General features: G+C 46.7%; 1 protein-coding gene across 2 annotated transcripts; it reads right to left on the bottom strand.

The window, feature by feature from the left end:
* Positions 1 to 25,813: 25,813 nt before the first annotated feature.
* Positions 25,814 to 110,715, bottom strand: WDR19 (WD repeat domain 19). Of its 2 annotated transcripts, none has more exons than XR_013220067.1 (37): positions 110,543 to 110,586; positions 91,718 to 91,809; positions 90,289 to 90,354; positions 90,026 to 90,151; positions 87,828 to 87,943; positions 86,011 to 86,126; positions 84,892 to 84,972; positions 84,176 to 84,288; positions 82,137 to 82,310; positions 81,909 to 81,979; positions 78,154 to 78,326; positions 76,985 to 77,099; positions 74,961 to 75,067; positions 70,118 to 70,240; positions 69,347 to 69,496; positions 68,119 to 68,266; positions 64,995 to 65,199; positions 62,856 to 63,015; positions 57,860 to 57,970; positions 57,436 to 57,545; positions 55,084 to 55,141; positions 53,866 to 54,012; positions 53,695 to 53,777; positions 53,523 to 53,606; positions 52,737 to 52,883; positions 48,834 to 48,958; positions 48,173 to 48,285; positions 44,299 to 44,367; positions 44,098 to 44,175; positions 41,320 to 41,416; positions 38,650 to 38,774; positions 37,342 to 37,423; positions 35,456 to 35,606; positions 35,243 to 35,366; positions 33,936 to 34,012; positions 28,345 to 29,203; positions 25,814 to 26,144 (listed from the first exon to the last, which is right to left on the bottom strand). XR_013220067.1 is itself a non-coding variant. In XM_077279891.1 (37 exons), the coding sequence occupies exons 1-36, from the start codon at positions 110,618 to 110,620 to the stop codon at positions 29,089 to 29,091; spliced, it is 4,110 nt and encodes a 1,369-aa protein (XP_077136006.1). In that variant the 5' UTR covers positions 110,621 to 110,715; the 3' UTR covers positions 25,814 to 25,937; positions 29,077 to 29,088. The 2 variants fall into 2 exon arrangements, 1 of the variants encoding a protein (XP_077136006.1); XM_077279891.1 differs by having other exon boundaries at positions 25,814 to 25,937; positions 29,077 to 29,203; positions 110,543 to 110,715.
* Positions 110,716 to 115,390: the final 4,675 nt, after the last annotated feature.

Below are 115,390 nucleotides of genomic sequence, written 5' to 3'. Positions count from 1 at the left end.
CGCAGAGCCGCGCAGTACACAGCGCAGAGCCGCGCAGTACACAGCGCAGAGCCGCGCAGTATACAGCGCAGAGCCGCGCAGTACACAGCGCAGAGCCGCGCAGTACACAGCGCAGAGCCGCGCAGTACAGAGCGCAGAGCCGCGCAGTATAAAGCGCAGAGCCGTGCAGTACACAGCGCAGAGCCGCGCAGTACACAGCGCAGAGCCGTGCAGTACACAGCGCAGAGCCGCGCAGTATAAAGCGCAGAGCCGTGCAGTACACAGCGCAGAGCCGCGCAGTACACAGCGCAGAGCCGCGCAGTATAAAGCGCAGAGCCGCGCAGTACACAGCGCAGAGCCGCGCAGTACACAGCGCAGAGCCGTGCAGTACACAGCGCAGAGCCGCGCAGTTTAAAGCGCAGAGCCGTGCAGTACACAGCGCAGAGCCGCGCAGTATAAAGCGCAGAGCCGCGCAGTACACAGCGCAGAGCCGCGCAGTACACAGCGCAGAGCCGCGCAGTACACAGCGCAGAGCCGCGCAGTACACAGCGCAGAGCCGCGCAGTATAAAGCGCAGAGCCGCGCAGTATAAAGCGCAGAGCCGCGCAGTACACAGCGCAGAGCCGCGCAGTACACAGCGCAGAGCCGTGCAGTACACAGCGCAGAGCCGTGCAGTACACAGCGCAGAGCCGCGCAGTATAAAGCGCAGAGCCGTGCAGTACACAGCGCAGAGCTGCGCAGTACACAGCGCAGAGCCGTGCAGTACACAGCGCAGAGCCGCGCAGTATAAAGCGCAGAGCCGCGCAGTACACAGCGCAGAGCCGTGCAGTACACAGCGCTGAGCCGCGCAGTATACAGCGCAGAGCCCCGCAGCATACAGCGCAGAGCCCCGCAGCATACAGCGCAGAGCCCCGCAGCATACAGCGCAGAGCCGCGCAGTATACAGCGCAGAGCCCCGCAGTATACAGCGCAGAGCCGCGCAGTATACAACGCAGAGCCGCGCAGTACACAGCGCCCACCAAATCGGCCCCTGAGGGGCCCCACCCACCAAATCGGACCCAGAGTGGCTACAACTACCAAACCAGCGCCTGAGGGGCACCCAAGTGTGAAAGTCTTGCTGGGGCAGCCCGGGCACCATTCCAAAGCACTATCTGTAGTTCCTTCAGGAAATACCCATCTATTTCTCTCTGTTATCAGCCATTCCCCGTCCTGCTGTCAGTCTATTTCTCTCTGTTATCAGCCATTCCCCGTACTGCAGTCAGTCTATTTTTCTCTGTTATCAGCCATTCCCCGTCCTGATGTCAGTCTATTTCTCTCTATCAGCAATTCCCCTGTCCTGCTGTCAGTCTATTCTCTGTTATCAGCCATTCCCTTATCCTGCTGTCAGTCAGAGTGACCCGGCCCACCAAATCGGACCCAGAGTGACCCGGCCCACCAAATCGGACCCAGAGTGACCCGGCCCACCAAATCGGACCCAGAGTGACCCGGCCCACCAAACCGGACCCAGAGTGACCCGGCCCACCAAACCGGACCCGGAGTGACCCGGCCCACCAAACCGGACCCGGAGTGACCCGGCCCACCAAATCGGACCCGGAGTGACCCGGGCCACCAAATCGGACCCGGAGTGACCCGGCCCACCAAATCGGACCCGGAGTGACCCGGCCCACCAAACCGGACCCGGAGTGACCCGGGCCACCAAATCGGACCCAGAGTGACCCGGGCCACCAAATCGGACCCAGAGTGACCCGGGCCACCAAATCGGACCCAGAGTGACCCGGGCCACCAAATCGGACCCAGAGTGACCCGGGCCACCAAATCGGACCCAGAGTGACCCGGGCCACCAAATCGGACCCAGAGTGACCCGGGCCACCAAATCGGACCCAGAGTGACCCGGGCCACCAAATCGGACCCAGAGTGACCCGGGCCACCAAATCGGACCCAGAGTGACCCGGGCCACCAAATCGGACCCAGAGTGACCCGGGCCACCAAATCGGACCCAGAGTGACCCGGGCCACCAAATCGGACCCAGAGTGACCCGGGCCACCAAATCGGACCCAGAGTGACCCGGGCCACCAAATCGGACCCAGAGTGACCCGGGCCACCAAATCGGACCCAGAGTGACCCGGGCCACCAAATCGGACCCAGTGTGACCCGGGCCACCAAATCGGACCCAGAGTGACCCGGGCCACCAAATCGGACCCAGAGTGACCCGGGCCACCAAATCGGACCCAGAGTGACCCGGGCCACCAAATCGGACCCAGAGTGACCCGGGCCACCAAATCGGACCCAGAGTGACCCGGGCCACCAAATCGGACCCAGAGTGACCCGGGCCACCAAATCGGACCCAGAGTGACCCGGGCCACCAAATCGGACCCAGAGTGACCCGGGCCACCAAATCGGACCCAGAGTGACCCGGGCCACCAAATCGGACCCAGAGTGACCCGGGCCACCAAATCGGACCCAGAGTGACCCGGGCCACCAAATCGGACCCAGAGTGACCCGGGCCACCAAATCGGACCCAGAGTGACCCGGGCCACCAAATCGGACCCAGAGTGACCCGGGCCACCAAATCGGACCCAGAGTGACCCGGGCCACCAAATCGGACCCAGAGTGACCCGGGCCACCAAATCGGACCCAGAGTGACCCGGGCCACCAAATCGGACCCAGAGTGACCCGGGCCACCAAATCGGACCCAGAGTGACCCGGGCCACCAAATCGGACCCAGAGTGACCCGGGCCACCAAATCGGACCCAGAGTGACCCGGGCCACCAAATCGGACCCAGAGTGACCCGGGCCACCAAATCGGACCCAGAGTGACCCGGGCCACCAAATCGGACCCAGAGTGACCCGGGCCACCAAATCGGACCCAGAGTGACCCGGGCCACCAAATCGGACCCAGAGTGACCCGGGCCACCAAATCGGACCCAGAGTGACCCGGGCCACCAAATCGGACCCAGAGTGACCCGGGCCACCAAATCGGACCCAGAGTGACCCGGGCCACCAAATCGGACCCAGAGTGACCCGGGCCACCAAATCGGACCCAGAGTGACCCGGGCCACCAAATCGGACCCAGAGTGACCCGGGCCACCAAATCGGACCCAGAGTGACCCGGGCCACCAAATCGGACCCAGAGTGACCCGGGCCACCAAATCGGACCCAGAGTGACCCGGGCCACCAAATCGGACCCAGAGTGACCCGGGCCACCAAATCGGACCCAGAGTGACCCGGGCCACCAAATCGGACCCAGAGTGACCCGGGCCACCAAATCGGACCCAGAGTGACCCGGGCCACCAAATCGGACCCAGAGTGACCCGGGCCACCAAATCGGACCCAGAGTGACCCGGGCCACCAAATCGGACCCAGAGTGACCCGGGCCACCAAATCGGACCCAGAGTGACCCGGGCCACCAAATCGGACCCAGAGTGACCCGGGCCACCAAATCGGACCCAGAGTGACCCGGGCCACCAAATCGGACCCAGAGTGACCCGGGCCACCAAATCGGACCCAGAGTGACCCGGGCCACCAAATCGGACCCAGAGTGACCCGGGCCACCAAATCGGACCCAGAGTGACCCGGGCCACCAAATCGGACCCAGAGTGACCCGGGCCACCAAATCGGACCCAGAGTGGCCCCGCCCACCAAATCCTCAACCCTGAGGGGCTACAACTACCAAACCAGCATCTGAGGGGCACCCAAGTGTGAAAGTCTTGCTGGGGCAACCTGAGCACCATTCCAAAGCACTATCTGTAGTTCCTTCAGGAAATACCCATCTAGTATTATTATTGTAATCCGATTGTGGTAAACTTATTATTCAGTTTTAGTCCGCAATTAATACGGCCCGAACCGCTGCACGCACAGAATCCAGTGAGGCGTCATTTCGAAGCCAGCGTCCACGAGAGGTGTGCTAAGTATTTTTCGTGTAGATCCGATTTGTAGTTTTTTTAAAAATTGCATTTAAAAAAAAATTCCCATAGAAAATAATGGCAAACTTTCCATTACCCCCAACTTGACCTTCCAAAGGTGGCAGCTATGCAAATGTATGGTGTCCATTTTAGGACATGATCATTTATCAAAGTCAAATTGGACCCAGAGTGGCCCCGCCCACCAAATCGGACCCAGAGGGGCCCCGCCCACCAAATGGGCCCCAGAGGGGCCCCGCCCACCATATCGGCCCCTGAGGGGCCCCGACCACCAAATCGGCCCATGAGGTGCCCCTCCCACCAAATCGGACCCAGAGTGGCCCGGCCCAATAAATCGGACCCAGAGTGACCCGGCCCACCAAATCGGACCCAGAGTGACCCGGGCCACCAAATCGGACCCAGAGTGACCCGGCCCACCAAATCGGACCCAGAGTGACCCGGCCCACCAAATCGGACCCAGAGTGACCCAGCCCACCAAGTCGGACCCAGAGTGACCCGGGCCACCAAATCGGACCCAGAGTGACCCGGCCCACCAAGTCGGACCCAGAGTGACCCGGCCCACCAAGTCGGACCCAGAGTGACCCGGGCCACCAAACCGGACCCAGAGTGACCCGGGCCACCAAACCGGACCCAGAGTGACCCGGCCCACCAAACCGGACCCAGAGTGACCCGGGCCACCAAATCGGACCCAGAGTGACCCGGCCCACCAAATCGGACCCAGAGTGACCCGGCCCACCAAATCGGACCCAGAGTGGCCTCAACCCTGAGGGGCTACAACTACCAAACAAGCGCCTGAGGGGCACCCAAGTGTGAAAGTCTTGCTGGGGCAACCCGGGCACCATTCCAAAGCACTATCTGTAGTTCCTTCAGGAAATACCCATCTAGTTATTATTATTATTCAGTCCGCACGTAATGCGGCCCGAACCGCTTCACTCACAGACTCCAGTGAGGTGTCATTTCGAAGCCAGCGTCCCCAAGAGGTGTGCTAAGTATTTTTTGTGTCGATCGGATTTGTAGTTTTGGCGCAATTTGCGTTTGAAAATGTTTTTTCCCCTCATTGTAATGCATTTCAATAGGGAAATTTTCCCATAGGTTATAATGGCCGGGTTTCTGAGGCAATTTGAAATGTACCTGCCACCTGGCTGATTAGCTCATTGATATGCTCAGTCAGGCCCAGTTACTATGCCAACGCCTGCGAACTGTACATGACCCCAGCACAGTTTTGCCAGATAATATCAGCTCTTAAAGTGACAGTACAGCACAATTTCAAAGCACTATCTGTAGTCTTATTATTATTACAGTACACAGCGCAGAGCCGCGCATTATACAGCGCAGAGCCAGGCAGCATACAGCACGGAGCCGCGCAGCATACAGCGCAGAGCCCCACAGTATACAGCGCAGAGCCGCGCAGCATACAGCGCAGAGCCGCGCAGTATACAGCGCAGAGCCGCGCATTATACAGCGCAGAGCCCCGCAGCATACAGCGCAGAGCCCCGCAGCATACAGCGCAGAGCCCCGCAGTATACAGCGCAGAGCCGCGCAGCATACAGCGCAGAGCCCCGCAGCATACAGCGCAGAGCCGCGCAGTATACAGCGCAGAGCCCCGCAGCATACAGCGCAGAGCCCCGCAGTATACAGCGCAGAGCCCCGCAGTATACAGCGCCCACCAAATCGGCCCCTGAGGGGCCCCACCCACAAAATCGGACCCAGAGTGGCTACAACTACCAAACCAGCGCCTGAGGGGCACCTAAGTGTGAAAGTCTTGCTGGGGCAACCCGGGAACCATTCCAAAGCATTATCTGTAGTTCCTTCAGGAAATACCCATCTATTTCTCTCTGTTATCAGCCATTCCCCGTACTGCTGTCAGTCTATTTCTCTCTGTTATCAGCCATTCCCCGTACTGCTGTCAGTCTATTCTCTCTGTTATCAGCCATTCCCCGTCCTGCTGTCAGTCTTTCTCTCTGTTATCAGCAATTCCCCTGTCCTGCTGTCAGTCTATTCTCTCTGTTATCAGCCATTCCCTTGTCCTGCTGTCAGTCTATTCTCTGTTATCAGCCATTCCCTTATCCTGCTGTCAGTCAGAGTGACCCGGCCCACCAAATCGGACCCAGAGTGACCCGGCCCACCAAATCGGACCCAGAGTGACCCGGCCCACCAAATCGGACCCAGAGTGACCCGGCCCACCAAATCGGACCCAGAGTGACCCGGCCCACCAAATCGGACCCAGAGTGACCCGGCCCACCAAATCGGACCCACAGTGACCCGGCCCACCAAATCGGACCCACAGTGACCCGGCCCACCAAATCGGACCCAGAGTGACCCGGGCCACCAAATCGGACCCGGAGTGACCCGGGCCACCAAATCGGACCCGGAGTGACCCGGGCCACCAAATCGGACCCGGAGTGACCCGGGCCACCAAATCGGACCCGGAGTGACCCGGGCCACCAAATCGGACCCGGAGTGACCCGGGCCACCAAATCGGACCCGGAGTGACCCGGGCCACCAAATCGGACCCGGAGTGACCCGGGCCACCAAATCGGACCCGGAGTGACCCGGGCCACCAAATCGGACCCGGAGTGACCCGGGCCACCAAATCGGACCCGGAGTGACCCGGGCCACCAAATCGGACCCGGAGTGACCCGGGCCACCAAATCGGACCCGGAGTGACCCGGGCCACCAAATCGGACCCGGAGTGACCCGGGCCACCAAATCGGACCCAGAGTGACCCGGGCCACCAAATCGGACCCAGAGTGACCCGGGCCACCAAATCGGACCCAGAGTGACCCGGGCCACCAAATCGGACCCAGAGTGACCCGGGCCACCAAATCGGACCCAGAGTGACCCGGGCCACCAAATCGGACCCAGAGTGACCCGGGCCACCAAATCGGACCCAGAGTGACCCGGGCCACCAAATCGGACCCAGAGTGACCCGGGCCACCAAATCGGACCCAGAGTGACCCGGGCCACCAAATCGGACCCAGAGTGACCCGGGCCACCAAATCGGACCCAGAGTGACCCGGGCCACCAAATCGGACCCAGAGTGACCCGGGCCGCCAAATCGGACCCAGAGTGGCCCGGGCCGCCAAATCGGACCCAGAGTGGCTCCGCCCCCCAAATCGGACCCAGAGTGGCCCCGCCCACCAAATCCTCAACCCTGAGGGGCTACAACTACCAAACCAGCATCTGAGGGGCACCCAAGTGTGAAAGTCTTGCAGGGGCAGCCCGGGCACCATTCCAAAGCACTATCTGTAGTTCCTTCAGGAAATACCCATCTAGTTATTATAGTGCTTTGGAACAAAGCACTATATTGTAATCCGATCGTGGATAACTTCTTATTCTTATTATTATAGTGCTTTGGAACAAAGCACTATACTGTTATTCCATCGTGGTAAACTTATTATTATTATTATTATAGTGCTTTGGAACAAAGCACTATACTGTTATTCCATCGTGGTAAACTTTTTCTTATTCTTCTTATTATTATTATTAGGCTTTTTTCCGCAATTAATGCGGCCCGAACCGCTGAACGCACAGACTCCAGTGAGGTGTCATTTCGAAGCCAGCGTCCACGGGAGGTGTGCTAACTATTTTTCGTGTCGATCGGATTTGTAGTTTTGGCGCAATTTGCGTTTGAAAATTGTTTTTACCTCATTGGAAAGCATTGTCTCAATGCGTTTCAATAGGGAAATTTCAACATAGGGTATAATGGCCTGGTTTCTGATGCAATTTCTAAAAATAACTGTCACCTGCCACCTGGCTGATTAGCTCATTGATATGCGCAGTCAGATCCAGTTACTATGCCAACGCCTACGAGCCCACTAGGAAACAGGTTTTGTCAGTCAGATAATATCAGCTCCTCTCTGTTATCAGTCATTCCCCTGTCCTGCTGTCAGTCTATTCTCTCTGTTATCAGCCATTCCCCGTACTGCTGTCAGTCTATTTCTCTCTGTTATCAGCCATTCCCCGTACTGCTGTCAGTCTATTTCTCTCTGTTATCAGCCATTCCCCCATCCTGCTGTCAGTCTATTTCTCTCTGTTATCAGCCATTCCCCCATCCTGCTGTCAGTCTATTTCTCTGTTATCAGCCATTCCCTTATCCTGCTGTCAGTCAGAGTGACCCGGGCCACCAAATCGGACCCAGAGTGACCCGGGCCACCAAATCGGACCCAGAGTGACCCGGGCCACCAAATCGGACCCAGAGTGACCCGGGCCACCAAATCGGACCCAGAGTGACCCGGGCCACCAAATCGGACCCAGAGTGACCCGGGCCACCAAATCGGACCCAGAGTGACCCGGGCCACCAAATCGGACCCAGAGTGACCCGGGCCACCAAATCGGACCCAGAGTGACCCGGGCCACCAAATCGGACCCAGAGTGACCCGGGCCACCAAATCGGACCCAGAGTGACCCGGGCCACCAAATCGGACCCAGAGTGACCCGGGCCACCAAATCGGACCCAGAGTGACCCGGGCCACCAAATCGGACCCAGAGTGACCCGGGCCACCAAATCGGACCCAGAGTGACCCGGGCCACCAAATCGGACCCAGAGTGACCCGGGCCACCAAATCGGACCCAGAGTGACCCGGGCCACCAAATCGGACCCAGAGTGACCCGGGCCACCAAATCGGACCCAGAGTGACCCGGGCCACCAAATCGGACCCAGAGTGACCCGGGCCACCAAATCGGACCCAGAGTGACCCGGGCCACCAAATCGGACCCAGAGTGACCCGGGCCACCAAATCGGACCCAGAGTGACCCGGGCCACCAAATCGGACCCATAGTGGCCTGGCCCACCAAATCGGACCCATAGTGGCCCGGCCCACCAAATCGGACCCAGAGTGACCCAGCCCACCAAATCGGACCCAGAGTGGCTCCGCCCCCCAAATCGGACCCAGAGTGGCCCCGCCCACCAAATCCTCAACCCTGAGGGGCTACAACTACCAAACCAGCGCCTGAGGGGCACCCAAGTGTGAAAGTCTTGCAGGGGCAGCCCGGGCACCATTCCAAAGCACTATCTGTAGTTCCTTCAGGAAATACCCATCTAGTTATTATTCAGTCCGCACGTAATGCGGCCCGAACCGCTTCACTCACAGACTCCAGTGAGGTGTCATTTCGAAGCCAGCGTCCCCAAGAGGTGTGCTAAGTATTTTTCGTGTCGATCGGATTTGTAGTTTTGGCGCAATTGGCGTTTGAAAAATGTTTTCCCCTCATTACTCAATGCATTTCAATAGGGAAATTTTCCCATACATTTATAATGGGCCTGATTTCTGAGGCAATTTCTAAAAATAACTGCCAACTGCCATCTGGCTGATTAGCTCAGACCCAGTTACTATGCCAACACCTACGAACTCTAAATGACACCACCAAGACAGTTTTGCCAGATAATATCAGCTCTTAAAGTGACCCGCCCACCAAATCGGACCCGGAGCTGCGCAGCATACTGCGCAGAGCCGCGCAGCATACAGCGCAGAGCCGCGCAGCATACAGCGCAGAGCCGCGCAGCATACAGCGCAGAGCCCCGCAGTATACAGCGCAGAGCCCCGCAGTATACAGCGCAGAGCCCCGCAGTATACAGCGCAGAGCCCCGCAGTATACAGCGCAGAGCCGCGCAGTATACAGCGCAGAGCCGCGCAGTATACAGCGCACAGCCGTGCATTATACAGCGCAGAGCCGCGCATTATACAGCGCAGAGCCGCGCATTATACAGCGCAGAGCCGCGCATTATACAGCGCAGAGCCGCGCAGCATACAGCGCAGAGCCGCGCAGCATACAGCGCAGAGCCGCGCAGCATACAGCGCAGAGCCCCGCAGCATACAGCGCAGAGCCCCGCAGCATACAGCGCAGAGCCCCGCAGCATACAGCGCAGAGCCGTGCAGTGTACAGCGCAGAGCCGCGCAGTGTACAGCGCAGAGCCGCGCAGTGTACAGCGCAGAGCCACGCAGTATACAGCGCAGTCAGACCCAGTTACTATGCCAACGCCTATGAACTCTACATGAGCCCAGCACACAAGTTTTGTCAGATAATATCAGCTCTTAAAGTGATAGCACAGCACAATTCCAAAGCACTATCTGTAATCATAATTATTGCCCTGCTCACCAAATCGGACCCTGAGGTGCCCCGCCCACCAAATCGGACCCAGAGTGGCTCCGCCCACCAAATCGGACCCAGAGTGACCCCGCCCACCAAATCGGACCCAGAGTGACCCGGGCCACCAAATCGGACCCAGAGTGACCCGGGCCACCAAATCGGACCCAGAGTGACCCGGGCCACCAAATCGGACCCAGAGTGACCCGGGCCACCAAATCGGACCCAGAGTGACCCGGGCCACCAAATCGGACCCAGAGTGACCCGGGCCACCAAATCGGACCCAGAGTGACCCGGGCCACCAAATCGGACCCAGAGTGGCCCGGGCCACCAAATCGGACCCAGAGTGGCCCGGCCCACCAAATCGGACCCAGAGTGGCCCGGCCCACCAAATCGGCCCCTGAGGGGCCCCGCCCACCAAATCGGACCCAGAGTGACCCGGGCCACCAAATCGGACCCAGAGTGACGTGGCCCACCAAATCGGACCCAGAGTGACCCGGCCCACCAAATCGGACCCAGAGTGGCCCGGCCCACCAAATCGGACCCAGAGTGGCCCGGCCCACCAAATCGGACCCTGAGTGACCCAGCCCACCAAATCGGACCCAGAGTGGCTCCACCCACCAAATCGGACCCAGAGTGGCCCCGCCCACCAAATCCTTAACACTGAGGGGCTACAACTACCAAACCAGCGCCTGAGGGGCACCCAAGTGTGAAAGTCTTGCAGGGGCAGCCCGGGCACCATTCCAAAGCACTATCTGTAGTTCCTTCAGGAAATACCCATCTAGTTCTTCTTATTATTCAGTCCGCACGTAATGCGGCCCGAACCGCTAAACTCACAGACTCCAGTGAGGTGTCATTTCGAAGCCAGCGTTCCTGAGAGGTGTGCTAAGTATTTTTCGTGTCGATCGGATTTGTAGTTTTGGCGCAATTTGCGTTTGAAAAAAGTGTCTCAATGCGTTTCAATAGGGAAATTTTCCAATACGTTTATAATGGGCCTGATTTCTGAGGCAATTTCTAAAAATAACTGCCACCTGGCTGATTAGCTCATTGATATGCGCAGTGAGACCCAGTTACTATGCCAACGCCTATAAACTCTACCAGCCCACCAGGTCACAAGTTTTGTCAGATAATGTCCGCTCTTAAAGTGACAGTAGAGCACAATTCCAAAACACTATCTGTAGTCTTATAATTATTGCCCCGCTCACCAAATCGGACCCAGCCCGCCAAATCGGACCCAGAGTGGCGCCGCCCGCCAAATCGGACCCAGAGTGGCGCCGCCCGCCAAATCGGACCCAGAGTGGCGCCGCCCGCCAAATCGGACCCAGAGTGGCGCCGCCCGCCAAATCGGACCCAGAGTGGCGCCGCCCGCCAAATCGGACCCAGAGTGGCGCCGCCCGCCAAATCGGACCCAGAGTGGCGCCGCCCGCCAAATCGGACCCAGAGTGGCGCCGCCCGCCAAATCGGACCCAGAGTGGCGCCGCCCGCCAAATCGGACCCAGTGTGGCGCCGCCCGCCAAATCGGACCCAGAGTGGCGTCGCCCGCCAAATCGGACCCAGAGTGGCGCCGCCCGCCAAATCGGACCCAGAGTGGCGCCGCCCGCCAAATCGGACCCAGAGTGGCGCCGCCCGCCAAATCGGACCCAGAGTGGCGCCGCCCGCCAAATCGGACCCAGAGTGGCGCCGCCCGCCAAATCGGACCCAGAGTGGCGCCGCCCGCCAAATCGGACCCAGAGTGGCGCCGCCCGCCAAATCGGACCCAGAGTGGCGCCGCCCGCCAAATCGGACCCAGAGTGGCGCCGCCCGCCAAATCGGACCCAGAGTGGCGCCGCCCGCCAAATCGGACCCAGAGTGGCGCCGCCCGCCAAATCGGACCCAGAGTGGCGCCGCCCGCCAAATCGGACCCAGAGTGGCGCCGCCCGCCAAATCGGACCCAGAGTGGCGCCGCCCGCCAAATCGGACCCAGTGTGGCGCCGCCCGCCAAGTCGGACCCAGAGTGGCGCCGCCCGCCAAGTCGGACCCAGAGTGGCGCCGCCCGCCAAGTCGGACCCAGAGTGGCGCCGCCCGCCAAGTCGGTCCCAGAGTGGCGCCGCCCGCCAAGTCGGACCCAGAGTGGCGCCGCCCGCCAAGTCGGACCCAGAGTGGCGCCGCCCGCCAAGTCGGACCCAGAGTGGCGCCGCCCGCCAAGTCGGACCCAGAGTGGCGCCGCCCGCCAAGTCGGACCCAGAGTGGCGCCGCCCGCCAAGTCGGACCCAGAGTGGCGCCGCCCGCCAAGTCGGACCCAGAGTGACCCGGCCCGCCAAATCGGACCCAGAGTGACCCGGCCCACCAAATCGGACCCAGAGTGACCCGGCCCACCAAATCGGACCCAGAGTGACCCGGCCCACCAAATCGGACCCAGAGTGACCCGGCCCACCAAATCGGACCCAGAGTGGCCCGGCCCACCAAATCGGACCCAGAGTGGCCCGACCCACCAAATCGGACCCAGAGTGACCCGGCCCACCAAATCGGACCCAGAGTGACCCGGGCCACCAAATCGGACCCAGAGTGACCCGGGCCACCAAATCGGACCCAGAGTGACCCGGGCCACCAAATCGGACCCAGAGTGACCCGGGCCACCAAATCGGACCCAGAGTGACCCGGGCCACCAAATCGGACCCAGAGTGACCCGGGCCACCAAATCGGACCCAGAGTGACCCGGGCCACCAAATCGGACCCAGAGTGACCCGGGCCACCAAATCGGACCCAGAGTGGCCCGGCCCACCAAATCGGACCCAGAGTGACCCGGGCCACCAAATCGGACCCAGAGTGACCCGGGCCACCAAATCGGACCCAGAGTGACCCGGGCCACCAAATCGGACCCAGAGTGACCCGGGCCACCAAATCGGACCCAGAGTGACCCGGGCCACCAAATCGGACCCAGAGTGACCCGGGCCACCAAATCGGACCCAGAGTGACCCGGGCCACCAAATCGGACCCAGAGTGACCCGGGCCACCAAATCGGACCCAGAGTGGCGCCGCCCGCCAAATCGGACCCAGAGTGGCCCGGCCCACCAAATCGGACCCAGAGTGACCCGGCCCACCAAATCGGACCCAGAGTGACCCGGGCCACCAAATCGGACCCAGAGTGACCCGGCCCACCAAATCGGACCCAGAGTGACCCGGCCCACCAAATCGGACCCAGAGTGACCCGGCCCACCAAATCGGACCCAGAGTGACCCGGCCCACCAAATCGGACCCAGAGTGACCCGGCCCACCAAATCGGACCCAGATTGGCCTCAACCCTGAGGGGCTACTACCAAACCAGCGCCTGAGGGGCACCCAAGTGTGAAAGTCTTGCAGGGGCAGCCCAGGCACCATTCCAAAGCACTATCTGTAGTTCCTTCAGGAAATACCCATCTAGTTCTTATTCTTATTATTATTCAGTCCGCACGTAATGCGGCCCGAACCGCTAAACTCACAGACTCCAGTGAGGTGTCATTTCGAAGCCAGCGTTCCTGAGAGGTGTGCTAAGTATTTTTCGTGTCGATCGGATTTGTCGTTTTGGCGCAATTTGCGTTTGAAAAAAGTGTCTCAATGCGTTTCAATAGGGAAATTTTCCAATACGTTTATAATGGGCCTGATTTCTGAGGCAATTTCTAAAAATAACTGCCACCTAGCTGATTAGCTCATTGATATGCGCAGTGAGACCCAGTTACTATGCCAACGCCTATAAACTCTACCAGCCCACCAGGTCACAAGTTTTGTCAGATAATGTCCGCTCTTAAAGTGACAGTACAGCACAATTCCAAAACACTATCTGTAGTCTTATAATTATTGCCCCGCTCACCAAATCGGACCCAGCCCACCAAATCGGACCAGAGTGCCCCCTCTTGCCAAATCGGACCCAGAGTGGCGCCGCCCGCCAAATCGGACCCAGAGTGGCGCCGCCCGCCAAATCGGACCCAGAGTGGCGCCGCCCGCCAAGTCGGACCCAGAGTGGCGCCGCCCGCCAAGTCGAACCCAGAGTGGAGCCGCCCGCCAAATCGGACCCAGAGTGGCGCCGCCCGCCAAATCGGACCCAGAGTGGCGCCGCCTGCCAAATCGGATCCAGAGTGGCGCCGCCCGCCAAATCGGACCCAGAGTGGCGCCGCCCGCCAAATCGGACCCAGAGTGGCGCCGCCCGCCAAATCGGACCCAGAGTGGCGCCGCCCGCCAAATCGGACCCAGAGTGGCGCCGCCCGCCAAATCGGACCCAGAGTGGCGCCGCCCGCCAAATCGGACCCAGAGTGGCGCCGCCCGCCAAATCGGACCCAGAGTGGCCTGGCCCACCAAATCGGACCCAGAGTGGCGCCGCCCGCCAAATCGGACCCAGAGTGGCGCCGCCCGCCAAATCGGACCCAGAGTGGCGCCGCCCGCCAAATCGGACCCAGAGTGGCGCCGCCCGCCAAATCGGATCCAGAGTGGCGCCGCCCGCCAAATCGGACCCAGAGTGGCGCCGCCCGCCAAATCGGACCCAGAGTGGCCCGGCCCACCAAATCGGACCCAGAGTGGCCCGGCCCACCAAATCGGACCCACAGTGGCCCGGCCCACCAAATCGGACCCAGAGTGACCCGGCCCACCAAATCGGACCCAGAGTGACCCGGGCCACCAAATCGGACCCAGAGTGACCCAGGCCACCAAATCGGACCCAGAGTGACCCGGCCCACCAAATCGGACCCAGAGTGACCCGGCCCACCAAATCGGACCCAGAGTGACCCGGCCCACCAAGCCTCAACCCTGAGGGGCTACAACTACCAAACCAGCGCCTGAGGGGCACCCAAGTGTGAAAGTCTTGCAGGGGCAGCCCGGGCACCATTCCAAAGCACTATCTGTAGTTCCTTCAGGAAATACCCATCTAGTTCTTATTCTTATTATTATTCAGTCCGCACGTAATGCGGCCCGAACCGCTTCACTCACAGACTCCAGTGAGGTGTCATTTCGAAGCCAGCGTCCCCAAGAGGTGTGCTAAGTATTTTTCGTGTCGATCGGATTTGTAGTTTTGGCGCAATTTGCGTTTGAAAATGTTTTTTCCCCTCATTGTAATGCATTTCAATAGGGAAATTTTCCCATAGGTTATAATGGCCGGGTTTCTGAGGCAATTTGAAATGTACCTGCCACCTGGCTGATTAGCTCATTGATATGCGCAGTCAGGCCCAGTTACTATGCCAACGCCTGCGAACTGTACATGACCACACCAGCACAGTTTTGCCAGATAATATCAGCTCTTAAAGTGACAGCACAGCACAATTTCAAAGCACTATCTGTAGTCTTATTATTATTACAGTACACAGCGCAGAGCCGCGCATTATACAGCGCAGAGCCACGCAGCATACAGCGCGGAGCCGTGCAGCATACAGCGCAGAGCCCCACAGTATACAGCGCAGAGCTGCGCAGCATACAGCGCAGAGCCGCGCAGCATACAGCGCGGAGCCGCGCAGCATACAGCGTAGAGCCCCGCAGCATACAGCGCAGAGCCCCACAGTATACAGCGCAGAGCCCCGCAGTATACAGCGCCCACCAAATCGGCCCCTGAGGGGCCCCACCCACCAAATCGGACCCAGAGTGGCTACAACTACCAAACCAGCGCCTGAGGGGCACCCAAGTGTGAAGGTCTTGCTGGGGCAACCCGGGCACCATTCCAAAGCACTATCTGTAGTTCCTTCAGGAAATACCCATCTATTTCTCTCTGTTATCAGCCATTCCCCTGTCCTGCTGTCAGTCTATTCTCTCTGTTATCAGCCATTCCCCGTCCTGCTGTCAGTCTATTCTCTCTGTTATCAGCCACTCCCCTGTCCTGCTGTCAGTCTATTCTCTCTGTTATCAGCCATTCCCCGTCCTGCTGTCAGTCTATTTCTCTCTGTTATCAGCCATTCCCGGTACTGCTGTCAGTCTATTGTCTCTGTTATCAGCCATTCCCCTGTCCTGCTGTCAGTCTATTCTCTCTGTTATCAGCCATTCCCCTGTCCTGCTGTCAGTCTATTCTCTCTGTTATCAGCCATTCCCCGTCCTGCTGTCAGTCTATTCTCTCTGTTATCAGCCATTCCCTTGTCCTGCTGTCAGTCTATTCTCTGTTATCAGCCATTCCCTTATCCTGCTGTCAGTCAGAGTGACCCGGCCCACCAAATCGGACCCAGAGTGACCCGGCCCACCAAATCGGACCCACAGTGACCCGGCCCACCAAATCGGACCCAGAGTGACCCGGCCCACCAAATCGGACCCAGAGTGACCCGGCCCACCAAATCGGACCCAGAGTGACCCGGCCCACCAAATCGGACCCAGAGTGACCCGGCCCACCAAATCGGACCCAGAGTGACCCGGCCCACCAAATCGGACCCAGAGTGACCCGGCCCACCAAATCGGACCCAGAGTGACCCGGCCCACCAAATCGGACCCAGAGTGACCCGGCCCACCAAACCGGACCCAGAGTGACCCGGCCCACCAAATCGGACCCAGTGTGACCCGGCCCACCAAATCGGACCCAGAGTGACCCGGCCCACCAAATCGGACCCAGAGTGACCCGGCCCACCAAATCGGACCCAGAGTGACCCGGCCCACCAAATCGGACCCAGAGTGACCCGGCCCACCAAATCGGACCCAGAGTGACCCGGGCCACCAAATCGGACCCAGAGTGACCCGGGCCACCAAATCGGACCCAGAGTGACCCGGGCCACCAAATCGGACCCAGAGTGACCCGGGCCACCAAATCGGACCCAGAGTGACCCGGGCCACCAAATCAAACCCAGAGTGACCCGGGCCACCAAATCGGACCCAGAGTGACCCGGGCCACCAAATCGGACCCAGAGTGACCCGGGCCACCAAATCGGACCCAGAGTGACCCGAACCACCAAATCGGACCCAGAGTGACCCGGGCCACCAAATCGGACCCAGAGTGACCCGGGCCACCAAATCGGACCCAGAGTGACCCGGGCCACCAAATCGGACCCAGAGTGACCCGGGCCACCAAATCGGACCCAGAGTGACCCGGGCCGCCAAATCGGACCCAGAGTGGCCCGGGCCGCCAAATCGGACCCAGAGTGGCCCGGGCCGCCAAATCGGACCCAGAGTGGCCCGGGCCGCCAAATCGGACCCAGAGTGGCCCGGGCCGCCAAATCGGACCCAGAGTGGCCCGGCCCGCCAAATCGGACCCAGAGTGACCCGGCCCGCCAAATCGGACCCAGAGTGACTCGGGCCGCCAAATCGGACCCAGAGTGACCCGGGCCGCCAAATCGGACCCAGAGTGACCCGGGCCGCCAAATCGGACCCAGAGTGGCGCCGCCCGCCAAATCGGACCCAGAGTGGCGCCGCCCGCCAAGTCGGACCCAGAGTGGCGCCGCCCGCCAAATCGGACCCAGAGTGGCGCCGCCTGCCAAATCGGTCCCAGAGTGACCCCGCCCGCCAAATCGGTCCCAGAGTGACCCCGCCCACCAAATCGGACCCAGAGTGGCCTCACCCCTTTAGGGGCTACAACTACCAAGCCAGCGCCTGAGGGGCACCCAAGTGTGAAAGTCTTGCAGGGGCAGCCCGGGCACCATTCCAAAGCACTATCTGTAGTTCCTTCAGGAAATACCCATCTAGTATAATATAATTTCTCCTACGCCTCATTGGGGGACACAGCCCGTGGGTGTATGCTGCTGCCACTAAGTGATACAAATAAAGTTCGCTCCTCCCCTGCAGTACACACACTCCTGCTGGCTCTCGGCTAACCAGTTCTTGATTAGTGTCTGCAGGAAGCACTTGGGTCTGGTTCAGACCCCAACGTTTTTATTTTACTTTTCTGTAAATTTTTATTTTTTAATTAACGGAGTGAAGGGGGCGACGGATCCTTTCAAGGTTCCGATCTCCCCTGAACCATCAACAGGCGAGCATGCAGAGTATACCTCCCTGTACCCTCTCCTGCGATGTGGGAAGCCATGCCTGAGCTCACTTCAGGGGCGACGGTTCCTTCGAGTCCCGATCTCCCCACGCCAGCAACAGGCGACCACATGGAGTGTCGCCTCCATGTATCCTCTCCTGGAGCCAGGCCTAATGCCGGACAACTGGCCCTGTCCACCCGGGGGCTGAACTCCATGGATGTACAGAGGTCCCTCTCTTTGGCGTCCGAGCAGCCCCCACTGTCCCACCACTGTAAAAGCAGATGGCACAAGGAGGCGGACGGTTCCTCTCCACCTCCCTAACAAAGGGATGATGGATTGAGGGTTTATCCCTCTATCCCTGCACCAGACCAGTAGAGTGTGTGCGCTGAAACCCAGTCATCGCGGCGGCTCCATGCCGGGACGCACACCGATGGTGAGTGGATCCAGTCAGCGGTGGGCCTCTGCAGTGGGATATTCACATGCTGACAGGCAGCCTCAGCTTCCCTGTGGCCCACCTCCCTGAGGTAACGCTCCGGCGGGCTGCAAAAATTTAGCCCCCAACTTCGGCCGATGTGTAGGCCGCATTCCGGAAGCCGCACCCGCACTATGGCGCGCTAAGGAGGCTCCGTCCACCTTTTCTAGCACTTCTCACCTGGCACTGGAGCGATCGCTTCCCTCAGCAACGCTGGTATTGCTCACTCCGGCTGCAGAAATTTAGGCCCCGGCTTGGGCCTTCTTCATGGAAGTCACGAGGCTCCGCCCACATCACGTCTGTGGCTGCCCCCCCCAACACAAACCCCAACCCCCCCCCCCCCCGATTTGCCGCCTCTCACTTTCTGCGAGATTTTACCACCTCTGCAACTCCCGATGGCCATCTTGGTCCACCCTGCCAGCACACACACACATAGGGGCTATGGTTTCACATTAAAGGGGCACAACGACTCTGCATTTGGGTAAGGAGGTACTGCTATCTTCCCCTGCATCTTCCCCCTGTACTTAACATGACCAGTATTTCCTGCCACATGACCAGTATTCCCTGGTCTTAAAGGCACATGACCAGTATTCCCCGGTCTTAAAGGCACATGACCAGTATTACCCGGTCTTAAAGGCACATGACCAGCATTCCCTGGTGTAAAGGGCAAATGACCAGCATTCCCTGGTCTTAAGGGCACATAACCAGCATTCTCTGGTCTTAAGGGCATATGACCAGTCCGAAGCCGGTCATCCTAAATGAGCTCAGGAGCCCCCCTCCGCCGCCAAACCCAGCTTATCCCAGAGTACAGTACCTAGTTCCCTGAGTGGGTTTCGTCACTGCCGCAACCCATGGATTCTCTGACAAGAGATTGAATCCCTCCGTGAACCCTCTGTGGCTCGGAGTGCTCGCAGGACCAATATAGATGGTCTCTTTCCTTCAGGCTAGCAGGGGCCGCAATATTCTAGAAACGTACACGCGCCTAGAAAACGGAAGTTTCATTTCCTGATCCCTCACCAATGATTTGCTCAGAACAAGTCTCTGAATATGAATCAGATATTGCCTTGGTTCTGGACTCACCAGAACTTCAGAAAAGGATGGATTCGCCTATTTATATCATTAACCAATCTCTGTAGATTGACGAGGACTTCGGTTCTACTCTAGATCACGCAGTGTCCCTCCTGAGGAAACTAAACTCCCTTGCAGAGCATTTGCCATTCACCCGGACAGGTAGCATCTGGATAAGCGATCCACTGGACAGAAACCTCTGCAAGCGCGGTATCCTTTTTCAGCCAGTATGCAAACACGCAGGGTGTTCCCTCCACGTATTCCCACCTAAGACGTGAGGTGCCATGCCTGGTCTGATTCTTAAGGGCGACGGGTCCTTTTAAAGGGCACCGATCTCCCCACACCATCAATAGACGAGCACATGGAGTGTCGCCTCCATGTATCCTCTTCTACAGCCAGGCCTAACGCCGGACAACCAGCCCTGTCCACCCGGGGACCTGAACTCTGTGGCTGTACAGAGGCTCCTTTTTTTTTTTTTTTTTGGCGTCTGAACACCCCCCCTCTGCATCTCCACTATTTAGCATATGATGCAAGAAGGCGGATGATCCCTCTCCACTTCCCTGTTAAGAGGATGGTGGATCGAGGGTTCATAATTTTAACTCCGCACAGTCAAAAGAGAGCGGCCATAGTAAGAGACGGTTTTCCTCCTTCTGCATGCAGCCGCGCATTCTGCCACTTGGCATATTAACTGGGTAGAATCTCCTGTGGTATACCTACCAGTATCCCTACCCAATGGGTCATCAATTAAAAATACAACGGACTGTCAGATAGCAAATCTAGTTCGTTCCGTCTTGCGGCCTCCAGTTCAGCGCTCTACCTTAGCCGCCGCATGTGTTGCTATAGCAATTATCTCTTGGTCAGAGACCTTTAACCATTTTGATTTCCTATAGACCCAACCAGCAGTGGATCAGTTGTCCAGGACGGTTTAGATCTAAGGGATCTTGGTTCCAAAATGGGGACCGAAAAGTAAGAGCGACCCTGAACCTTAAACTTCTACCAAGCTTGACAAGGTCCCCCTTCTTCGGATGGAGTTCCCCCGCTCAGCCATTACTTCAACGGAAAAAGGGGGAGTTTCTGGCATCCACCGACATTCGGGATGCTTACCTTCACATTCCTATGTTTTTCCCTCTTCAAAATTCCTTTGCTTTCCCTTTCGCGAACAGCATTTTCAAGTCACGACCTTGTCCTTCGGCCTTGCTACCACACCCAGAGTGTTCGCAAGGGTTATGGGGCTGTCATGTTCCTCTTGCACCCTAGAGGCATGGTCGTCCTGCCCTATCTGGTCGACTTTCTAGCCGCTCCTTCAGCCCAGCGCTGAGTTGTCTATATCTCTTGCGATACCCTCTCTCTCCTGGGCTGGCAGCTAAACCTACACAAGTTTTTTCCTCATTTCCAGCCCAGCAGATATCTTTTTTGAGGATGATCCTGGAATCTCCCAGAAGTTTGGTGATTCTCCCTTGAGACAAGGCCGTGGCCCTTCAACAGGGAGTTCACTCATCCCCTCATTCCATTCGATTTGCTAGGAGTGTTCTGAGGAAAATTGGTGACGACAATGGAAGTGGTTTCCTTCGCTCCTCTCGTTTTCTGCAGGTCAATCAGGCTTTCAGAGGGTAGTGTCTGAGCTCCTTCCTCATCCAGGGAAGATCCTTTCTCCCGGTGATTAGTGACTACCGATGCCAGTCCTCTCCTCCTGATCATTGTTCTTGGGATCCGAATGGTACAGCTAGTTCTACAGCAGGTCCACTGCCTTCTGGCGGGTCACCCCATCCGATTCAATCGGACAATCCCACTTCTGTGCCATACGTCAATCATCTAGCAAGTACCCACGGTCAGGCGTCATGGCCGAGGTACCTCACATTCTCTGTTGGGCCACGATCTATCATTTGGTGATCTCGGCACTACACATCTCAGGTGTAGAACTCTGGGCGGTGGACGCCATCAGGGTCCCGCCTCATGTGAGTGGGAACTTCACCCGGAAGTCTTCTCAGATCCGTCTTCTCTGGAGCACTCCAGATGTAGGTCGTATGGCATCCACACTGAACGCCAATGTACTGTAAGTTCATGGTTCGGCCTCCAGGTCCAAAAGCCATTGCAGTGGATTCTCTGGTTCTTCCATGGTACCAGTTTCCTTCACCCCTCTTCCACTACTTCCGAGATATTTTCGGAAGCAGGAAGGGCCCCAGTGATCCTGGGAGATCCGCACTGACCATGTCAGGTTTTTTTTTTCTCGCTTGCTGAACTAGCATTTTTCCGTCTTATTGCAACAAAACTGCAAATATGTGCTTCCTCGCAGGGAGTCTTCACATGTGGTTCTTCCCTATCGCATACCGTTAGATCTTTGGGACCTTAATGATCCTGGGAGTCTTACAGTAGACTCCTTTTGATCCAGACAGACTTTACTATCAGGGAACATCGCCCTTTTTTCCTCTGCGATCTCATCCTGACGAGTCTTCGGAGCTAGCTGCTCTGTTCTTTCAGACCTTTTTACCTTATTACTATCAAGGCAAATTTTGTCTACAGGCAATCCCCATCCCTTGTTACCAAGGTGGTATTGTATTCCCACAGTTATGAGGGCATCGTTCTTCCCTCATCTCTTTCAGCACCAGTCCACATAACGGAATGGGTTCCCCATATTCTGGATGTGGTGAGTGCTCTCAGTAGGTACGTCTCGAGTACGGCATCCTTCCGAAGGTTGGACACTTTATTTGGGCTACCTCACTGTAAGAGAACTGCTTCCTGACGGTTACAGGAAGGGTTTAGCCGTTTAATCGGCCATGTTAGCTTTGTGGATTTGTTACACCATCCAGGAATCCTTCCGTGTTAGATGTCAGCATATCTCCCTGTCTATCGAGGTTTCTTGGATTCTAGGCACCAGGCGTCGGCACAGCACGACTGCAAGCTTGCGGGTTCGTCCAGTCCGTATGCATTCTTGAAGCACTATAATTCCTAGACTTTCACAGATGTTGAGTCTGGACAGGCGGACTCTGCAGGCCGCAGTGTCGCACTTGTAAGTAGCGGTAACACAGGGCCTGACCTGATGTTGCCCCCACCCAGGGACTGCTTTGAGACGTCCCACGGTCTGTCCCCCCAATGAGGCATAGGAGAAATAGGGATTTTTGTGTACCCACCGTAAATATATATATAGTTTATACCCTCGGGAGGTTGTTGGCCCTCCACTGAGCGACTGTGTTTTTTTTTAATCACAATATGTTATGATATTTTATATGTAATAGTTGATATATTTATGAAATATTTTGTAGCACCATCTTTCTTTTGGTTTATCTTGTAATACTTCGATGCATCTCGCTTATTCAGCCAGATACTTTTAGTTAGAGGAATATTGTTTGGACCTAGTATTTTATAGTAGTCCCAGCAAACAACTACCAGTCCGCTGCGCGGGTGGTGCAGTGTGCACTCAAATGTTTGCTACTTTTTTTTTCTAGATTGCATCATTGCTCTTCCTGTCTACCACTCTGTACTAGGCACCTACCTTACACCCCCTTCAGTGTCTTAGGCTGTGCAGTTATTGCTTGCACCTAGCAGAAACATTACCCTTTAACAGGTGGCCAGAATTATTGCACTAAACTTAAATGCAATATTCTATACGGCGACACAATTTTCACCATATTGACACTATACCCTCTGCCCATCAGGGCAACATCGGCAGCATAGAACCTGAATGTTCTACCCAACAGGGAAAGATCAATGTAGATCCGCTATGCTCTGCCTACCAGTTGACATCTGCCTCCCTCATGCCATGAATTGCCTCACACAATGTTCAGAACTCAGTCCTCAGAACGCCAGACCAGTCTGCTCCTGGTTCCCATGGCTATAGATCCAATGGAGCAGCATGGTGACATACTAGCTAGGGTCCCGCCTGACAATGCTACAGGCCCGGTCTGAATCTAACCAGATATACAGCATTTGCATGGCGCATGTACATTTCCATGCAAGGAGTTCCAATACCTGGGCTAGTGACTCATTATGCCTCCTCTTCCAGGAAAATGCATTTACAACTTCTCTATAGATGGGAACCGTTTTCGTAGTCACGTTCTTAGGCTCAGATTCTCTTGTGGACATAGGTGAACTGTTGAACTTCTTCCTCTAAAGTTGTCAATCTTCAGGTCTCACCTTACAGTTACAGGGTGCTATAGCTTCTATTTTTCACGGTCTTTCTTCCTGCAGAGACCACTGTACTGCAAGTGATTGATGTCCTTCCAAGTTCATGATAACAAGTCATTGCCAAACCTTACTTGTAGAGCCAACCTAGCTCCTAGGCTTGGAGTGGACCTCTTGGCTCCTTCAAAGCAATGTTTATAGGCATTCTTCAGAGGAACCAGGTTATTGCACAACCACCATCCTAGATCATTCTGGATCAAGTGCCAGCCATGGATAAAACCTTTATAAATTCTGATTCATCATCTTTCTGTGATCTCTTCTCAGCAGATTTTAATGAATTTTTCTTTGAATTCTTCCTTCATAGAGTTCACAATGACTCCACAAAAAAGAGTAGGCCTCAGGTTATATCTTCGTCCGGTGCTCCCCCAGCCTTTTCCTTTAGAAAACTAGACCCTAGAAGTACCATCCACAAAATCGCTCCTCATGGTGTACATGCTCAGTCTCATGAATCTACATGTGTGTGGGCTAACTCTACTTGTTGATAATCACTCGCCTCAACTGAATAATATGGGTATCGCCACAATTCAGACCAAATATTCTGTTCTTTAAGAAAAACTCTTCTAGTAGTACATAGACTCTGATTCATAAAGCAGTTGTAAGGTTTAAAACTGCTTGAAATGTCCCTTTATTTTTGTACAAGTCGTACTTGGGCACTTTTGTCTGTTTCATAGGAGTGGCAGTGTACATGATCAACCGTAGCTCCACTCATTCTCAAAGGGAGATAAGTGACAAACTTGTGGTTACTGAAAATACCTCTTTAAGTTTGAGGTCTGTAGGCCATGTCTACACCTTAAAATGACTCACCCCCAGCTATTGAAAAGTGACTACACATTAATTGTGTGTTGTCATCTATCCTGGTGACCTTAGTTTGCTCTCCAGCTCTCTTTATGCTCTGGGGTCTGGATAGAGTCCAAAAGGATAATGAAGGTGGAGTTTAAAAAAAAAACAAATAATATCTACAAAGCTCACTTTTCCTACCTTCCGATCCTTTCGCATCTTACCCCCCCACCCTTCCTTCCCAGTAATGGCAGCCATAGCCATTGTTGAATTGACAGGGAGCAAGCTGCAAAAAAACCCCTGTATTTTGGAGAATAGTGATTTTTGTAAAATTGAAGAATTCAATTTGCTCATCTCTAGCCATTTGCCCCAAAAAAGTTATCTCCGATCTGTGGGGTAAAGGCCCCGTCACACATAGCGATTTACCAACGATCACGACCAGCGATACGACCTGGCCGTGATCGTTGGTAAGTCGCTGGAGAGCTGTCACACAGACCGCTCTCTCCAGCGACCAACGATCAGGGGAACGACTTCGGCATCGTTGAAACTGTCTTCAACGATGCCGAAGTCCCCCTGCAGCACCCGGGTAAACATCGGGTTACTAAGTGCAGGGCCGCGCTTAGTAACCCGATGTTTACCCTGGTTACCAAAAAAAACAAACCGTACATACTCACCATCTGATGTCCGTCAGGTCCCTTGCCGTCTGCTTCCTGCTCTGACTTGAGATCCGGCCGTACAGTGAGAGCAGAGCGCAGCGGTGACGTCACCACTGTGCTGTACTTTCACTTTCACTTTGCGGCGCTCAGTCAGTGTGGGAAGCAGACGGCAAGGGACCTGACGGACATCAGATGGTGAGTATGTACTGTTAGTTTTTTTTTACATTTACGCTGGTAACCAGGGTAAACATCGGGTTACTAAGCGCGGCCCTGCGCTTGGTAACCCGATGTTTACCCTGGTTACCAGTGAAGACATCGCTGGATCGGTGTCACACACACCGATTCAGCGATGTCAGCGGGACCTCAACGACCAAAAAACGGCCCAGGCCATTCCGACACGACCAGCGATCTCACAGCAGGGGCCGGGTCGCTGGTACGTGTCACACATAGCGAGATCGCTACTGAGGTCGCTGTTGCGTCACAAAACTTGTGACTCAGCAGCGATCTCGCTAGCGATCTCGCTATGTGTGACGGGGCCTTAAGAGACATCTTGTGGATCAGTTGGGATCTGATTGCTGAGACCTTCTGCAATCCAGAGATTGACGTTTTAGAAACCCAAGAACGGGGCCTTGCAGTCATTTAAAGACCACAAAGTATTAGAATGTATTTGGATGAGCAAAAATAAAAAAAAAAGTATCACAAGAACTTATTTGCGTTTCTGACAACACATTGCCTTGAACCACAAAAGAAGAAAGGAGAATAAATCAATCCACCATTAAGCAGAAAAACCCACAACAGTACAAACTGGTTTATTATAAATATTGTAATTTAATCCTCATTGTAAAGTATATACAGAACCGATTACAATAAAATGTCTAAAAAAAAAAAAATACAAAGTTTGTTAATTTGATGAACGGTCAAAATACAAAGATCTGCAAAGAAAAGAAAGACAATTAAACTCCTAGAACAACAAAAACTTAACAGCGTTTCAAAACAAAACTATGGGATAAACGGAATGAAATAACCGAAAACTACATATCCTTCAGCTTTATTTTCAAGGGTTACTCTTGTCTAAGCAAGTTATCACCTATCCACAGCTGTAGGTCAGGCAAGCAAGGCTCAGGTCAAAGTTTATATTTCTGGGTATGTGTACTTCCTCTGCATGCGGTGAGATTGACCAATCATAACTATGCATGGGTGAAAAGAACACACCCTCCTCTCATCGGTGATCTTTGTGCACCGATGCAGCACAGCTGAGTTATGTATAATTACAAATACTTCCATGTCTCATCTCACAGAACCGTCAGCTCTCACCCCAATGACTGCCGTGAGCTAGAATCTGGAAGTGTTTATAATAACACATAACTCAGTTCTGCTGTATACTGTAGCTGCAGAGATCAGTGAGGAGAGCAGGGCATGTTTTCTCATCTGCATGCTTATGGATGGTCAACCACATGTAGCAGAAGTAGTACAACCTCCCCCAGAGAAGAATCTCTGGTTACACCAAGTTAAACTTGTCAATTATAACCTAAATTTTACAAGCAAATATCCCTGCAACAGAAGAGAAATAAAAAAAAAATAAAAATGTTTCTATTGCTTCATTGGGGGACGCTGGAAACCATGGGTGTATGCCGCTGCCACAAGGCAGGAAAAAAAACTAACTCTTTCTCAGCCAGCAGGCTACATCCACCGACTGGCTGAGAGCTAACCAGTTTTTTTGCTTTTGACTTCATAATCTCCAGAGCTGAACTCTAAAGAGTTGTGTTTTAGGCCAAACTCAATGTTCTGCTTCTCTCCGCAGCTTTACTCTCGGGCTCGACCTTACGGACTGGCCCAGGAGAGCCTGTAATCTCCCCAAGGACTCGAATTGCCCAGGCCTGCCATAGTCCCATAGTCCCTTCTTCCTCCAAAATTCTCAGCCTCTTAGTTTGCATCATGGCTGCAGAAGCCGCAGCCTTCTAGGCCGCTGGTTTTCTCAGACTAGGTTTCATCATACCATAATTACCCATTGTCCTTTCTCTTCCCTCTTTCCTTGCTCCTTGCTTTTGTACAGTTGGCCCTAGACTCCTGTCTGTCTTCCTACTTTTCAAAGGGTCAGGCCCCCATTTTATATCCCCTTGCACAAGAAGAACTTGGCCCTTGTCTCATAGGGAGGTTTTTCTTCCTTCCTAAGGCCAAGTTCACACTTGCGTTTGGCTGGTCTGCGTATGGCTGCGTACATCCTCCCTTAAGTGCCACCTACTTCCGTATGTGTCCTGCGTACCTACCTTTAACATTGGGTACGCAGGGACATGCGTTGTATGCAGATGCGTCCACATGCTGCGTTTTGACATGCCCGCCGACCGCACGGGAACGCAACTTTTTGCTTTCCCGTGCGGTCGGCGGGCACGTCAAAACGACGCATCCGCATACAGCACATGTCCCTGCGTACCCAATGTTAAAGTTAGGATCACATGCGGAAGTAGGCAGATCATCATATTGCTGCTGTAATACCGTAATTTCCCCCGGGATCAATAAAGTGTACCATATTGTATAGGCGGATCTTAAAGGAGGATGTACGCAGCCATACACAGACCAACCAAACGCAAGTGTGAAACCAGCCTAAGGTGATTACTCTTACTCTTCCAGAAGAACTTGGCGCTTCATCCCACGAGGTCAAAGGGGCCCTAGGCCTGGTTTCATCTTTCCTTTCTAAGGTGGTAACTCCCTTTCCTAAAAATCTCAGAGTGGTCTCTGTGGATCTCATCAGAGCTACATCTCTACATTTCCAGGACAGGATTCCTCAGATATTCAGACTCTCTTTTTGTGATTTCTGAAGGTGATCTTCCCACTTCATAGACCTCTATTGCTCGGTGCACCTATTTTTCTTATCTTAGGAGCGTATCAAGTGAAAAAAAACAAAAACGATCCTGCCTAAGTTCATGACTCTCTCCACGATAGGTGGGGGCTTCATAGCCTCTTCACCCTTGGACCTGCCAGGCTGCGTCCTGGTCTTCATTCCACCTCTTGTAACCCTACATGGGTTTTCTCCTATGCTCCAATGAACGCCAGCCTGGGCAGAAAGGTTCTGCATGCAGCACTGGACCGACCTTACATTTTAGCATAGCTGGTTTTTCCCACCCAAGGGACTGCTTTTGGACATCCCATAGTTACCTGTGTCTCCAATGAAGCGACAGAGAAAAGATTTTTGGTACTCACTGTAAAATCTTTTTCTCTGAGCCTTCTTGGGAGACACAGCACCCGCCCTTGTTTGTGCCATTGTTGGTTCTTGAGGTAATCTCCTTTCCTACTGCTTTCTCACAAACTGGTTAGCTCTGCCAGTCAGTGAGAGTAGCCTGCTGGGGATTAGTTAGCCTTTTTTCCTGCCTAGTGTCAGCCTCCTAAAGGCATTAGCCTACATCTGTCCCCCAGTGAAGGTTTTGAGAAAAAGATTTTTTGGTGAGTACCAAAAATCTTCTTGGTTTTACTCAGCTGTGCAGCCACTTTTCCATGATGTGGACAGTTTTACCTGCCCAAACTTGTGAAAGGACCTCACTGATCAAATGCACAATCTACTGCCCATGATTTTGTGGACAGATAAAAATGGGGGGACACTTTCCCTTCACTGGTAGCTAGCAAGGGTTTCAGCAGTGGGAAACAATTGGACAGGTGACAACTTAGCTGACAGAGATGAGTAAAAGGTTTACACTACCCTATTCGGACTTCCATTTCGGAGCACAACACTGGCGGCGCCTCTCGCTATTACTAGGCCCTTGTGATGTTATGACAGGACGGGGGCAATAGTAGTCAGAAGAGGTGCAGCAGAATCCTGCATTGGAGGGCCGCTGGAGGAAGATCGTGTCAGCAGGATCAGAACAGTGCGGAGTACAACAGTAGTGATAATCTTTTTGCTCATTTGTATCAACTAATGATCACAATAGCACATTATCCCCTCACTGTACACAATTTACAACATAACCCAATCATTCATTAGTTTTGCACGGCTATGATTGTTATTGGTAATGTATTGCTTCCTTAGAACCATTATCTAACTAAATAAACATTAACAATGTAGGAAGCCTGCCTGTTTACCCAAGTCCAGTGTTACTGCTCCTCCTGCTCCTGCTTGAGATATGTAGAACAGTCCAGAACGTTCTTCAACTGAGCAGAGGTCACCTTCTCAGAACACATGGGGCAGATGCTTTCTGACTCCAGCAGTCTGGGGAAATGAACTACAGTTATGTATTTCTCTACACTGTCACAGTCAGCGTTATGCTCACACACAAACACTTGGGTAGGTAAGTCCATGCTCACTCAGGGTCAGCACATTTCATTTTTGCTGCTATTATTGCCACAGACTAACATGTTACAATGCGAGGTGTATGGCAGCAGCTTGTCGTCCTCTTCCTTATTGAATAAACATGCCGTGCACAGCCCTGTATATATGTTTTTTGGAAAATTTGGGTAGGTGGACAGCTTATATGTCTAGCCAGTCTTCAGGAGGACCTATGACTATAAATAAAGGGGTTTTCTAAGATACATGTAACATCTAGAAATCTCCAAAATACCTAAAATATTCATAAGCAGTTCATCTTTGCTCATTGATATAGCCAGAAAATCATTTTATGCAAACACAGCCCTCACCTTAGTTTGCTTACACCTTGGTAATGGGTGTTCCTTTGACTTTACAAACTAATTTCCCATCAGTCTTTTCCTTCTAAGTGTTCTCCCCAGATCAAAACCCCTCATTGTGTCCCCAATACTAGAGCCTCCGCAGCCCTAGCTACTCACCTCTGCAGCATCTGCAAGTGTCTGAGGTTATGACCCTAAGGCCGGGGTCACACTAGACCGTAATACGGACGAGTGCTATGCGATAAAAAATCGCATAGCACTCGGCCCAATGTTAATCTATGGTTCAGCTCCCATCATCCGATATTTTCTCCACCGTATTTCGGATCCGAGGGAACTCGCAGCATGCTGCGATTGTCAGCGTATCTCGGCCGAGACTCGCCAATGCAAGTCTATGGGTGCAAGAAAAAATCGGATTCCACACGGACCATGCGTGTGCATTGCGAGAAATACGCAGCGGTGTTCTATAGAAAAGCCGGTAATTCAATTGCCGGCTTTGCATTTCTCCTTCACAAACCCGACAGGATATGAGACATGGTTTACATGCAGTAAACCATCTCATATCCCCATTTTTTTTGCATATTCCACACTACTAATGTTAGTAGTGTGTGTATGCAAACTTTCAGCGCTGTAGCTGCTTAAATAAAGGGTTAAATGGCGGAAAAAATTGGCGTGGGCTCCCGCGCAATTTTCTCCGCCAGAGTGGTAAAGCCAGTGACTGAGGGCAGATATTAATAGCCAGGAGAGGGTCCATGGTTATTGGCCCCCCCGTGGCTAAAAACATCTGCCCCCAGCCACCCCAGAAAAGGCACATCTGGAAGATGCGCCTATTCTGGCACTTGGCCACTCTCTTCCCACTCCCTGTAGCGGTGGGCTATGGGGTAATGAAGGGTTAATGCCACCTTGCTATTGGAAGGTGACATTAAGCCAGATTAATAATGGAGAGGCGTCAATTATGACACCTATCCATTATTAATCCAATTGTTGGAAAGGGTTAAAAAACACACACACACATGATTTAAAAGTATTTTAATGCAATAAACACAGCGGTTGTTGTAATAATTTATTGTTCTCTCAATCCATCAGGACCACCCTCGCTTGGAAAAATAATAAACGCACAAAATACATACCTTCTGGTGAACCGTCTCGTCCCACGATGTAATCCATCTGAAGGGGTTAACTAATATTACAGGCACGAGCCCTGCAAATGCAGCTGTGCTCCGTGCCTGTAAGCCCCGGCGAATGAATGAAATGTAGGTCAATGACCTACATTTCCTTCAGTCGCGGTGATGCGCCCTCTGGTGGATGTTCTCATGAACTGCAGCCTGGGAACTTTTTCCCACGCTCCAGGTCATATGAGGACATCCACCAGGGGGCGCATCACCGCGACTGAAGGAAATGTAGGTCATTGACCTACATTTCATTCATTCGCCGGGGCTTACAGGCACGGAGCACAGCTGCATTTGCAGGGCTCGTGCCTGTAATATTAGTTAACCCCTTCAGATGGATTACATCGTGGGACGAGACGGTTCACCAGAAGGTATGTATTTTGTGCGTTTATTATTTTTCCAAGCGAGGGTGGTCCTGATGGATTGAGAGAACAATAAATTATTACAACAACCGCTGTGTTTATTGCATTAAAATACTTTTAAATCATGTGTGTGTGTGTTTTTTAACCCTTTCCAACAATTGGATTAATAATGGATAGGTGTCATAATTGACGCCTCTCCATTATTAATCTGGCTTAATGTCACCTTCCAATAGCAAGGTGGCATTAACCCTTCATTACCCCATAGCCCACCGCTACAGGGAGTGGGAAGAGAGTGGCCAAGTGCCAGAATAGGCGCATCTTCCAGATGTGCCTTTTCTGGGGTGGCTGGGGGCAGATGTTTTTAGCCACGGGGGGGCCAATAACCATGGACCCTCTCCTGGCTATTAATATCTGCCCTCAGTCACTGGCTTTACCACTCTGGCGGAGAAAATTGCGCGGGAGCCCACGCCAATTTTTTCCGCCATTTAACCCTTTATTTCAGCAGCTACAGCGCTGAAAGTTTGCATACACACACTACTAACATTAGTAGTGTGGAATATGCAAAAAAAAATGGGGATATGAGATGGTTTACTGTATGTAATCATGTCTCATATCCTGTCGGGTTTGTGCAGGAGAAATGAAAAGCCGGCAATTGAATTACCGGCTGTTCACAGATATCGCGCTGAATGAAATATAAATACAGAATATATATATATGTGTCTCAATGACATATATATATATATATATATATATATATACTGTGTATATGTTTTCCCGAACATTTGAGCACATAAATCCATTAGATGTCGGTTTTGCAAGCTTGCGAGAAAATGTCAGCATACGGATGCCATACGGATGTCACACGGATGTCACACGGATCATTTGATGCGAGGAAATCGCATCCTCGCACTGCACACGGATCACTGTTTTTGAAACATTTGTGCGATTCTCGGCCGTGAAAAACGGACCGTTTTTTTATACGTTAAGTGTGTCCCCGGCCTAATACAGCCAATGCTCCAATGCTTAATCACTAGTGATGAGCGAATATACTCGTTACTCGAGATTTCCCGAGCACGCTCGGGTGTCCTCTGAGTATTTTTTAGTGCTCGGAGATTGTTTTTTTCACTGCAGCTGGATGATTTACAGCTACTAGCCAGCTTGATTACATGTGGGGATTCCCTAGCAACCAGGCAACCCCCACATGTACTTATGCTGGCTAACAGATGTAAATCATTCAGCTGAGGCGATGAAAACTAAATCTCCGAGCACTAAAAAATACTCTGAGGACACCTGAGCGTGCTCAGTAAAACCCGAGCAACGAGTACACGCGTTCATCACTACTCATCACTATTAATCACCTATTACTTGCCACTTCTGTCCCCTTTAGAACTCAGCGCCATCCTCCAGTACATCGCTCCTCTCAGCCACCTTCATATAGCACCATCCTCCAGTACATCGCTCCTCTCAGCCACCTTCATATAGCACCATCCTCCAGTACATCGCTCCTCTCAGCCACCTTCATATAGCACCATCCTCCAGTACATCGCTCCTCTCAGCCACCTTCATATAGCACCATCCTCCAGTACATCGCTCCTCTCAGCCACCTTCATATAGCACCATCCTCCAGTACATCGCTCCTCTCAGCCACCTTCATATAGCACCATCCTCCAGTACATCGCTCCTCTCAGCCACCTTCATATAGCACCATCCTCCAGTACATCGCTCCTCTCAGCCACCTTCATATAGCACCATCCTCCAGTACATCGCTCCTCTCAGCCACCTTCATATAGCTCCATCCTGCAGTACATCAATCCTGTCATGCCTCCATAACTACAGCCACATTTCTGCAGTATATCACTCATCTCATCCCTCTCTATATGCAGCCCCATCCTGCAGTATATCGTTCCTCTCTTGCCCACTATACACAACCTCCACATGCAGTACATCGCTCCTGCCATGCCCCCTATATACAGCCGTCTCCCCCTGTAGTATATTACTTTCGTCATTCCCATTTCCTATATCTCACATCCTCCTACAGTACATCGCTCCTCTCTACTCACAATCTAAAGCTCCATCCTGCAACACATCACCTCCTCTTAGAGAGAAGATCACGATCCCCATTTCCTCTCCTACTGTACAAGGTACTCCTGATCGACAGAGGAAAGCAGGACAGGGATCGGGGTTCGCGTTCCCCAATCACTCAATAGCAATCGCAGCAACAAGACATGAGGCAGAGCGAGGAGACAGTGGGGATTGTTCATGCATGATCCAACTTCTTCTGCACCGCTGAGTGTGCAGGAGAGGAATCTGAGATCATGCATGTACGATCCTAAAACTTAAGCACTGCCTATATACTAAAGTCAGCAGTAATGTTCTGTATAGTGAACAGTGCAGACTGAAAACCATATGGGCTGTATAAGGAAAGTTACTAGAGTGATGTCACTGGCCACATGAGCGATGTCACTGGCCACATGAGTGATGTCACTGGCCACATGAGCGATGTCACTGGCCACATGAGCGATGTCACTGGCCACATGAGCGATGTCACTGGCCACATGAGCGATGTCACTGGCCACATGAGCGATGTCACTGGCCACATGAGCATCATGTATAACATTAGACAGGGCCAGAATTTTTATTATAAGTATATTGCAAGCATGTCTACATTGCTGAGATAAAAGCTGTAGGATAAATAAAAAAAAACATCTTGGACAAATTAGCTTCCTAAAGGCCAAAAACCAACTTGCCACAGTTTAGTAACTGTAAAGAATCACCACTGTCACTGGCTTACGTTCTGTACTCTGACTGCAGAGCTGGGAATTCACAGTGTGGGCAGATGCACCAGTCCTCTTTAACCATGTGCCGGCCCTGTAAGAATGTAAGAATCAAATACAGATACTATATGCAGAACCAGAGGGAGTAATTTACTATGTATTCTTTTGTCCTATATTTTAGCACATAGTTTATGTATCAGAGCTTGTTCCTTACTGATTCCTCCAACAGATATACGGGGACACAGGTAGTGGGGTAACACAGGTCCTACTATAAAATCTAAAAGCTTCAGATGAAATTTCAATCTTCTTAATTGGCTAATTTCTGAGTCCCCTTAACCCCTTAAGTCATTCTCCGTGTTTATGTTTTTTTCCTCCTCTTTTTCCAAGAGTCATAACTTTTTTATATTTCTGTCGAGAAAGCCATATGAAGGCTTGTTTAATGAGGGACGAGTTGTACTTTTGAATGACGCCATTGATTTTACTATAGAGTGTACTAGAAAAGGGGTGAAAAAATCCAAGTGAAGTGAAATTGCAAAAAATGGATGGGACTAATTACTTAATTCTGGCCAACGTGTGTTAAATCCCGCTGTCAGAGATTAGCATAGGGATTTAAATGGTTAACAGCTGCAGGTGGAGATCTGATCCACCCAAGGCTGTTAAAGGCACTTGATGGCTGATTTAATCATCAATCATATGGCCAGTGTTTGCTATGTGATACCCGTGGATTGGGCAGCATGCATCAGCTGTCAGGTTCTCTTTAAGAGCAAGTCCTACATAAACGGCCTTGACATGGCTCTCTGCAACTTGCACCGTGTTTTGTCCATTACGCTGTGCTGGATCCATCACACAACAGACACTGACAGGGCCCGATGGGCCCCACTGACTTGTCATAGGATAGTATCGGTGTTCTGTTATGGTGTCTTAACCTGGCCTCTGATGGTAGTGTGAACAGGGCTAATGACTTTCAATGGGGGTTTTCAGTGGGAATATCTTGTCACTATGGGTTACTTGGCTTGAAAATGCAGAGAAATGATGATCTACAGAATACATTAGGTGGTTCTGCAAACAAGATATACACGTTTGTAAGGTTTGGTAAGTGTGGCTGATGTAGAGTGAAGTTTGCAGCATGTCTTCTTTGGAGAAGATCCTGCCAGAAACCTTTTACTAACACGGTTTTTAGAAGAATATCTGATATATTTATGGCTCAGCTGAAATATCAGCCAGCATCAATGCATTAACAATAGCAGCCAAGCGAGGAATTGGGGGTCACTATAGTTGTACTAACCCTACCGGTCGGGTATGACTAGCGTATTGCTGTACTCACAGTTGCTATACAGTATGGCAGGTTATTCTTGCAGCCTGGACAGAGAAGTTCACATTCTGGGAGTTTAAAGTCACAGAAAGGACACGGTGCGGTCTCTTCCTCCACTTCTGAGGTGTCCGGCCGCCTAGTCCATGTAAAACAAGGGGGATTAAATCATAGAATAGAAATGAGTCAATGATACAAGACCGGACAACGGAGCCCTAGCGTCTTTACCGGACCATGGCCTCAATCTTCTTCTTGTATTTTACGTCTATTTTGTTGCGATATTCGGGTCTCATTAGCATGGCTGCAAAGCTGAATGCAGAGTTCTTCAAACCAGCCCGATGGCACTCAATTACGGTCGAAGTCAGGATCGGAACGATGTCTAAAAGCACAAGAGAAACTTAAAACCCCTCGTAGAATTATGAGGTTGGTTCCAAATACAGCAATGAACCCATAAAGTAAAATACAGCTATGTAACTAGTATAAAGGTCAATAAGGTAATGAAATACAGTCCTGGCCGAAAGTGTTGGCACCTTTGAAATGGTTGCAGAAAATCAAATATTTTTCCCAGAAAATTATTGCAATTACACAGTTTTTGTTAGACACGTTTATTTCCTTTGTGTGTATTGGAACAACACAGCAAAAAAGACATAATTTCACGCAAAAAAAAAAAAAAGGGCACCTTTCCAAAATTGTGTGGAAACAACTTTGTTTCAAACATGTGATGCTCGTTCAAACTGAACTGTGGCAAGTAACAGGTGTGAGCAATATGAAAATCACACCTGAAACCAGATAAAAAAGGAAGAAGTTGACTCAATCTTTGCATTGTGTGTCTGTGTGTGCAACACTAAGCATAGAAAACAAAAAGAGCAGAAGAGAACTATCTGAGGACTTGAGAACCAAAACTGTTGAACAATATCAACAATCTCAATGTTACAAGTCCATCTCCAGAGACCTTGATGTTCCTTTGTCTTTGGTGCGCAAAATAGTCAAGAAGTTTACAGCCCATGTCACTGTAGCTAATCTCGTTGGACGTCGACGACAGAGGAAAATTGATGAAAGATTGCAAAGCAGGAAAGTCCAGATGGTGGATAAGCAGCCCCTATCAAGTTCCAAAGAAATTCTAAGTTGTCCTTCAGACTCTGGGTGCATCAGTGTCAGGGGGAGAACTATCTGTCAACATTTGAATGAAATTAAACGCTATGGCGGAAGACTCCACTGCCGACACAGACATAAAAAATGTAGACTGCAGGTGGCCAAAATGCACGAGCGTAAGCCAAAATCCTACTGGGAAAGCATCTTGTGAAAGGATGAGACCAAGAGAGAGCTTTTTAGTAAAGAACATCATTCTACTGTTTACCTTAAACGGAATGAGGCCTACAAAGAAAACAACACAGTACCTACAGCCAAATATGGTGGAGGGTCAAAGATGTATTAGGGTTGCTTTGCTGCCTCTGGCACTGAGAGCCTTGACTGTGTGCAAGGTATCATGAAATCTGAAGATTACCAAATGATTTTGGATCGCAATTTAGCGTCCACTGTCAGAAAGCTGGGTTTGCGCTCTAGTTCATGGGTTATCCAGCAGGACTATGACCCCAAACATACTTCAGGAAGCACCCAGAAATGGATGGAAACAAAGCACTGGAGAGTTCTGAAGCGGCAGCAATGAGTGCAGATATAAATTCCATTGAACACCTATGGAGAGATCTTAAAATTGCTAATGGGAAAAGGCACCTTCAGATATGATAGACCTGGAGCAGTTTGCAAAAGACGAGTGCTCCAAAATTCCAGTTGAGAGGTGTAAGAAGCTTGTTGATGGTTATAACAAGCGATGGATTGCAGCTACTTATTCCAAAGGGTGTGCAACCATATATTAAGTTGAGGGTGCTAACGATTTTGTCTGGACCATTTTGGGTGGTTTGTTTGAAATTATGTCCAATTTGACTTTTTTCTTTTGCGTTGTTCCAATACACACAAAGAAAATAAACGTGTGTATAACAAAACGTGTAATTTCAATAATTTTCTGGGAGAAATGCTTCATTTTCTGGAACAATTTCAAGGGTGCCAACACTTTTGGCCGTGACTGTATGTTAAAACATTGTACTAACAGAACTTACGGGATGGAAATTTACTGATGTTATTGGCAACACGTATCAGCATTCGTGCTCCTTTCATGTGGTCTCCACGCTTAACGTGGATCTGTAAAAAAAAAAAACATGTTCTGGTAACTATGACTATTCTACAGAATACTTCCATCCTGAGATCTACCTACTCTCCTGACAGATCGGTTTAAGGAAATATGTACTCCCCATAATGTAGCAATTCTAAAGCATTTTTTCTTAGAACTCTACAGTGTGCCTTTCCTCTGTTATCCCTTACCATCGCTAGTACTGTCACACTGAGAGGACAAGTGGAAAGATGACACCCAGTTGTCAATTTATTCATACATTTCCTAGAGAGAATAACAGAATAACCGCACAATGCAGAAATATAAGATGAATGAGACTTTAAAGAATATTCTTTTCTTACTATAGCGCTTTATTATACAGCATGAAAAAAGCAAGCTTGCAATTAACTTGCTTTTCCTATCTAGTTTCATTCTTCGTCTATGAAAGCTTTTATCTTACATAGTGTACAGCTTGTATAAAAAATGTGCAGTAATTATAATTCCAGGCTGGGGTGGTAACTCCAAAGATTCCAGTCAACTCTCTGTAAGGCCGGGTTCACATTAGCGTTTGTGTACGCAGCAAATAGGGCTGCGTACTTCTTACCTTCAGATCCGCATACATCCGCATCTGTCCTGCGTACCTATCTTTAACATTGTGTACGTAGGGACATGCGTGGTCACGCGTTGTGTGCGGATGCATCCCCATGCAGCGTTTTGATGTGCCCGCTGAATGTAACATGTTGCGTACACAAACACTAGTGTGAACCTAGCCTAACCCACTGATTTCCAGACAGCAGTTTAGCTTCTCTTATCAGTCTTGCATATTAACAACCCATGGTACAAAGCATCAGTTTGCAGAGCAGTTCTTCTAATCATGGCTCTCACTTTCCAAAGCCCTGCGCTTGTTCAAATGCTCTGTTATTTCTGTATGCAAATATACTAAAAACAGTGTAGACTTCAGAGCAATGACAGTAGCAGAAGTAAAGTGACCAGAACTGTCACTCACGGAGGAGTGCCCGCCCCAGAGCAACCAGAAAGTGAGGAGACTGCAGAGCTGTGAGCTGCTCAAGACAGAATTTCGGAATAACCCTTTACTTTATGGGAAAGAAAATGATTTACCAAAGTAGACCAGGAGCTGTGATTTTGAAAATGAGAAAAACATAGGGTACAAAGCATTGCTAACTAATGGTAGGAAACATGATCAATCTGATATAAGCCGTTATTGTGTACACATAGTGTAGATAAAATGTCTGCCTACCTTGACTAAGATGTAGCTGTGAAGAATCATCAGGTTTGTTGCCATCTCAGCTGGAATTTTGATCTTCTGTGTTTTTAATTCCATATACATACTGAAGAGCACGTCATGCGCATTCCGATAATTTCCTGTTTATTAAAAATGAATGAAGACCAAATATTATTTTTTCATAGCACAAGTCCTAGAGTCAATTCTATACAATTAAGGAGACAATTAATCAAGGACCATTGTTTTCTTGGCCAGTGTTGATTCACCAAGTTCATTAAATGATGTGCGCCTCAATGTATTTGGCATACGGTTTCTTTCAGCTGCCAAATTTATGACATTTTACTATAATCTATAATTTGCAATGTGCCATAATTTACTACATTTTTCTTGGGCAAATTATTATTAAGAATTTGTCGGGCTGCGCCAGACCAAACCCCTTGTGCTAAGCCACTCCCTATTTTCAAAAAGATGCCGCAGGTAGCTTAAAAATGCCAAAAGTTGTACTTTATTTTCCATTTTTTAAAGACCATGAATGTATTAACAATTACCAACAACTATATACATGGACTTAGAACATACATCCTCATACACAACACACAATCCTACCGGTCCCCATGCCCATCCCACCTCCCCTGAAAAGTTGTACATTTTTTGTTCAACTGTGTGTTGCATTACAATTTTAGGACATTTGCATGATTTTATACTACTTTATTGGCACAAACTGATGGATTTGGTCTAAAGAGTCTTACCATACTTTTGTGCATGATTAAAAAGACTGACACCCCTGGAACAAAGGTCAAACATATGGATGTTAACTGTAGAATCGACACATGTTTGAGAGCGCAGATTTCATTGGATTTTTTGTTGGGAGGGGGAGGGGGGTCAGGTCACTTATCCAGAGCTTTTGTGCAACCAGTAACGTGGAAGCCCCCTATATTTCTGTTAACAGATGACGGACCTGAGTGGGGGATTTTTTCCTGGGCTGAATTGAAGCTTTTAATGGTACATTTTGCAGTACAGAACATTTTGTATCACTTTTAAGGCTCAGTTCACATTTATCTTGTGCGCTACACTGAGCACTTACATCAGGGTTTCTAGCTAAATCTGTGAAATACCTGATTGACATGAAACCCCGACAGATCCATTCACTTTAATGAGGCAGCAGAGTTACTCTGAACTTCATCTGGCCTCTGTTCAGTCGTGTCCATCTCTTCAGAGGTGCACAAAACTGATCAACCACACTTTTATACATGCCTGAAAAGACAGACACTGCCGGATCATAAGCCAGACAGAGTCCAAAGTATCTCCATCTGCCTCATTATAGTGATTGTTCCATACAGGGTTTTCTTTTCATTCTGTTTTTTTCCAAATTTAGACAAAAACCTGATGTTTCAGTGCTCAGTATAGAGCGCGGGATAAATGTGAACTGTGCCTTATTGCAATCTTTGGGAAACAGAATGAACAACTCAACATCAGCTCAAAAATTGCTTTTATTTATTTTTATGGCATTCACCGTGTTGTTAAAGTGATTAAGACAAGCGATGTTTTTGGGTGTATACGATTAAACAATACCAGATTTATTTTTTTTCATGATTTGCTACTTTTTCACACTAAAAACAATATTTTAGAATAAAAGAATTTGTTTCGTCTCAGCATATTCCGAGAACTTTTGAAAGCCATATGAGGGCTTGTTTTTTTTTGCAGGATGAGTTGATATTTTCAGTGAGATTTTTATTTATTCTTTATTTGTTAACATATGACTTGTTGATCGTTTCGTTCCATTTTTTGAGGGTGTCAGTGTGATAAAGAAGGTACATTAAGTACATAAAGATGGTAAAGAAGGTACGGGAAAAATAATGTAACAGTTTTATAGTTCTGTTCATTCCAGACGTGGCAATAACAATTCTGTTAGTTTTTTCATTTATACATAAATGCTATGTTTTTATTAGTGAGCAAAATGTGGATTTTTGGTACTCCCCATAAAAATTCTTTCACATGGTCTTCGTTGGGGCACAGGAAACTATGGGATTATGCTGCCACCTAGAGGCTGACACTAAGAATACATCTTAAAAAAGTAATCTCCCCGCCACTCCACTCCTGGCCTGTCGACACCCCGCTGTACAGTTTAGCTTACTGTCACGTAGGAGGCAGACACAGGTATGGAGGTGGCAGCATATAACTATGGTTTTCTGTGTCCTCTAAAGAAGCGTCAGAGTTTTTTTTTATGTTTTTTTGTGGGGTTTTATTAACAAATTTTATTGAACTTTTTTCTTATACTTAGTCCTATTATGGGACTTGAATATTTTATAGTTTGATCACTGGCCTTATACACTGCAATAGTTCTGTATTACAGCGCATCTGACCTGTCAGCTTCACACTGATCCTTTGCCTGTTATGTTAGACCTCGATTATAGCAAGGCCTAACAGGCCACCATAGCTGGCAGACCCAGAATCATTACTTGGCCTTAGGTTGCCATGACAACCATTGGGACTGAACCGATCATGGCTAATTCCGCAAGGTGTCAATTATAGTACACAGCAGACATGCACCGCCGGGGGGTGTAAAATGAGGCCTCCTAATGACCACTGTAAAAAGGCGTATCAGCAGTCCTCAAGGGGAATACACCCATAGACTAGCTGACATGTACTATAGGGCATTGCATGGTAAATGAATGATGTTTTTACCTGCTGCCTGCTCCTCCCGTGCTATGATGATGGCGGTACGGGCAGCTTCTCTGTATTGCTTCAGAGCCATGTACAAGCGGAATAAATACTTTGCATCCTAGAACAGAAAAACATATCATGTGAAATATATGGTCCTCTTATATAATTTAATACACTAGCGCAATAATGTTGCTTGGCAGTATATAGTATAAGCAAGCGGACAGTCACAGGTTCACGTCCCCTAAGGGAACTAAAGAATAAAGTAAAAAAAAAAATTATATATAGAAATATAATATATATATATATATATATATAATTTATAAATATTATATATACACACGCACTACCGTTAAAAAGTTTATGGTCACTTAGAAATTTCCTTATTTTTGAAAGAAAAGCATAGTTTTTTCCAATGAAAGTAACATTAAATGATTCAGAAACACACTCTATACATTGTTAATGTGGTAAGTGACTATTTTAGCTGCAAACGTCTGGTTTGTAATGCAATATCTTCACAGGTGTATAGAGGCCCATTTCCAACAACCATCACGCCAGTGTTCTTTTGGTACTTTGTGTTTGCTAACTGTGTAAGAAGGCTAATGGGTGGTTAGAATACCCTTGAAAACCCTTGTGCAAGTATATTAGCACAGCTGCAAACAGTTTGGCTGATTAGAGAACCTGTAAACCTGACCTTCCTTTGAGCTAGTTGAGAATCTGGAGCATTACAATTGTTGGTTCCATTAAACTCAAAATGGCCAGAAAAAAAGAACTTTCATGTGAAACTTGACAGTCTATTCTTGTACTTGAAATGAAGGCTATTCCATGTGAGAGATTGCCAGGAAACTGAAAATTTCCTACAACGGTGTGTACTACTCCCTTCAGAGGAGAGCACAAACAGGCACTAACCAGAGGAGAAAGAGAAGTGGGAGGCCCGGCTGTACAACTGAGCAACAAGACAAGTACATTAGAGTCTGTAGTTTGAGAAATCGATGCCTCACAGGTCCTCAACTGGCAGCTTCATTAAATAGTACATGTAAAACACTAGTGTCAATGTCTACAGTGAAGAGGCGACTCCGGGATGCTGGCCTTCAGGGCAGAGTGGCAAAGAAACAGCCATATCTGAGACTGGCTAATAAAAGGAAAAGATTAATATGGGCAAGAGGACACAGACATTGGACAGAGGAGGATTGGAAAAAAGTGTGATGGACAGACGAATCCAAGTTTGAGGTGTTTGGATCACACAGAAGAACATTTGAGAGATACAGAACAACTGAAAAGATACTGGAAGATTGTCTGACGCCATCTGTCAAGCATGGTGGAGGTAATGTGATGGTCTGGGGTTACTTTGGTGCTGGTGAAGTGGGAGATTTGTACAAGGTAAAAGGGATATTTAATAAGGAAGGCTATCACTCGATTTTGCAACGCCATGCCATACCCTGTGGACAGTGCTTGATTTCATCCTACAACAGGACAATGATCCAAAGCACACCATATGCAAGAACTATTTAGGAAAGAAGCAGGCAGCTGGTATTCTATCTGTAATGGAGTGGCCAGCACAGTCACCAGATCTAAACCCCATTGAGCAGTTGTGGGAGCAGCTTGACCGTATGGTACCCAAAAAGTGCCCATCAAGCCAAACAAACTTGTGGGAGGGGTTTCTGGAAGCATGGGGTGAAATTTCTCTAGATTACCTCAGCAAATTAACTGCTGGAATGCCAAAGGTCTGCAATGCTGTTATTGCTGGGAGCACTTTTTGACGAAAGCAAAGTTTGAAGGAGAAAATTATTATTTCAAATAAAAATCTTATATATATATATATATATATATATATATATATATATATATATATATAGATAGATATATGAATTTTAAATCAACCCCACTAAAAAAAATAAACAAATAAAAATCTAATCTATTAAAATATTATAATAATCCATATGAAAAAAAGCTGTAACGAGAAAAAAAAAATCTAAGGGGTAGTATAGTGGTTTTTCGGTCACCATGCCTAAGCAAAATGCAATAAAATATGATAAAAATGTCGTATGTCTCCCAAATTGTTATAATTGAGACAGTTCGCTCCCTCATGCATGGAAAATGTCACCACAAACCCGCCAACAAAAAAAAGTCTCTTTTTTTTCACCACTTAAAAAAAAAAACAATTGTATTGACCTAGAGAATTAGGTTCTGTAGAGTCATTTTTACAGAATGAACGTGGCAACCCCCCCCCCCCCCCAAAAAAAAAAAATTAAATTAAAAATCACAATTTCACTTTACTTTTGTCAAGTTTTCCTATACACTGAATGTTAAAATGAATGGCGTCATTTAAAATGGCAGCTCGTCCTGCAAAAAAACAAGCCCTCGTAGGGCTATGTCAATAAAAAAAATATATAAAAGTTAGGGCTCTTAGAAGAAGGAGAGGACAAAACAGAAGCACAAAGAAATTGCTGCGTCTTTAAGGGGATGAAGGGAGTCAGTCAAACCAGAATGACTGTTCAAACCAAGCACAGCCGCTCGGTGCGCCCTTGGTGTAACCAAACAGTTCAGTGCTGCTTCCCACCAGCTTGTCTTGTTTTCCATCGATCTCCACCCCTCTCTGGTTGTAGTAAAGTTATCATTTGAGGAAGAGAAGGGCGGAGATTGATGGAAAACAGAACAAGTAGGTGTGAAGCTGCAGTGAACTGTTTGGTTACACCAAGGGTGCACTGAGCGGAAGTGCTTGGTTTGAACAGTCACTTGTACTTACAGATTCCCTAACATTACACTAACATTTAGTCATTTACAGCAGCACATTAAACAGACCTTGGGCATGCCGTCACTTTCCCCCATTAGATAGTCTATCAGCTGATTGGTCAGCATCTCATCTTTGGCCTGGCCAACCTGTTCAGTAACAAACACAATAAGTGAAAAATCACCATTTAAAAGTGTAGTTAAAAAAAACAAAATCTATGGAAAACAAAGCAGAAATGGAACAAATACAAAAGACCCCCAGGCCCTTTTTACCGTTTCTATCGCCATTTCTATGGCTGCGTTTTCTTCAGCAGTTGGACACTTTAAAAAGTGTTTCAAAGCCTGAAAAATAAAACAGAATAAAACATACACAGATGGGAATTGTAAGAAGCTTTTTAATATAACAACCAATGAATTTCTGCTTGTGAAGCTGCAAGTTCAGAGCTCAGTAATCGTTCTCTCAATGCTGTGGTTTGGTAAAGGGGTTGTCCACTACTAGGATATCACCTTTATAAAATAAAATCACCTATACTCCTCTCTCGTGCCAGCACCATTCCAGTGGTGTCAGCACTTGCTCTCCCAGGGCTTACGTAAGGTTATTATGATACATGAGCCCAATCATTGATGGGGTCACTGTCCCCTAGCTCTAACAAATCGGTAGTTTGTCTGTAAAAATCCAGCTCTGGTTTCACTTCTGGCATATACAGTCATGGCCAAAAGTATTGACACCCCTGCAATTCTGTCAGATAATACTCAGTTTCTTCTTGAAAATGATTGCAAACACAAATTCTCTGGTATTATTATCTTCATTTAATTTGTCCTAAATGAAAAAAACACAAAAAGAATTGTCCTAAAGCCAAATTGGATATAATTCCACACCAAACATAAAAAAGGGGTGGACAAAAGTATTGGCACTGTTCGAAAAATCATGTGCTGCTTCTCTAATTTGTGTAATTAACAGCACCTGTACCTTACCTGTGGCACCTAACAGGTGTTGGCAATAACTAAATCACACTTGCAGCCAGTTGACATGGATTAAAGTTGACACAACCTCTGTCCTGTGTCCTTGTGTGTACCACATTGAGCATGGAGAAAAGAAAGAAGACCAAAGAACTGTCTGAGGACTTGAGAAACCAAATTGTGAGGAAGCATGAGCAATCTCAAGGCTACAAGTCCATCTTCAAAGACCTGAATGTTCCTGTGTCTACCGTGCGCAGTGTCATCAAGAAGTTTAAAGCCCATGGCATTGTGGCTAACCTCCCTAGATGTGGAAGGAAAAGAAAAATTGACAAGAGATTTCAACGCAAGATTGTGCGGATGTTGGATAAAGAACCTCGACTAACATCCAAACAAGTTCAAGCTGCCCTGCAGTCCGAGGGTACAACAGTGTCAACCCGTACTATCCGTCGACGTCTGAATGAAAAGGGACTGTATGGTAGGAGACCCAGGAAGACCCCACTTCTTACCCCGAGACATGAAAAAGCCAGGCTGGAGTTTGCCAAAACTTACCTGAAAAAGCCTAAAAAGTTTTGGTAGAATGTTCTCTGGTCAGATGAGACAAAAGTAGAGCTTTTTGGGCAAAGGCATCAACATAGAGTTTACATGAGAAAAAAAGAGGCATTCAAAGAAAAGAACACGGTCCCTACAGTCAAACATGGCGGAGGTTCCCTGATGTTTTGGGGTTGCTTTGCTGCCTCTGGCACTGGACTGCTTGACCGTGTGCATGGCATTATGAAGTCTGAAGACTACCAACAAATTTTGCAGCATAATGTAGGGCGCAGTGTGAGAAAGCTGGGTCTCCTTTAGAGGTCATGGGTCTTCCAGCAGGACAATGACCCAAACCACACTTCAAAAAGCACTAGAAAATGGTTTGAGAGAAAGCACTGGAGACTTCTAAGGTGGCCAGCAATGAGTCCAGACCTGAATCCCATAGAACACCTGTGGAGAGGTCTAAAAATGGCAGTTTGGAGAAGGCACCCTTCAAATATCCGGGACCTGGAGCAGTTTGCCAAAGAAGAATGGTCTAAAATTCCAGCAGAGCATTGTAAGAAACTCATTGATGGTTACCGGAAGCGGTTGGTCGCAGTTATTTTGGCTAAAGGTTGTGCAACCAAGTATTAGGCTGAGGGTGCCAATACTTTTGTCTGGCCCATTTCTGGAGTTTTGTGTGAAATGATCAATGTTTTGCTTTTTGCTTCATTCTCTTTTGTGGTTTTTCATTTAAGACAAATTAAATGAAGATAATAATACTAAAGAATTTGTGTTTGCAATCGTTTTCAGGAAGAAACTGAGTATTATCTGACAGAATTGCAGGGGTGTCAATACTTTTGGCCATGACTGTATAACCTGCTGGGAATTTGGCTGCCCTGCAATGACCACAGAGCATGTAACACATGGCGTCAGAATCAGACTTTATACAGATCACTTTTGTAGCCACAGCTTCATCAGTAACAACAAAAAACAGATTCCGCATAGGAGCTGTGTACACAAAATGAGATGGAAAATGAGGGATATTATTAAAGATGCTTCACATTTCATTTTAGGTAGAATGAAGAAAAAGGGCACAATGCATCAGTCTGTCCCACAGCTACCTCTACGGTAAGGCCGTACATTCACCGCAGCAGCCGAGTGGCAATTTTCTACAATTTATCCTCCACAGAACTGCACCGTGGATGACACGAAGTTGTAAGAAGATCTGGGCTGAAGCCGTAAACCTTCCAGCCTAGCCTAGACTTAGGGTAAGTTCACATTAGGCATTTGTGCTGCATTTATTTTCTGCAGCAAAACCTGATCTCTTGGCAGGAAAGAAGCTGCAGAAAATGAACAGGTCTCCATTGGTTTTTCTTATGGATATTTTTGTGCAGTTTTTGCTGTGTTTTTGGCATGCTAGATTTGTCTCTTGTGCATGCCGATAAAGTTGTGTTGAAAAAAAAAAGTTCTATTCTAGAATCCAGTTTTGACACAAAAAAATGCAGCAAAACCTGATACCTGCATTTTTGGTATGTGTTTTTTCAGTGTTTTTTCACCACTCATTCATTTCAATGGGTGGGAAAACGGCGAAAGACGTGACACGCTCCATTGTGCAAAAAACCATGCAAAGCTCAAAATCCTGATCCAAAAAAACCAATGTGTGTGCATGAGATTTCTGAACTCTCATTGGCTTTTGCTGATACTGTAAAATGCAGCTGAAAATTAGCATAAAAAAAGCCTAAAAGCACGCGGCAAAAACACCCAGTATGAACTTCGCCTTAAAGTACTTCGCCACCAGGGTATTTTTGTCATTTCACCCCATGCTACTACTGTATGTATATTTCCTGCGTGTAGTAAAATACTAACTGGCCACCGTCTTGTGCTCTTCCCGTGCCGCTCCAGTTCGCTTTTGCACATTGTGACCTGCTGGATCGCTCCAGTGTTCACTGGGTGAACCGGAAGTCATTTCTCAATGTGAGTCTATGAGATTGAGGCTCTTCTAGACTTACATTAAGGCCAGCGTCTCAGTACTGTATTCCACGGCGGAGTGCTATGTGATAAAGCATTGCACAGCACTCGTCCAGTGTTGTTCTACGGGGCAGCTCAGATCTGCGATTATTTTCTCATACTGATTCAGCATGAGAGAACATTGGCAGCATGGTGTGATTGGCAGTGAGATTTGGCTCACTCGCAGCCATACAAGTCTATGGGATCATGTGAAACATCGCACTGCACTCAGATATCACCTGACTGCAGTGCGATTCCTGCTGACGCCAGCAGTAGAGGAGATGGAGAAATTACTTTCTCCATCTCCTCCGCAGCTGTGCTCTGATCCTGTCACGCGAGAGGCTCGGAGCACGGTAGCATGACACTCGGCTCCCGCTCACAGCAGAGATGGAGCCGAGGGTCATTAGCATGTCACATCCAGTGCCATACGCTGGTGTGGCTCCAGCCTGAGAGAGATAGGGATAGTTTGCAGTCATTTCCAGCCGGTCAGAGCTGCGGTCACAGGATGGCGGAGCGGCACCGGAAGCAGTAAGACCGGTAAGTATTTTACTATACACAGGGAACGTATATTACTGATAACACTCGGTGGTGAAATACAACATTACCCTGGACTGGTAGATTACAATTTGTGTATGTGAGGAGATAACCTCTAGGTGCCGCTTTCTCCTACCCTTGCATGTTGACCACAAAGCAAGAAAAACTTCCCAGCTTGATAATGTTTCTTCTCTCCCTCGAAGTAAAGTGCGATACTCTGATAATCTTCATTACTGGTGTTCTCAGACCCTGCGGAGAAAGGCACATTCAGGTCAGATTAGCGCACACGATCAGTAATTGCTGCGTCCAGATGTTACAGAATAGTGGATGGGATTTTAAGAAATCCTGTGCTCACTATGCACCCAGAGACGCCCGCGGCTCACCGGTGGAGACAGACATGCGGTGCGTCTCTCCAGACCGCTGCATGTCTATTTATCTTGAGGAGAAGCTATAAATGTCACCCAATAGTACGGTATGTATTGGACGCAGTAAATCCGCAAAGATCAGTGACTACAAGCGGATTCACCTGCGCTCAATAGACGGCAGCGCTTTGGACAAAGTGGACATGCACTGCCACTTCCGGATCGTCTGCACATACCCTAACAGATTCCACATTTATCTAACAAATACATTGCCCATGAACACTTTCTATATAAGAAGCACACAAAATCTGGTATCTGTGGTTCTCACAAAGTAAGGTGTAACATTAAATCTGCATTCACCACTACACAATGTATCTAACGTGCATACGGCACATTCCACATTGCAGCAGATCTCCACCTGTTAGCAGGTCATACCTATAACATCAGCATAGATTTCCATCTGGTTGTGCTGCTGGGCCAGCTGGAAAGCTTCATTGTTGCACTTGGACAATACTAAAAACTGGATGGCTGAACCATAGTCTCCAAGGCGAAGGAAAAACCTTAGAAATAAATGTAAAAAATACAGAAAATGAACATTAAAAGGATTTCCGTGTGTGTGTGTATGTGTGTGTGTGTGTGTATATATATATATATATATATATATATATATATATATATATATATATATATATACTGTATATGTATATCCACAAATAAATCACGTACAAAAACAGAAAATATGGTCACCCCCTCCCTTTCTAAACAGTCCTGGAACAGTGTTGATATACAGTAGGGGGATTACAGAGCTTCTTCTGTCTAATATATGACATTTCCATATTAGTATGAGGCGGCATTAGGTAACGCACATCCCGGCAGGTAGACTTCTGCGTTGCGCCAATCTGATGTAGACATTGTGGAGTTCTATATTTTCTGTGAATCAAATATAATTGCGACAACCTTTGAGCCTCGGAAAGGGAAAGAAGCGGTGTGAAACCTAATATGGAGACCCCTGATCCCCCAGTATCACTCCCACAGTAGGAGGGAACTTTAGGTAAGAAGTTAGCTGACATCTATATAGGTGAGAAGTAAGGCCTCTCGTTGTTCCTTCCCGGCACCCATATAACCACGAGGTTCTGCCATTTGGCCAGGTCTTTAGTCTTGCGCTGAGCTGTGTCCCAGCCATGTCTGGGATGTAGACATTTAGAATTGGCGATGAGATCAGTTAAATTCACTTTGCAACTGCTCAAAATTCTTCAAAATCTTCCCAGATTGGATTTGGTCCATAGTATGAATACCGCTCTCTTCCCACTCGGAGCAGCCCCTCAGCAACAGGACTGTGCGACCATTACCAATCCGCAATTCTCCCCTCTGTCCCACACTTTATATAATCACCGACCTCGGTGCTAAATGGGAAGTTGTTTTCCAGCCTCTACAGTAAATAGGTATACGCCAAGGAGTTACAGTGCCTTGCGAAAGTATTCTGCCCCCTGGAACTTTTCAACCTTTCCCCACATCTCATGCTTCAAATATAAAGATACCAAATGTAAATTGTTGGTGAAGAATCAACAACAAGTGGAACACAATTGTGAAGTTGAACGAAATTTATTGGTTATTTTACATTTTTGTGGAAAATAAAAAACTGAAAAGTGGGGTGTGCAATATTATTCGGCCCCTTTACTTTCAGTGCAGCAAACTCACTCCAGAAGTTCATTGTGGATCTCTGAATGATCCAATGTGGTCCTAAATGCCTAATGATGATAAATATAATCCACCTGTGTGTAATCAAGTCTCCGTATAAATGCACCTGCTCTGTGATAGTCTCAGGGTTCTGTTTGAAGCACTGAGAGCATCATGAAGACCAAGGAACACAACAGGCAGGTCCGTGATACTGTTGTGGAGAAGTTTAAAGCCGGATTTGGATCCAAAATGATTTCCAAAACTTTAAACATCCCAAGGAGCACTGTGCAAGCGATCATATTGAAATGGAAGGAGTATCATACGACTGCAAATCTACCAAGACCCCGACGTCCCTCTAAACTTTCATCTCAAACAAGAAGACTGATCAGAGATGCAGCCAAGAGGCCCATGATCACTCTGGATGGACTGCAGAGATCTACAGCTGAGGTGGGACAGTCTGTCCATAGGACAACAATCAGTTGTACACTGCACAAATCTGGCCTTTATGGAAGAGTGGCAAGAAGAAAGCCATTTCTCAAAGATATCCATAAAAAGTGTCGTTTAAAGTTTGCAACAAACCACCTGGGAGACACACCAAACATGTGGAAGAAGGTGCTCTGGTCAGATGAAACCAAAATCGAACTTTTTGGCAACAATGCCAAACGATATGTTTGGCGTAAAGGCAACACAGCTCATCACCCTGAACACACCATCCGCACTGTCAAACATGGTGGTGGCAGCATCATGGTTTGTCCCTGCTTTTCTTCAGTAGGGACAGGGAAGATGGTTAAAATTGATGAGAAGATGGATGGAGCCAAATACAGGACCATTCTTGAAGAAAACCTGTTGGAGTCTGCAAAAGACCTGAGACTGGGACGGAGATTTGACTTCCAACAATGATCCCAAACATAAAGCAAAATCTACAATGGAATGGTTCACAAATAAATGTATCCAGGTGTTAGAATGGCCAAGTCAGAGTCCAGACCTCAATCCAATTGAGACTCTATGGAAAGAGCTGAAAACTGCTGCTCACAAATTATCTCCATCAAACCTCACTGAGCTCGAGCTGTTTGCCAAGGAAGAATGGACAAGAATTTCAGTCTCTCGATGTACAAAACTGATAGAGACATACCCCAAGTGACTTGCAGCTGTAATCGCAGCAAAAGGTGGCGCAACAAAGTATTAAGTTAAAGGGGCCGAAGAATATTGCACGCCCCACTTTTCAGTTTTTGATTTTCCACAAAAATGTAAAATAACCAATAAATTTTGTTCAACTTCACAATTGTGTTCCACTTGTTGTTGATTCTTCACCAAAAATTTACATTTGGTATCTTTATGTTTGAAGTATGATATGTGGGAAAAGGTTGAAAAGTTCCAGGGAGCTGAATACTTTCACAAGGCACTGTATCGGTTTGACTAATTGTCCACTTTTCACCCAACCATTTCCCTGATCCTATCCTTTCAGCTGTTGGATTTGGGCAGCTAGACAATAAATCCATGCATTGGGAATAGTTGGGGCCCCGTCTGTTTTATCCCTTTGAAGATGCTCCAACTTCATTCTGGCTTGTTGCTTTTTCCACAGTAATACTCTGAATAACATATGGGCTAAGGAGACTCTATAAGATTTTGGCGTTTGCCTGTGGGAATTTTTGCCCATTCATCCAGCAGAGCATTTGTGACGTCAGACAATGATATTGGAGGAGAGGACCTCATCCCCGTCATAATCTTATCCCAAATGTATGAAAGGGGCTGAGCGCAGAGCTCTGTACGATCAGTCATGGTCTTCCACACAAAACTCCCCCATCCATGCCATTAGGGATCTTGCTCCGTGCACTGGGCACAGTCCTGTTGGAACAGAAAAGTGGTTTCAAACTTTTCCCATAGTTTATGGAAGCATAAAATTTACCAAAATGTCTTTTTATGCAGAAATATTAAGATCTCCCTACACTGGAACTAAGGGCCTAAGCCAAACCAAACCAACCAAATCACATCCACAATAGTTTACAGTTGGCTCCATGCAGTCAGGCAGGTAATGTTCTCTTAGCACTCAACAAATCCGGACCCATCCATCCAAATCCAGATACAGAACTGTGATCCGTCACTGTAAAGAACACGTTTCTATCTCTCCAGTGCCCATTGGTAGCGATTTTACACCACTGCATCTGACACTTGGCATTGTGCTTGGTGATGTACGGCTGCATGCAGCTGGTCGGCCGTGAAGCTCCTGGCGGGGGGCACAGGGTTTGTGCTGATGTTAATATCAGAGGATGTCTGGCCATTGCAGTTATGGAGTCAGCAGTTAGTGACTTTGTACCTTCTGCTCCTCAGCACTCGGGGACCCCGCTCTGTGACTTTACATGGTCTGCACTTCATGTCTGAGTTGCGTTTTCTTCCATTTACCAATAATATCACTCACCGGTGATGGTGGAATATTGAAGTAGGGGAAGAAATGTCACGTCCGGACTTGTTACATGGGTGACGTCCTGTTTGAGGACCGCGCTGGTATCGGTGAGATCATTACCACCAGCCATTATGTCACATGTCGGTAAAGGCAGTCGGCATGAGGAGTAACGGGGAAGAATGTAAACCGGAATTCAATAATTGAGAAGTGTCCTAATACTTTCCTCCATACACTGTGTACATGTACATGAGAGAGATCACCTCGCTACCATCTTGGCCCCCTCCAGTGACTGCGTCTCTTTCACAATCCCCACGGCTTTCTCAGGATTGTTCAAATGATCCAAGTAGATCCGGATGACGTTATCCCAGTCTCTCGCATTTTCATAAGCCAAGGCGGCTTCCTTATATCTGCAGAGAGGCAAGGAAGATGTCAGAGCATGTGAGCGTCACCTAAAGTCAGATTGATTGGATACTAAGGCAGGGTTCACAGCACGATTTACCCTACGTCCTGGGTCTCCGTTGGGGCTTAGGGCCACAGCCGGGATTCGGGCATATGCCCTGATCGGGTCACTCACTAGAATGATGCCGATGGAGTCACAGTGTGTCTGTTGTACATCATTTTCGGAGACACCAAATGTAAGGTAAAACGAGATGTGAACACAGCCTCACGGTTACCTGTTACACTGCTGACCCAGTCTCCGGCCAGAGGTGGAAACGCTGCAGTGGAAGACATGGCCGACATCGCAAGGAGTCCGATGCAGTTGGGAGACAATCAGACTGGACCGGCCTTCACTTTCAAAAATCCAACTGGGGACGCAGTCGGTAACAAAACTAGACGCACCCCGTCATCCTGTACATATTTTGGAGTCTTTTTCACGTCCATATTCTCGGATCTGCCTAATTCACCCACACAAACTCCCCTTTACACATCAGCACCTTTGTCTCTAGTTTATCTCCATTCCTTCCCATAGTTCATACTTTTTTTTACTAAAATATCTGAATCCCGGCTGTCCTGAATAACAATAAATGATGCTGCACAGAACTCACTTTCCATCGGCCTCCTTCGCCTTGGCATACTGCAGGTGGATCTTGGGAGAAGTCACATTAGGAAGCAGCTCTCCAACCTTTGCCCTAAGCCAAAATAGCATGAATGACTATGGGAAGGGTAGAGAAAATAATATTTCTAATATAGAGAAAATATTCTGTTTGGATTTCTTACCAGTTTTTACATCGGATGTACACAGAAGCGGCTTTGTCGTAGTACTGGCCCTTCTCATACAGCTGAGCGGCTTCCGAAAGTTGCTAGAATACAAATCAATTTGGGAATCATGAATAATTGTGGCGTTTTTCAAGTCCTCATTTTGCAGGCCAATATCACAAGTCCGTGTACCTTCATGCTCTCCAGAATGGCCCCGCAGTCCTTCTTCAGCAGTCTACTGGGGTGTTTGAGAGCCTGGTTAACCCCGCGCCGGATGTCTCCCATACGGATTGACATTCGAGCCACTCCGGCAAGGCAGGTTTCATCGTGTTCTTGATACTGTTGTAAAATACGCTTCAATGAGAGAACTGCAATTTGCCAAGACAAGTGTTACTACAAGACGTAAGGAATGAGAACAGCAAAGGAGATATATAATAATTAGTGATGAGTGAACATGCCGGGATAAGGTGTTATCTGAGCATGCTCGGGGGCTAACCGAGTGTCTTCAGCGTGCTCGGAAAATATGTTCAAGTCCCCGCGGCTGCATGTCTCTCGGCTGATCAACAGACACAACATATGCAAGGATTGTCTAACAAACCAGCTGTCGAACAACTACCAGACATGCAGCCGCGGGGACTCAAACATTTTTTGATCACGCCAAAGACACTCGGGTTAGCACCCAAGCATGCTCAGATAACACCTTATCCCAGCACATTCACTCATCACCAATAATAATCCATCCCACATATGCTTATAGGAAACACCGGGTCTATGGGTAGGGGGTCCCAGTATATCCCTTCTTTAGAGGTGGTTTCCTTTCCCAGACACAATCATGTTAACACCACCCAGTATATAAGTATATGTTGTGGACACGGCATCCTGCACTGGGGATTTGTAGTGGTTTCTTACACATGAGACCTGTCTCTTCCGTAAGGGAGACCCGTGGCCAGTCCCTGTATTGTAGGCCGAGATGGGACCGATTTACGGACGTCTGAATGCGCCCCAAGGAAGCGTTTCCTTATATCTATCAGTTTTTTGTGCCTCAACTGATTTTAAAAAGGCACCAGTTCTCACCAGGCTTTTTCACCCTTCTCTACTGCTAAGCTGGGGACCTACATAAAACCGTCACAACATATAGCATTTTCTAAATCGCCTTCTTTAAGAGCAGAGTATAATAACTGATGTGCCGGATGAAGAATACAAACAATCCCACAGAAAGCTATGGGATCCTTTCTAGCATTAGTTTCCGCTGCTATGATGGAGAGTTTTAATAAAAGAAAGGTTGGATGGCCGGATACATGGAAACCCAGACTGACAGTTGCCCCGTTATCTTATTAGAGTGAATGAATAGTGTCTATCATATGTGCTGGACCATGAAGGAGAACAGATCCAGATTTGTAGAATTCATACCATGGTGTCCCCGGTCATTCCTTTCTCATAATGGGCCAGAGCATTTACGTAGTCACCCCTGGGGAGAAACAAGGGAATGTCAAGTCACACAAAGTTAACGTGGTATTCCTATGTCATACACCTACAGTGGGGGGGGGGGGGGGAAGTATTTAGTCAGCCACCAATTGTGCAAGTTCTCCCACTTAAAAAGATGAGAGAGGCCTGTAATTGACATCATAGGTAGACCACAACTATGAGAGTCAAAATGAGAAAACAAATCCAGAAAATCACCTTGTCTGATTTGGCAAGATTTATTGTGTAAATTATGGTGGAAAATAAGTATTTGATCATTAAAAAAAGTTCAGCTCAATATTTTGTTATATCCTTTGTTGGCAATGACAGATGTCAAACGTTTTCTGTAAGTCTTCACAAGATTGGTACACACTGTTGTTGGTATGTTGGCCCATTCCTCCATGCAGATCTCCTCTAGAGCAGTGATGTTTTGGGCCTGTCGCTGGGAAACATGGACTGTTAACTCCCTCCAAAGGTTTTCTCTGTGGTTGAGATCTGGAGACTGGCTAGGCCACTCCAGGACCTTCATATGCTTCTTCCAAAGCCACTCCTTCATTGCCCTGGCAGTGTGCTTTGGATCATTATCATGCTGAAAGACCTATCCACGTTTTATCTTCAAAGCCCTTGCTGATGGAAGGAGGTTTGCACTCAAAATCTCATGATACATGGCCCCATTCATTCTTTCATGTACACGGATCAATCGTCCTGGTCCCTTTGCAGAGAAACAGCCCCAAAGCATGATGTTGCCACCCCCCATGCTTCACAGTAGGTATGGTGTTCTTTGAATGAAACTCAGTATTCTGTCTCCTCCAAACACGACGAGTTTTGTTTCTATCAAACAGTTCTACTTTGGTTTCATCAGACCATATGACATTCTCCCAATACACTTCTGGATAATCCAAATCTCTAGCAAACTTCAGACGGGCCCAGACGTGTACTGGCTTAAGCAGGGGGACATGTCTGGCACTGGAGGATGAGTCCCTGGCGGCGTAGCGTGTTACTGATGGTAGACTTTGTTACGGTGGTCCCAGCTCTATGCAGGTCATTCACTAGGTCCCCCCGTGTGGTTCTCGGATTTTTGCTTACTGTTCTTGTGATCATTTTGACTCCACGGGGTGAAATCTTGCGTGGAGCCCCAGATTGAGGGAGATTATCAGTGATCTTGTATGTCTTCCATTTTCTTATTATTGCTCACACAGTTGATTTCATCACACCAAGCTGCTTGCCTATTGCAGATTCAGTCTTCCCAGCCTGGTGCAGGGCTACAATTTTGTTTCTGGTGTCCTTCGACAGCTCTTTGGTATTCACCAGAGTGCAGTTTGGAGTGTGACTGTTTGAGGTGTGGGCAGGTATCTTTTATACTGATAACAAGTTCTAACAGGTGCAATTACTACAGGTAATGAGTGGAGGACAGAGGTGCCTCCTAAACAAGAAGTTACAGGTCTGTGAGAGCCAGAAATATTGCATGTTTTTAGGTGACCAAATTCTTATTTTCCACCATAATTTGCAAAATAAATCTTGCCAAATCAGACAAGGTGATTTTCTGGATTTGATTTCTCATTTTGACTCTCATAGTTGTGGTCTACCTATGATGTCAATTACAGGCCTCTCTCATCTTTTTAAGTGGGAGAACTTGCACAATTGGTGGCTGACTAAATACTTTTTTCCCACTGTATGTCAGTGATAAATGGTAAGGACATAGTTACAGAAAGGTAAAACAGCTTGTGCAGACAAGTTCAGAGCTCAGTTTTCGGAGTCAGACTGTTGGTGAAGATGTGCAGGACTTTAGCTGTTAAGCAATAAAGCCAAAGCAACAAATCGGTCTCAGTCCCACACTGGAACCGTCCAGCTCAAAGTGTCATTACACCAATGCCGAGAGCAGAGAAGTGAAGTTGTTAATTACATTTCAAGGATTAAAACCGGCCATACATATTAGATGGCTGAGTGATGATGCGTTGGCCGATCGTTGAGCCAACGGCCATCTCCGCTGACTCCCTTGTTCGGGTGAGTGATCCTATATTCCCTATAAGAAAGCCGCGGGCCGACACATCAGCCAGAAGCTCATCTCAGTGAGAACAATGCGCTCAACAGTCCAAGAGCGGACATGCCCGATCCACATCTTCCCCTACAGTCGGTCGGCCGGCTCCCTCGTACACAATAGATTGTCGGCCACACCAGTTGATATTGGTCGGTTCAGTCAACATTAGCGTAATGTGCATGGAGGCCTTTAGATTAGGAGCTCACCCCAGCACAATGTAGTACTATAAAATAATACAACAACAAAAATAACACCGGACTCACGTGAACTCCAGCTGGATGGCGTACTCCTTTGATATAAAGGGTATCTGGTTAGGAGCCAGACGTTTTGCGAGCTGCAGAGCGCTATCCCAATGCTGCAAGTCTCTTCTGACCTAAACCGTATGTAGAGGTTTAGACATGAGCAGCTTCACATCAAATTTTCAACCATTGAAAAAAGTTGATAAAAACATAATTTCCATAACGCCCACAGCGTAATTGTCTGCAGTAACATAGAAGGCTAAAGACTAGGCTGCGGACAAGGAGGAGCTTGGAAGCAGAGAATTCTGTAGAAGAAAGCTTCATATCTGAGGACGACACGGAACAACAAAGCATGGCGCACAGAAGAGAAAGAGCCCAGACAGAATAATCTGCAGACTTCTAATAACCTTATTCTACAAAAATTATTATAATGTATCATTACATGTACCTCAAGTGCACAAATAGGATTGCTGGAAGCCAAGTACAGATCCTGGGCAAGGTTAAAGTCATTGGAGAACATGGCAAGATGTCCAGCTAGGAGGTTATGATCTTCAATACCCTGCAAGAAAGTACACTCTTCAATTTCCCATATTACTATCTTTATTACAAAAAACAAGTCAGAAAACTTGTAATACTCACACTAGCCACTAAGCCTAATACTAGGCTCATACTCGCTGTTCTAAATAGACACCTTTCAGCAGTCTCAGTATAATTACTGGAAGGATTACAATGGCAGATAGCACCAACACGTATATGGATTTTATATATATATATATATATATATATATATATATATATATATATATATATATATATATATATATATACCCCGTATATACTCGAGTATAAGCCGGCCCGAGTATAAGCCGACCTCCCTAATTTTGCCACAAAAAACTGGGAAAACTTATTGACTCGAGTATAAGCCTAGGGTGGAAAATGCAGCAGCTACCGGTGAATTTCAAAAATAAAAATAGATGCTCCGTACCGTTCATTATTGCCCCAAAAGATGCTCCATATAAAGCTGTGCCACATATAATGCTCCATACATTTCATTATGGCCCCATAAGATGCTCCATATAAAACTGTGCCACATATAATGCTCCATACATTTCATTATTGCCCCATAAGATGCTCCATATAAAGCTGTGCCATATATAATGCTCCATACTGTTGATTATTGCCCCATAGATGATCCATATAAAGCTGTGCCATATAGAATGCTCTGCACCGTTCATTATGGCCCCATAGATGCTCCATACAAAACTGTGCCATATAGAATGCTCTGCACCGTTCATTATTGCCCCATAGATGCTCCATATAAAGCTGTGCAATATATAATGCTGCTGCTGCAATAAAAAAAAATGACATACTCACCTCTCTTGCTGCCCGCAGCTCCTCAGCATCCCGTCTCGGCGTCTCTCCGCACTGACTGTTCAGGCAGAGGGCGGCGCGCAGATTAGTACGTCATCGTGCCCTCTGATCTGAACAGTCAGAGCAAGAGGATGGGAAGACGGAGCGGCGCCCGGCGGGTGGAACGTGGACAGGTAAATATGTAATACTCACCTGCTCCCGGCGTCCCTGGCTCCTTATCCCGGACAGATGGTCTCCGGGTGCTGCAGCCTCTTCCTCTGTCAATGGTCACCGTTACCGCTCATTAGAGAAATGAATATGCGGCTCCACCCCTATGGGAGTGGAGTCCATATTCATAACTTTAATGAGCGGTCCCACGTGACCGCTGAACAGGGGAAGAGCTGCAGCACCCGAAGACCATGGGACAGGCAGGGGGAGCGCCAGGAGCCCCGGAAGCAGGTGAGTATACGACAGACCTCTCTCCCCCTCACCCGCCGGCCGTGACTCGAGTATAAGCCGAGAGGGGCACTTTCAGCCCAAAAATTTGGGCTGAAAATCTCGGCTTATACTCGAGTATATACGGTGTGTATATATACAGTATATATATATATATATATATATAGATCTCAAAAAAAGGGGACACTAAAATCCCACATCCCAGATATCACTAAATGAAATATTCCAGTAATCTTTATTCATTACACAGTGGAATGCATTGAGAACAATAAAACATAACAACTCAATCAATGTAAATCAAAATTAATATCCCATGGAGGTCTGGATTTGGAATGATACTCAATATCAAAGTGAAAAATCAAATTACAGGCTGATCCAACTTCAGTGGAAATGCATCATGACAAGGAAAAGATGCTCAGTATTGTGTGTGTGGCCTCCACGTTCCTGTATGACCTCCCTACAACACCTGGGCATGCTCCTAAAGAGGCTGTGAATGGTCTCCTGAGGGATCTCTTCACAAACCTGGATAAAAGCATCAGTCAACTTGTGGACAGTCTGTGGAGCAACGTGGCGGTGGTGGATGAAACGAGACATGATTTTCCACATTTGCGCGATTGGATTTAGTTCGAGGGAATTGGCTTCAATGCCTTCATCATGCAGGGACTGCTGACACACTCCAGCCACATGACGTCTGGCACTGTCATGCATCAGAAGGAACCCAGGACCCAGTGCACCTGCATATGGTCTCACTATGGGTCTGAAGATCTTATCCCGGTACCTGAGGCTAGCACATGGAGGGCTGTGAAGCCCTCAAAAGAAATGCCTCCCCACATCTTTACTGACCCACTGCCAAACCAGTCATGCTGGAGGATGCTGCAGTCAGCATATCATTCTTCACGGCGTCTCCAGACTCTGTCACGTCTGTCACATGTGCTCAGTGGGAACCTGCTCTCATCCATGAAGAACACAGGGCGCCATTATCAAATCTGCCAATCTTTGTGTTCTTTGGCAAATGCCAATCACCCTGCACGGTGTTGGGCTGTAAGCACAACCCCCACTTGTGGACATCAGGCCCTCATACCACCCTCATGGAGTCTATTTCTGACAGTGTAAGCAGACACATGGATGTTAGTGGCATGCTTGAGGTCATTTTTCAGGGCTCTGGCAGTGCTTCTCCTATTTCTCCTTGCACAAAAGATGAGGTAGCGGTTCTGTTGCTGGGTTGTTGCTTTCCTATGGCCCCCTCAACGACTCCTGGTGTACTGGCCTTTCTCCTGGTATCTGCTTCATGCTCTGGACACCCTGCTGACAGAACCAGCTACTCTTCTTGCCACAGCTTGCATTGATGTGTCATCCTGGATGAGTTGCACTACCTGAGAAACTTCTGCAGGTTGTAGAAACCGCCTCATGCTACTGTACCCCTAGGGGTGAGAGCAATCACAAGCTGCACAAGTGACCAAAACAACAGCCAAAAAGGATGAGAACAGAGAAATGGTCTGTGGTCACCCCCTGCAGAACCACTCCTTTATAGAGGGTGTCTTGCTAATTGCCTATCATTTCTACTCGTTGACTATTCCATTTGCTCAATAGAAGGTCAAATAGATTCACAGTCAGTGTTGCTTCGTAACTTGACAGGTTGATTTCACAAAAGTGTGATTGACTTGGAGTTACATTGTGTTATTTAAGTGTTCCATGTATTTTTTTGAGCAGTGTATGTATATATATATATATATATATATATATATATATATATATACACACACATAGTACTGTATACAGGTTTTAGGCATGTGTGGGAAAAATGCTGGAAAGAATGCTTTAAAAACATACCGTAAGTGTTTATTTTTCAGTTGCTTCATTGGGAACACAGGAAACCCTGGGTGTATGATGCTGCCACCAGCAGGCTAACACTAAGAATTACACTTAAAGGGAATCAGTCATCAAGTTTTTGTTATGTAATCTAAAGGCAACATTATGTAGGGACAGAGACCCTGATTCTAATGATGTATCACTTACTAGGCTGTGTTTTTCAGTTTCAATAAAATCAGTGTTTTATAAGCATTAGATTATTACAAGGAGTTGTCTCGCGCCAGGTAGTCCTCATGTTCTGTGTAACTCCCGCCGCACCACTGATTGGCAGTTTTCAGCCAATCAGTGATGTGGGTGGAGTTATACACATCTCAGCATTCCGAGCTCTGCTAATTGCAGCAGAGAAAACAGTAAATGTATGATAACTGCTGCACCCAATAAACTAAGCGACACATCAGGGTAATCAGAGTCTGTCCCTGCATCGTGCTGCTGGCAGACTACAATCAGACTACACCCATCAGCAGACATTGGACTGAACCAGTTTAGCTTAGTGACATGTAGGGGGTAGGCACAGGCTGGGGGCCTACACCCGTCTCTGCTTGTGGCATTTTTAACTGATCTTTTTCTCTTTACTCCTTTAGATAGGGAAACAGAGAGGTCTCTGTGGTCCCAACACAAGCCGGCCAGAGTTCAGGCCATATCCGCGCTCCTCTGGGCGGCAGGGCTAGTTCCTGATGCAGTCGGCATTCGATTACTGGTGCGGACAGTCTTTGCCACTTGTCTGATGCCACTTACCCACCCTCCAGAGAGTGACACATTGCACAGAGCGAAGAACATTCAGGGTCCAGCATCAAGCCTCTTCAAGACAAGCAAGTACAGCCCCTTCTCTGCATCCCGAGGGCTGGCTCCTCATGATAATCCCACAGTGATCTGCACCATCATTTTTTTGTCCTGGGCCCCCTATTTTTCCCCCAGGGCATCCCTTCTCCCTGCCTCCTGCTGCTCCCCCATCACACCAGCCTCCCATGTCCCTGCTGGAGCCAGATATCTACATATGCACCATCTTCTGCTGAGGCTTAGCTGGCTACTTCACGCCTCCCACAAACCTCCGATTCTTCTGCTGGGGCAGGGGCTCTAAATTAGGCCATGGCTTTTATGGCTGCTTAGCAGGTTCCCACGCCCCCCCAAAGCCTCTAATTTAGACCTCAGCCTTGGCCCCCTGGCGTTCACACTGTCTTTGCTGCAGTCTAGCTTGCTCCAGCTTGTGCCTTCCTCTTCCCTTCTCCCCAGGAGCCGCCATCTTCCTTCTGCATGCTAGCTACCTGATTCTTGCAGCCTCAGCGTGTTCTCCAGGGACAGTATAGACATCTCCCTCTGCTCCAGGCCCTACAGCCTCGCTCACCTCCTATGGACCATTCTCCACGGCCAGGACTCCACATCCCAGCTCCTCCAGGGTGTACACAGCAGCATACAGTACCCCGGCACACCAGCCTGCCTGACTTACCCCCTGCATCATTTTGCTTATCTCACATACCAATAATTTCAGTTTGGACCTACCGCTGGGAGCCCCGATTTCACCAAATATAGATTTGATTTAAATTTCTCTTGTTCAATCACTTTCCATTTTGTTAATTGATTTTAATGGGGCCAAACATGAGGAATGAGAAGGGGTTTTCCAAGTAGAGGACAACCTCTTTAATAGAGATCACAAAACGGAAAATATATCAGAAATTAAGAAAAAAAAAATAACATGAAAATCAGATTTAAACATTAGGTCATTCCCTCCCAGTAGTACACAGTTATAGACCAGTTGGTTTTTAACCACATACCTTTATTTGTTCAAGGGACATCACCATGCCCACGTTGCCCATTGTCCGATATACCCGCACGGCAAACTCCACTTCCATGTGGTGAAGACAGGCCCGGGCGAGCTCGTTCCAAGCCTCCGCTGTATTCAACAAGGTGCACACGTTCCAGGCATCTGAGAACCTACCGAACGAGTAGGCAAACAAATCTCATCAGTCCGCCACTGTCACACTGTCCGCTACACACAGGATACCATACACCGCCACGTACGCTTAGTAGTGATTATGCCTGGTAATGCAGCCGCTACCAAAAGTATGGAGGATGCCAGTTACACAACGATGACAATGTGTGGGCGCCTTCAGTTGGCTGAGCGGAGGGCTTGCTGTAGGTTGGACCACCACCGATAAGATGTGGATGCCTATGCTAAGGTCAGGCCAACAAAAAGCCTGAATAATCTTCATTCTTATTTTCTGTTGCTTTTATTTGGAGATGCCTTAATCCCCTTATGATGTAGCAAATGTCATTTTTATGCTTTTAGGTTTTTTCCCCCTCTTCTTCCAAGAGCCATAACTTGTATATAGATGTTCGAGGGCTCGTTTTCTATGGGATGGATGGTCGTTTTAAATGAAACACTTCATTTTACCAAATAATAAACTGAAAGACAGGCCAAAAAAATTTCAAGTGATGTAAAATGGTGGAGGAAAAAAAAGCTATTCCACCACAGATTTTTGGAGACTTTATTTTCACAAAATTCTGTGTGCGATAAAAAAAAAACTGGCAAAATTATTCCCCAGGTCATCAGAACTATGGCTGTCGCAGGAATACCGCGACAGACAGGCGCCAAAAGATCACGGCATCTGGTTACATGAACTCCTGCACTGACTGGATATTCTTCACCATCCTATTAGCAGTGCAGGTTTTTCTTGCTCTGTCATGGCAAGAGTTAAGCAGTTCTATCTCCTGGAGCTCTCCATCCTGAATTGTCTCAGCTGTTCTGTGTTGGCCGCTCCCCTCTGGTATATATGCTTGCCACTGGCACTTGGGAATTGACAGTGATAATTCTTACTGCCTGGTTAGGTGTTGGAGGAGAAAGTCAGTGTTTAGAGTAGGCGGTTAGAGAGTTTTTTTTGACAAATCATAGCTGATATCAACCACAACTACCATTACCCCGATTGCCTCCGCACCAGGGCAATTGGGAAGAGATGGTAAAGTGCCAGAATTGAAACATTTTATGTGATGTGCCAATTTTGGGGCATCTGCGGACTGGTATTTTTAGGCTGGGAAGGACCTAAAAAGGACGGACCTTCCTAGCCTGATAATATAAAACAGCAGCTGTCTACTTTACCTTAGCTGGTTATCCAAAATAGGGAAGACCCAACGTCATTTTTTTTTTCATTTATTTATCTATTGGCTTAAATCAAATACAGTAAACTACACATGCAAGACACTAATTATATATCTCACGGATATGTATCTCTCTATATCTGCAAACAAATCTTTAACACCTAAACATCTGTCATTTCTATTCTGTATTCTATACTGGTACGTGTCACACGGATGGTACAGGGATGTCACACTTTATGTGATCCATGTGCACATGTGAGGGACGTATTGACGTCCGTGCTGCCGGAAAAAACGGCCATGTGTAAGTGTGGGTCACACGGAAACACGGTCAGTGTGAACAAACGGACATGTGCGTAGCCGCATAGAATATAATGGGTGTGCGTGTGTCTCCGGTACGTGTGAAAACTGTTACCACACGTACCAAAGACACTGACGAGCGAAGGGGGCCTTAAGTTTATTACAATATCCTGGTGAGAGAAAGTATTAAATTATGAAAAATATTTGTTTAGAATGTTGATGTGATAGATGTATGGTCAGATTTGCAAAAATATGTTCAAGTTTTCACAATGTTACAGTTTGCATGTGGCTATAAAGAAATTGACCATCAGAAAAAATACTATATTTTGTACCAAATATAAAAGTTGGTTAAGTTATATGTATCCAAAAATGGTGCCACTGATAAATACAACGCATGCTGCAAAATACAAACCCTCATATGGTTACGCCAAAAAAAATAAGTTACGGCTCTTAGAATGTGACTGTAAAACACGGGGAAAAAAAAGCTTTCAGCTCCAGACACCGAGGTATTACCAACCTACCTGCGTAGCATTAGAGTCTGTGTCACCATCGTCTTTAGTTCTTTGGGTTCCTCATCTTTGGTATTGCTAAGAAAGCTATGGGTGCCCAGGAATATGTTGTTCAGCATCCCACTCTGAGTCTGGCACGTCAGCTCTCCATTATGTAACAGAACTGGCTTGTGGCCATAAGGTAGTTTGGTGCCACCTGCCAAAATAACTCTGGAGCCTGAAACAACCAGGGAAAGAGGTGTCAGGTTTTGAGAGGCTCTTCTGATGTGTAGATCAGTGCAATCCAGTATCAGGAATGGTAAAAATGTAGCTGCTGATGTTAGCAACCGAGGGGAGACAATGTCCTCAAATGCTATTACCCAGCATATAAGGGGTTAATCTGAAGGTTAATAAGCTTCCAAATTTGCCCAGCCACCACCACTGAAAGCCCGGCTACCGGGGGGGAAAAGCATTTTATTCCTCCGACTTTCAATGACAGGGGCATAGTGGTGCGGCTTCAGTCACTGCTATGTACATAGTGACACACCAGATAAAGAGGACAAGGAAGTTATATGCCGTAAAAATTCAAAAATGTATTGATGTACATTTAAAAAATCCTGACATTAAAATCAATAGGGACACCTCCCCTGGATAAAGCAACACGCGAAACGCGCGTCGGGGCAGAAACGCCACTTAAAGGTACAGTGTTCCAGATACTTGCCATACTAATGTTCACTTTAGGCTTCCTCCGTCACTTTTTTTGCTATTACTGCTTTGGATATCCCATTTATTTGCATTATGAATCACTGTTAATACTGACTCTGGCCTAGTGTTTTTTTTTTTGTTTTTTTTAAATATTCATTTTTTTTTTCTCCTTTACTTCAGTTACCCATATCTGTATCAGGTATATGGTTATGTTATCAACATATTTTTGAAAGCATGGATTCTGCTTCTTTTGATTGATGTGACACACATGCTATAATTATCTCCCTTTTCTCCTTGGCTTCTTCTTTGAGTCAATAACACATTGTGGACTTCCTTGTATAATAAGCAAATATATATCTACCTGGCACTGTTTCCTTGCGGCGTCTTTCTTTTGCACTTTTGACCCTATTGATTTTAATGTCATGATTTGTTAAATGTACATCAATAGATTTTTGAATTTTTACGGCATATAACTTCCTTGTCCTCTTTATCTGATGTGTTTATTTGTTGGAACTGCCAAACTACCTAGGCAGTCAGCTATTCTGAGATATGTACACAGTGATCGGCGGGTGTCACCGGCCACCCCTGCAGTGACTGACAGCCGGCTCCACAGTACACAGTGAGCGGCGGCTGTAAGCATGCACCAGCACTGACTGACAGCCATCTCTGCACTGCATAGATGGTTAGCGGTCAATGTATTTTCAGTGTGGCGGCCACACGGCTTAAGGCTTAAATTGCTGAATAACCCCAGATCTGCAGGATATTGGCGTTTGGGGCCATAACAGGTTCCCGTTACGGCTTTTCTAGTACTTTTAATTCTCTACTGAAGTCACTTATCCAACAGCATCCTAAATGAAAGTCAATCTGAACTGTCCACAAATTGTGCAGTTCAGAACATGTAACATGGACTACAAATTCCATCATCTCCTGCAGATTGCGTTTATTCTGAGGGAAGCAACAAGATAATGTTCTTTAATGGGGTTTATGCTTCCAAATCTGAGGGCAGCATATAATAGGGAATCCAGTGATGTGTCACTTACTGCGCTTCTTATATGATTTTGATAAAATCCTTGTTTTTGTCTGCTGCAGCTGTGCTAGTCCTCTCAGTATGAGCTTCTGCTATGTAGTCCTCGATATTGAGATCCGTCTAACCCTGCACTTACCACTACACTGTACATAGCCAGCCAGCAAACTGCTAATCAGTGATGGCAGCGGGGATAGCCAGAGCACTTGAACATCAAGAACTACATAGCAGGTGCTCATCACCGAGAGGACTAGCAGAGCTGCAGCAGATAAAAATGATTTATCAAAACTACAGTAAGGAGCCCAGTAAGTGACCCAGTGACAGTTAGGCTCTACTCCCCTCTTTCACACTAGCGTCGGTACGGGGCCGTCGCAGTGCGTCGGCCTGACGTACCGACGCATACTGTGCAAAAAATGCCCGACGTGGGCAGCGGAAGCAGTCTTAGGACGCTTCCGCTGCCCCATTGCAAGGTCCGGAGAGGAGGGGGCGGAGTTTCGGCCGCGCATGCGTTACATGTAACGTTTTTTTGTGGCGGCAGTGCGCCAAAACACGACGCAACCGTCGCACGAAGGTTGCGACGTGTGGCACTGCGTCGCAATGCGTCGCTAATAAAAGTCTATGGAGAAAAAACGCATCATGCGGGCAACTTTGCAGGATGCGTTTTTTTTATCCACAACGACGCATTGCGATGTGCAGTGCACGACGCTAGTATGAAAGTAGCTTTAATCTGCTGTTAGATGGGGCAGTAAAGACTTGGTGACAGATTCTATGGTCTTAGATATATATTATCTCATACATTTGAAGGACACTCTTTATTCCGACAAACATATAAGACCATTTAGTGGTTCAGAAGCCTAGGGCATACAGATTGGGGAAAAAAGGACAGGTGGAGATTTCAAGAAGCAGATGTCACACATTGAGAGTCGTTGGATATTTCAGCTGGACACACAGGCACCCAAAGGTCTGAATAATGCAATGTAATTATCAGGGTTTCAATGAATGAATAAAGATATCTTTTTATTTGTGTTTGGGCCAACTAATACTACTTGCCGGAGGTTCATTTACTCCACTTACCTCCTAGCTACAGACAGGCTACTACTACCGAACAATACAAAACCTCCTTAGAACGGAGCATATACGACTTTCAGGTGGGTTTCTATACTATAGTGACTATTTTGCGAACTTTCTTGCCTATCTTGAAGCTTTGCTCTACTGTATCTTCATTCTGTTGGTGGTGCGGATCTGTTGGCGTTGTAGCTACACATATACGCTACAGAAAGCACATATGTGTGAATAGTGATTAGTGATTGAATTTTTGCCATTTGATGGATTCATGCGTTCTACTCTGCTGCATTGGACCCTGCATTGATAGAAGCGCCCGAGTATGGCATTCAATATGTCAGGTGCAATTCATGAATCTATACATACCTTGTATGGTGTCCTTATGAAAGACGTATGTAAAAACTTTATCGTCATCGAATGCACAAAAGACGCCTTTATCCATTGCCCAGTTTTCCCATAATATTCCTTTAATGGTTGGAGAGAAATTTGGAATCTCGTACAAATTGTCGTTTAGCTGGGAAAAAACAACAACACGACTGTGAGGCATGGTGGAACATACTAGGGATATAGGACTCATTACATGTTTTTCCAATAAACTATTAACATATACGACTGGTTCTTCATATTTAATAAAAAGGCACAGTGGCTAGGGGCTGGTTTATATGGCAGATTGATCGCTGATCTGGCGCTATAACAAGTCACTTGGCGCTCATTTTAAGGTCCTTTTATAATCCGATGCAAACTGTATGGGGACACTAATCATTGGTTGTTCCAATTGTGGCTGGCATGAAGTTGTGGTTAGGATAGGGGTGTTTTCTAGGCCACTTACTAAGCAAGCAGTGGATGAGCAAGCATTTGCATGTTTATTGGCTGATCGCTGTTATGTTTGCTGGGGCCAATAATCTGGAATGAGCGTCATCAAGCGATTAGCAGCCCATGTTAAAGGCCTTGAAGTTAGTGACAGGAGATGCAACAGTGACAAAACACTGAAATGCTGCTGATAGATTGTGTCATTGCCCATGTCTGTGGCAGCATCATATACGCCCCCTATAGGCCAGTATAGTTATGTCTGCATTTACACACTGCAATAAAACCACAAACAGAAAATCAAGAAACTCATAGTGGACTATTGGTTAGACATTTCCATCTTTACCATCTTCTCAATACCAGTGAGGAGCATTGTCGTTACCCAGTGAGGGAACATGCCAGAGCAACGCAATGTCTTCTGCAAATGTAAATGGCACTGGAAGCATCATTTACATTTATGGATCAATCAATAATGATGATTTTTGCAAAGGCAAAGAAAGGCATTATTTATACAAGAGCAAAGTGGCTCAGTGGTTAGCACTCTAGCTTTTCAGCACTGGAGTCCTGGGTTCAAATCCCACCAAGCACAACATCTGCAAGGAGTGTGTAGGTTCTCTCCGTGTTTGCGTTGTTTTCCTCCCACACTCCAAAGACATAGTGATAGGGAATTTACATTGTGAGCCCCATCGGGGACAGCGATGATAATGTCTGTGGAAGTATATGGCGCTGTACAAGAGAGTTAATAAGAACAAACGCAACTAGCGAGTAGGAGGCATTTAATACTTACTGGGCAATAGACAAAGCCTTCAGTCTTCTCATCAATTATAACCAATCTGGTCCCAGATGCATCAGGAAATATCTTCTTCACGCTGACCGGGTGCCGATATTCATTGACATACTGCCAATCTTCTAGGTAGAAGTACTTCACGAGTCCGGTCTACACACAAAGCACAAATAGATTGGAGTTGTTTCTATAACCGATCATAGATGTGACCGTCAATGTTAACAATCAGACTGAATTTACATTACTTACAATCATGGTCAGTTTTGACAAATGGAAAGTAATAGATTTTTAGTCTTTAAATAGATCACTATCAATGGGGATATCGGGGACCAGAGGTAACTACCTGCCTGTTGTATTCGGCGCCGTTCATTGACCGCTTCTGCCAGAGATTCAGCTGCTCCATGTCAATAGAGCAGCAGTTTGTCTTCCTGTTGACAGAGCTGGACTACTGGTGTCATGATGATTGACAGCCCGATTCCCCCAATTAGGCGGCTGTCAGTCAGCATGACACCAGTAGTCCCGCCCTGTCAGCAGGAAGACAAACTGCTGCTCTGTTGAGAGGGAGCAGCTGAATCTCTGGCAGGAGCGGACAGTGACCGATGCCGGGTGCTTCTGTTAGCAACTACATGCCTTTTTTTCAAAGTCCCGGATATTTCCTTTAATATAAAAAAATGAGAATTATCCCAGGTATATGTATATCAGCCCTGTAGTCTCTAGCTGGTATATGTTAATTTCTGGTATTTCTTTCTTATATCTGTAAGTATTTGTACTTACATTGGTGCCATAAATGAGGAAATCTCCAGTCAGTGCATGGCACAGGATCCGATACTTCTCGTCTGTGGACGGGAACAGACGGGTCTCCCTTTCTTCTTGGGAATCTAGAGGTTGGCTCTCAATCTGCGGAGAGTGATACATCACTAATCTATTACCCTTTAACAGCGCTGACAAACTTAACTATATAAAGGGAATGACGTTTATAATTCAGCTCTGAGAATATACAGTTAGGTCCATATATATTTGGACAGAGACAACATTTTTCTAATTTTGATTATAGACATTACCACAATTAATTTTAAACAAAACAATTCCGATGCAGTTGAAGTTCAGACTTTCTGCTTTCATTTGAGGGTATCCACATTAAAATTGGATGAAGGGTTTAGGAGTTTCAGCTCCTTAACATGTGCCACCCTGTATTTAAAGGGACCAAAAGTAATTGGACAGATTAAATAATTGTAAATGAAATGTTCATTTCTAGTACTTGGTTGAAAACCCTTTGTTGGCAATGACTGCCTGAAGTCTTGAACTCATGGACATCACCAGACGCTGTGTTTCCTCCTTTTTGATGCTCTGCCAGGCCTTCACTGCGGTGGTTTTCAGTTGCTGTTTGTTTGTGGGCCTTTCTGTCTGAAGTTTAGTCTTTAACAAGTGAAATGCATGCTCAATTGGGTTGAGATCAGGTGACTGACTTGGCCATTCAAGAATATTCCACTTCTTTGCTTTAATAAAACTCCTGGGTTGCTTTGGCTTTATGTTTTGGGTCATTGTCCATCTGTAGTATGACAGTTTTGTTGCATTTGGCTGGATCTGAGCACACAGTATGGCTCTGAATACCTCAGAATTCATTCGGCTGCTTCTGTCCTGTGTCACATCATCAATAAACACTAGTGACCCAGTGCCACTGGCAGCCATGCATGCCCAAGCCGTCACACTGCCTCCGCCGTGTTTTACAGATGATGTGGTATGCTTTGGATCATGAGCTGTACCACGCCTTCGCCATACTTTTCTCTTTCCATCATTCTGGTAGAGGTTGATCTTGGTTTCATCTGTCCAAAGAATGTTCTTCCAGAACTGTTCTGGCTTTTTTAGATGTTTTTTAGCAAAGTCCAGTCTAGCCTTTTTATTCTTGATGCTTATGAGTGGCTTGCACCGTGCAGTGAACCCTCTGTATTTACTTTCATGCAGTCTTCTCTTTATGGTAGATTTGGATATTGATACGCCGACCTCCGGGAGAGTGTTGGTCACTTGGTTGGCTGTTGTGAAGAAGTTTCTCTTCACCATGGAGATTATTCTGCGATCATCCACCACTGTTGTCTTCCGTGGGCGCCCAGGTCTTTTTGCATTGATGAGTTCACCAGTGCTTTCTTTCTTTCTCAGGATGTACCAAACTGTACATTTTGCCACTCCTAATATTGTAGCAATTTCTCGGATGGGTTTTTTCTGTTTTCGCAGCTTAAGGATGGCTTGTTTCACCTGCATGTAGAGCTCCTTTGACCGCATGTTTACTTCACAGCAAAACCTTCCAAATGCAAGCACCACACCTCAAATCAACTCCAGACCTTTTATCTGCTTAATTGAGAATGGCATAACGAAGGGATTGCCCACACCTCTCCATGAAATAGCCTCGGAGTCAATTGTCCAATTACTTTTGGTCCCTTTAAAAACAGGGTGGCACATGTTAAAGAGCTGAAACTCCTAAACCCTTCATCCAGTTTTTATGTGGATACCCTCAAATGAAAGCTGAAAGTCTGAACTTCAACTGCATCTGAATTGTTTTGTTTAAAATTCATTGTGGTAATGTCTATAACCAAAATTAGAAAAATGATGTCTCTGTCCAAATATATATGGACCTAACTGTATATTGAGGGGGCACCACAGTCAAATAAGTAATGGGATCCTAACCCTGACCTCTGAAAAACATAATGTACTGAACCAAAAAAAAAGAAGAATAGGCCATAAAACGGGGATCACCATAGACGAGGATTGACAAAAAGTACACACAGCTTTTATTAAAGTCAAACTCACAAGACACTTACATTTAAAAACAATTAAAAAGGGGTTCACAAGAACACCCTATACACAATCCAAAAACAGAGCCCAAAATGAGGCGACCACCTGAGCATGGCTCATAGGACACATAAATATGACTGAACACATACCCTTGGATCGGACATCTATATGGACAGCAGATCGGTTACATAACCAGGGACCGTGCTCTGTATATGCATACTACCCAGACAGAACATAAGAGGAGTGTGAATACATACCCCAAGGTGGATATATGGATACCCTTCAAAGCATAAAATATTAGTAAATCCCACAGCAGCATGCAATCTAGGCGTACAGAATAAAGAGAGGGCAATCAGAGCAGCCAGGGCACCGGCACAGATAGCCTTCAGGGCACAACATGCAGTGATGTTAGTGCACACAGATTGCTAGACACATGATATCAGAGGAAAATAACCACTTAGAACAAGGGCATCTGCCCTAGTCACCTACTGGCTAAAATCGCCATAACAGTACAATTGCACTGATACCAATGCACAGCAGTTGTTAAACTAAGCAAGGGCATGTAGAAGATGCCAATCCAGGTGGCCAACCACATACAATACCATGGAATGGCCAGGTATGATAACCTAACCCTATAAGAGTCAGGCACTGGAGGAGCGGATGCCCAACGCGCGTCGCCACTAAGCTGTGGCTTCATCAGCTCTGGTCAATAATTGAAGGCTGCACATAAAATACTGCTCCATATAATCTCCCCAAGAAGAGTCATGTTCGGTTTAATGCAGATCCTTACCTCTCACCCCCCTAAAGAAAAAATACATTGGGGGTGAATCATTTAGGTGTTTATGCCACAGATCTGGTGCAAACGTCTTAATAAGTCGCAATATTTTTGCGCAACTTGGACATTTCACAAAATATTGCAACTTTTGTCATTTGCACGCCAATCTTGGACAGCTATGCCAGTATTGGCGGAGCATGGGTGGGACATTTTTTTTAAGGGGCATGGTCACGGCCGCCAGTCAGGTTTATCATAACTTACTCCAGAAGTGTCTGCCAGCCCCCAATTATTTAGGGTAGCATTTCTGGCAAGGCGCACTGCAGTGGTAAGGTGCGCTGACTTCACTAAGTGGCGTGAACCTGCTAATGAAGTTGGCGCTTCCTAATCCAGTAGCCCCTTCAGTAAAACTGGGGAGTCCAACGCTAGTCTTAGCAAATTGGGGCCAATGGTGCCGATTCATCAAGGAGTTTTAGCCAGTATTCTCATGTAAAACTGCTACAAAAGTTGCCACACAACAAATACCTGGGCAAAAGTGCTGTGACTTTTGGTGTTTTAAGTGAGCAGAGCTTAGACGGAAGGTGCGTGACTGGCGCAGATGACAAATTCATTACAGTTTACGTAAAAAAATGGGGCACAAATCAGAAATTAAATGTAGTCCTATATATCTGTTGCCCAGCAGCTGTAACATGAGCTACGGTAGTAAGTACGTCAAGAGGCACACGCATCTATGGCGCATTTAACTATGGCGCATTTCACAAGTCAGGCACACCAAACGACAGTCTTGATGAATCAGGGCCAATACATTCAACATGATAGATCCACATTGAAGGGGTTGTCTGGCCTTAGGCTACAAGTCTGCAGTCACTATGAGCACTGTGAGGATTCTCTGGTGCCGTCATCAGGAGTGAGCGATCATGTGACCACAAGTAAGCGATTTGTATACTTCCGACCACATCCCGACTAGACAGTCCGGTCTCACTCAGTACACCACGTCTAGTGGGCACATCACCTAATGTATGTAAATCACATACTTGCAGTCAGGCACCATCACCGGGGAATCCTGACAGCACTTAATGCACCCGATGTGAGGATTTACAAGTCTGCAGTCACATAGACTAAGGCCACCATGACAAATATCTGGCCTAGGCAAACAAATTATACCTTTCATGTAGTCCATGACACAGAAGGGCTCGCGACACATGAAAGGTTATCGTTTCTGCTTTGTAACCCAAATTTGGACATTAGAACATTACTATACACGGGGGAATCCTAGCATGTTTTGTGGCTATGTGACAGCTGTAAATCATGCGGCCGTGGGGACTCAATCATGTCACTGGAGCACCCGCGACACTCCGTGCATACCCGAGCACCCTAGACAATAACGAGCACTTGTGCTTCACACTAGTGGTCATAAGTCAGCTGAGTGCAGTACAGGAGAAATAAATGTGTTCTCGCTCGCTGATGGATTCTTATTTAACTCATTCTGCAGCCAGCAACAGACATGGCAACACAGAGGTGTAAAAAATGAAAGAATGTTTTTGTTTTTTTAAATCAACTCTTTTTTTTGTTTTTTAAATTAATATCCAATAATCTCACATCTATACAAAAGTGAAATATTCCGATATTGTAATCCAAAGCAATCCACTGCCCCTATAACTCATCTTTGAGCTACTGAAAACTCGGGAAAGCTCCTCCGGCAAACAGCGGACATAAGTAATTAACCCCTTTCAGGTCCCACTCCTGAAAGACTTCTAACTCATTCATTTTCCAAAAATATGGCTTTTGCAACAGTGGCATATATTGTGTGCATCCTTGTAGACCGAACAGTTTCTGGCTAGCCCACTACATTTTATGAAAAACTGCAACATATTTAATGAAGCTCAATTACAAAAATTATTACTAGTTTTAGCACAAAATATGTGTAGTTGCAATAAACAAAAAAAAAAATCCCCCAAAAGTGTCCACATCCTTAACCTTTACAAATCTCCCATACACTATCAGTATTGGGTACACATACTGCTGGTAGGCATCTCCTGTAGATATTGGGGTCCGTACCATGTGAAGCTGCACTTTCCCCTCAAACAGAGCAGCTGCGTAGTCAGAATTGAGGCACATGCTGGCGACAGTCCCCAGGTATTCCATATCCTTCAGCCTCTCAACACCTGCAGGAAACAAATCAGAAAAAATACTAATTCTACAGTTTTAAATACCCCTGAGGAAGCTGGAGTCAGGGTGAAACAAGGAGTACAACACGTTTTCTGGGCCAAAAGAGACATTGTCAGACTCAACCCATCCCAAAATCCACAATAATAATAATAATATTTCTATAGCGCCAACATATTCCGCAGCACTTTACAATGAAGCGGGGACTTGGACAGACAATAGAGACATCACAAAGTAACACATAGATCACCAGTTACAGGAGAAGTGAGGGTCCTGATTCTATAAGGTAATGGGGGGCACAATAGGCAGAACGTGCTTGTTATGGACGGTCCAGCCATTATTATAGTAAACACGGCTTTTCATATAAAGCTGCATTATCCGGTCACCAGCCGGTATCTACAGTTAGTGCAGTTATCGTCTGCTCTTGGGGTCATAGAGGGCGTGGAGACAGATGAATAGGAGGGCAGGATTAAGATTTAGAAGGGGGGAACAGGGGAGAGTTAGGTTAGTGAGTCGAGGCGAGAAGCCTGTCTAAAATGATGAGTTTTTAAACCACAGGGGAGGTAGGTATTAGTTGGATCATCTGGGGTAGCGCATTCCAGAACACTAGCGCAGCACGGGAGAAGTCTTGGAGACGGAGATGCAAGGTTCAGATTATGGAGGTTGTTAGTCTTAGACCAGATGCAGAACGGAGGGCATGACTAGGGCGATAGACACAGATGAGGGATGAGATATAGGGGGGTGCAGAACTGTGGAGGGCTTTGTGGGTGAGAGGGATAAGTGAGGAAACCTAAAGAAAGGTTACCATCTGAGACATTAATGGTATATGAGAAGTATGACATAGTGGTGTCGTAGGAGCGGTGGTCCAGCCAGGAGACTGCTATTCTGCCACTATACAAGGTCCAGAGGTGGCCACATAGTGCATCAGAAATACTTATGTGTCCACGTTACTGTCTATTCGCCTCTTTTCTTCTTTCTGTCCCATCCCCTAAATAAAAACAACCCATACTCACAGACAGGTCACTATTCCAGCACCTTTCTGAGATGTTTCACGGGTGTTAATGTGACATTATGTCACATGAGCGCTGCTGTCTATCAGTGGCCACTGATCGGCTGCAGCCGTCACACTTTCATCATATGGAATAGCTTTATCTGACTGAACTGTGAATCCTGTAGGGGATGAGCGGCCTGTGATCGGCTGCAGCGCTCGCCTGATCTAACAATGCCACCTGAGCACCCGGGGACACGGTAGGCACATAGCTGGAATGATGCCTGTCCGGGAGGCCTGTATGGGTCTTTTACATTTTGCACTGTAGCATTTCATGGGAAGCCATTAACACAAAATCGCATATTGGGTTTGTGTTAATGTATTAAAAAAAAATTCATTTTTATTTTATTTTCAAATTACAATCTTAAAAAAAAAAAATATTAACCTTGCAATTTTCACACTGGCCACTGGGGTTTTAGTCTCATACTTCCTGTCATATCAGGAAGAGTTTACAGAAGTTTCCATATCAGCAGAGGTAGGATTACAATGACAGCTGATAACATAGGACCCGTCAATCACAAGAGGTGATGTCACAGCTCACCTGCCCCCCCTTCCCATCACAATCACCTTGGAACATGCTCATTGAATGTTTCAATATAAAACATAGGGTTGGGGTCTGACCACTATGTGCATGTGTTGTTTCCTGAAGCAACAGAAAGTTAAAGTCTAAAAAAAAAAGTCCCAGTGGCCAGAGTGAAAACATTTAGATTTTACATTTTTTAAGACATGATTGTGATGTACAAAAAAAAAAACTTGCCAAAAATGTAAAAAATAAAACCTTTCATACAAAAATTTCTGATGGCTTCTCTTTAAGGAGTCGCCCAATGCTGGACAAACCCTTTAATTAAATTCACAGTTTGACTCTCACCATTCTCAGTCAAAGCGTAGAACCAGGCGCGATTGTTCATTCCCACAGCGACATGGTAAGGGCCCACCGCCACAAAATTGGGCTCCACTTCAACCGAAACGGTGATTGGCAGCTCCTAAGTAACGAGCAGATTAAACATTGGGCGTCACATGAGGAAAAGCGGCAGCAAGCGGCTGAAGAGACGACACTTCATTCATTGGGGGGAGGAGGAAGAACGTGCAATTGTTTTGTTGCTCTGTATGAATTGTATAAATCGGGCATCAGTAAGTTGTTCAAGTTTAAAACAATTAAAAAAAAAACTGACAGACCCCTCCGAACAGAATAAAGTGTGAACAGGTGCATAATATACAAACAAGAGCATACAGCAGAAGGCGGCATGACAAGTATAAATATATACACATTAGACTTATGACATTTCATCTGATTACTGCTATATGGAATATACCTGTAAAAATGAAGATAGTTAGCGCATAAATTGGCCAATTCATGAGAGCCCATAAGCCACGACAAGGCATCCATCTATGCTGGGTCCCTACCTAATATCCTGCCATTCCTGTGCTATAACCCTACAGATTTAAAGGGCAGGTAGTACGCAGAATTAATCAAAAACAGATATCAGGATTACTGATGAGTGAACATGATTAGATAAGGTGTTATCTGAGCATGCTCACGTGCTAACAGAGCATCTTTGGCGTGCTCGAAAAATATGTTCGAGTCCCCGCGGATGCATGTCTCACAGCTGTTAGGCGGTCACAACACATGGAGGGATTGCCTGTTTTCTTAGATAATCCCTCCTATGTGTTGCAGCTGTCTAACAGCCACGAGACATGCATACGCGGGGACTGAAACATATTTTTCGAGCACACCAAAGACACTCTGTTAGCACATGAGCATGCTCAGATAACACCTTATCCCAGCACGTGCGCTCATCACTAATCAGGGCCCTTTTCTGACTCTGCACTCCTCCCATTAGCCTAAGGCTATTTTTGATTGGATCCTACCTGCCCTTTAAATCCGTAGACTACCCATTCAACTCATTGTGCGACTTTCACAGATGTGAGCATTATCACTTATCCAGTGGAAGGGTAAGAACTGCGTTAGGTTGGAATACACCTTTAAACCACACTCCATGTTTTGCACAATATAAAGAAAGTAAAACGTTTCTTTACCCCTTCCACCAGATTGCCCACGGTGACCTCCAGCAGGGACGTGAGATGGGCGATCTTGGTGCCGCTCGTATCTCCGAGGATGGGGAGTTTGGTTAAGAAGACATTGAGCGAGCCTCGCTGGGTGGATACAGCCAACAACTGACCATCGTCTGTCCAAGAAAGTTTATCTAACCCTAGAAAAGAAAGAAATACGCTCAGGAGATACCTGACGAGACCTACAGACAAGCCGTGTGGCCAGAAATGACAGCAAGAGACCACGCTGCCTTTTAATGTACAATTCATCGATTGCGAGGTTTTTTGTTAAAGAAATAGCGAAACATTTGCCAAATAGTTCTCCAATCCCTCCCTGGAATGATTACATGTGGAATGGAATTTTTTGACAACTTTTCCAACATTTTAGTGGAATCTGCGACTTTGTTCTAAAAAGTCTCAAAACAACTTAAAAACAAAAATTGAAGAGCAGTTTTGATTTTACACAAATTCATGAAGACCGTGAGCCATTTTCAAGAACCTGGCGCAAAAAAACCGTTAACCAACTGTCCGACCTGATGCCAGTGTACGGGCACGGGGTGTCACACGTCAGCCATTGATTCCTATTATACAAATATACTTTATGATTTTACTGTTCCTTTCTGCATAGAAAACTGTAGTACACTCTGCTTTCCTAAAAAGTAAGAATAAAAGGTATGCCAGGCACATTGCAGCCTAGCATGGTACACATGATACTTTTTGGGATTACCATCTCGCTAGGGTTTCATCAATATACAATTAAAGGGGTAGTCCAACTCTAATAGTGACTCTTATACTACACATCCGCCTACGTTAATTACTAAACCAAAGACTTCCAATCTTTCCCAATGATGATTCGTTTGAGACTCCCCAGCACGCACTCAGGATTCTCATACGGAGCGTCATCTGGGGGCAGGGGCTGCATCTTTTTGTCCCTCAAATTAATCAATATTGGGGGCGGCACTGTGGTCACTCCCCAAAGTTGAGTGATGCCTTGTAACGGGACATTATCAGACATGTCCTTTATCAGAGGCCGGGTTGTGTCTTTTCTACTGAGCATGAATAAACTCCGGGACATGCTCAGTGAGCGCCTCTGAAGCCAAGACATGTACACGACCTTCAGAGACACACTGAGCATGACTGGAAGCTCAGAAGATGGCTTCCGGCCATGCTCAGTGAGCGCCTCTGAAGCCAAGACGTGTACACAACCTTCAGAGACACACTGAGCATGACTGGAAGTTCAGAAGATGGCTTCCGGCCATGCTCAGTGAACGCCTCTGAAGCCAAGACGTGTACACGACCTTTAGAGACGCACTGAGCATGACTGGAAGCTCAGAAGATGGCGTCTGGTCATGCTCAGTGAGCGCCTCTGAAGCCAAGACGTATACAAGACCTTCAGAGACGCACTGAGCATGACTGGAGGCTCAGAAGATGGCGTCTGGTCATGCTCAGTGAGCGCCTCTGAAGCCAAGACGTGTACAAGACCTTCAGAGACGCACTGAGCATTACTGGAAGCTCGGAAGATGGCTTCTGGTCAGGCTCAGTGAGCGCCTCTGAAGCCAAGACATGTACACGACCTTCAGAGACACACTGAGCATGACCGGAAGTTCAGAAGATGGCTTCTGGTCAGGCTCAGTGAGCGCCTCTGAAGCCAAGACATGTACACGACCTTCAGAGACACACTGAGCATGACCGGAAGTTCAGAAGATGGCTTCTGGTCAGGCTCAGTGAGCGCCTCTGAAGCCAAGACGTGTACACGACCTTCAAAGACACACTGAGCATGACTGCAAGCTCAGAAGATGGCGTCTGGTCATGCTCAGTGAGCGCCTCTGAAGCCAAGACGTGTACACGACCTTCAAAGACACACTGAGCATGACTGCAAGCTCAGAAGATGGCGTCTGGTCATGCTCAGTGAGCGCCTCTGAAGCCAAGATGTGTACACGACCTTCAGAGACGCACTGAGCATGACTGGAGGCTCAGAAGATGGCGTCTGGTCATGCTCAGTGAACGCCTCTGAAGCCAAGACATGTACATGACCTTCAGAGACACACTGAGCATGACCAGAAGTTCAGAAGATGGCTTCTGGTCAGGCTCAGTGAGCGCCTCTGAAGCCAAGACATGTACATGACCTTCAGAGACGCACTGAGCATGACTGGAAGTTCAGAAGATGGCGTCTGGTCATGCTCAGTGAGCGCCTCTGAAGCCAAGACGTGTACACGACCTTCAGAGACGCACTGCGCATGACTGGAAGCTCAGAAGATGGCTTCCGGCCATGCTCAGTGAGCGCCTCTGAAGCCAAGACATGTACATGACCTTCAGAGACGCACTGAGCATGACTGGAAGTTCAGAAGATGGCGTCTGGTCAGGCTCAGTGAGCGCCTCTGAAGCCAAGACATGTACACGACCTTCAGAGACACACTGAGCATGACCGGAAGTTCAGAAGATGGCTTCTGGTCAGGCTCAGTGAGCGCCTCTGAAGCCAAGACGTGTACACGACCTTCAAAGACACACTGAGCATGACTGCAAGCTCAGAAGATGGCGTCTGGTCATGCTCAGTGAGCGCCTCTGAAGCCAAGACGTGTACACGACCTTCAGAGACGCACTGAGCATGACTGGAGGCTCAGAAGATGGCGTCTGGTCATGCTCAGTGAACGCCTCTGAAGCCAAGACATGTACATGACCTTCAGAGACACACTGAGCATGACCAGAAGTTCAGAAGATGGCTTCTGGTCAGGCTCAGTGAGCGCCTCTGAAGCCAAGACATGTACATGACCTTCAGAGACGCACTGAGCATGACTGGAAGTTCAGAAGATGGCGTCTGCTCATGCTCAGTGAGCGCCTCTGAAGCCAAGACGTGTACACGACCTTCAGAGACGCACTGCGCATGACTGGAAGCTCAGAAGATGGCTTCCGGCCATGCTCAGTGAGCGCCTCTGAAGCCAAGACATGTACATGACCTTCAGAGACGCACTGAGCATGACTGGAAGTTCAGAAGATGGCGTCTGGTCATGCTCAGTGAGCGCCTCTGAAGCCAAGACATGTACACGACCTTCAGAGATGCACTGAGCATGACTGGAAGCTCAGAAGATGGCTTCCGGTCATGCTCAGTGAGCGCCTCTGAAGCCAAGATGTGTACGCGACCTTCAGAGACGCACTGAGCATGACTGGAAGCTCAGAAGATGGCTTCTGGTCAGGCTCAGTGAGTGCATCTGAAGCCAAGACGTGTACACGACCTTCAGAGACACACTGAGCATGACTGGAGGCTCAGAAGATGGCGTCTGGTCATGCTCAGTGAGCGCATCTGAAGCCAAGACATGTACATGACCTTCAGAGACGCACTGCACATGACTGGAGGCTCAGAAGATGGCATCTGGTCATGCTCAGTGAGCGCATCTGAAGCCAAGACGTGTACATGACCTTCAGAGACGCACTGCGCATGACTGGAAGCTCAGAAGATGGCTTCTGGTCAGGCTCAGTGAGCGCCTTTGAAGCCAAGACATGTACACGACCTTCAGAGACGCACTGAGCATGACTGGAAGCTCAGAAGATGGCTTCCGGTCAACCAATTCAACCAAAAAACAAGTAACAAACAGACATGTTAAAAACAGCAATGATGAATAAGTACAGGGGCTTCTCACGAAATTAGAATATCATCAAAAAGTTTATTTATTTCAGTTCTTCAATAAAAAACGTGAAACTCGTATATTATATAGAGTCATTACAGAGTGATCTATTTCACATGTTACCTTTAGTTTCATCATCCAGGGTAATGATGGCGTACATTTCTTTTAACTCCGTCAGGTCATGGATTTTTATGCTGCAATATAAAATGAATATTAGCAGGACGCACAGGTCTGGAAATAACATGATTTATGGCAGGTGCTGTGCGATGGTGAAACGCAAGAATCGCGAATGATTATGTAGGTGACATACAAAATTGTGGGGAACAGTAAGTGATTCCTACAGGCTCTGACCTGTTGTCACCACAGGACGCGGCTTTGTTCAGGGACTGTGAAATAGCGATGCTTGTCAGGTTATCCTTGTGGTTGCTCGCCTGGAAGAGCTCCTGACCGATCTCACTCATGTGTGTGGAAATCACCACAAAGAATCCCAGAGAGAAGCCAATCATGATGTATCCGTCACCATACCTGTCCAAAGAAGATGTCCACAACATGAAAATTAGAGATCGGAGAAGTGGTAGTACTGTGTAGCACCAAAGGGAATCTTCCGGTAAGATCAACCGCCCAATAAATGGGTTTGAAGGTCTTTGAAATATAAATCCTTAGACACCTTTATTTGTTTTATCTGTGGCTGCATTCCCGAGTATTTAGCATTTTTATGAAGTGCTCTGGGTGTGACAGAGCACATGCCAGGCCTCTGCCTCCCGAAGTTGCTTCCCAGAACCAGCTAATTTAGCTCGATTGATAGCTCACAGTGCGATGTAGGGCGCCAGGCATGGAATACAGACAGTAAGCTACCAGTCAAGGTAAAGGGGATGGCGCTGGATGGGAAAATAACCTCAGGAGGCAGAGGATAGTAAAATACAGCACTATTAGGACACACAATCCTCAGTCTTCAATATGAAATAACATATTAGGACAGAGGCAGATATCACATCTTCTGACGCGTTAAATGGTCCTTAGTCATAACAAGTCACTGCTCTATGACTTAGTAGGCTCATCAGTGATCTGAAACGCGCCAACCCTGATATTTATAAAAAAAAATGTCTACAATTGAGGAAGTTTTTCCTTATGAAGCAAACTTAAGTGGTCGTCCCACAAACAACATTTGAATTAATAGATCTTAGAATAAAATATTGGTAGAGGTAGGTAGAGGCGCCTTCAGTTCTCAGTCACACCCAGAGCACTTAATGCCTCATTTGCATATGAATGAAAATGCCAATTACTTGGGTATGCAGCAACAGATGAAAGATATAAAGGTGTCGATGGATTTACATTTCAAATACCTGCATCCTCATATATGGAGTGAGGAGGGGTTGCTCTTGCTGACAGATTCCCTTTAATAATTGCTCCTTGCATCTACATAGCACCACGCCTTTAAAAACTAACAAACACTGGTATGATTAATGTCTGACTGTGGAAATAAACCAATAAGCCATAATATAAGGATAAATCTTCCCAACCACCAGTGAAAATAATTATTTCTGCAATTTACTTAATCTGCATCTACGGACGTCAGCCCACCATGTTTGTCTCTAATATTAAAGGGGCTATCCCATGAATCCATTTCATCGCAAAGTCCCATAATGTGGCTAACACCGTTTTCACAGGGTTTGTTTTTTGTTTTGTTTTTTACTTCCATAACCCCTTGGTGCTGCTGCTAACCTGCTGGGGTAGAGTCTAGACAGAATCAGTCATCATCTCCCTCTGGCAGCTGACAATATATTCCCTTGTAACTTCTCAGCCAGACTGCCATGTTAGTGCACAGATTCTGCTCCAACCCTGACAAGCTGGAGAGAAAGATATTTCTACTGGAGGAGACCCACTAACCATGTGCGTCCAGCAGCACTCAGCGCAGAACACTTTGAACACTAGGTGGCGCTAAACTAATATCTTCTAACTGGATCATTTTATTATCAGTGTGTAAATGCCAAAAATGTCATTTTTCTGTTTGCATCAAAACGCTAAAAATACATTCTGATAATATCCAACTCTCATGTCATGTTATAAGATGCCTAATATCATTATGCGACCTTCTATTACATGAACGGTCTTCTGTCTCATTTATTGAGGGAGGTTTCTACAACCTTTTTTTTTTTTCACTTTTTCAAGATTTGGGGAGATTAATGTTCTTTTCACATTTACATTGTGGTTCCAGATTCTAACAAACAAACACAAGACAGTCATAGATCCATCATACGACAGACAGTAGCGGCATTCCAAAAATCAAATATAATATTGGACATTTACGGAGACCAATCATGAGCATTAAAAAGTCTGTATTCATACATCAAATGATTATTTATGATTCTGGACTGCCCGGGATCTCTTACCACCGATGGGACACTATGGAGCCGTAGCGCGGCTGGAAGGCCAGTTCTATCGGGTTATCCGGGTCATTCAGGTTGAATAGAAACAAGGTTTTCTTTCCCACCACACCACTTACCTAAAGAACGAACATTACATGATGTGAGGGATCTAGAAACATACAATGACTGCTGCACAAAAAAAGGTCAATTTCATGCAAATTTTAAAAGGCTTTGTCATGTTCTGTGTTCTTGAGCGCAGCACTCCCCTGCCTCCTGCTTGCTAGGGCAGTGGTGCACTCTTGATGACTGACGGGTCGAACCAGCAGCATTGAGGCACCACTGGTCTGATGTGAGCGCTCCCCGAGGCTGCAAGCAGATGCTACATCGGAGGAACACAGGGACAGTGAGGCTGGTCAGATCCTATCATCCTGACGGCTTCAGAGCAGCGCTGACAAACTCTACAGTAAAGAGCTTGCGCAGGTCTCTTCATCGGAGCTATATGAAGCAGGATGTAACTGTTGAATTGTTACCTTAAGGCAACAGATTACCTGTATAAATACATCTCATCATATATACCTACTACCCGAACTGCTCCCTTAACAGGTAGGAGTAATTCAGCTAATAGGAGAGAGCACTAAGTAATGGGAAATCAACGGACCCCTCCCCCCACCAATTGTATAAATGGTGATAACTATACAACAGCCCATAACAGGCGCTCAGACAAGGTATCTGCATATTACGGTGCTTTCTCCGGGAGACGCCCGCTCATCTGTCTTCATCACGGAGAACTGAATGTCGCTTGGCTCCAACCGCACGGAGGTCTGCACAGCAAAAACAGAAAGGTTATTAATATGTTATAACTGAACTGGTGGTAAAGTATCATCTTATGATTAATGGATGATATTGGGGCTGAAGGTAAAGTTTTGCTATTCTGTCTGAATCCCAAATGGCTCATAGCGTCCTTTGTATATCTGATGTATAAATCTATGCTGTATGCCTGAAGACGGTTTTCCACTCACGGTATATTGATAAACTATCAATAGGATATGGCAATAATATCAGATTGTTGGGGGCCTGACACCCAGCACACCCACCGCTCAACTCTTATCTGCTCCACCCGCGGCGGGATGTAAACACTATGAATGAAGTTGCAAAGTGTGCGGAATAAGAATATACGTTACTGTATGGGGGCTGGGATAAGACACCACTCCATATATCCGATCCAAAAATGGAGTCCGGCACTCCATTCAATGTGCAGCGGTCGCTGCTGGCAGTGCCCCACAACTCCCTATCAAAAGCTGTTCTGAAACACCATAATATGCAAACATTGAATATATGAAACTAGAACTGCATTAACGCTATAGGAAATATATTAAAAAAATGAAGGTACTTAGCGCACAAATTGGCCAATACATTAGAGCCCATCAGCCACGGCAAGGCGTACCGCTTTGATGGGACCCTAACCATACTGTATACGCCTCTCATGGGCTGAAAACCTACAATTTTAAGGGTAGGCTCTAATTTAAAATGCCTCAAGCTAATCAAATCAAATAACAAATGATCATTGGGGGTACCAAGTGTCAGACCCCCACCAATCTGATATAAATTTATCCTATGAATAGGTTATTACCGTAGTATGTTGTGACCTGACAACACCTTTAGGATTCCAGAGAAGTGCACACCCTGTGTCCAGACATGTCCCTATGTACATTGAGAAGAGACTATAAGTGGAAGTTCGGATGCGGAGCGTTTGCAATTCGCCGTCCCCAGGAATGTGTTCCCAAGCAAGTCAGAGTCAGAAGTGTGGCATGAATCAGCATTTTGATGACTGGAACATATTTCGGATATTTGTGACTTACTTGTCGGATGGTGTCTCCTTCCTGATTACTGATGGTAATCATTTTATCTTCACCTCCAAGAGCCAGCAAATTCTGAGAGCTCCAGCAACCGCAAGTGATGCGTCTGGTGTGCTTCCCTGCAGAAAGGTATCATTCATATGTAAAGGGCCAAGGAATACAATGGCGCTATAATAATAAATGACAATAATAACTACAAGATTACTTCCCACTGAGCGCAATCTCCCGGCAGAAAGACACATAACAGTCATGTGAAGATTCCAAGTGAGGACATAAAAAAAGAGAATTATTCGCTGATTGGTGCCCAAAAAGATCTGGTTATGGATACTTTATCTATCTACATATTCAACCTAATACAGCAATGCACCCGGAAAACAGCCCCTTAGAGGTCCTACTTGGTAGTCCACTGGCCGAGAGGAATCATCAGACACTATACATAGTACTTTTAAGACAAAACCAGTGTACTACCTATAGCTGAGGACTTGAGAGCCAAAATTGTTGAAAAATATCAACAATCTCAAGGTTACAAGTCCATCTCCAGAGATCTTGATGTTCCTTTGTGTGCAACATAAGTTTACAACCCATGGCTCTGTCGCTAAATCTCCCTGGATGTGGACGGCAGAGAAGAATTGATGAAAGGTTGCAATGCATTATAGGCCGGATGGTGGATAGGCAGGCCCAATCAAGTTCCAAAGAAATTCCAGCTGCCCTGCAGGCTCAGGGTGTATCAGTGTCAGCGCAACCTATCCGTCGATAGTTAAATTAAACACTATGACAGGAGACCCAGGAGGACCCAACTGCTGACACAAAAACAAAAAAGTTAGACTGCAGTTTGTCAAAATGTACGTGAGTAAGCCAAAATCCTTCTGTGAAAGAGTCTTGTGGACAGATGAGTCCAAGATAGAGCTTTCTGGTAAATCACATTATTCTACTGTTTACCAAAAATGGAATGAGGATTACAAAGAACAGAACACAGTACCTACAGTCAAATGTGGTGGAGGCTCAAAGATGTTTTAGTGTTGTTTTGTTGCCATTGGACTAAGTACCATTACTGTGCGAAAGGCATCATGAAATCTGAATATTACTACAGAATTTTGGGTTGCAATCTAATGCCTAATGTCAGAAAGCTGGGTTTACGTCCTAGGTCATGGGTCTTCCAGCAGGACAATGACCCCATACTTCAATAAGCACCCAGAAATGGATGGAAACAAAGCGCTGGAGAGTTCTGAAGTGGCAGTAATGAGTGCAGATCTAAATCCCATCAAACACATGAGAACAATTTAATCCTTATTTTTCAAGACTTCTGCCCTTCACCCTGCCATGCTGGATATCAGCTCCTGGGCCAAATCCTGACTGATGACCGCCCATTCTGTTCTAATCAGTGCTGGGAGATTTTTGCAATTTCTATATTTTGTTTGTCCTCCCTCTTTTTGAGGATTGACTACAGGTTCTCTGGGGAATTTTCTGACCATGGACCCAAAGTGTCAATCTTTTGTTCACTGAGCCACTTAGTTATCCTTTTTGCCTTGTGACACGGTCTCCATCATGCTGGTAAAAGTTTTTTGGTGGGTTTGTTAATAAATAAGTTATATATACCTTATGAAAAATACAAACCATCCTGGAAAATAGCAAACCCTCATACAACTATGTTGCCAAAAAAATCATAGCTCCTGAAAAGGGACAATAAAAAGTGATAAAACTAAAATGGTTTGTCATAAAGGCCAAATCTGGCTATGACGCCAGCGAGTTCATCACATTTAGACCAATATTTGCATATGTTACAAACATAATCCTAAAGGAGATCCTTTTTGGTAGCTTACCTAGGACTGGCACTTTTCTAGATGTTTGTAGATTATAGACCAGCAGGTTTCCTTTCGATGTCCCCACCGCGAGCAATGAACTTGTCTTAGACCAGAGCAGGAAAGACATCTGATCTCTAACATAAAATACAAAATATAATAATCATTGAAACTATAAAAACTAATGATCCTGATCACGTCATGCTTTTATCCGCATCTTATTCAGGGAGAACCTTCCAAATCCTGTACATAACCTTGTATGGCCTTAGGCTGGGTTTAAACCTCTTTCACATATTTAGTCGCGTTCCACAGAATAAACCAGTGCAGTGTGCAGGGCAAAAAAGAACAATAAATGGACACAACAAGATAAGATTGTAAGCAATAAGCCCTACAGGTTACCTATGCCTTGTAATATGTTAATGCCAGTGTAAATTGGGAAAGATGTAAAGGGGGTAACACAGGCATCTTGATGCACGTTTCGCCTACACTGGGCTTCATCAGGTGTGGTCAACTTAAAAAGAGGTTGTTTTTTTACAGAATCGGTGCACTGCCAACATGACAGCTGGCTCTATCGAACCGGAGCAAAAGCACATGACATGCATGATTGGCGTGATGACGTCTCCATCCCAACAAGTTAGGTAATGCAAAGCATAAAAACTTTACTTTTATTTTTTTTTTTTTTAACATAGATTTTATGTTTTTTTGCAAAGCCTTGTGCACAATGTAATTTTTAATAAAAATTAAACAAATATTGGAATTTTAAAGACACCAACAGCCTTTTCTTTGCAATATGCTTTAAGTATTGGCTATATTACAAATGTAGCCAGCCTGTTACCCCGCTCGAGTGGGTGGAACATTTCTAGCCGGTTTGTGCAACTTTTCTTCATCCAGCCAAATTATCGTTCTTCCCCTATGACCAGACTACCCTACGGCCTACAGTCTACCCTACGGCCTACAGACTACCCTACAGCCTACAGACTACCCTACGGCCTACAGACTACCCTACGGCCTACAGTCTACCCTACGGCCTACAGACTACCCTACAGCCTACAGACTACCCTACGGCCTACAGACTACCCTACGGTCTACAGTCTACCCTACGGTCTACAGACTACCCTACGGCCTACAGACTACCCTACGGCCTACAGACTACCCTACGGCCTACAGACTACCCTACGGCCTACAGTCTACCCTACGGTCTACAGACTACCCTACGGCCTACAGACTACCCTACGGTCTACAGACTACCCTACGGTCTACAGTCTACCCTACGGTCTACAGACTACCCTACGGTCTACAGACTACCCTACGGTCTACAGACTACCCTACAGCCTACAGTCTACCCTACGGTCTACAGTCTACCCTACGGTCTACAGACTACCCTACGGTCTACAGACTACCCTATGGCCTACAGTCTACCCTACCGTCTACAGACTAACCTACGGTCTTCAGACTCCTTTATGGCCTACAGACTACCCTACGGCCTACAGTCTACCCTTCAGTCTACCCTACGGCCTACAGTCTACCCTACTGTGTACAGACTACCCTACGGCCTTCAGTATACCCTACGGTCTACAGACTACCCTACGTCCTACAGACTACCCTACGACATACAGACTACCCTACGACCTACAGACTACCCTACGGCCTACAGACTACCCTATGGCCTACAGACTACCCTACGGCATACAGTCTAGCCCACGGCCAATAGACTACCCCACGACCTACAGACTACCCTACGGCCTACAGACTACCCTACAGCATACAGACTACCCTACGGTCGGTTCAGACAACAGTATGTATAATTGTCCATTTTACATGTAATAACAACTTCCATATGTTTATTTGTTTTTTACACGGACAATTTAAAGAAAATAGTAAAAAAATAAATACAGTTTTCCATGAAATTAGTTACAATGGATCTGTTAAAAACTTCAGCCTATTTGGATGGTGTCCGTATGGCATGTGTTTTTTTTTAATGCACCCACTGAGTTTAAAAGGGGAGAATCTGATCCGGAAGACAGATGTGTAAAGATGCTCATGAGAACTTCTCCACTGACTTGCATTGGTCCATGAGCTGGCTGGCATGGGGGTAAAATACGCTTGTCTGAACAAGCCCTATGTCAAGTATTGAATGTCCTGTGAAAATATCCCTAGTGAAACCAGGGCAACATACTGCGGGAAAAAAAATGGCCGCAGGTCGGAGGATGCCACCTTACCTCATGCCACTGTCTAACTGGCTGGTTTTACAAGTATTAGGGTCCCACATGTAGATGGAACTTGATTTCTCAGCAACAATGGCCAGAGCGTTGCCATCTTTGTCCCAGTCCATAGAATAACACGCGCTATAAAAAAGAAAAAAAATATAAGAATAAAATTATTAAAATATTACAATTAAAGATACTAAAATTATTACATATTAAAAGAAAACAAAAAAAAATCTGCACAACTACAAAGTATTCGGTTACATAGCGTCACTCACCCTGGTAGGTTAATTTCATCCTTCTTCTGGCCATGGCGGTCATAGATTTTAACAGTGTGGTCCGCTCTGCGGGAACACAAGGGGGAATGTGACATTTTAGTTGTAATGTAGTTATAAGAACTAATCACACAACAGCGTTTCTGGAATATCACAATGTGGATCCGCTGATACTATAGGAAGAAGGGAATCGCCACATCAAGTTATGGAAACCCCTCTGAATGACAAGCAAAGTATAGGGCTGTCCCCCAAAGTGGCCTATTTCACAGCACCCATAGAAAGCAATAAACTCTCAAGTGCTGCCTAGACACACTCATATATCAATATAATAATATAATTATTTGTATGGGTACACTGAGGTATATTAGGTATAAATGATCTTAGACATATACACAAAGAACTGGACTTTTGGGAGGCTCAGCCACTATAAAAGTTCAGAGATCATATAGAAAAAGGTACAATGAGGACCATGTAACAGAATAGTAATAAAAAATATAAATCTTTATTGAATGAGTTTAAAATAGAGCTGGACCAAAGATTAAAAAGGCACCAGTCCCAGCAAGTGGTGTAATAGTAAAGAAATATAGATTGCTTGACATAATGTGCAAAGAGTTCATTATTTGAACATACATATGCAGAGAAAAACCAGAAAAAAGTAATGCTAAACTATGGCACTTTATTAATAGTAATGGTGAAGCAATAATAGATCTTGTAATACATCCAATTACCAGAGCTGGGAGAGAGTGTGCCAGGACCCCGACGCGCGTTTCAGCACTTGCCTTCTTCTCTCTCCCAGCGCTGGTAATTTAATTTATTACAATATCTATTATTGCTTCACCTTTACTATTACTTTGCTAGCATAGACACAATGCATATAAAAAATAAGTCTGTTTTTGTGTAGGATGTGCATTGATCTTCTGTAATATCACCGTTTGGCACTACTTCTACTGCCAGTGCTTCCTATGCTATACACAGAGCACAAGTACAGCACTGCATGTATAGTGATCATGATAGATAGATATGGTAATAATCCATTAGTGCATTCTCTATGGGGAGTCCAGCCATCTGATTCATGATCTCCGCGCAGCACACTGTCCTAAAGCATCATTGCAGAGTCATACATGCGGACCAGCCCAACATTTGAAGATGCCGGGTGGTCTTCAAGAAATCACTTTCCACAGAAAACTATCTAGTGTTGACGTGACCCTACAATAGCCGTCACCCAGAGTTTCGGTGTGAAAGCAGGACATAGTGCAGGCTGCGTGTTGTGGAAGGTTCCTGCAGGGAAAGGTGTGGAATCTGAGACTACCGATGGGGTATTATCAGATCGCCTGATGATGACGGGAACAATAGCAAAATGTCACGCTAAAACGGTATCAAGTAAAAGAACTGTAGAAGAAAAATAAAGGAAAAGATTCAGCTATCTACTCACCCAGTAACTACTATGTAATTTCCTAAAGTCTTCTGCCACACGTACTGAATAGGATGTCCGAGCAGTCCCTTTTCTGTCAATGAAAAAACTCGCTGGAAAACACAAGTGTCAATTCATATTAAAGGTAAGAAAAAAAATGTTTATGTCACATAGATGTTATCGGGGAAAGCAATTCTTATTAGATGGTTATTCCCATCGTTAAATGTTACCACGTATCCATAGTATAAGCAATAACTTGTTAATTAGCGAGTTCGGACCTCTGGGAACCCCGTCGATCCTGAGAGCGGGGGTCTGCAGGGCCCATCTGCATGGAGCGGTGGCCGGGCATTGGCATAATGGCTCCATTCATTCTAAAAGGGACAGTGGGAGATCGCCGAGAAGAGCACTCCGCTATTTCCCATAAAGACCCCCATAGGGGGGTGCTGCACATATCCAGCCAGCACTCCATTCACATGGGGCGTCGTTCTCAAGATCAATGGGGTCCCAGTGGTCAGACCCCACTGATCAGCAAGTTATTATCGCACATCCCATGGACAGGTGGTAACTGTTAAATATGGGAATAACATGGTAAAGTCAAACTCACCATCAGACCCCTAGAGAGAATGCCAGGAGCAGCGGCCGAGCGTGCAGGTTACGCTCCACTCAAATGTGGGGCAAAAGGCCCCCTCATTCTGCTAATCACTGGGGGTCTTGGTGACAAAACCCCAACTATCTAGAAATTAAGTGGGGGTCCGAAATGTGATGACTACCCCCATATTCCACTGTAGATAGACTGAATGTTACTACCCCGCAAAACCAAGTCAAAAGCTGCCCACCATTATACAAATGTCCTACCGGAGTCATTCCATAACTATTACCTATTAGGACACAGACGGTGATAGAAATGCGAAGTAGAGGAAGCATGTAAAACGGTGTGTGAACAGGGGCATGACGGTAGACACATGTATATGGCACAGATGACAGAGTGCATGGGGGGTGCAAAGTCCGAAGAAGAATGACATCCATCCAGTAGTGCCAGACGGCAAGGGACAAACCCTACTGACGAGGCAATGACAACACCCATCTGTTAAAGGGATTGTCCAGGACTGCCAACCTTACAATAAGTCATCCACATGAGATGGGGGGGTCCAACGACCGGCGTCCTCAATGATATCTGCTCCAACAGCGGCCAGATGTGAACATGTACAGAGCCGAACACCGCAGCTCCGTACGCAGTGACTGCTGCTGGGTACTGTAGATGCGAGGATGGGAGATTAGAGATGGGTTTTTCAACTCAGTACTTTGCTTTCTCCTGGCATAAATATCAGGTGATCAGTGGGGGAACGGGGTGTTGGACCCAAACCAATCTCCTATGGAAAAATAAAAAAGCAACAATATCCCATACCTGTCCGCTGTACAGTCAAATCCCACGCTGTAAATCCATCTCAAGGGGTTAAATAGTTTACAACCAGGAGCGGTGTTAATGCTACCGACCGGGCTGTAAACCATTGTGCAATGATTGAAAAGCTGCTTTGCGCAGCCTCCCCACCTGACAGGACATGAACTCATTAGCGTGGGAAAGTTTCTGAACATTTTACCACGCTGCCGAGCTCACCTCAGGTCAGGCGGGGCCAACTACCGCTGACGTCACTGAGGCTGCGCAGACTCCCAGCCTGATCTGAGGTGAACTTGGCAGAGTGGGAAAATGTTCAGAAACTTTCCCATGTTAATGAGTTCATGTCTGGTCAGGCAGGGAGGCTGCGCAGGCAGCTTTTCATTCATTCCTCCGTAGTTTACAGCCCGGCCGGTAACATTAGCACCGCTCCCGGTTGTAAACTATTTAATCCCTTGAGATGGATTGGAGCGTGGGACTTGACTGTACGGCGGACAGGTATGGGATATTGTTGCTTTTTTATTTATTTTATTTTTTTACAGAAGAACGAGGCCTTCTCTTGGATTGAGAGTGTACTAAAGATGGTAAACCTGTGTGTTTAATTATTTCATTAAAATACTTTATTCTTAATGCGTGTGTATTTTTTTAACCCATTCATACTATTGGATTAATAATGAATAGGTGTCTTATCCATCAATAACCAGGCTTAATGTCACCTTACAATAGCAACCCTTTATTACCCCATATGCCACTGCTACAAGGCCATGGGAAAAGAGAGGCTAAGTGCCGGAATTGAAGCATCTTACAGATGTGCCTTTTCTGGGGTGGCTGGAGGCAGATGTTTTTAGCCGGGGGGGGGGGGGAATAACCATGGTCCCTCTCTAGGCTATTAATATCTGCCCTCAGTCACTGGCTTTCCCTCTCTGGCGGAGAAAATTGCGCGGGAGCCCACGCCAGTTTTTTCCGTGAATTAATCTTTTAATTTAACACCTACAGCTCCAAAATTTTACACACACACACTACTAACATTATTAGGGAGGGATATATAAAAAATATTAACGGATATGCAATGGTTTACTGTATGTGAACAATTGAATTATTAGTTATTCTGCTATGTAGCTCTGTATGAAATATAAAGATACATATATGTGTCTCACTAATATACACTCACCGGCCACTTTATTAGGTACACCTGTCCAACTTCTTGTTAACACTTAATTTCTAATCAGCCAATCACATGGCGGCAACTCAGTGCATTTAGGCATGTAGACATGGTCAAGACAATCTCCTGCAGTTCAAACCGAGCATCAGTATGGGGAAGAAAGGTGATTTGAGTGCCTTTGAACGTGGCATGGTTGTTGGTGCCAGAAGGGCTGGTCTGAGTATTTCAGAAACTGCTGATCTACTGGGATTTTCACGCACAACCATCTCTAGGGTTTACAGAGAATGGCCCGAAAAAGAAAAAAAATCCAGTGAGCGGCAGTTCTGTGGGCGGAAATGCCTTGTTGATGCCAGAGGTCAGAGGAGAATGGGCAGACTGGTTCGAGCTGATAGAAAGGCAACAGTGACTCAAATCGCCACCCGTTACAACCAAGGTAGGCCTAAGAGCATCTCTGAACGCACAGTGCGTCGAACTTTGAGGCAGATGGGCTACAGCAGCAGAAGACCACACCGGGTACCACTCCTTTCAGCTAAGAACAGGAAACTGAGGCTACAATTTGTACAAGCTCATCGAAATTGGACAGTAGAAGATTGGAAAAACGTTGCTTGGTCTGATGAGTCTCGATTTCTGCTGCGACATTCGGATGGTAGGGTCAGAATTTGGCGTAAACAACATGAAAGCATGGATCCATCCTGCCTTGTATGGAGCATCTTTGGGATGTGCAGCCGACAAATCTGCGGCAACTGTGTGATGCCATCATGTCAATATGGACCAAAATCTCTGAGGAATGCTTCCAGCACCTTGTTGAATCTATGCCACGAAGAATTGAGGCAGTTCTGAAGGCAAAAGGGGGTCCAACCCGTTACTAGCATGGTGTACCTAATAAAGTGGCCGGTGAGTGTATATACAGTACAGACCAAAAGTTTGGACACACTTTCTCATTTAAAGATTTTTCTGTATTTTCATGACTATGAAAATTGTACATTCACACTGAAGGCATCAAAACTATGAATAAACACATGTGGAATTATATACTTAACAAAAAAGTGTGAAACAACTGAAAATATGTCTTATATTCTAGGTTCTTCAAAGTAGCCACCTTTTTGCTTTGATGACGGCTTTGCACACTCTTGGCATTCTCTTGATGAGCTTCAAGAGGTAGTCACCGGGAATGGTCTTCCAACAATCTTGAAGTAGTTCCCAGAGATGCTTAGCACTTGTTGGCCCTTTTGCCTTCACTCTTCGGTCCAGCTCACCCCAAACCATCTCGATTGGGTTCAGGTCTGGTGACAGTGGAGGCCAGGTCATCTGGCGTAGCACCCCATCACTCTCCTTCTTGGTCAAATAGCCCTTACACAGCCTGGAGGTGTGTTTAGGGTCATTGTCCTGTTGAAAAATAAATGATGGTCCAACTAAACGCACACCGCATGGAATAGCATGCCACTGCAAGATGATGTGGTAGCCATGCTGGTTCAGTATGCCTTCAATTTTGAATAAATCCCCAACAGTGTCACCAGCAAAGCACCCCCACACCATCACACCTCCTCCTCCATGCTTCATGGTGGGAACCAGGCATGTAGAGTCCATCCGTTCACCTTTTCTGTGCCGCATAAAGACACGGTGGTTGGAACCAAAGATCTCAAATTTGCACTCATCAGACCAAAGCACAGATTTCCACTGGTCTAATGTCCATTCCTTGTGTTCTTTAGCCCAAGCAAGTCTCTTCTGCTTGTTGCCTGTCCTTAGCAGTGGTTTCCAAGCAGCTATTTTACCATGCCACACAAAAGGTTGATACATAAAATGAGAATAATGGGGATAGGGGAAAATATGTGCAAGTGGGTTGAGAGTTGGCTCAGGGATAGGAAACAAAGGGTGGTTATTAATGGAGCACACTCGGACTGGGTCACGGTTAGTAGTGGGGTACCACAGGGGTCAGTATTGGGCCCTCTTCTTTTTAACATATTTATTAATGACCTTGTAGGGGGCATTCAGAGTACAATTTCAATATTTGCAGATGACACTAAACTCTGCAGGGTAATCAATACAGGGGAGGACAATTTTATATTACAGGCTGATTTATGTAAACTAGAAGCTTGGGCTGATAAATGGCAAATGAGCTTTAATGGGGATAAATGTAAGGTCATGCACTTGGGTAGAAGTAATAAGATGTATAACTATGTGCTTAATTCTAAAACTCTGGGCAAAACCATCAATGAAAAAGACCTGGGTGTATGGGTGGATGACAGACTCATATTCAGTGGCCAGTGTCAGGCAGCTGCTACAAAGGCAAATAAAATAATGGGATGCATTAAAAGAGGCATAGATGCTCATGAGGAGAACATAATTTTACCTCTATACAAGTCACTAGTGCGACCACACTTAGAATATTGTGCACAGTTCTGGTCTCCGGTGTATAAGAAAGACATAGCTGAACTGGAGCGGGTGCAGAGAAGAGCGACCAAGGTTATTAGAGGACTGGGGGGTCTGCAATACCAAGATAGGTTATTACACTTGGGGCTGATTAGTTAGGAAAAACGAAGACTAAGGGTTGATCTTATGTTAATGTATAAATATATGAGGGGACAGTACAAAGACCTTTCTGCTGATCTTTTTAATCATAGACCGGTGACAGGGACAAGGGGGCATCCTCTACGTCTGGAGGAAAGAAGGTTTAAGCATAATAACAGACGCGGATTCTTTACTGTAAGAGCAGTGAGACTATGGAACTCTCTGCCGTATGATGTTGTAATGAGTGATTCATTGCTTCAATTTAAGAGGGGACTGGATACCTTTCTGGAAAAGTATAATATTACAGGGTATATATATTAGATTCCTTGATAAGGCGTTGATCCAGGGAACTAGTCTGATTGCCGTATGTGGGGTCGGGAAGGAATTTTTTTCCCCATGATGGAGCTTACTCTTACCACATGGTTTTTTTTTGCCTTCCCCTGGATCAACATGTTAGGGCATGCTAGGCTATGGGTTGAACTAGATGGACTTAAAAGTCTTCCTTCAACCTTAATAACTATGAAGGCCTGCTGCACAAAGTCTCCTCTTAACAGTTGTTGTAGAGATGTGTCTGCTGCTAGATCTCTGTGTAGCATTGACCTGGTCTCTAATCTGAGCTGCTGTTAACCTGCGATTTCTGAGGCTGGTGGCTCGGATAAACTTATCCTCAGAAGCAGAGGTGACTCTTGGTCTTCCTTTCCTGGGGCGGTCCTCATGTGAGCCAGTTTCTTTGTAGCGCTTGATGGTTTTTGTACCTGCACTTGGGGACACTTTCAACGTTTTCCCAATTTTTCGGACTGACTGACCTTCATTTCTTAAATTAATGATGGCCACTCGTTTTTCTTTACTTAGCTGCTTTTTTCTTGCCATAATACAAATTCTAACAGTCTATTCAGTAGGACTATCAGCTGTGTATCCACCAGACTTCTGCACAACACAACTGATGGTCCCAACCCCATTTATAAGGCAAGAAATCCCACTTATTAAACCTGACAGGGCACACCTGTGAAGTGAAAACCATTCCCGGTGACTACCTCTTGAAGCTCATCAAGGGAATGCCAAGAGTGTGCAAAGCAGTCATCAAAGCAAAAGGTGGCTACTTTGAAGAACCTAGAATATAAGACATATTTTCAGTTGTTTCACACTTTTTTGTTAAGTATATAATTCCACATGTGTTAATTTAAAGTTTTGATGCCTTCAGTGTGAATGTACAATTTTCATAGTCATGAAAATACAGAAAAATCTTTAAATGAGAAGGTGTGTCCAAACTTTTGGTCTGTACTGTATATATATATATATATATATATATATATATATATATATACTAGCTGAAGAGCCCGGCGTTGCCTGGGCATAGTAAATATCTGTGGTTAGTTATAGCACCTCACTTCTCTTATTTTCCCATCACGCCTCTCATTTTCCCCCTCACATCTTTCATTTTCCCCCTCACATCTCTCATTTTCTCCCTCACACCTCTCATTTTCCTCTTCACTCCTCTTATTTTCCCCTTCACTCCTCTTATTTTCCCCCTCACTCCTCTCATTCTCCCCTCACTCCTCTCATTCCCCACTAACACTTGTCATTTTGACCCCACATCTGTCATTTTCCGATCACTCCACTATTTTCCCACACTCCTCTCATTTTGCACTCACACCTTTTCATTTTCACCTCACACCTCTCATTTTCACCTCACACCTCTCATTTTCCCCTCAATATATACATGTTGTCATCTCCCTTATATATATATATATATATATATATATATATATATATATATAGTATACACCTGTATGTCATCTCCTGTATATAGTATATACCTGTATGTCATCTCCCCTGTATATAGTATATACCTGCATGTCATCTCCCCTTTAAATAATATATACCTGCTGTATGTCATCTCCTCCTGTAAATTGTATATACCTATGTGGTATCTTCTCCTGTATATAGTATATACCTGTATGGCATCTCCTCCTATATATAGTAATACCTGTATGTCATCTCCTGTATATAGTATATATCTTTATGTCATCTCCCCTGTATATAGTATATACCTGCTGTATTTCATCTCCTCCTCTATATACCTATGAGTCATCTCCTCTTTTATATAGTATATACCTGCTGTATGTCATCTCCTCCTGTATATAGTATATACGTGTGTCATCTCCTCCTGTATATAGTATATACCTGTATGTCATCTCCTCCTGTATATAGTATATACCTGTATGTCATCTCCTCCTGTATATAGTATATACCTGTAAGTCATCTCCTCCTGTATATAGTATATACCTGTGAGTCATCTGCTCCTGTATATAGTATATACCAGTGTGTCATCTCCTCCTGTATATAGTATACATCTGTGTGTCATCTCCTCCTGTATTAGACCTCGTTCACACGTTATTTGGTCAGTATTTTTACCTCAGTATTTGTAAGCTAAATTGGCAGCCTGATAAATCCCCAGCCAACAGTAAGCCCACCCCCTGGCAGTATATATTAGCTCACACATACACATAATATACAGGTCATGTGACTGACAGCTGCCAGATTTCCTATATGGTACATTTGTTGCTCTTGTAGTTTGTCTACTTAGTAATCAGATTTTTATTTTTGAAGAATAATACCAGACTTGTGTGTGTTTTAGGGAGAGTTTCATGTGTCACGTTGTGTGTGTTGAGTTGCGTGTGGCGACATGCATGTAGAGACTTTTGTGAGATGAGTTGTGTGTGACAGGTTAGTGTAGGAAGTTGTGTGTAGCAAGTTTTGCGCGTGCCGAGTTTTATGTGTGGTGCGTTTTGAGTATGTGCAAGTTTTGTGTGAGGCAACTTTTGCATGTGTTGCAACTTTCGTGCATGTGGCAATTTTTCCGCGTGTGCAAGTTTTGCGTGTGGCGAGTTTTCCATGAGGTGAGTTTTGCACGTGTGGCGAGTTTTGCATGTGGCGAATTTTGCGTGTGGCCAGTTTTGAGCGGTGACTTTTGTGTTTTGACTTTTATGTGGCGAGGTTGGTGTATGTGTGGTGAAATGTGCGCTGAGGGTGGTATATGTGTTCAAGCACGTGGTAGTGTGTGGCGCATTTTGTGTGTGTGTTCATATCCCCGTGGTGGTGTGGTGATTATCCCATGTCGGGGCCCCACCTTAGCAACTGTACAGTATATACTCTTTGGCGCCATCGCTCTCACTCTTTAAGTCCCCCTTGTTCACATCTGGCAGCTGTCAATTTGCCTCCAACACTTTTCCTTTCACTTTTTCCCCATTATGTAGATAGGGGCAAAATTGTTTGGTGAATTGGAAAGCGCGGGGTTAAAATTTTGCCTCACAACATAGCCTATGACGCTCTCGGGGTCCAGACGTGTGACTGTGCAAAATTTTGTGGCTGTAGCTGCGACGGTGCAGATGCCAATCCCGGACATACACACACACACACATTCAGCTTTATAAATTAGATATATACACTACTCAAAAAAATAACGGGAACACTTAAACAACAGAATATAACTCCAAGTAAATCAAACTTCTGGGAAATCAAACTGTCCACTTAGGAAGCAACACTGATTGACAATCAATTTCACATGCTATTGTGCAAATGGAATAGACAACAGATGGAAATTATTGGCAATTATGAAGACACACACAATAAAGGAGTGGTTCTGCAGGTGGGGACCACAGACCACATCTCAGTACCAATGCTTTCTGGCTGATGTTTTGGTCACTTTTAAATGGTGGATGTGCTTTCACACTCGTGGTAGCATGAGACGGACTCTACAACCCACACAAGTGGCTCAGGTAGTGCAGCTCATCCAGGATGGCACATCAATGCGAGCTGTGGCAAGAAGGTTTGCTGTGTCTGTCAGCTTAGTGTCCAGAGGCTGGAGGTGCTACCAGGAGACAGGCCAGTACACCAGGAGACGTGGAGGGGGCCGTAGGAGGGCAACAACCCAGCAGCAGGACCGCTACCTCAGCCTTTGTGCAAGGAGGAACAGGAGGAGCATTGCCAGCGCCCTGCAAAATGACCTCCAGGACGCCACAAATGTGAATGTATCTGCACAAAAGGTTAGAAACCGACTCCATGACGATGGTCTGAGTGCCCAACGTCCACAGATGGGGGTTGTGCTCACAGTCCAACACTGTGCAGGACACTTGGCATTTGCCACAGAACATCAGGATTGGCAAATTCGCCTCTGGTGCCCTGTGCTCTTCACAGATGAAAGCAGGTTCACACTGAGCACATGTGACAGACATGACAGAGTCTGGAGATGTAGTGGAGAGCGATCTGCTGCCTGCAACATCCTTCAGCATGACAGGTTGACAGTGGGTCAGTAATGGTGTGGGGTGGCATTTCTTTAGAGGGCTGCACAGCCCTCCATGTGCTTGCCAGAGGTAGCCTGAAAGTCATTAGGTACCGAGATGAGATCCTCAGACCCCTTGTGAGTCCATATGCTGGTGCTGTTGGCCCTGGGTTCCTCCTAATGCAGGACAATGCCAGACCTCATGTGGCTGGAGTGTGTCAGCAGTCCAAGCAAGATGAAGACATTGAAGCTATGGACTGGCCCGCCCGTTCCCCAACCTGAATCCAATTGAACACATCTGGGACATCATGTCTCGAACCATCCACCAACGTCACATTGCACCACAGACTGTCCAGGAGTTGGCAGATGCATTAGTACAGGTCTGGGAGATCTCCCAGGAGACCATCCGCCGCCTCATCAGGAGCATGCCCAGGCGTTGTACAGTAGGGAGATCATACAGGCACGTGGAGGTCACACACATTACTGAGCATCTTTTCCTTGTCATGAGGCTTTTCCACTGAAGTTGGATCAGCCTGTAATTTTATTTTCCACTTTGATTTTGAGCATCATTCCAAATCCAGATCTCCATGGGATGTTCATTTTGATTTAAATTGATAATTGTTATGTTTATTATTCTGAACACATTCCACTATGCAATGAATAAGAATGTGCAACTGGAATATTTCATTCAGAGAATGTGGATGTGGTATTCTAGTGTTCCCTTTATTTTTTTGAGCAGTGTATATACACTCACTGGCTACTTTATTAGGTACACCTGTCCAACTTCTTGTTAACACTTAATTTCTAATCAGCCAATCACATGGCGGCAACTCAGTGCATTTAGGCATGTAGACATGGTCAAGACAATCTCCTGCAGTTCAAACCGAGCATCAGTATGGGGAAGAAAGGTGATTTGAGTGCCTTTGAACGTGGCATGGTTGTTGGTGCCATCAGGGCTGGTCTGAGTATTTCAGAAACTGCTGATCTACTGGGATTTTCACGCACAACCATCTCTAGGGTTTACAGAGAATGGCCCGAAAAAGAAAAAAAATCCAGTGAGCGGCAGTTCTGTGGGCGGAAATGCCTTGTTGATGCCAGAGGTCAGAGGAGAATGGGCAGACTGGTTCGAGCTGATAGAAAGGCAACAGTGACTCAAATCGCCACCCGTTACAACCAAGGTAGGCCTAAGAGCATCTCTGAACGCACAGTGCGTCGAACTTTGAGGCAGATGGGCTACAGCAGCAGAAGACCACACCGGGTACCACTCCTTTCAGCTAAGAACAGGAAACTGAGGCTACAATTTGCACAAGCTCATCGAAATTGGACAGTAGAAGATTGGAAAAACGTTGCTTGGTCTGATGAGTCTCGATTTCTGCTGCGACATTCGGATGGTAGGGTCAGAATTTGGCGTAAACAACATGAAAGCATGGATCCATCCTGCCTTGTATGGAGCATCTTTGGGATGTGCAGCCGACAAATCTGCGGCAACTGTGTGATGCCATCATGTCAATATGGACCAAAATCTCTGAGGAATGCTTCCAGCACCTTGTTGAATCTATGCCAAGAAGAATTGAGGCAGTTCTGAAGGCAAAAGGGGTCCAACCCTTTACTAGCATGGTGTACCTAATAAAGTGGCCGGTGAGTATATATATATATATATATATATATATATATATATATATATATATATATATATATATATACACAGTCATATGAAAAAGTTTGGGCACCCCTATTAATCTTAAGCTTAATGTTTTATAAAAATTGTTTTTTTTTTGCAACAGCTATTTCAGTTTCATATATCTAATAACTGTTGGACACAGTAATGTTTCTGCCTTGAAATGAGGTTTATTGTACTAACAGAAAATGTGCAATCTGCATTCAAACAAAATTTGACAGGTGCATAAGTATGGGCACCCTTATCATTTTCTTGTTTTAAATACTCCTACCTACTTTTTACTGACTTACTAAAGCACTATTTTTGGTTTTGTAACCTCATTGAGCTTTGAACTTCATAGCTAGGTGTATGCAATCATGAGAAAAGCTACTTAAAGTGGCCACTTGCAAGTTGTTCTCCTGTTTGAAGCTCCTCTGAAGAGTGGCATCATGGGCTCCTCAAAACAACTGTCAAATGATCTGAAAACAAAGATTATTCAACATAGTTGTTCAGGGGAAGGATACAAAAAGCTGTCTCACAGGTTTAACCTGTCAATTTCCACTGTGAGGAACATAGTAAGGAAATGGAAGAACACAGGTACAGTTCTTGTTAAGGCCAGAAGTGGCAGGCCAAGAAAAACATCAGAAAGGCAGAGAAGAAGAATGGTGAGATCAGTCAAGGACAATCCTCAGGCCACCTCCAGAGATCTGCAGCATCAACTTGCTGCAGATGGTGTCACTGTGCATCGGTCAACTATACAACGCACTTTGCACAAGGAGAAGCTTTATGGGAGAGTGATGCGAAAGAAGCCGTTTCTGCAAGCACGCCACAAACAGAGTCGGCTGAGGTATGCAAAAGCACATTTGGAGAAGCCAATTTCTTTTTGGAAGAAGGTCCTGTGGACTGATGAAACCAAGATTGAGTTGTTTGGTAATACAAAAAGGTGTTATGCATGGCGGCAAAAAAACACAGTGCGTTGTATAGTTGACCGATGCACAGTGACACCATCTGCAGCAAGTTGATGCTGCAGCTCTCTGGAGATGGTCTGAGGATTGTCCTTGACTGATCTCACCATTCTTCTTCTCTGCCTTTCTGATGTTTTTCTTGGCCTGCCACTTCTGGCCTTAACAAGAACTGTACCTGTGTTCTTCCATTTCCTTACTATGTTCCTCACAGTGGAAATTGACAGGTTAAATCTCTGAGACAGCTTTTTGTATCCTTCCCCTGAACAACTATGTTGAATAATCTTTGTTTTCAGATCATTTGACAGTTGTTTTGAGGAGCCCATGATGCCAATCTTCAGAGGGGATTCAAACAGGAGAACAACTTGCAAGTGGCCACTTTAAGTAGCTTTTCTCATGATTGCATACACCTGGCAATGAAGTTCAAAGCTCAATGAGGTTACAAAACCAAAAAAAGTGCTTTAGTAAGTCAGTAAAAAGTAGGTAGGAGTATTTAAAACAAGAAAATGATAAGGGTGCCCATACTTATGCACCTGTCAAATTTTGTTTGAATGCAGATTGCACATTTTCTGTTAGTACAATAAACCTCATTTCAAGGCAGAAACATTACTGTGTCCGACAGTTATTAGATATATGAAACTGAAATAGCTGTTGCAAAAAAAACAATTTTTATAAAACATTAAGCTTAAGATTAATAGGGGTGCCCAAACTTTTTCATATGACTGTATATATATATATATATATATATATATATATATATATATATATATATATATATATATATATATATATACACAAAATAGCAAAAGAAGGCACCACTCTTAGCCTTCTTTTGCTATTTTGTATACATATTGGGTGGATGTGTGGACCATTCTACCCAGGAGGCCTGGCACCCATCGGTGAGCATTGTGCTGTTCCACTTTTTTGTATCTATATATATATATACTGTATATATATACTGTATATAAGTTTTCACGAATATTTGAGGGGCCATGGATCCACTATATGTCCATTTTGCAAGCCGGCGAGAAAATATCGCCATACGGATGTCACACGGATACTTTAATGAGAAAAAAAATCGCATCCTTGCACTGCACATGGATGACATATGGATCACTGTTTGGGAACATTTCTGTGAATCACGTGAAAAACGGACCGATTTTTTATACGTTATGTGTGACTCCAGCCTTATAAATATACTAGATGGTGGCCCGATTCTAACGCATCGGGTATTCTAGAATATGTATGTAGTTTATTTATGAAGATTTCAGAATAATGCAATGAATACACAGGATTCGGCCAGCGGGGCGCGACCAATTAGCGAAGTGTGGTTCAAATCCCGCGCCAATTCGCGGCTGGACTGCATCTGTCACTGATTGTTCGCGGCCGGCCGGGCGCAACCAATCAGTGAAGCCAGGGCGAGCTCCAAGCTTTTGAGGGCCCCGGGGCGCAAGAGTCTCACAGCCCACATAGCATATAACACAGCCCACGTAGTATATAGCACAGCCATGTAGTATATAGCACGGCCACATAGTATATTGCACAGCCACGTAGTATATTGCACAGCCATATAGTATATAGCACAGCCACATAGCATGTTGCACAGCCAAGTAGTATATTTCATAGCCACGTAGTATATAGCACAGCCCACATAGTCTATAACACAGCCCACGTAGTATATAGCACAGACCACGTAGTATATAACACAGAGCACGTAGTATATAACACAAAGCACGTAGTATATAGCACAGCCCATATAGTATATAGCACAGCCCACGCAGTATATAACACAGCCCACATAGTATATAACACAGCCCACGTAGTATATAACACAGACCATGTAGTATATAGCAATGGGGGCACCATATGCCTGTTAAAATAATAAATAAAATAAAAATTAGTTATATACTCACCTTCCGGCGGCACCGGGTCCAGCCCAGGCCTTTAGCGATGTTCCTCGCGACGCTCCGTTCCTAGTAATGCCTTGCAGCAATAACCCGTGATGATGTAGTGGTCTTGGGACCGGAGCGGGAAAGGCTGCCGCAGACATCGAGAGGTGAGAATGTAATGATTTTTTTTTATTATTATTATTTTTAACATTATATGTTTTACTATTGATGCTGCATAGGCAGCATCAATAGTAAAAAGTTGGTCACACTTACAGGGTTAATGGCAGCGTTAACGGACTGCTAAAACGCTATGTGGGTGCTGACTAGAGGGGAGTATGGAGGGGGCACTGACTGGAGGGGAGTAGGGAGGGGCCAATTCGTGGCTGGACTGTGCCCATTGGTCGCGCCCAGCCAGCCGCGACCAATCAGCGACGCAGGATTTCTGTTACAGACAGACAACCAGACGAAGGTGGACCTTAGACAATTATATATATATATACACACAGACAATTACTGAGGTGGATTCCTCTTGAAAACTTGTTGTTTTCCCAACTCAAAAATAAATTTTTGTGAACCAAGGGATGGCTCCAAGTCTGAGCTTCCCGGCCACACTGTGCAGCGCTGCTCTATTAATGCCTTCTCAGGTGGGGCCTGGGGGTCTCTGTGTAACATATAGGATGTAGTGCTGATGCAAAGCTGCTTCCCCATTATTCTCAACACTTCAGTGTTCGACCTCCGGGACCCCCATAAAAGGAAATGTCCACTGCTCAGACATCTGCTTCTTAAAAAGCATATTTCCAGGTGTAAAATAAAAATAACCGAGACTTCCCACATCAGTGTCATCCCAGTGATACCGACGCTGGGTCTCATGGGGATTGCGTACCATTAATATGCCACATAAGCGCTGCAGGCAATCAGCGCTCGCAAATGGACTGTAATTCTCACTTTTCTCTTTTCGTTTGAAGGAAGAGCGAACGAAACTGCCCATTAGTAAGCACAGATTGGCTGCAGCCGGGGTATGACCTGATGATGTCACACAAGCACTGGGACTAACAATTAGTGAGCACAGATTGGCTGTAGCCCGGATATGACATGATGATGTCACACAAGCCCTGAGACTAACGATTAGTGAGCAGAGATTGGCTGCAGCCCCGATATGACTTGATGATGTCACACAAGCCCTGAGACTAACGATTAGTGAGCAGAGATTGGCTGCAGCCGGATATGACCTGATGATGTCACACAAGCCCTGGGACAAACGATTAGTGAGCAGAGATTGGCTGCAGCCTGGATATGACATGATGATGTCACACAATCCCTGGGACAAACGATTAGTGAGCAGAGATTGGCTGCAGCCCGGATATGACATGATGATGTCACACAATCCCTGAGACTAACGATTAGTGAGCAGAGATTGGCTGCAGCCCGGATATGACCTGATGATGTCACACAATCCCTGGGACAAACGATTAGTGAGCAGAGATTGGCTGCAGCCTGGATATGACCTGATGATGTCACACAAGCCCTGGGACAAACGATTAGTGAGCAGAGATTGGCTGCAGCCTGGATATGACCTGATGATGTCACACAAGCCCTGGGACAAACGATTAGTGAGCAGAGATTGGCTGCAGCCTGGATATGACCTGATGATGTCACACAATCCCTGGGACAAACGATTAGTGAGCACAGATTGGCTGCAGCCTGGATATGACCTGATGATGTCACACAAGCCCTGGGACAAACGATTAGTGAGCAGAGATTGGCTGCAGCCTGGATATGACCTGATGATGTCACACAAGCCCTGGGACAAACGATTAGTGAGCAGAGATTGGCTGCAGCCTGGATATGACCTGATGATGTCACACAAGCCCTGGGACAAACGATTAGTGAGCAGAGATTGGCTGCAGCCTGGATATGACCTGATGATGTCACACAATCCCTGGGACAAACGATTAGTGAGCACAGATTGGCTGCAGCCTGGATATGACCTGATGATGTCACACAATCCCTGGGACAAACGATTAGTGAGCAGAGATTGGCTGCAGCCTGGATATGACCTGATGATGTCACACAAACCCTGGGACAAACGATTAGTGAGCACAGATTGGCTGCAGCCTGGATATGACCTGATGATGTCACACAATCCCTGGGACAAACGATTAGTGAGCAGAGATTGGCTGCAGCCTGGATATGACCTGATGATGTCACACAAACCCTGGGACAAACGATTAGTGAGCAGAGATTGGCTGCAGCCTGGATATGACCTGATGATGTCACACAATCCCTGGGACAAACGATTAGTGAGCACAGATTGGCTGCAGCCTGGATATGACCTGATGATGTCACACAATCCCTGGGACAAACGATTAGTGAGCACAGATTGGCTGCAGCCTGGATATGACCTGATGATGTCACACAATCCCTGGGACAAACGATTAGTGAGCAGAGATTGGCTGCAGCCTGGATATGACCTGATGATGTCACACAATCCCTGGGACAAACGATTAGTGAGCAGAGATTGGCTGCAGCCGGGGTATGACCTGATGATGTCACACAAGCACTGGGACTAACAATTAGTGAGCACAGATTGGCTGTAGCCCGGATATGACATGATGATGTCACACAAGCCCTGAGACTAACGATTAGTGAGCAGAGATTGGCTGCAGCCCCGATATGACTTGATGATGTCACACAAGCCCTGAGACTAACGATTAGTGAGCAGAGATTGGCTGCAGCCGGATATGACCTGATGATGTCACACAAGCCCTGGGACAAACGATTAGTGAGCAGAGATTGGCTGCAGCCTGGATATGACATGATGATGTCACACAATCCCTGGGACAAACGATTAGTGAGCAGAGATTGGCTGCAGCCCGGATATGACATGATGATGTCACACAATCCCTGAGACTAACGATTAGTGAGCAGAGATTGGCTGCAGCCCGGATATGACCTGATGATGTCACACAATCCCTGGGACAAACGATTAGTGAGCAGAGATTGGCTGCAGCCTGGATATGACCTGATGATGTCACACAAGCCCTGGGACAAACGATTAGTGAGCAGAGATTGGCTGCAGCCTGGATATGACCTGATGATGTCACACAAGCCCTGGGACAAACGATTAGTGAGCAGAGATTGGCTGCAGCCTGGATATGACCTGATGATGTCACACAATCCCTGGGACAAACGATTAGTGAGCACAGATTGGCTGCAGCCTGGATATGACCTGATGATGTCACACAAGCCCTGGGACAAACGATTAGTGAGCAGAGATTGGCTGCAGCCTGGATATGACCTGATGATGTCACACAAGCCCTGGGACAAACGATTAGTGAGCAGAGATTGGCTGCAGCCTGGATATGACCTGATGATGTCACACAAGCCCTGGGACAAACGATTAGTGAGCAGAGATTGGCTGCAGCCTGGATATGACCTGATGATGTCACACAATCCCTGGGACAAACGATTAGTGAGCACAGATTGGCTGCAGCCTGGATATGACCTGATGATGTCACACAATCCCTGGGACAAACGATTAGTGAGCAGAGATTGGCTGCAGCCTGGATATGACCTGATGATGTCACACAAACCCTGGGACAAACGATTAGTGAGCACAGATTGGCTGCAGACTGGATATGACCTGATGATGTCACACAATCCCTGGGACAAACGATTAGTGAGCAGAGATTGGCTGCAGCCTGGATATGACCTGATGATGTCACACAAACCCTGGGACAAACGATTAGTGAGCAGAGATTGGCTGCAGCCTGGATATGACCTGATGATGTCACACAATCCCTGGGACAAACGATTAGTGAGCACAGATTGGCTGCAGCCTGGATATGACCTGATGATGTCACACAATCCCTGGGACAAACGATTAGTGAGCACAGATTGGCTGCAGCCTGGATATGACCTGATGATGTCACACAATCCCTGGGACAAACGATTAGTGAGCAGAGATTGGCTGCAGCCTGGATATGACCTGATGATGTCACACAATCCCTGGGACAAACGATTAGTGAGCAGAGATTGGCTGCAGCCTGGATATGACCTGATGATGTCACACAAACCCTGGGACAAACGATTAGTGAGCACAGATTGGCTGCAGCCTGGATATGACCTGATGATGTCACACAATCCCTGGGACAAACGATTAGTGAGCAGAGATTGGCTGCAGCCTGGATATGACCTGATGATGTCACACAATCCCTGGGACAAACGATTAGTGAGCAGAGATTGGCTGCAGCCCCGATATGACATCACACAAGCCCTGACAGAGACGGTGCCATATTTTCGAGCCATTAGGTCCTTTTTTGATTGGACGATGCTCATTTTTATATAAAAGATCCCAGGGGGTTAACCCTTTACCAGCCAGGGCCCTTTTGCTTCTAGTCCCCACAGAGATGGCGCCGGCCAGTAATGGTCTCCTCTAGGGCGGTGCGCTGTATGACCGCTCTTAGGCTACGTTCACATTTGCGTTGCGTCGGGCGCAGGTTCGGCGCCGCATAGCGCCGCATGCGTCATGCTCCCCTATATTTAACATGGGGGCGCATGGACATGCGTTGTCTTGCGTTTTGTGACGCATGCGTCATTTTTGGCGCAAGCGTCAGGGCGCACAGGACGCTGCATGTTGCATTTTTTTTGCGTCCAAAATCAAGCCAAAAATGGACGCATGCGTCACAAAACAATGCGTTTTTGCATGCGTTGTGCATTGCGTCACCGACGCAACGCCCAACAACGCAAATGTGAACGTAGCCTTATAGCGATGGCCAGAGCCCACCTCTGGTCTACTAGGCAATGGAGACGCGTATACAGAGAGCTATAACCAGGAGAACAGTGTGTGAGCTGTAACCCACGCACACCACCGATCCCAGCACTCTGTACAGCGTCACACCCGGTGCTACCCGCCGCCACCCCACGGACACCCGTCTGTCCACAGGAGACAAGGTGAACCCCACAGTGAACCCGAATTCTCCGGCCTCCTTACCTTCATACTGGAGTCAGTGTGTAGTAATATACTGCGCATGCGCGTACCCAAGGCAACCGGGAGGGCGGCAAACTGCATAGCGTCATTTCATTCCATGGTAACCATTCAGCCAATCAGTGCGAAACGAAGTGTATGACATCACGCCGTCGTTTCTTTCCGAGATAGAAGTCTGTGACCTGCGAGCGCCATTTTATTGAAGACCAAAACGCACTGAAAGTTCTCATGCGACCACGATAACATGGCTGCGGAAGCGGGGACAGTGTGTACTGGCAGCGTTCTTAATATTTGTTTAGTTTAACCCCTCAAGAGCGGGCTATTATAGGGCCAGTGCTTGTTGGCAGGAGTTGTATAGTACAAGGACACCACTTTTCCATGCATAACCTTTTTTCTGGGGGAAGTTGGAAAAAATTAAAAAAAAATTCTGCGCTTGTGTTCTGGATATAGGTGGTACCCTTTATAAGTGGCAGCGTTCTTGTTCTGCGGGGCGGAGTGATGGAGACAACGCCACATGGAGACGGGTCATTCTTATGTGCTACATTTACCCAATAAAACACCTTTCTCTGGCATCATATCAGGCCATGGGCGGCTTCCTCTAAATTAGCCTGGCCCAAATACTATGTCCGACCAATGGAGCATGGGGCGCACCGAGTCGTTAGCAGTGATCGTTAGCTGCTACATATAGCGGACGCCCGCTGCAATGGCCGGAGTCCGGGCTAGTGCATCCACAGCATCTAATCAGAGGTGGGGAACCTCAGGCCAACGGCCGCCTATATAAGGGGACAAAACAAATATCTCTCCGAGGGTCTGTTTATACCAAGGAAGGTGCCGGTCACAAGGGGCATTCTCTGCGTCTGGAGGAGAGAAGGTTTTTCCACCAACATAGAAGAGGATTCTTTACTGTTAGGGCAGTGAGAATCTGGAATTCCTTGCCTGAGGAGGTGGTGATGGCGAACTCAGTCGAGGGGTTGAAGAGAGGCCTGGAAGTCTTCCTGGAGCAGAACAATATTGTATCTTACAGTGATTAGGTTCTTTAGAAGGACGTAGATCTGGGGATTTATTCTGACAGAATATAGGCTGAACTGGATGGACAAATGTCTTTTTTCGGCCATGCTTATTATGTTACTATGTCAAGGTGCGCAAAACCACATTCAAGAAGCTTATTAACCTTTCAGGTGCTCCACGAGAACTAAAGTAATGTAGAAGGAAAAAATGAACATTTCAGTTTTTTCACAAAATATTAACTTTAGACCCAAATCTTTTTATTTTCACAACAGTATCAGGAGAAAATGGACCACAAAATTTGTTGCGCAATTTCTCCTAAGTGTACCGATACCCCATATGTGGTGAAAACCCACTGTTTGGGCGCATGGCATGGCTCAGAAGGGAGGGAGCACTCTTTGACTTTTTGAATGCAAAATTGGGTTACGTCACTGAGGCTGCGCAGACTCCCAGCCTGACACGGTGAACTTGACAGCGTGGGAAAATGTTCAGAAATTTTCCCACGCTAATGAGTTCATGTCTGGTCAGGCGGGGAGACTGCGCAGGCCTCACTGTGTAAATTCATTACACAGTGGTTTACAACCCGGCCAGTAGCATTAGCACCGCTCCCGATTGTAAACTAATTAACCCCTTGAGATGTATTTACAGCGTGGGACTTGACTGTACAGTGGACAGGTATGGGATATTGTTGGTTTAATATTTTGGATTTTTTACAGAAGAACGAGGGCTTCGCTTGGATTGAGAGTGTAATAAAGATGGTAAACCTGTGTGTGTAATTATTTCATTAAAAGACTTTATTCTTAATGTGTGTGCATTTTTTTTAACCCATTCGTACTATTGGATTAATAATGGATAGGTGTCTTTTTGACACCTGTCCATTATTAACCAGGCTTAATGTCACCTTACAATAGCAAGGTGACATTAGCCCCTTATTACCCCATATGCCACCACTACAGGGCAATGGGAAGAGAGAGGTTACAGATGCGCCTTTTCTGGGGTGCCTGTGGGCAGATATTTTTAGCCAGGGGGGCTAATAACCATGGTCCCTCTCAAGGCTATTAATATCTGCCCTCGGTCACTGGCTTTCCCTTTCTGGCAGAGAAGATTGTGTGGGAGCCCACGCCATTTTTTCTGTTAATTAATCCTTTATTTTAATACCTACAGCTCCAAAATTTTCCACACACACACTACTAACTTATTATTAGTGAGGGGCATATAAAAATCCAACTGTTCTGCAATGATTTACTGTATGTAAACCACGTGTCATATCCAGCTGGCTTCTGCAACGATTATGCAGAAGCCGACAAATGAACTATCGCCTTTTCTGCTATCTATGAAATATTAATATATATATATACTGCTCAAAACAATAGAGGGAACACTAAAATACACATCCTAGATAACTGAATGAAATATTCCAGTTGCAAATTTTTATTCATTGCATAGTGGAATGCGTTCAGAACATATAAAACATAACAAATATCAATGTAAATCAAAATGAATATCCCCTGGAGGTCTGGATTTGGAATGATACTCAAAATCAAAGTGGAAAATCAAATTTCAGGCTGATCGTACTTCAGTGGAAATGCCTCATGACAAGGAAAAGATGCTCAGTATTGCGTGGCCTCCACGTGCCTGTTTGACCTCCCTACTGTACAACACCTGGGCATGCTCCTGATGAGGCGGCGGATGGTCTCCTGAGGGATCTCCTCCCAGACCTGGACTAAAGCATCCGCCAACTCCTGGACAGTCTGTGGTGCAACGTGACGTTGGTGGATGGAGCGAGACATGATGTCCCAGATGTGCTCAATCGGATTCAGGTCTGGGGAACGGGCGGGCCAGTCCATAGCTTCAATGCCTTCATCTTGCAGGAACTCCTGACACACTCCAGCCACATGAGGTCTAGCATTGTCCTGCATTAGGTGGAACCCAGGGCCAACCGCACCAGCATATGGTCCCACAAGGGGTCTGAGGATCTCATCTCGGTACCTAATGGCAGTCAGGCTACCTCTGGCGAGCACATGGAGGGCTGTGCAACCCTCCAAAGAAATGCCACCCCACACCATTACTGACCCACTGCCAGACCGATCATGCTGGAGGATGTTGCAGGCAGCAGATCGCTCTCCACGGCATCTCCAGACTCTGTCACATCTGTCACGTGCTCATTGTGAACCTGCTTTCATCTGTGAAGAGCACAGGGTGCCATTGGTGAATTTAACAATCTTGGTGTTCTGTGACAAATGCCAAGCGTCCTGCACGGTGTTGGGCTGTGAGCACAACCCCCATCTGTGGATGTCGGGCACTCAGACCATCCTCATGGAGTTGGTTTCAACTGAGGTAGCGGTCCTGCTGCTGGGTTGTTGCCCTCCTACGGCCCCCTCCACGTCTCCTGGTGTACTGGCCTGTCTCCTGGTGGCGCCTCCAGCCTCTGGACACTACGCTGACAGACACAGCAAACCTTGCTACAGCTTGCATTGATGTGCCATCCTGGATGAGCTGCACTACCTGAGCCACTTGTGTGGGTTGTAGAGTCCGTCTCATGCTACCACGAAAGCATGAAAGCACAACCAACATTCAAAAGTGATCAAAACATCAGCCAGTAAGCATTGGTACTGAGATGTGGTCCCCACCTGCAGAACCACTCCTTTATTGAGGGTGTCTTGATAATTGCCAATAATTTTCATCTGTTTATTCCATTTGCACAACAGCATGTGAAATTGATTGTCAAAGAGTGTTGCTTCCTAAGTGGACTGTTTGATTTCACAGAAGTTTGATTTACTTAGTTATATTCTGTTGTTTAACCCCTTACTGACCTCAGACGGGATAGTACGTCCGAGGTCAGCTCCCCTGCTTTGATGCAGGGCTCCGCGGTGAGCCCGCATCAAAGCCGGGACATGTCAGCTGTTTTGAACAGCTGACATGTGCCCGCAATAGCGGCGGGTGAAATCGCGATTCACCCGCCGCTATTAACTAGTTAAATGCCGCTATCAAACGCAGACAGCGGCATTTAACTACCGCATCCGGCCGGGCAGCCGGATATGAGCGCAGCGCCGACCCCCGTCACATGATCGGAGGCCGGCGATGCTTCTCCATTGTAACCATAGAGGTCCTTGAGACCTCTATGGTTACTGATCGCCGGTAGCTGTGAGCGCCACCCTGTGGTCGGCGCTCACAGCACACCCGATTTTCTACTACATAGCAGCGAACAGCAGATCGCTGCTATGTAGCAGAGGCGATCGTGCTGTGCCTGCTTCTAGCCTCCCATGGAGGCTATTGAAGCATGGCAAAAGTAAAAAAAAAAGTGAAAAAAATGTGAAAAAAAATAATATATATATAAAAGTTTAAATCACCCCCCTTTCGCCCCAATCAAAATAAATCAAAAAAATAAAACCTACACATATTTGGTATCGCCACGTTCAGAATCGCCCGATCTATCAATAAAAAAAAAAGCATTAACCTGATCTCTAAACGGCGTAACGAGAAAAAAAAATCAAAACGCCAGAATTACGTTTTTTTGGTCGCCGCAACATTGCATTAAAATGCAATAACGGGCGATCAAAAGAACGTATCTGCACCGAATTGGAATCATTAAAAACCCCAGCTCGGCACGCAAAAAATAAGCCCTCAACAGACCCCAGATCTTTAAAAATGGAGACGCTACGATTATCAGAAAATGGCGCAATTTTTTTTTTTTTTTTACCAAAGTTTGGAATTTTTTTCACCACTTAGGTAAAAAATAACCTAGCCATGTCAGGTGTCTATGAACTCGTAGCGACCTGGAGAATCATAATGGTCAGTTTTAGCATGAACCTAGCAAAAAAGCCAAACAAAAAACACCCATGGTATTGC

Source organism: Ranitomeya variabilis, chromosome 1 (genome assembly GCF_051348905.1).
Source record: "Ranitomeya variabilis isolate aRanVar5 chromosome 1, aRanVar5.hap1, whole genome shotgun sequence".
Lineage (NCBI taxonomy): Eukaryota > Metazoa > Chordata > Amphibia > Anura > Dendrobatidae > Ranitomeya > Ranitomeya variabilis.
Note: the sequence above shows the minus strand (reverse complement) of the source record. Positions and strands in the feature narration are given on the sequence as shown.

What these genes read in the sequence shown, in the direction of transcription:
- WDR19 (XM_077279891.1), bottom strand. Translation starts at nt 110,620, where the DNA reads ATGCAGTTTGCCGCCCTCCCGGTTGCCTTGGGTACGCGCATGCGCAGT. An exon ending in GCGTCCTGTGGTGACAACAG is followed by an intron (nt 81,980 to 82,136) that starts GTCAGAGCCTGT and finishes TTTATATTGCAG; the next exon opens with CATAAAAATCCATGACCTGA. An exon ending in GGGGCCAAGATGGTAGCGAG is followed by an intron (nt 48,959 to 52,736) that starts GTGATCTCTCTC and finishes TTTATTTCTAAG; the next exon opens with GTTTTTCCTTCGCCTTGGAG.